At 35.7% G+C, this 125,672-nt stretch overlaps 6 protein-coding genes across 6 annotated transcripts in view; 2 read left to right on the top strand and 4 right to left on the bottom strand.

Moving 5' to 3' along the window:
* LOC121379824 (sodium-dependent multivitamin transporter-like) overlaps positions 1-9,954 on the bottom strand; it is a 15,846-nt gene extending 5,892 nt beyond the window's left edge. Inside the window, exons 1-9 of the mRNA XM_041508476.1 lie at positions 9,586-9,954; positions 6,299-6,364; positions 5,019-5,070; positions 3,691-3,758; positions 2,653-2,807; positions 2,116-2,256; positions 1,474-1,606; positions 835-923; positions 239-354 (exon numbers count right to left, since the gene is read on the bottom strand). Coding sequence (XP_041364410.1) covers positions 239-354; positions 835-923; positions 1,474-1,606; positions 2,116-2,256; positions 2,653-2,807; positions 3,691-3,758; positions 5,019-5,070; positions 6,299-6,364; positions 9,586-9,954 — 1,189 coding nt within the window. The remainder of the gene's footprint in view (positions 1-238; positions 355-834; positions 924-1,473; positions 1,607-2,115; positions 2,257-2,652; positions 2,808-3,690; positions 3,759-5,018; positions 5,071-6,298; positions 6,365-9,585) is intronic.
* Positions 9,955-32,557: 22,603 nt separating this feature from the next.
* Positions 32,558-50,838, bottom strand: LOC121378268 (graves disease carrier protein-like). The gene is made up of 8 exons (XM_041506349.1): positions 50,440-50,838; positions 45,442-45,534; positions 43,522-43,655; positions 43,135-43,198; positions 41,040-41,228; positions 37,013-37,175; positions 36,506-36,577; positions 32,558-33,943 (listed from the first exon to the last, which is right to left on the bottom strand). The coding sequence occupies exons 1-8, from the start codon at positions 50,513-50,515 to the stop codon at positions 33,772-33,774; spliced, it is 963 nt and encodes a 320-aa protein (XP_041362283.1). The 5' UTR covers positions 50,516-50,838; the 3' UTR covers positions 32,558-33,771.
* A 212-nt stretch (positions 50,839-51,050) lies between these two features.
* LOC121379823 (calcium signal-modulating cyclophilin ligand-like) lies at positions 51,051-56,626 on the top strand. The gene is made up of 4 exons (XM_041508475.1): positions 51,051-51,153; positions 53,205-53,533; positions 54,583-54,648; positions 55,142-56,626. Exons 1-4 carry the CDS (start codon positions 51,051-51,053, stop codon positions 55,313-55,315), a joined length of 672 nt encoding a protein of 223 aa, XP_041364409.1. The 3' UTR covers positions 55,316-56,626.
* Positions 56,627-69,342: 12,716 nt separating this feature from the next.
* On the bottom strand, positions 69,343-79,940 carry LOC121378914 (transcription factor A, mitochondrial-like). The gene is made up of 7 exons (XM_041507299.1): positions 79,859-79,940; positions 75,700-75,833; positions 74,157-74,227; positions 73,431-73,580; positions 72,335-72,430; positions 71,675-71,731; positions 69,343-70,798 (listed from the first exon to the last, which is right to left on the bottom strand). The coding sequence occupies exons 1-7, from the start codon at positions 79,927-79,929 to the stop codon at positions 70,535-70,537; spliced, it is 843 nt and encodes a 280-aa protein (XP_041363233.1). The 5' UTR covers positions 79,930-79,940; the 3' UTR covers positions 69,343-70,534.
* Positions 79,941-80,173: 233 nt separating this feature from the next.
* On the top strand, positions 80,174-103,449 carry LOC121378413 (carboxypeptidase E-like). Its single transcript, XM_041506575.1, has 9 exons — positions 80,174-80,531; positions 90,246-90,448; positions 90,868-91,038; positions 91,732-91,895; positions 92,649-92,788; positions 94,036-94,175; positions 95,213-95,336; positions 96,187-96,434; positions 97,518-103,449. The coding sequence occupies exons 1-9, from the start codon at positions 80,315-80,317 to the stop codon at positions 97,626-97,628; spliced, it is 1,518 nt and encodes a 505-aa protein (XP_041362509.1). The 5' UTR covers positions 80,174-80,314; the 3' UTR covers positions 97,629-103,449.
* Positions 103,450-121,050: 17,601 nt separating this feature from the next.
* On the bottom strand, positions 121,051-121,428 carry LOC121379822 (baculoviral IAP repeat-containing protein 2-like). The gene has a single exon (XM_041508474.1). It carries the CDS (start codon positions 121,426-121,428, stop codon positions 121,051-121,053), a length of 378 nt encoding a protein of 125 aa, XP_041364408.1.
* Positions 121,429-125,672: the final 4,244 nt, after the last annotated feature.

Below are 125,672 nucleotides of genomic sequence, written 5' to 3'. Positions count from 1 at the left end.
GTATATATGATTCTGTTTAAAAAAGAAATAAAACCTTCCGCCCACCCATATTGTTTTTGGAGGAAAATGGCTCACCAACCAATGTTTTGTATCGCCTAATCATGACAAACACTAGTACATACTAATCACCTTGAACACCATGTTTATATATATATATATATATATATATGTGTGTGTGTGTGTGTGTGTGTGTGTGTGTGTAGACACACACACATCTGATCTGATGACGTATACATACCAACCAGTTTGGTTACTATGGTGGCCGTTCTATCGCTCATCTTGGTGCAGCAGTACGGACGGATGAGGTCGGTGACAACCACGGCTCCCATAGCGTTCAGACCAGACGACAGAGAGCTGGAAACATCAACACATGTAAAAAGAAGACGCCTTGTAACACGTTCAAACGTCGTGTCCTTTTAATCCTGCTTTGTTGTTTATTGAGGCTAGTAAAGGTATGATTTCTGGGTAGTCTTTATAGTGTCATCATGGCGTTAAAGTCTCAAAATGGAACTGTGTTGAAGTCTAAATCCAGACTTTAAATGTTTTACAAGCATAGGTAAAGACAAAAAAGAAAACGATATAGTGATCTTACTGAAGACTATGTTACTGGTAGGTAGAATCCAATACTGGAGTTAAGTATCACAACCATTTCAGGTACTTGTTTTATATTTTTTAAACTACTATCCATTCTGATCAAAAGTGTATTAGTCCAGTGGTCCTTAGCGCTGAACGGGTTCAAATGAATTACGAGTTGTTAGCTGATTTAGAGTGTATGCGAATTTTGACCAGAAGAAACACATGACTCTATCATACAGTAGAAGGGCACAACAGTACCTTAAACTTCCGCTGAAGAGACAAGAGATGAATATTCCTGGAAGTCCAGGAAGATGTCCGAGGATGTCCATCACATAGAGAGGAAGAATCTGTTCAAAAAGGAAACACAAGATCACGTGATTGTCCACGTGACTGGCTGTAGCAACATAGGCAGCACTTTCGAATATTTTGATACTGTGACCAATTAAATATATTGATTTCTACGATGTATGCTTTTACGTACTATATTATGTTCATTTAGTGATCTGGTTTGTTTTCTTTTTCTTTTTTATATGGTTGTAATGTAATTCTGTTATAGTTTTACAGAAGTAGATCAGTGTCCTCAATATACTGTAGTGAATCCATTTCTTGTGTGATACTATTATAGAATATGCATACATTTATATTAAAATATTTGTATTGTAAATTATAACATGATGGGGGTGTTAGTTCTTAAATAAACATTTCTTTCTTTTCTTGTAATTTCAAAATAAATAAAACAGCAATAGCAATAATCATCCAATGTTATTCATGAACTGCACGTAAATAACACAAATTAATTAAATAAATTTTATTTATTTTGTTTCCAAATATTTAATTATTTATGTTCCAGAATAAGCAGTGATAAATTGACTGTCAACTGGGTGGTTAATAACAAACCTCGTCAGGCTTGTTGACCAGTCTGTTGAAGCTGATTGGATGGCAGTCTGCGTAGAAGGCGAACATGACGACGCCGATCATACAGCACATGGTGGTGATGAAAATCAGACCGGGTATGTTGATAGCTAGAGCCCTGAAGCAGAGAACGTAAAAGGAATAGATATTTAGCATTCAGTCTCAGACTAAAATGTATTTTTGGTTTTGGTCAAATGCAGAAACATTATTAACCATAATTACTAAACACGATATATGTTAAAGAAGTGTTCCAGTAATTAATTATTAATCTGAATACTTGGGGCCAGATTAAGAGTTTTTGGAGAATGGACAATTTTAAAAAGGTGTTTTAACGGAAATCAATAGAGATTGGCGAAGACTAAACCTCGAAGCATTAGGTGCGTGGACCTTTCAATGACTGGACCTTAGGTTGTGGCCTAACTGACGCTATTTAAAAAATAATCAAATTGTACTAAAGTGTGTTGTTGTTGCTGCTGCTGCTGCTGTTTCCGTCTTGATGCCTGCTAAACTGACTGTAAAATTATATCAAATACAAAAATGAACAAGTCATGTTATTTAATTTTATCTGTCCTCGTTGTGTAGTAAAATACGTGACACTATCTAATTATCAAACCGTCGGTTACCTACCATTGCGCCTTCCTCAGGGTGGGCAAACTGATGCACCTCTGGACCTGTGCCTGGTGGATGCCGTACAGAGACATCCAGAAGAAACCTGCACCGACCACAATCGACCAGAACGAATGACGTGTGGCTGGATCAAAACTAAAGCTGAAAATGTGTGAAATATTTTAAATATTTACTTACAGAAGCGCGTTGGCATAGCAAGAATTTTATTTTGGGGGTCACCATCAAATTATACGAGTTATGACAGGGAAACATAAAAGGTGGTGGGGAATGAAAGGTATAGTGGGGACATGTATCTTCCACGTCAACCTCGTAATATTACAAACGAAGGCCTGATTCTTATAACAACTTCAATATTTGCTCGTGGAATAAAATACGACTTCTTTGATTTGTGACCTCGCAGAATCGACCCAATCTTTGTCTTCAACCCTAAAAACCTTCAGTATCATAATAACATTTTCTAACTTCTAGTACATTTCAAGTCAGCCTTCTGATCCTGAAAATTAATACACCATTCTATTACAAACTCCGAGTACCTACTCGTCAAACAAAATACGTTGTCTTTCGTCGGCGATCTCCCAGGCCCGACCGAATCCTCCCACGACGATAGATCCCTGGATGAGGACTGCCAGTAGACCTGCTGCTATTACTCCAGCCTGGAACGTGTCCGTCCACAGTACGGCCTTCATACCGCCCTGCATGGGAAACAAAATCAAAATTACTATCATCGAATTCAAAACTAGCCACCATACATCTCGGTAAAAACAAAATCAAAACTACAATATTATTTTCCAGTTGAAAATTAGTTGAAACAATAAATATGGTTTGACATAAAGGGGGAAAAGCATTAATTGAAAGTCGAAGTAATCCCGTTTTGTCATACAGCTTAGTTTGGAGGCCAGTGTTGATTTAAATAGCTATGCTAAGTTCGGGGTAAGAAACTGATTTCTAACCTTCAATATTTATTTTTCTTAACCCTGGTCTGTAAAACTCAATCGAAAGTTATTTATTGTGTATATTGTTGATTGATACAAGATCATCAATGTAATAGAAATTGAAATGTTTGTACTTTTTAAAAACTAAACTGCTTTTTTATTAAACCAAATTAATTCGAAATTCTGATTCATGTGCATAGAGAAACATATCAACTGATAATGGAGCACAGTTGAGAAGCAATATTATTTAAAGGAGAAAAAACAACCTGTCCTATTAAGATTGATGGTTGTTTAATACAATTGGCTATATTAGACAACTTGGGATACTAGAGGAATCTTAGAACTGATACTTGCTTAACACTAAATAACAGAGGTAGTTGCTTGAGCAAGTTTGACTGGTACTATTTTCTTTCAATAACGTATCAATTTCAAAAGACACGTCTATCACAAAACAAACCCACCCACACAAATACCTGTCTTTTCCTGTGAACATATCAAATACCTGAGGGGTTGGCGGAGTGGGTTGCTGGGGATGGTTATTGCAACATATTTCTACAATAAAATTACAATCCGTGACTTTCGGAACAAACACTTCAAGTTAATCTCGTAGGTTTACTCATGATTAACTAAATGTTATACGTACAAGAGCAGTGTAGAAAGTAACCACCAGTCCAATGGCCGCCACAGAACCCCATAACGAGAATCCAGTCACTGAAACATAATATTATAGTCACTTTCAGAAACATTCTAAATCTGAACGACGAAACCGTTACCCGTGATCAAGAGCGTATCTCTGCGCAATGCAGATTTGAATTGACATTTGGCAAAATAGTGCTTGATTCCATGAATCTCTATCTAGTTAGTGCCTCATCTATAGAAGGAAAGACTCTCCAGAGGAGATTCTTGACTGGACAGTACATACTGTTGACCGATTCAAAGAGGACTGCCACTCCTATACTAGTTTGCTAAATCAAAACTAGCACAGGACAGAGCTTATTGGAAAAAATATCACTGCGATGACATGCAATCATGCACTGTCAGAATGTTTCAAAAGAATATGTACAATAACACCAATAAATCACTGTCATGCCGTAAAATCGATGTTTAACTTTAAATTAGAAATCAGTTTTCTAAAACAAAGGTCATCAGAGTTATGTTTATTATATCCATATACATATATAATCAAATGCCATATTGCCGTACAGAGAATATTTACATAAAGCAATGGAATGCTAACAAAATAATAGACTGAATGAATGAATGAATGTTTGTTTAACGACACCCCAGCACAAAAATACATATCGGCTATTGGGTGTCACAAATAGTAAGTATATGGCAATATTATTTATATATATTCATGTAAAACCACAGTGTAAGGAGCTGTGGGGGAAAAGTATAATACAATACATAAAATCAAGGTAAATAATAGACATGAATAAAACAGACACACAGTACATCGGATATATTACTGTGGCTGAAATTGTTCAAACGAAAAATTTCAAACAGTACTTAAGAAGCTGATAATTAAATTGAATGGATAGGGAGCAGGATTTAGTGCAATCAGTCGAGCGCTCATTTTGCTTAAATTGTAGCACCGAACCTCCTCTGTTGACCTATTGCCCCCCCCCCCCCCCCCCCCCCCCCCCCGTCCTAACCAGTGTCCCACGATTTGCGTATTTCGTGATACGTGCTATTCTGTTTGTGGGAAACGGCATATAAACGATCTCTTACTATGAATGGAAAACTAATACTAATGGGTGTCCATCTAAAGACTACGGCCCGAATTTACAAAATTTACAATACTTAAACATCTGTGTTTAAGAAAAACAGGTTGCGTAAGTTCAGTCCTACGTGTCCGGAATACTACATGTTTGACATCCAGTAGCCGGTGATTAATAAATCAATGTGCTCTAGCGGTGTCGTTAAACAAAATGTTATGGATTTAATGTACAGTAAACATTTGTGTCTTACCTGCATACAGCGCTAATGATGGGGTGTATAAGACGAACGCCAGATATATCAACTGTAAAGTAAAAACAAAACCTCAAATTTTTTAGACAGTTTGTTTAGTATTGCACGCTGTTTGCAAATTATTGCATAATATTTTGCAAAATATTGTGTTTCTGCCAGAAAACTAATTGTTGCTCATAAAATTCATATTACTCTGCTTACAACTTTGATTTGACAGGTCCGTAGGAACAATATCTGGAATGGGTAAGATGGATAGGGGTGGGCACACTCGCTGGTGTGAAGTCCACAGTCTCTAGTGGAGGAGTGGGGGGGGGGGGGGGGGGGGGGGGGGGGGGGGGGCATAAGCCAGATTTTATTTTTATTTATGTAGAATAGGACAAAAAAAAGTGTATTTTCGTCCTCGAGTGCCACACCCACTTCCATGTCTTATGAACCTGCTTAATAACTTTATAACTTGATTACACAGAAGTCTTAGAAGACCTTATCAAAACTTGTTTCTGCATGTGTTGAATTATTAATAGTCCTGTCATTCAATGCATATGTAATGTTAGTATGTTCTAAAATCTGTCATTATAAAGTTGTCCCAGGGAAGATTTCTGTCAAAAACTATTATTCGAATTAAAGCCCAATCGACTTGAATAGGTAAAATTGCCCGTTTTTAAGCCCATGGACTGCATTTCACGTCGGCTTAAGATTCCTGTCAAAAACTATTATTCGAATTTAAGCCCATCGACTTAAATAGGTAAAATGTCCAGTCTTTAAGTCCACGGGCTGCATTTCACATGGACTTAATACGGGAAATCCAGGTAAGTTCAAAAACAATTTCAATTAATGTTAAATTTAATATTCATTTCAATCATTTGAACTTGTTTTTTGTCCTTAAATCCAATTGAACTTCAAACACACTGACCTGATCACATTCCTCATCTATTAACATTGACAACATGACTGTACATGGCTTAAAATACGTGAGATAGCAGTACAAAAGAATCGGGGTACATGTACAGCAATAGAGGATCTTTTTCAAGTAGACATAAAAGGCAAACTTGAACAAAAAGGGACACTTTTTCATATTTGTTTGTAGATGCAACAGTCCCCTCCCCTTCCCCAGGAACGACCCTGGACTGTGGATCCATAGTTATTAATATTTTATATGTAGGTATTAAAGAGAGGCATTATGTCATAGTCTATGTGTGATGTGATAAATGTATTGCATGCATGCACTCAGTGCCATGGTCTGTGGTCACGTTTCCTTGATAATAATATATAAATCTACTTACCGTCTGCACAATGAGTATGAGACAGCCTAAAACTCGCACTTTCTTGCTGAAACGTAACTCCAAATACTGAAATACAACAACAATCAAAAACAAAATTCTGAGACAAAGACCGCTCGAAAATGATTGCTGGGGACACTTTTGGATTGCAATAAGGTATACCGACTTTGTATAATTTAGACTGCTTTAACAGATGCTGTAAACTAATCTGTATTCTACGCGATTTTCTCTTAAATAGCACGCTAAAAGCAATCAAAACAAACAAAACAAAAAACCTGAGATGGTCTCGAATTGTCCTATCTATTAAAGATTCATTATTTGTATCTAGCATTAATGTAATCATAAATTAAAAGAAAAATTATAAAACATAAAACGTTTTTCACTGAAAGCTTACTGTGTTTGACCTATGTTTTGTGTTGTTTGTTGTTATTTGTTGTTGTTGTTGTTGTTGTTTGGGGGTCTTTTGTTGGTCTTTTTTTCTTCATTTTTTTGTTTGGTTTCGTTAGGGATTTGTTGTTGTTGTTGTTTTTGTTGTATGTTGTTTTTGTTTTGTTTTTGGGTGGTTTTTAGGGGTGGGGAGTATATCATTTTAAACATTGTAATTCTATCAAATATAATTATCCTGCAACCAGTTTGTCTTAACCAATTATATTGACTGTTTAGAAGTGAAAAACTGCTATGCGTTTGATCTGTTTAATTCACATTTTTTACATCGTTATCAGTACATATATGGAAATAAAGTTTTGTGCTGTGCAAAATATCACAAACAATTGCAAATTTATTTAGAAATTTTTACATGATAAATAACAATCTGATTGAAATCAGCTCTGACAAATAACATCTTACAAGAATAAAGTCATAAATTGTGTATGTCATACTGAAAAAAGTACTCAAACAAATCTCGATTCTTTCAAATAGAATAATTGCATTTCCACAGGAGTAGACCTAAATATCAATGTTTGTGCAGAAATGAACACATTAAAAACACAATTTAATGTTCAGTCACCCTTTTGAGGAAACGTACGACGTGCACGGCCCTGTGATGTCACCCTGACACGGCAACTTGTACACGGAAACCTGAGACTCGGCAAACACACGCTGTCCATTTAGTGTGAGTAGCGACGGAAAATTATATACACAATTGCGCCGAGTCTCCTCTGGGTTGTCATGCCACGATCAGAAGCGATCAGGCCCTTTCTAAGGGCCCTATTGGCAAACAAGGAGACACCTCATCATCCGCAGGTCTTAACTACGAGCTACTCTCGGTCTACTAAAAATCCACACTCATACGTAGCTCCCTACCTTTTATTTTTAGAACGACCATCAAAATTGCGCCAAACTTCCTTCATTAAAATGCGCACCATTTCCCGTTGGCTTAATCCTACGGGACATTCCAAATTACATAGCACCATACCCCCTCCCGCCTGTTACCAACTATGGTTGGACTGCTGGTGATTCCTTGTACCTGCCAGTGCAGGCGGTCCCTCCTGCACCCTCCCCAACCCTTTCCTGTCCTGGACGGAGGAACCGGCCGAGGCCGGTACTTGTACCCAGGACAGGTGTGCGCTACAACAGCTTGCTCTGAATGTGCACGCTAAACAATTTGGAATTGGAATTGAATTGGAGTGAGGGTATTATATCGGTGTTTGAATAAACATCTTCTATTAAAGACATTTTCCCCGAGTCTGTTGCTATTGCAACATCTTTCCTCATAATATTACCTCTTTTAACAACTAAAATAACATATGATTCGCCCTCAAAATAATTTGAGTAAGATTTCTGTAAAATACTTAGTTTTTTATTTGAATATTATTATATATACATCCGTGTGCGCACTCTTCTATCCTTTTGATAATACAGATATTGCAGAAAGGTTTTGGCGTCTGTAATGGCATGCCCTATAAGTGGCAGTCCTCCTACAGAGGGAATTGGAACCATATGTCGTGGCCAAGAACAGTTTTCTCGTAGACAAAGTACATGACCCGACATCGAGTCAAAGCTGCTTACTCTGTCATAACTTCTTTTGGAATCACTCTTGTGCAGAGTAAAATCATTTGTGCGGTATGTGCTCTTCTGTCTGTGAAAAATGCATATAAAAGATCTCTTCTTGCTATTCCATAGGATTAGTCTATGTAGCGGAAATGAGTTTTCTTTCTCAAAATAACCCTACGTTAGACAAAATAACCATTATTAAAAATGTGCTGAGGTGTCGTTAAACAAATAGTTCTCTGTTCTTTCCTTTTCCCTAAGGACGTAATTTCTATAAAACTCACAACAGTCATTTGTTTTACTTATATATAAAATTAAATAAATTGCAAAACATATGCACGTTATATTTATCATGCCTGATTTTTTTAATAATTATTATTTTTCATGTGAAATGATTGGACCATGAAAAACTAGATATTTTAATTAAAGCAAACCATATATAAAACTTCTCATTTGAAATATAGGCCTGATAGTCCAGTTTTACTATACTTTTATAAAGACACGGGCAATCGCGTGATGCCTTTTTCACGCCATATACAAAACTTCTCATTTCTAATATAACCTTGATACTTCGTTTTTTACTGTAGTACTGTCATAAAAGACACGGACTAACTCAAGACACCCTTCTCACACAACGTATTACGATAATAAATGTCATGTTAATCACCATTTATTTCAACTTGTAATGTCGGTTAATGTGTATGTAACTGGGTTCTGAAGAATGAACAAAACTTAGAAGGCCACCTTCAAGAACAAGAATTTTGCTTTGACACAAGTTGTACGATCAATTTAGTTGGTCAGTATTGGGATATTTTGAGGTTTTCATTATTGCATAAAACGAAAGGAAAAACGAAGAATTATTGACTCAGAAAGAAGTTTTTATCATTCAGCTTTTATGGTCTCAACGGATTCATTATTTTAATAAATATAAACGACAAAAGCGTATTCCGAAATCAAAATCGTATCTCTGCACATGGCAGTCGAAAGGATGTTTGGCAAAGTCGTGATTGCTTCCATGATCCACTTTAGGGTGCTCACCCTTAGGAGGATCGTCACTCCCCTTGGAGATCCGCAACAGGAGGCCTGCCACTCCCAAGACTAGCTTACAAAACCCCTACTGTAGGTGTATTTATCATGCGCGGATTTGGGGCGAGGAATCTTGTTCATCAACACCACCATACAACATTACATTGATATTATGGACATGTCGAAATAACTGAGAATATATCAAATAATTCATTAATTTATTAATTGATAATTCGTTAATAGTTCATTAATTTGCATCTATTAGTGTTTCTTACCTCGAATGTGCTGGTAATTCTCAACTGAAAGAGAAAAGGTATGAAGATTCGAATGACGGCGCTGAGAGCGAACACGAAGCTAAGACTGAGCCACCAGAACATGGTGTTGTAGTTGTACATCTCCACCGGGGTGCCGAGCAGCGTCAACGCCGACATGAACGTCACCACCAACGACATCGACACCGGCACGATGTCCATTTTCCGTCCAGCAAGCAGGTAATTCTTCGTGGTGACAACGTTTCGGTCTTTGATGGCGAAGAAGACACCGATTCCACATGATATGAGTAGAGTGAGCGTAAACAGGACGTAGTCCACAGCCCCGAACCGTTTTACCACTCCAGTGTTTATACTGTAATCTCCGGCAACCATTTTTAAAAATAAGAGAAATTCAAATGTATCACAATCTGTCAAAGTTGAAAAACAAATTTGTTGTATGTCCAACACAAAAAGCCACTGTTCGTTTTTTGGTTTTACTTTTGCCTCGATTTCTTCTTTACTGTCAAACAATTGTTTTTGCTTTTGTCTGGGTTTATATATAAATTGTTTTCTGTTTTGTTAGTTGTTTCTTCTGTTTTCTTCTTCTTCCTTTCACTGCACTTGATAACTTCTAAAAATTGGATAACCCGATGATATATGGATATTTTAATGACAGCATATACGTTAAGAGTGAAATGTTGTTTTTCATTGGTCGTTTTCTTGCTGATACCTAGTTATAGGTTGCACTATACCAATTAATTTCCGGCTGGGTCGAAGTTCGAGGTGCAACGAACTTCTGACAGAGAGGTTAACACTACAAGTCCTGTGATTGGTTATAAATGTGAGTGTGTTGGTTGTAAAAAAAAATAGTTTCATCTGGGCTAAAAATGTATGCAATTTTATTTGATGTAGTACCACCGTGTAAAGTAGCCTTGTGCTTGGAACATGTATGGGATACCTGTAAAAAAAAGTACACAAATTTTGTGCGAAACTAGGGGTGTTGTAGAAACATCTGGTTACACCGAAAATGAGCCATGAAAGGTCCCATTTTCTGCAGTTAATACTTTGAAAGAAATGTTTTATTTAACGACGCACTCAACACATTTTATTTACGGTTATATGGCGTCACACATATGGTTAAGGACCACACAGATTTTGAGAGGAAACCCGCTGTCGCCACTACATGGGCTACTCTTCCGATTAGCAGCAAGGGATCTTTTATTTGCGCCTCCCACAGGCAGGATAGCACAAACCATGGCCTTTGTTGAACCAGTTATGGATCACTGGTCGGTGCAAGTGGTTTACACCTACCCATTGAGCCTTGCGGAGCACTCACTCTGGGTTTGGAGTAGGTATCTGGATTACAAATCCCATGCCTCGACTGGGATCCGAACCCAGTACCTACCAGCCTGTAGACCGATGGCCTACCACGACGCCACCGAGGCCGGTTTAATACTTTGAGGTAGGGGTTGTAGTACTGATATTTATGGGTCATAGTTTGGTTGATATATTGTATATAGTGTTTTTAAACACAAACGTTAACATGGTCGCCTATGGGATTTTAATTGGTATAGTCCAGCCTGTATTACAGGGATATAAGATCACATGGTTTATGGCCTGTACGTCTTCAGACGAGGTGAGAATAACGGGGTCATGACCGGACTAGTGACAATTGTTTGTTTATTTCCCGCTTTGCGTGAGACGTTTAAAAGGGAGTGAAAACGAAGGTTATGGCATGCATGAGTTCATCAGAGGTTATAGGAACTTGACCCTTGCTGCGAGTGGAGCGAGGTGTAGCTTAGTGGTAGAGCGTTGGGTGAAGTCCGATAGGTCGTGGGATCGATTGCATCGATGTCCCACGACTGGTATATTAAAAGCCGTGGTATATACTATAATATGGGAAAAATGCATATAAAAGATGCCTTGTTATTTATTTATTCAGTGGCGGAAGCGAGTTTCTTCTTTTCTCTCTGGCAGCTGCGCTTGTAGCTCCACAATTGGTGTATCAAAGGCTGTGGTATGTACTATCATGTCTGTGAGGTGGTGCATATGAAAGATCCCTTACTGCTAATCGAAACATATTACCCCATGGAGTGGCGGCAACGAGTTTAATTATCTCGGTCATATAATCGTCATTAAAATAATGACTGCGCCGTTAAATAAAATATTTCTTTCTTTTCGGTCTTTGTCTGAATATCTTTAATATCTATATCGAATGTCAGTTCTCTCTCTCTCTCTCTCTCTCTCTCTCTCTCTCTCTCTCTCTCTCTCTCTCTCTCTCTCTCTGCCTGTCTGTCTGTCTGTCTCTCTCTGTCTCTCTGTCTCTCTGTCCTGCGTGTGCTGTAACCTCACCGTGGTGCAGGGGTGTAACATTCTCTTTGAGAATGGCCAATACAGCACAAAATTGAAGTTTTGAGTAAGATTCAGTATCCGTAAAATTCTGTGATATTTGTGTTTTTGTACAGTTCTTTACACTGTTTTTGTTTAAGTCTTGAATTTTTATATTGATGTTGATCATCACTTTATTTATTTGCATTACCATAGTTTGACACCCAATAGCCGATGTATTTTTCGTGCTGGGGTGTCGTTAAACATTCATTCATTCACTCACTCTCTCTCTCTCTCTCTCTCTCTCTCTCTCTCTCTCTCTCTCTCTCTCTCTCTCTCTCTCTCTCTCTCTCTCTCTCTCTCTCTCTCTGGAGACCATGACCCTACCATATGGCCGGAGTCGATTTATACGGTGACAGTACTAATATAGTAATACGTATGTCTTATTTAGTCAATTTCCTAATACTAATGTGCACAATGAATTTGATTATTCTTCGTTGGTTTCTTCTCTGGTTTTTGTATATCGACTTTCAACCCGCATTGGTTTCAGAAATAGATAGTCTTTATAAGGTTAATATTAGTGTATAAAGACCAGTTTCGGTGATCGTAAGCATTATGTTTATAAGCAAACAGTTCTTATGCAAATAGATTCTTTTTATTACTATTTATATTATACTCTTCAAATGAGCACTTAACTGCCTGCTATGCAGCAAAGTTCAATAGAATGTATTAACCATAAATATTGTTTACTACATTACTGTTTTTCAGTGAGTGAAACGTTAGTTGTATAGCTTTTTCTACAACAAAACTGTTCAGTGTTTTATTAATTATTTATAAAAATGTATTTTAATATTTTAAGGCAAATTCCACGTCAAACAATGTTAACAGACATATTTGGAATACGAATATAACAGTTGAGCAAATGATTTTGTTATAATGGCTAACTTTTTGTGTTAAACATATAAGATGCATTCAGATTTCATAAATAGACTCGTAAATGTTTGTTGTTGTTGTTTAAAGATATATGTGCAGGTAGTTTTGCCACCTGAAGCCAGAACAATCATGTGGCTTGAATAAACAGATAACAAAATTAATTTTGAAAATGATTTTTTGAAAATCATAGAAAAACAAGTATTAAGAAATATACCATGTTTACGAGTGAGTTAAGTTCTGTGCTTGTTTTAGCCTAATTTTTACGAACTTTCTTTGAATGTGACAGATATTTGTTTATTTCCCCAACACAAAAGTCAACAATGTCAGAAATTGTCAAATGTACGTTCAACATCTCAGAAGGTTTTAAACTACTGATATTATTAGAGGTACAATAACTGTATTTACGATACTTGGTCTATGTAATGAAAGGAAAAACATGCTGCCATTAGCCAGTTTATTCCCACCAGTTAGCAGCAGAAAAACGTATATTCGAATTTTCCACAGGACAGAATATACCACGTCTTTCAACATTCAACTAGACCGAATCAGTGACACTACATTTTAGACGACCCTCTTGGCAGTTTATATCTGTATGAGCCTACATCTTGGATGACCTTAAAATGTGACCCGTCTTTTGCTGCTCCGTTTAACATTGAACGAAATGAGCATTCACTGAAAGAGGCTATGTTGTAGTGGGTTTTGTGTGTGTGTGTGTGTGTGGGGGGGGGGGGGGGGGGGGGTATTGTCCCAGATCACAAACATAGCAGTGTCAGGGATGGGAGCCCCAAATCACTGCTGTACATATAATAAATATACAGCACATATATCCATACACAAACAAATACGTACACACGTACCCGGATGTCCTCCGATACATACACATATGTACATACATATATTCACACATACATATATGCAAAAAGGCATCAATGTAAGTGGGTACAAGAGTAGTAAATATACATACATGTAATTGGTTTAATCTGGGATATTATAAAAAGAGAGAGGATAAGAAAGAGGAGAAAGAGGTAGAAGACTAGATAAGTTTATACGTGAGGTGTATGTTTCTTTTTCCTGTTTTCCGCTATCTCCGAACAAGAACAAGAACAAACTTAAGCTAACACCATATATTTCGTTATCATTAAATAAATTAGCCCATGCAGCCCATTGTTTATTAAACATTTCGTATTTGTAATTTTGATATAAAATAAATCTTTCTATTTCAAATGTTTGTTTCAACAAATTTTTAACAACTTTGATTTCTAAATTCTTTTTTGTATCTTAGTTCCATAAATATAATATTTTATGTTAATAATTAACCAGTTAAGGAAGTTAGATTTTTCGTTATTAATAATACCAAAGATGACATTATTTTTATTGAAATTAATTATAATACCAGTCTGAGTCAATATCCACTCTTGTACTGTAATCCATAAGTTGTGAACCTTATTGCATTCGCAAAATAGATGTGGTATGGTTTCTGGATGGTTGTTACAAAAGCTATACATGTTTTACTCAACATAGTGAATAATATATAAGAAAGTGTTCGTAGCCAAGATTCGGTGAACTAGTCTATATTGAAACCATATTAATGTTGAATCCTGAGTGCTCTGAAAAGGAAGTAAATAATATTCTGCCCATTCACTTGATGAAAAGATAAAACCTTGATTGGTGTATTTAGCTTGCGATTTTGGAGTTATGGATTTAGAGTTTAATAAGTTGTACATATCCTTACATCCTCTTTGTCTTTTTAATAAAAGATTAAGTTTAAATGGAAGAACTGGGTTATTAACCATTTTAAATCTGTTATCTTTCATATCATCTAAACTATATATGTACGTTTTCACTGCATTTGTTAACGAAGCATAGCTAATGAAATTGGTGGATATATTGTATTTTTTTATGAACTGATCGTATTTTAAAAGATCACCTTTTTCGTCAATAAGGTCGTTTATAAAAACAATTCCTTTTTAAAAATAGTGTTTATATAGAAATGGCTTACGATCAATGAGTATTCTATCATTCAGCCAAATATTAATACGGTTTGAGGATTAAGTTCTTTCTCCGTTTTTAGCCAACTAAGTAGGGTATCTCTCCAAAATCTATTTGCAATATTTTAAATTTTTCTTGTTAAATAATAGTCTCCGTATTTTAATATCTCATTTGTTGTTTTACCAGTAACCGAATTAAATAGGTTTACCCATTGTGAATTACTTATAAATAATCTTCGTAGCCATGAGCATTTTAAGGCAGTCATAAAATTGTTTACGTTTATAATTTTAAGACCTCCAGCTTTATAGTCTTGAGTTATTAAATCACGTTTTAATTTTTCAGGCTTATTCTGCCATATAAATTTTTTAAATAACGTATTTAAGTGTTTTAAGATCGTTTCTCCAGGATTAGGTAATGATATTAAAAGATGTGTTATTTTAAGTATTATTAAAGTTTTAAGAACAACTATTTTTCCTAAGACTGTTAGTTTTCTAATAAACCACAGTTTCATGGAGTTTTGCATTTCTTTTATTTTAGATTCATAATTAACTGCAATAATATTTTCCAAATCTACTGAAAAATTAATACCAAGTAAATTGAATTGTGTTGCGCCACAGTCCAATTTCCATCTTGTATGGTGGTAAGCACCTTTAGAAAACTTTTTGCTCCCAATCCATATAGCTTTTGATTTTGAATAATTTATTTTTAGGCCTGAAATCTGTTCATTATATTCTAATTTCTATTAGAGTACTGCGAAGGGATCCATCTAGAATAAAACATGTGTCGTCAGCATATTGCGATATTAAATATTCTTCAGCATCTATATTTATGCCTTTAATAGTTGGGTTATTTCTAATAATAATTGCAAGAATTTCAGCACATTAAAATGTATGGCGATAGTGGGTCGCCTTGTCTGTATCCCCGTTTTAAAATGATTGGTTGAGATAGAAATCCATTTTGTATTACTCTTGACATAGAATTTATTATAAAATGGTTTGATCCAATCTTTTATTGATGATTTAAAATTGAAAATATCAATGACAATGATAATGAATCAAATGCTTTTTTGAAGTCTATAAGAAGTAGTAATCCAGAAATATTATTCAGTTCGGTACATTGCATAATATCATATATTAGTCTTATATTTTCAACAATATATCTTTCTTTTACAAAACCAGTTTGGTCATTATCTATTATTTTGTCCAATGTTTGCTTTATTCTGTTAGCGATGAACCCTGAAGCCATTTTATAAATGAGCTATAGGTCTCCAGAAAGAGGCTATGTTTGTACATGTTTGTTTAACGACATCACTAGATCACATTGATTTATTAATCATCAGCTATTGGATGTCAAACATTTGGTAATTTTGACATATGTTCTTGAAGAGAAAACTCGCTACAGTTTTCCATTAGCAACAAGGGATTTTTATATGCACCATCCCACAGACAGAATAGCACATACCACGGCCTTTGATATGCCAGTCGTAGTGCACATGCTAGAACGAAAAATAGCCCAATGGACCCACCGACGGGGATCGCTAAATACCACTGAGCTACGTCCCGTCCCGAGATAAATTATAGCTGATGTGGAAATAACTTTACTATACACGGGATGTCGCCATTCAGTATAGTTTATTATCTTTACTTTTTTCACTTCAATGACACTACATTTTAGACGACCTTCTTGGCAGTTTATATTTGTATGAGCCTACATCTTGGATGACCTTAAAATGTGACTCGTCTTTTGATGCTCCGTTTAACACTGAACGAAATGAGCATTCACTGAAAGAGGCTATGTTTGTACATGCTGTGGTGGCTTCTTTCTGATACCTTGGCCCTGATCACTGATCCAGCCAATAAAATAAAATATTAAAATATGTTCCTACCGACATATTTCTGTAATAGTGCAGACGAAATGTGTCTACTGATGGATGAATCGTATTTAAATATTTCAGATGAACCATTTCGTAGGCGCCTCTTGTAGCCCTTGGTAGCCAATATTTGCCACCTGTTACAATATTGTAATAAATACTGTGTATGTATCTAAATTTTAAGTTAGCACAAATTAACCTGTATTCTTATACTTTTTTGATAATAAAAACATCATTCGGTATATTAAATTTGAACTACATACGACAGTTTGTTTTAGTTATTGTTAAGCATCGCGTATTGGATGTCAAACATTTCGTTATTTTTGAAACGTGATCTTAGATGAAACCCGCTACATTTTCCCATTATCAGCAAGGATCTTTTATATGCACTTCCGCCAAAACAGGATAGTACATATAGTCCAGGTAATCTATGCCCAAATATAATGGTATACCCATCACAAATTGCAAAAGTAATGAAATTAACAGTGTGCTTATAATTTAATCAGGAATGATATATTAAAAATGTAGAAAAATATAATGAATTCAACAGATATTAATTTGGTTTTAAAGTTAGTGTAGTCTAAGCACTGATGTCATCAATATTAGATTAGGGCATATATATATATATATTAAAACGTGCTTCCCAGGACATTTTGTAAACAAAGCGTCAATTCAATTGATTTTACATAATTTAAAGATGCTGATTTAAAAATAAATATTACCAACTAATATTTCCATTGTTTATCCTTGAAAAGTCGAGATGGCCACCACAGTATCTATTAAAACATAAAATATAATGTCCAGAGTTCTAACTGAGGTGCATTCATATTACGTTATTCCTATGCTTTATATGTCTAAGAATTGATATGTGTTATCTTTGAAGTGGTTTTGTCAGTTATATATAAAATAAATCCAATATGTCTGTCAGTATAACAAAGAAACTGTAACGAAATTCTACAAAATATTATTATTTCAGCTTCTAGCTGTCTAGATGATATTGTTACTTATAAATGCATAAATCTGTTTTCTTGGATGAAAATAACTTTTACCCTGGTTCTATGAATTATAACATAGAAATCCAAGATGGCCATCATGAACCTACTGAAATAGGAAATGCAATAACTCGACTTCTAACTGGGATACATTCACGATATTAATGTTTTCTATATGACGAGGTTGATATATGATAGGTCTGCAATATTTAAGCAGTCGTATTTTCATAAAATTAGTATAAATGCAGAAATGACCAATACATTGAAAACATAGGATTAACTGATGCGTTAGTCTTTTTCAATCAGAATGTGGTAAGAATAATACATTAAACATATAATTAAAAGTAAAGTTAATAATTTGAACTTTGTTTGGAGGAGATTCTTGATAATGTCAGGTCACATTAAAGGGACATTCCTGAGTTTGCTGCAATGTTTATATGTTATCGACTAACAGAGACATTTTAACGATTGTAATTACATATCAAACATATTAGTGGCTGTATATTAAACGTGTTTCTGATCGTTCTAATATTTGTACTAGCGTAAATTTCATTTTATTTCCTAAAATGTTTGGGGGTTTTCGTACGTACGAAATTATTTTAAGACAAAATCCAGTTTGGGCTTCTTACAAATATTAAGACGACCAGAAACACATTGAATATACAAACACTGATATTCTAAATAAGAAAATATATTTAATATGTAAGTTTAATCGTAGAAATATTTTTTTAGTCGGAAACATTTTAATGTGCAGCAAACTCAGGAATGTCTCTTTAAGTTATAATAAACATTTCAGAGAACTTTGACAACAACCAGAAAGATTTACTAAATAAGGTATAAGATGCAGAATAACATCCCAATGCAACAAACATTTTGAGATTTCTTTAAAGCACGTGCATGTATTAATTTGTTACATTACCAGCAGAAATGTTACGTATGTTACTACAATTCAGCATTATGATTTGTTTATATACTGACCCACATTGAAACGTAACAGAACTAGTTTATATAATTGTGACCTCGTAATACATGATCCACATTATTATTTTGTGAGTCAGCTGGTTATCCCTAACCTGAAATAATAGTTGTATTCACAGATTTCATAACCAGTTTATCTATTACAACAATTAAAAGTACTGCATGATTTTGTTTTCTAAATGTCCCAGTGTTCATGAAAATATGGGCGTTTTCATTCATTATTGGTAAATATGTTAATGGAAAATGTCATCTCACTACATATGCAACTAAAAACAAATGAGATGCAGCATTTTCGTTATGACAGTCAACCAAGGCAAAAGCCACATTTAAAAGAATAGCATACAAACCTGATTAGTATTAAAATATATTAGGGTTGGATTTTTTCAACGTTATATGTTCCCTAAATTACTGTGAATAGTATAAAAATGTCCAACTATTTTGACAATTTCTTCTGAAATGTACGGGGACCAGGAACTGCTTATTGATACAATGTGGGTCTCAGTCCTTTGTTCTTTTTTATATTTTATTTAACTGCACGTTCAACACATTTCATCTTCCACGTTAATATGGCGCCGGACTGAAGACAGTAAGGCATATTGCACGTAAAATAATAGATACTGATAATGAAATGGCAATCACAGCATGTAGCAGGTAGAGTATACGACACATTATTGCTAACACTGCAAAACTTTAAAATAACAAATGTTAGTTTCATTGAATTGTAATTTATATTAATTTTCGAACACTTTTGAAGTGTTAGATAGCTACTAAAGTTATTCTCATGTTTATTTGAGTTACAGATGAATATAGAAGTATAAAATTAAGATGTTAGTGTTTTCCATCTTATTTTAACTAGCATATTTTCAACATTGAATTTAAAATTGTTCCACTAATTATACTGTCCTACATTTTTTATATGTACCGAGTTTAAGACATTTTTTATATGTACCGAGTTTAATACAGTTGAAATTAAAACTTTTGTAATTTGCGCTTGGTCTTTCATTATATTTCCTGGACTAATACTACGGCCTTTGATATACCAATCGTGGGGCACTGGTTCGGAAGGCGGAGGGGGAGCTGAATCAGATAATGGAAAGAAAGAAGTATTTTATTTAACGACGCACTCAACACATTTTATTTACGGTTATATGGCGTCAGACATATGGTTAAGGACCACACATATTTTGAGAGGAAACCCGCTGTCGCCACTACATGGGCTACTCTTCCGATTGGCAGCAATGGATCTTTTATTTGCGCTTCCCACAGGCAGGATAGTACAAACCATGGCCTTTGTTGAACCAGTTATGGATCACTGGTCGGTGCAAGTGGTTTACACCTACCCATTGAGCCTTGCGGAGCACTCATTCAGGGTTTAGAGTCGGTATCTGGATTAAAAATCCCATGCCTCGACGGGGATCCGAACCCAGTACCTACCAGCCTGTAGACCGATGGCCTGCCACGACGCCACCGAGGCCGGTAAAAATCAGATAATGGATTCACTGAAGCGATTCTATCTTAAGACGAAATCATCTCGGGCGAGTGCTTTGCCAACCGAGCTAGAGCCCCGTCCTTTACCTCCTCCCTTCCCACATACGACAGCGCTTCAATGAAATGTGTCGAGGATGTTATGATGGTCAAACAATACAACGCAAATAGGCTCAACACCATACGGTAGTATGTATGATTAAAAAGGACAGGCAGCCAAGAAACCAAGCTAAACTTGTCATGCTTATATCTACTTATGTCAGTTGCCCGATCGAGACATAAGTGAGGTCGTTAATATGACGGGCGCAATTTAAAATTCAGAAGATTTAAAATGAATGGGAAGAGGCTTATTAAAAACAAATTGGAATCAAATACTTTTTAAAATGCCTTCAAAAAGTTTTATTTTACATTTTACCCAGTAAAGGGACAATCCTGAGTTTGTACCACTGTAAATCAAATGAAAAACCATCAGTCAGATCTGGTTTGTTTTGTTTGTTTTGTTTGGGTTTTTGTTGTTGTTTTTTGTAAAAATGATACGAGATAATATATATTTAACCGATTTTATACTACTGGATGTATTCCGGTAGGCAATGAATGACCTCTGTACACGGTCAAGGGTTATTATGTGTTTTATAGCAACCTCATGCATGCCATCTAAATAGATTTGTAAGCTGCTTATATCTAGTCGTTCAATAATTATGTAACGCATAATGTTGGGAATTTTAACACACACCTCCCACCGATATAACGTCTTTTTGTTGTAACATTAAGACCTCCGTCGCCTCGAAAATTACCTAACGTTCGTCAACAAGAAAAACACCACCACCCTGCACACACAGTTACTTGTCACAGTCAGTCAATGAAAGCAACATTTGATTTAACTTAAAAAATTATCGAACTAATGCTGAATAAAATACTGAGGCAGTTATCATTGTTCGATTCTTGTGTACAGCCTATTATGAATTATGCCAGTAAGATTTGGGGTTTTACTGAAGAACCAGATATATACTGAGAGGCATACATAACGCAATGTGCATTCTACTGATATTGTCTTACAGAAATGTCAAATCATATCATATACATTATATATTATGCATGTGGACCAATGAGATACTGGTAACAACTGTAACTGAAAGAAGATTATGTTCGAGAAAATAAAACTAATAAAATGCGTTTGAAACAAAAAACAGAACTTGGTGGTGGGGTTTTCAGTAATAAAACATAATTTTTTTTAGCATTACTTATCATGAAATATTGAAAAAAGGCAAGGGAAAAATGGTTGCTTTCATAGGGAGACCAGTGCAGGCAAAGTATGTACAAAATTATTTTCATATGCAATGCTGTGTTGTTGCAATAAACACCAAATTGTGTTTTTTGCTTTAAACTCATTTTATTACATCCATCCCGATTTAAACAAAATCTTCTTTCACTTACTGTTACCAATATGTCATTTGTCCACATGCTTAATATATATATATATATATATATATATATATATATATATGATATTTCTGTAAAAAAATATTCAGTGACATACCCATTGCGATATTTAGGCCTATCAAATTTATATTAAAATTTTGAAAATGTTTGTGTTTAAAAAAATCTACAGCTAGTGCTATGATTTATTTTGAACGTGAACGATTGCCTCAGATGGTAAAATATCATAAAATATTTGTAAATTCTGTGATAGAGGAGATACTGAAGATGAGTTTCAGTGAATTTCGTTTTAAATACATTTTAAAATATGACTATTGTAAACCATCGGTTTTTAAACTAATTCAGGTATTACGTAATCTGAACGATAAAACCGTATTCCATTATCAAAATCGCATCTAAGAGTCGACAGGACGTTCGGCAAAGTCGTGATTGCTTCCATGATCTACTATTAGGTGGTCGTCCTTAAGAAGACCGCCACTCTTCTAGGAGATCCGCAACATGTTTTCTCGCCTTCACCGCCTGTAGGAAGACTGCCACTCCAAAGACAAGCTTAGAAAATATTTATTTCTGTTCATATTTAAAATTTTAATGTGTATTACTGTCGTAACATGTATCTATTATGGAGAAGGCCTAGTAAGTTGTAGAACTTGTGCCTAATACATTTGTTCTTTTAAAAAGCAATGAAATACGTTTCAATCAATAAAAAAGAAAGAAAGAAGTAACATTGACGGCGACAGACAAAACCGAAATACATGATCAGGGCCGTAGCTCTGCAGAATGCAAAGTCGAATAGGCATTTAGCAAAATAGTGGAATTGTCCACGAATCTCCTATCTAGTGCCTCGTCTATAGGACAACCACTCCCTAGATCCTTCACTGGTGATTTTATCCTTCTTGCATCGCCACAAAGAGGACTGCAACTCCCAGAATAGTTTACTAAATCGAAAATACAGTTGTGACAATACCCACTCGTGAATCACTGCCATAACAGTGATAATATCAGGTGTTCGTGAAAGGTGACCATATATCTACCGTTGGCACCCGTCTTGAGTACTGCCACCACATTTGTCAAGTCCGTCATTTCATCTAAAAAGATGAAGAGTTTCACCAAAGAGATGAAAACGTATGCACAAGTTCAACATATGGAATAGCATCGTGCAATATTTTGGTCATCGAATTTAGCCTTCAGCTGTCTACCATCAACCTGTCTGAATGCCCTCGGGTGTCCTGGACATCATAACCCTGATGGAACAATTGTGCCAGACTGATAAGGTGTTGTTTGAAATCCGAATACACTGAACATGCCCTAAGGTATCTTAGAAGTTGTGATATGAAAACATCGAAAGCTGGAGCAAAAGGTATATTGCTCAACATAAAGGGAAAATTAACTTTACGAAAATTGAAGTTATCCCTTTAGTTTGGAGACCAGTGTTGCTTTGAATCTCTATGCATAGATCGAGGTAGGATACTGTTTCTTTTATTTCTAACTCATGTGGGTAAATCTGGGGATGGTAATCTGTAATCCTGGTAATATTGAATGATATAGGATCATCAGTACAGCGGAGAGTAAAGTTAAAAGAGTTAGCCAGATTCTTTTGTTTTTATTTAAAGGCATATTGTCACAGACCACTGACCTATTACATGGTCTAACAAAGTATTACTTAAAAATATATAAATCTGATTTGTCCCTAAATGTACTTTATTCAACCATCTACGTAACCAACATACTCCACTTATTAATGATATTTTGTAAAAATAACTGAATTATGCCAATGATCCATAATTAAAAAACTAACATTGCTGACAGGGTTGACATGTATTTCACTCCATTATGGTGTAGTTAAAGTGATGCAATAGGTAGATTTGGTCTGTAAAATTTAATGTAATTTTGATTTATTATTAATTTTTAGAGAAATAAAGTCCTTAAATCTGTGACAGTATGCCTTTAACCAAATTAGTTAGAAATTCTCATTCATATTGTATTGACATAGAAACAAATCGGCGAGTAGTGGAGCACAGTTGGTGACCATGGGGAACAAAATAGCAGTATGAAACTTGGAACAATTATCCCATCATGTTTAGTACTTCACCTTATAATACCTGCTCCCTCTAGAGAGTTAGCCAACTGTTTAAACAACACCCAGTAAATACACAATATTAAACTACTAACAGCGAACATCACGTGTTTGAATTTTGCATCAATAACATATATTTCAGGGTGTAGATGCTCACCCATTAGACCATCGAAATTAGTGACGTGCTCCTCGTCAACGGGGTGCGTGGCTGGTGGGATGCACAAGAAAGAATTCCATATACATGTATACTAAAAGTGAAACCAGGTGCTTTTGTTAGTATCAATTAAATCACAATGCAATTCGCACCATGTCAAGTGGAGTAGGTAAAACGTTCGATATGTATCAGTGCTACTAATTAGAAACAACAACAAAGTGAATATAATACATTTTATGTCTTTGCAAATCAAATTAACTGCCCTAACTTGTGCGAGCAATATATTTTGGTTTGCATCATCACTCTGCGAATTTTATTTATAACATGTACAGTACAAGAAGGAATTAATATTACATTAAAAACAAAATTATAATATAACAGATTCCACAGTGAACAATTAAAATCACTTACTAACAATATCAAAATGTTTTTTAAAATACATTTTCACATAAAAACGCTTCTTCAGTACATGTATACATGTTGGTTGGATCCAGAGTGGAATTTATTGGCAAAAGTGGTCACCCGTCAGCACAATTATTTTAAATGTTCGTACTGAAAAGTACATTTTGTTATCTCAGTCATAAAGATACACTTTACTTTTAACTTTATTAACATGCCTATATCCAAAAGAGGTTCAGACACGAAGATGTACTGCAGGAGATGGGGGGAACAAAGGTAAGTAAGTGCCCAGCTGGGATTTACAAAAACATGATATAAACTGACCTGTTAGTTCCTAAGTTATCTTTTTCTCTACTTGGAGAAAACACTACTAGTATATTATTAAGTCCTTTTTATTTTATTTTATTTTATTTTGCTGCATTCCCAGTTATTTTCAGTTAGGTGTCGCCAACACTGGATCCTCCACCACTGTATATTTATTTACAATTTATCAGGTTATTAAAGAAACCAATTAGAAACACAATGTGGCTTACTGAAATTGCTATGAAAGACACTGTATACCAATGGTTCGTACTGATTCAAGTGGTGAACACGTACTGCATGATACCCATTTAAAGATAAAAGCTGAAATGACCTTGGAAAAGCCGAACACTCTATACAACATTAAAATAACGGTTATTTTTCGGAATTTCAGGATGTATACCACTATATCAGTGATATGCAACATGCAACATTTCGCTTTGTAAATTGTTTTTTGTCCTAATTTTTCCTGAATTTATCAAATTTGCTAGAGAATGTCACTAAAATTCTGCCAATGTAAAAAGGTGACTGCAACCCCAAGTCCCACCTTTTCCCACACCTTCCAAGTCTTATGACACTGGACACAGGTACAATGTGATAACAGACCATTCCTTATCTGGATAAACATACCTAAAATTATTCAATAACCAGAAAACTAAGAAAATCCAATAAATACAGGTGTAAAAGAATTTTTATCTTCTACAAAGTTGTTGTCATATTAAGGCATAGTTTCTTCTATTTGAAACCAATACAACATTTACAATTTTTATATTAGACAGATCTAGATTCTGAAATTAGACCCAAAGTTCACATGCTAAAAACATATATACACAGTTTGCAATGTCAGATTTTACAAATCACTGTTAGAGCTGCCAAATCCACAAGTCAAATATTAAATAAAGGGCTATCAAAATGATGAAGTGATATTTACACAACTGATTTCTGCAGGCATCATTTCTGCAAGAAGCCATTTCAAGGCGTAATAAACTTTGGCAAACAGCCACTTGACATGCTATCCAAGCAGAGCTTTAATGCTTTTATTTTGAGATGACAATTATATAACATACAATGTATATGAAGAGTTCGTTTCCAAAATGCGATACATGCCAATTTCCAGATTTTGGGAGAAAGGAAATGTTTTATTTAACGAAGCACTCGACACATTTTATTTATGGTTATATGACATCAGACATATGGTTAAGGACCACACAGATATTGAGAGAGGAAACCCACTGTCGCCACTTCATGGGCTACTCTTTTCGATTAGCAGTGAACATATATTGATATTACATCAACTCAACAATACCAGAATAAAGTTTCTGTCAAAACATGATCTATGCCCATTGAACAGGACGTTGAAACTGCTATTATGCTACATCATGTTGCATCAAACCCATGAATATATTGGGTTTTGAAACTAAACTCTTCATAAATAAAACTTGAACTTAAGCCTCCCTACTATAACATCCACACAAGTCTATGAATTTATTTATTTATTTGATATTGGTCATAAAAATGCACACATTTTATATGAAATCTCCACCTACATTCAAGTAGTAAATGTATATCTTCCCCTACGGTATAGGACATGGTGCAGTATTTCTAACTAATCACTGAATAAAAAACCAACATACTGTGTGTTCATTAGTGGGCGGCAGGTGGTAATTGTGTTTACAGCAAATGCTGCAACAAATACTGTTAATCATTCATATTTACAATTATACACATCACTGCATTCATCTGATTGATGAAAACCTTTTCTCTTTTCTATTTTCATAATCTCTTATAACATTACGTCTAACAAACATTAAGATGACAAGAAATGAAACAAAAACCCTTTGATAATTATTTTTCTTTTCATGAAAACTTAACCTGATCTTTAAGTTCTGTTGGTTAGAGTTCAGGTTACAGGTTAAGATGAAAAGAAAATACTAGTAGTCGTCTTACTTTTCTGAAACAGCTTCCGACTTTTAAAAATAATCAACATGGCACTTGTGTTGTCTTGCTTGGCTTGCAGTGTAAACTGGTAAAGTGCTTACAGCTGATTAAACAACAATATGATGTATACTGAAACAAATGCAAACAGCCACAAGTGCTCACCAACCTGATTAACTACTTAAATGTGTCTGTTCAATTCTACTATTTATACAAGTTAAAACAGTTTTTTTTTTTAAATGTCTCAAATCTTGTATATGAGATCATATTAAAACTATTATTTCTGTTCTATACGTTCCCAAAAATTGCCATTAGGGAATATTGCATGAAGTAAGATTGAACCGGATTGTAAATTTATACATTACACTTTCAAAACAGAGTATTATTGTACATTTTTAAAATGAGATCACAAACATTTCTTCAAAATCAGTTTTGACATTAATAATGCTTTGTTAATATACTTTGTCACTTTATTTGGCTACTTGCGTAATACAGTTTAAGGAATAAATATTGGTCATACATTTTATTTAATGCAGAAAGATTGAAAATCTTTCTTATTTTTGTAATAAAACATCTGATGTAAATCAGCAGACACACATAAAATACATAAAAATTATTAAAACAAATAGTTTAACTCAACAAACTATTATTAACAAACTGTCACCATTATAAATGTTAATAAATTTTATTAATATACTAAAATTGCAATGCAACAAACAATACATAGTTAAATATTCTAATTTGCATCAGTGGTAAAAAGAAAATAATTAACATACAACTAATTAGGAATACAAAAGACATCCCTCCAAAACAGAAAAGAAAAAGAAAGAAAACCCAGAACATTTCATAGAGATGCATGGGTTTCAAATAAAATACATGGTACACAACATGGAAAAAAAACACCCCAAAAAACCCCATCTACTAATTTCAAAAGCTTTGATGATGAATACATTTAATGAAAGTAACTACCGGTGTTGTAATAATTACAGTTATTGTTTTTACCTTCTAGTCATTCATCAGTAAGCATATATGGGGAAAACAACTATTAGTACTGCTACAACAGACATGAAACATATGTATGTTTTAACTTTTATTAACATATCAATAAATACAGAAACACATTTGCATGAATTTTTATTACAATACTACATAATTATATATACCTAACATATTTTGGACATTTTGAGGATAAATAACTGGAAGCATCACTAACACACTATATTTTTGAACAAATCATGAAATCAAATATAAGTTTCAAATATTTAAACCAGTCAATACCAAATTCTGGACACATATCCCATACTCAAATAATAAAAACATGTACACTATTAATCTGTCAAATTTTACAGAAAGCCGACAGGGTGTGTGTGTGTGTTGCACAGGCATGGATGCAGGATTTCTGAAAGGGGGGGGGGGGGGTCCAAATGTGATGAATGATCTCTCCTTTTACACAGAACAGTTAATATAATCACATTTCTCCTTAACGGTTATGGTCGGTTTTCAAAAAGGGGGGTCCGGACCCCTGGATCCCCCCTGGATCCACTACCCTGGAGCCACTACTGTTGCACATATTTTTAATCATAAAGTTTGTCATCCACTCACACAATGCTGCTGAAAGCAACACACTTTGGTACGAGATTTTAATTTTATAATTACTACGAGCATATGATTATTTGTAAGAAACAGGATGCATGTTACTAATTTAAATTTTCTCACAACTTGTAGACAAATAAAATCATTCAAATTAAAAAATATTCTTTTCTCAAGGTGTAACCTTTGGCAAAGGGGATTACCGGTAAGTAAGTAAGCAAGCAAGTAACCAAAAAATATGCTATTAACTACTACTATATGCCATGAATACCTGTAATTTTTACACTATTAAATACTATCATAATTACTATGTTTGGCACAAATGTTTTTAAGCATTTGACTGTCGTGAGTACTTATTTCCACCTGACTAGCTTCAGTCTTGCATGCACTCTTTGAAACCAATACAGAAAGCAGTCTATGTGACAAACAAGTATCACGGTTCAATAAGCCTTGCCTTTTTTCTTATCTATCCCACACCATTAACCTAAAACATAAACACTTGTCATGTTCCTTTAACTATGCTATATAAATGTATGAAGGTTTCCTTTCATGTATGTTTCCATAGTTTGCACTAAAGATGAGGCGATAGAGGATGTGCCCAAAATAAGGAAGCCCAAATTAAGTACAAACATACTAACCTCCAAACATTTCACCTCCAAATCAATGGAATGTTAAGCTGTAGTTAGATTATAACAACTTGAAATGCATTTCTGAATATATACAACTCTTTATCAGCTATCATTCACATTACTGCATTTAAAAAAAAAAAAAATGGTATGCCTAGAACAGACAAAAAAATTCATGTCCCAAATTACTTGGAACAAAAGCCTTGGTTTCTAAAGATCAAAGCAAGCTTTGTCCAGCATTCTTACTTTGTGCATGCAATAAAATTCCCCTAGTTTTTCCTGAATTTTCCTCTTTTTTTTTCCTGAGAATTTGTTGTGTTTGTTTGTACATACCAACTCCAGTTATTATTCTGATTGGTTTCCTGAGGCAATGCAGCTATTTAAATATCTACTATTAAAATGTAGAATGGTACAATGATGATAGTGCATCATAAGCACAGTCACTATGGCAACATTACCTGTAAATAAATGTATCTGAAGCTAACAGCACAAATATATGCAATAAAAACATTTCTCTACTTTTGTTTGGACAAGAATTTTACTTACTGAATTATTTTTATAAAGAGTTTAATACCAGGTATGGTCAAGACTAGCTTATTGGTTTCTCAAATGGTTTTCGACATATTATTGTTATTAACCCTTTCCGACTATGGAACGGGAACTCCTGTTAAAAACAAAATCACTGTTCAGACTACAGAACGGGAAATCCCGTTGTGTGTTTTCAGTTTGTATTTACCACCAAATTTGTCACAGGTTGACATGCGCAATAGAGGCAGTGCTAACAACAACATCCTGTAGAAGTGTTACATGGTTTGCCGTGAGAATATGCTCATTTGTTCGGAACTTTTCAGCCTATTTGGTATAAGTGTTCTGTTAACTACAATGGCGACATCCATTTTCTATAATACGACCTTCATGGAAAATTACCGCAATAGTGATGTTTTATCATAATGTAACAGTGATAATTAATTGTTTAATATACCTCTATATATGTATAATAATGAGCTCCTTCTCATAGAAAATTGACTTACATTTACAAATATGCTTGAACCAGTCTTCTACTATGAATAATAAATAAGTTATCATCAAAAAACCATCTGTAAATGTATCCTTTGTTTAACGGTCAAATATATCAATTCCTGGGGCACTTTGAAGACAATGGGTTAACGAGTCTGAAAGGGTTAATATCTGAAATATAATGGCATTAAATGTTTTGGAATCTATTCCAGGGCCCGTGCTTATAAAACTTTAGAGTCTAGACTCAAATCTTTAATGACACCACACACATGCTACATGTATGGCCTTGCCATGAGGTTGGTCGAGGTGTACCGATTCCATAACCACGTTGACGAGAAGTAATCACAACACCTTGACCTTTCACGCATTAAAAGATAAATCAGATAGATAAAATAAATAGATTTGTTTTAAGAGGATTAATTTTGTTATATTTTGTTTACAATCTTATGGTCCAATCCTTGAAGTAGTGAGGTAGCTTGCATGTCTCAATGACCCCGAGATCTATACCAGTGGAAGCTTCAGTTCCTGCTAGGGTCACCCAAGCTGGATTGGTCAAAGGGTAGAGGCTAGACTAATATGGATAACTGCGGATCACCCAAGCTGGATTGGTCAAAGGGTAGAGGCTAGACTAATATGGATAACTGCGGGTCACCCAAGCTGGATTGGTCAAAGAGTAGAGGCTAGACTAATATGGATAACTGCGGGTCACCCAAGCTGGATTGGTCAAAGGGTAGAGGCTAGACTAATATGGATAACTGCGGGTCACCCAAGCTGGATTGGTCAAAGGGTAGAGGCTAGACTAATATGGATAACTGCGGGTCACCCAAGCTGGATTGGTCAAAGGGTAGAGGCTAGACTAATATGGATAACTGCGGGTCACCCAAGCTGGATTGGTCAAAGGGTAGAGGCTAGACTAATATGGATAACTGCGGGTCACCCAAGCTGGATTGGTCAAAGGGTAGAGGCTAGACTAATATGGATAACTGCGGGTCACCCAAGCTGGATTGGTCAAAGGGTAGAGGCTAGACTAATATGGATAACTGCGGATCACCCAAGCTGGATTGGTCAAAGGGTAGAGGCTAGACTAATATGGATAACTGCGGATCACCCAAGCTGGATTGGTCAAAGGGTAGAGGCTAGACTAATATGGATAACTGCGGATCACCCAAGCTGGATTGGTCAAAGGGTAGAGGCTAGATTAATATGGATAACTGCGGGTCACCCAAGCTGGATTGGTCAAAGGGTAGAGGCTAGACTAATATGGATAACTGCGGGTCACCCAAGCTGGATTGGTCAAAGGGTAGAGACTAGACTAATATGGATAACTGCGGTCACCCAAGCTGGATTGGTCAAAGGGTAGAGACTAGACTAATATGGATAACTGTGGATCACCCAAGCTGGATTGGTCAAAGGGTAGAGGCTAGACTAATATGGATAACTGCGGGTCACCCAAGCTGGATTGGTCAAAGGGTAGAGGCTAGACTAATATGGATAACAGTGGGTCACCCAAGCTGGATTGGTCAAAGGGTAGAGGCTAGACTAATATGGATAACTGCGGGTCACCCAAGCTGGATTGGTCAAAGGGTAGAGGCTAGACTAATATGGATAACTGCGGATCACCCAAGTTGGATTGGTCAAAGGGTAGAGGATAGACTAATATGGATAACTGCGGGTCACCCAAGCTGGATTGGTCAAAGGGTAGAGGCTAGACTAATATGGATAACTGCGGGTCACCCAAGCTGGATTGTCAAGGTTAGAGGCTAGACTAATATGGATAACTGCAGGTCACCCAAGCTGGATTGGTCAAAGGGTAGAGGCTAGACTAATATGGATAACTGCGGGTCACCCAAGCTGGATTGGTCAAAGGGTAGAGGCTAGGCTAATATGGATAACTGCGGGTCACCCAAGCTGGATTGGTCAAAGAGTAGAGGCTAGGCTAATATGGATCACTATATATGGACAGATGAGCTGGGCCAAACTACTTGTACAGAGATGCCTAACTGCAACTCAATGCAGACTCAGACATATCACAGATGACAACAGCTAATTGAAATTGTAATTTGGCTAAATATATTCTGTCCAAATTTGCCAAATTGCCAATAATAAATGTTGTTTTGCTTTTTTAACTTTTGCATTTGACTAGTCATCTCCAATATTGATTTGAAAATATGTCAGGGCTCGAACTTAACAGTGGCAATATATAAACTTCCGTTGGTTGGGGGCATCACTGATGGCACTTTTGTGCTGCCGGATAAAAATTACTGCCATCGGTAAAGCTCCTCATCGATGGTAAAATATATAAACGTGTATGAACATCATCTGCCAGTATTTAACACAAGCGTTCGGATTCTGGTTGGAGTTAATACTGTGATTGGGTGTTTAGTTAGTACTACTTGATGGAAATAATAGTGTTCTCACTGCATTTTGCCTCCTCGCTTTCATGTTTTGCCACCCCTTTTGACGTTTGGCAGCCCCATTTGTTTTTTTCTGCGCCCCTCTTTATTTTTCAGCATCCTGTTATAATATACAACACCCAGCTCAGTTATTTCAAAATGCACTCTTTTTTCACACTGAAAAACATCGATCAGTCTGCACACTGGACATCAAAGGAAACAAGCCACGTTGTTTACAAAAGTGCAACTGACAAAAAACTTCAGTACTTTACGACTGACCGTAGCGTAATTTAACAATATTTTTAACAGCCTCTGTTGTATACCATACTAGTATCCATTTGTATGTTTGATACACACAATAAAAGTTTATTTTATTTTAGCAACAAAATGTTTTTTGTTTTTTTTTATCGTTTTGGCAAAAACAATTTGGTGCCAAATTTGTCACATGATCAGAACAGTCATTCTGTCTTTTGTGTCCACTAACTCGTGTCTGATATTTTATCCTCAGTTGCAGATTTAATTGGTCAAAACTGATGATTTTTACTTACTGCCATTTGTTTATTCAGCAGTTCTTAATAAAATATATTTATCATCTGGCAATATCAATGCAATCGATTCAATCAATGAAAATGGAAATAAAAAGAACAGAAAAATGTTATCACAGTGTAGGAGATCACTTTAAAAAACTCTTTATTATTTTACGGTAACCAAACGTTCACTTTTTTCTTTGCTTTTGAGTTCTTGTTTTTTTTTTTGTTGTTGTTTTTACATGACCATCCTCCTTTAATTTTCACCCAGCGAGAACACTGTATACAATTTAATGTCATCCATAGAACAATTTTCATGTCATATTTACAGAAAATTTGGGCAACTTCAGAAAGTCTCAGAATCACCAGGTTCTGATAAATGTTAGCTTATGCTAGTAGTCCATGATTCTATTTATAATAAATTCTTCTTTACTTAAGTTTATTGACATAAAATGAAGAAATATGACTACATGTACTTACAGAAAAATAACCTTTCAGTCAACTTTATTTGTTGTAAAAGTCAGTTAAAAAATTGCCATTGGCAAACTCAAAATTGCTGTCGGTCAGCCCTTTCACCGACGGCAGTTTGTTTTTTGAATTGCCGTAGGTGATAAATTCTTAAGTTCGAGCCCTCATATGTTGCTGAAATAGTAATCCTTATGACATGTCAGCAAATTTACTTGTTCAGCCATGGGTGGGCCACCAACTATCAGTACCACTGATTATGCAAGATTTTAAAATTATGCACTAGATGAAAAGCCAGACAGTGAACTTCGAGCCAATTTGTTGACAACCAAATAAACATCAAGCTGATTTGTTGACAACCCAATGAACATCAAACTAATTTGATAACAGCCCAATGAACATCAAGTTGATCTGATTACAACCCAATGAACATCAAGCTGATATGATGACAATGTAATAAACATCAAGCTGACTAGATAACAACCCAATGAACAACAAGCTTATTTGTTGATAGCCCAAGGAACATCAAGCAGATTTGATGACAACCTAATGAACATCAAGCTGACGTGATGACAATCCAATGAACATAAAGCTGACCTGATGACAACCCAATGAACATCAAGCAGATTTATTGACAGCCCAATGAACATCAAGCAGATTTGATGACAACCTAATGAACATCAAGCTGACGTGATGACAATCTAGAGTGCAGCAACCATCACCTGTCTATACCCGTGTCAAGTCCCAGGATCTGCTTTATGGACTCGTATGTGGTGAACGACACAGCCACCATCGGCATGATGCGGATGTAGTTGACACTGAGACCTCGGTACAGGCCCTGTGACATGCCGTGCTCCTTGTAGATAACGATCAGAGTCTGAATCCAACCACTGAAAGGAAACACAAACAGACGACTACAGATCATAGACGTTCTACAGGACTAGTTAACACAGTACTCCTCGGTTAATTAAATTTGTGTTACATTCATTACAGATCATAGACATTCTACAGGACTAGTTAACACAGTACTCCTCGGTTGATTAAATTTGTTTTGCATTCATTACAGATCATAGACGTTCTACAAGACTAGTTAACACAGTGTTACATTCATTACAGATCATAGACGTTCTACAGGACTTGTTAACACAGTACTCCTCGGTTGTTGCAGTCACTACAGATCATAGACATTCTACAGGACTAGTTAACACAGTACTCCTCGGTTGATTAAATTTGTGTTGCATTCACTACAGATCATAGACGTTCTACAGGACTTGTTAACACAGTACTCCTCGGTTGATTAAATTTGTGTTGCATTCACTACAGATCATAGACGTTCTACAGGACTTGTTAACACAGTACTCCTCGGTTGATTAAATTTGTGTTGCATTCACTACAGATCATAGACGTTCTACAAGACTAGTTAACACAGTGTTACATTCATTACAGATCATAGACGTTCTACAGGACTAGTTAACACAGTACTCCTCGGTTAATTAAATTTGTGTTACATTCACTACTGATCATAGACATTCTACAAGACTAGTTAACACAGTACTCCTCGGTTGATTAAATTTGTGTTACATTCACTACAGATCATAGACGTTCTACAGGACTTGTTAACACAGTACTCCTCGGTTGTTGCAGTCACTACAGATCATAGACATTCTATAGGACTAGTTAACACAGTACTCCTCGGTTGATTAAATTTGTGTGGCATTCATTACAGATCATAGACGTTCTACAGGACTAGTTAACACAGTACTCCTCGGTTGATTAAATTTGTGTTGCATTCACTACAGATCATAGACGTTCTACAGGACTAGTTAACACAGTACTCCTCGGTTGATTAAATTTGTGTTGCATTCATTACAGATCATAGACGTTCTACAGGACTAGTTAACACAGTACTCCTCGGTTATTTAAATTTGTGTTGCATTCATTACAGATCATAGACGTTCTACAGGACTAGTTAACACAGTACTCCTCGGTTGATTAAAGTTGTGTTGCATTCATTATAGATCATAGACGTTCTACAGGACTAGTTAACACAGTACTCCTCGGTTAATTAAAGTTGTGTTGCATTCATTACAGATCATAGACATTCTACAGGACTAGTTAACACAGTACTCCTCGGTTATTTAAATTTGTGTTGCATTCACTACAGATCATAGATGTTCTACAGGACTAGTTAACACAGTACTCCTCGGTTAATTAAAGTTGTGTTACATTCATTACAGATCATAGACATTCTACAGGACTAGTTAACACAGTACTCCTCGGTTATTTAAATTTGTGTTGCATTCACTACAGATCATAGACATTCTACAGGACTAGTTAACACAGTACTCCTCGGTTAATTAAAGTTGTGTTACATTCATTATAGATCATAGACGTTCTACAGGACTAGTTAACACAGTACTCCTTGGTTAATCAGATCATAGAAGTTCTACAGTACTAGTTAAAACAGTACTCCTTCGTTAATTAAACTTGTGTTACAGTCATTACAGATCATAGAAGTTCTATCATACTTGTCAAAACATTACTCTTTACAAAGAAAATAATTAAATTTGTATTAATTCATTACAATTTAAAGTCATCCCATTGGTCCAGCCATAGCAATGTGCCTTTGTTCATTTCTCGATGAACGTAAAATGTCATTTGAGAATGTCATGACATCACTTGATGTTGGTAGTTTGTATTACTGAACATTATTGTTCAAGAACCAAAAAAGGAATTCAGCATAAACTTTGCTGGTTTATTTATTAAAAAGTATATTTCATATTATCTTGAGAAGGCCACTGAAATTTTTTAATACAGTACCAAAAAAAACACACTTAGTTATGACCCTGAACCCTGTCAATTAAAAAACCCTCATTATTATGTTACCATAGTCACTGCTATTCATCTTCAACTTTCTTTAATTTATTAACATTATCTCACCTATTCTTGAGAGAAAACTAAAAACTAATTCTGCTGATAGTTGGTAAACAAATACTTAACTATTACCGAGGTTCAAGAAAACGTACCTGTATGTTAGATGGGAAAAGGCAGGTCTTCTAGAATTGTTAAAAAAATCCACTAGCCATGGGATCAGCGATTTAACATTTTTACTAGCCATGATTAAACATTCACTAGCCATGGGATCAGCGATTTAACATTTTTACTAGCCATGATTAAAAATTCACTAGCCCTACTTTAAATAATTACAATTTTTAATCGGATATGTCACCTATAGATAGAGCTTAGTGGGGAGGGAGCAGTGGTTAGGTGGGCAGGATATTCGTGTTTACAAATTAGACTTAAATGTAGCATTTGACCAAAAACTATTTAGTAGCCATTGGGCAAGGCAATAGAACTTATTTACTAGCCCAACATTGATTATCACTAGCCATAGAAGTGAGGCTACCATAATCTAGAAGCCATGGAAAAGGAAAATAAACTAAAATATTCACCTTTCATATTTATGAGAATCAGGCAGCATTGTTGACAGCTGAAGCCGACGTCGGACCACATCAAGGGGATATCTGAATACAACAAAGAGAACATTTAAATAATACAACTTGGGGAATATTTCACATAAAACTGCAATAGTTTTATATTCAGCTACTGCCGTTTTTGCATGAATTAGTATATTCTGAAAGCATGGTTTCTAAAAATTATATAAATTAGGGTTTTGGGTTAACATTATGTTATATTGTATTATATTGTATATAAATTACAAATGAAAATAGGTTTCTTGAAAAGATTTATTGTAACTGTTTAATTTGATAATTTGCATATATTAATTTTAAAATTGAAAATATCCATTTCACTATATCCTCTCCATTTTAGATAAAAAAAATTCTACTTGTGATAATAAAACCATTATTAATATTTACAAGCTGTTTAATGCAACAGAGTTATCCCCCAAAAATGATCCGCAAAAAGATTATGACTCGTTAACCCATGAAGTGACTCACGACACTGTCTGTGCGACTGCCCCAGCCATTCCACCACACAAGAGCTTGGCTGGAAGAATCAGAACAACTCCTCCAGTGCTTAGAGGTGACGGCTTCCCAAGGACGTCCGGAAAGTGTTCAAGACAAAATATTTTACTCATTTCAAAGCTGTAGAACGAGACACCTGAAACACGCCCAAGAAAAACAAATTGCATACCAAAGACTAAAAGCATGTTTAATATCAAAAACGTTATACATATTAAATGCTAAATATTAAAAATATGATAAAAATAACATGTTAAAGTTAAAAAAGATGATAAATATGAAAAAGATGTTAAATGTCAAAGAAGTGTCAAATACCAAAAATGTGTTTAATATTAAAAACATGATAAATATTAAACAGGTTAAATATCAGAAACATGTTAAATATTACAAACATATTAAATATCAAAGACATCAGTGGTGTAGTGGATAAGTCACTGGCTTGCATCCCAGTATCAGCTTCCACCCACAGTAGAGGGGCGGAACGTAGCCCAGTGGTGTAGTGGATAAGTCACTGGCTTGCATCCCAGTATCAGCTTCCACCCACAGTAGAGGGGCGGAACGTAGCCCAGTGGTGTAGTGGATAAGTCACTGGCTTGCATCCCAGTATCAGCTTTCACCCACAGTAGAGGGGCGGAACGTAGCCCAGTGGTGTAGTGGATAAGTCACTGGCTTGCATCCCAGTATCAGCTTGGCTTGCATCCCCACCCACAGTAGAGGGGCGGAACGTAGCCCAGTGGTGTAGTGGATAAGTCACTGGCTTGCATCCCAGTATCAGCTTCCACCCACAGTAGAGGGGCGGAACGTAGCCCAGTGGTGTAGTGGATAAGTCACTGGCTTGCATCCCAGTATCAGCTTCCACCCACAGTAGAGGGGCGGAACGTAGCCCAGTGGTGTAGTGGATAAGTCACTGGCTTGCATCCCAGTATCAGCTTCCACCCACAGTAGAGGGGCGGAACGTAGCCCAGTGGTGTAGTGGATAAGTCACTGGCTTGCATCCCAGTATCAGCTTCCACCCAAAGTAGAGGGGCGGAACGTAGCCCAGTGGTGTAGTGGATAAGTCACTGGCTTGCATCCCAGTATCAGCTTCCACCCACAGTAGAGGGGCGGAACGTAGCCCAGTGGTGTAGTGGATAAGTCACTGGCTTGCATCCCAGTATCAGCTTTCACCCACAGTAGAGGGGCGGAACGTAGCCCAGTGGTGTAGTGGATAAGTCACTGGCTTGCATCCCAGTATCAGCTTCCACCCACAGTAGAGGGGCGGAACGTAGCCCAGTGGTGTAGTGGATAAGTCACTGGCTTGCATCCCAGTATCAGCTTCCACCCACAGTAGAGGGGCGGAACGTAGCCCAGTGGTGTAGTGGATAAGTCACTGGCTTGCATCCCAGTATCAGCTTCCACCCACAGTAGAGGGGCGGAACGTAGCCCAGTGGTGTAGTGGATAAGTCACTGGCTTGCATCCCAGTATCAGCTTCCACCCACAGTAGAGGGGCGGAACGTAGCCCAGTGGTGTAGTGGATAAGTCACTGGCTTGCATCCCAGTATCAGCTTCCACCCACAGTAGAGGGGCGGAACGTAGCCCAGTGGTGTAGTGGATAAGTCACTGGCTTGCATCCCAGTATCAGCTTCCACCCACAGTAGAGGGGCGGAACGTAGCCCAGTGGTGTAGTGGATAAGTCACTGGCTTGCATCCCAGGTTCAGCTTCCACCCACAGTAGAGGGGCGGAACGTAGCCCAGTGGTGTAGTGGATAAGTCACTGGCTTGCATCCCAGTATCAGCTTCCACCCACAGTAGAGGGGCGGAACGTAGCCCAGTGGTGTAGTGGATAAGTCACTGGCTTGCATCCCAGTATCAGCTTCCACCCACAGTAGAGGGGCGGAACGTAGCCCAGTGGTGTAGTGGATAAGTCACTGGCTTGCATCCCAGTATCAGCTTCCACCCACAGTAGAGGGGCGGAACGTAGCCCAGTGGTGTAGTGGATAAGTCACTGGCTTGCATCCCAGTATCAGCTTCCACCCACAGTAGAGGGGCGGAACGTAGCCCAGTGGTGTAGTGGATAAGTCACTGGCTTGCATCCCAGGTTCAGCTTCCACCCACAGTAGAGGGGCGGAACGTAGCCCAGTGGTGTAGTGGATAAGTCACTGGCTTGCATCCCAGTATCAGCTTCCACCCACAGTAGAGGGGTGGAACGTAGCCCAGTGGTGTAGTGGATAAGTCACTGGCTTGCATCCCAGTATCAGCTTCCACCCACAGTAGAGGGGTGGAACGTAGCCCAGTGGTGTAGTGGATAAGTCACTGGCTTGCATCCCAGTATCAGCTTCCACCCACAGTAGAGGGGCGGAACGTAGCCCAGTGGTGTAGTGGATAAGTCACTGGCTTGCATCCCAGTATCAGCTTCCACCCACAGTAGAGGGGCGGAACGTAGCCCAGTGGTGTAGTGGATAAGTCACTGGCTTGCATCCCAGTTCAGCTTCCACCCACAGTAGAGGGGCGGAACGTAGCCCAGTGGTGTAGTGGATAAGTCACTGGCTTGCATCCCAGTATCAGCTTCCACCCACAGTAGAGGGGCGGAACGTAGCCCAGTGGTGTAGTGGATAAGTCACTGGCTTGCATCCCAGTATCAGCTTCCACCCACAGTAGAGGGGCGGAACGTAGCCCAGTGGTGTAGTGGATAAGTCACTGGCTTGCATCCCAGTATCAGCTTCCACCCACAGTAGAGGGGCGGAACGTAGCCCAGTGGTGTAGTGGATAAGTCACTGGCTTGCATCCCAGTATCAGCTTCCACCCACAGTAGAGGGGCGGAACGTAGCCCAGTGGTGTAGTGGATAAGTCACTGGCTTGCATCCCAGTATCAGCTTCCACCCACAGTAGAGGGAAGGAACGTAGCCCAGTGGTGTAGTGGATAAGTCACTTGCTTGCATCCCAGGTTCAGCTTCCACCCACAGTAGAGGGGCGGAACGTAGCCCAGTGGTGTAGTGGATAAGTCACTGGCTTGCATCCCAGGTTCAGCTTCCACCCACAGTAGAGGGGCGGAACGTAGCCCAGTGGTGTAGTGGATAAGTCACTGGCTTGCATCCCAGTATCAGCTTCCACCCACAGTAGAGGGGCGGAACGTAGCCCAGTGGTGTAGTGGATAAGTCACTGGCTTGCATCCCAGTATCAGCTTCCACCCACAGTAGAGGGGCGGAACGTAGCCCAGTGGTGTAGTGGATAAGTCACTGGCTTGCATCCCAGTATCAGCTTCCACCCACAGTAGAGGGGCGGAACGTAGCCAAGTGGTGTAGTGGATAAGTCACTGGCTTGCATCCCAGGTTCAGCTTCCACCCACAGTAGAGGGGCGGAACGTAGCCCAGTGGTGTAGTGGATAAGTCACTGGCTTGCATCCCAGTATCAGCTTCCACCCACAGTAGAGGGGCGGAACGTAGCCCAGTGGTGTAGTGGATAAGTCACTGGCTTGCATCCCAGTATCAGCTTCCACCCACAGTAGAGGGGCGGAACGTAGCCCAGTGGTGAAGCACTCGCAAGAAAGCATGGTTGGTTTAGGATCAATCCCCGTCTGTGACTCCAATGGGCTATTTTTCGTTCCAGCCAGTGCTCCACAACTGATGTAACAAAGGATGTGGTATTTACTATTCCGTCTGTGGGATGGTGTATAGAAAAGATCCCTTGCTGCTAATCGAAAAGAGCAGCCCATGTAGTGGCGACAGCGGGTTTCCTCTCTTTATATCTGTGTGGTCCTTAACCATATGTCTGATGCCATATAACCATAAATAAAATGTGTTGAGTGTGTCGTTAAAAATAAAACATTTCCTTCCTTCCTTTCTTCCACCCACAGTAGATTATACATGTATTTCAGAATAAATTTACCAAAAAGCTCATTTTACAAAATTAATCTGTTTGATTATGATAAAATGAATCAGTCTACATACTGGTTAAAAAAACATCACCTAATAGCAAAAGATAATTTTCAAATTCAATTTTTATCCCAGTAACTATTTTTCTCACCTGCGTATGGTGCCATTCCGAGAATAGAGGGGACTAAGCCTCTGTACAGTGCCTTAGTTCCCCCCTCCACATGGACAATGGACCGGACCGTGTGTCGCAAACCCAGGTATATGTGTTCACCTTTGACCTGGAATGCAAGTCGAGCTCGCACGACATCCAGTGGATATGTAAAGACCACTGCAGTCAAACCTAAAGGCAAACAAAAAAGAGAAGATTCATGTGAGGGTTTTATGACATTTTTATAGCATGGACAGCTACATGTATACATGGAATGAACTGTCTACATAATGGAGCAGTTTTCATTACTCTGAAAGAAAAATATTTTATCTTTAAGTGGAAAATATATCTTTCTTAACTGTTGGTATAATTTAGTGTTTCAAGTAAAATTACAAAACTGAACACCTTTGCACTTACAAATTTCACACCGATCTGATCCAGCTGCTGACTAAAACTGTGTGCACATGTACACGAATATGGATTTGGATACGGCAAAAATGGCTAACTATTGTTTTTAGTGGAGGTGTTCACGTATGTCCGGATACGGACACAATATTGTTTATCACTCCAAATAGCGATTGAAATCGTATCCGCACTTCAAACCGTGCACCAGAAGTTGAAAGTATAGTCCCTCGTGCTAGTTTCATTTGAAAAAAGTTTATTTTGTTTAACGACACCACTAGAGCACATTGATGTATTAGCTATTGGCTGTCAAACATTTGGAAATTCTGACACAGTCTTAGAGAGGAAACCCACTACATTTGTCCATTACTAGCAATGGATATTTTATATGCACTTTCCCATAGACAAGGTAACACATACCACAGCATTAACAACAGTAATATATTTATACTATTTAAATATGGACAGAAATTAATATTGTTGAAAGAAAGAAGGAATAAAAAAAAGAAAGCAAGAAAATCAAGAAAAGATTGCACTGTGTTTGACAATATATTTGATCACAATTTGATTATGTAGAGGCTGTATAAAACCGACCATTTACTCATTAAGGGAAATATTTTGTTTCATTTATATATTTGTGTACAGGTGCATGCATCATAGGATCGATCCACCTCAGTGGACCCATTCACTGACTGTTTTCCCTGTTCCAACCAGTATACTGCGATTGGTATGTCAAAGGTATATATGTGCTGTCCTGTCTGTTGGAAAATGCATATACAAGATCCCTTGCTACTAATGGAAAAAAGGTAGCGGGTTTCCTCTAAGACTACGAGTCTGAAATGACCAAATGTTTGATATTCAATAGCCAGTGATTAATGATTAATAAATCAATGTGCTCTGTTAGTGGTGTTGGTAAACAAAACAAAATTTACCTTTTAACTTAGAACACCTATTGCCGTACATGTATTGCATTTATAATCGTACATATGTGAACACTACGTCCGATTGTCACATCCCATTTCTGTATGCATTTGCTGCATGATCAGATCCATATCCATGTATATGTGGTCATAGCTTAATTGAATTAATATTTAATGACACCCAGCACGAAAAACACATCAGCTATTAGCTGTCAGACAAAGGTAAGCAATGACAAATGTCAACACAAAACTTCTAAAATTATTAGCAAAACATGGTGTAAACAGCTGTGAAATAGTCATATTCAGGAAAAAAACAATAATGCATACTGACTTAACACACCAAGTACAAAATCTTCAAGAAGATACAAACAAACATTACGGTTGAACAGTGGAATGGATATAGTGTACGGAACTGTGCTAAACATAAACCAATATGATAAAAACAAAATACACAGAGTTGAAAACATCATCACAGACACGTATAGAACTAATTTTAAAATTCTTATGAGAAGCAGAATATGTACTGTATTCGCAATTCTCTTTGAGAATGTTGCCACCCCGGTACCATAATGAGGGTCCAGCCATTGATAAGAATGAATTTGTAGCTAGCACCCAAAGTTTCAAAATATATAGTAAATAAAATCAAAAAAGAAAAACAATAACATTTAAATAATGTCTGATTTCAATTATCAAAAACGACTCTTATAGTGAAAAATACACTCAGTCACCGTTGTGTTAAAAACTAGGGTTTGTTACTTTAAAGTGTCTGCACATACCAGCTAGAGATCCTGCAGTCAATTTGATCACGTGGGTGTTTTCAGACAAGTATTTCTTGATAAGCTGCAATAAAAACCAGACAACCTCAGTACAAAATTCAGTATTAAAGACTCAAAGCAAAATAGCAAAACACTAATGCAATGGGAACATTCTGAAGGAATCTTTTGTTAAATAAGAGAAATTTAATATTGGAATATGTTCTAAAAATTTATAAAGATTCCACCAAATCTTTAACAATTGGTATGCATGAAACTGTTAATATATGTTGAGTAAAGAAAAATTCATATAAATTTTTTCAGTTCTAAGTAGGCTTCAGTTATATTCTAAAAATGCTTAACATAAATGTGTAGCATATTTAAATATACAACTTAATCATTAGGCTTTACCTTCTTGTACTGTTCATAGGACATAAACTGTATGGCAGCGTATGGGAAGATTCTCAACATCTGAACACCATTACCCTTGTATAATCCGAGAAATCCTTCTTTCACAACCACCTGATGAATAGTGGAAAAAACTCCTGGAAAGACACATATGCATACATGCAATGATAAACTATTCAAATTGTAAAAAAATCAGCTGATAAATCTGCTACATTACATACAGTCCCCGTACAATGTCATTTTATGTAAACTACATGCACAGTAGTATACGCTGTATTTAACATCTGTACGAAATGAAATACCAGACAGCAATCATGACTCCTGTACAGAATCATGATTTTATTACATATTTTCACTTGTTACTGATGCATATTTAATCAAAATATACTCAAGAATTAATTGATTTCTATACTTTTACTATCAATCATTAATTAAAACAAAGCTTGCATTTCCGTGGTCAAGTTTGAATTAAGAGTTTCATCAGAAATTTTGATTACCACTACTACATGCAGATTTAAAAACTGCTAGACACAACAGTTGTGGCTCTCTGAAGAAAGTGGTGGCAGGTATGTGGGTTGTGATGGGGACCGCTCTATAGTCTGAAGGTTCAATGGTCCGAAAATTCAATAGTCTGGTGTTAGGTCAGTAAACCTTCGGACTACTGAACCTTCGGACTACTGAACTTAGGGTTAGGGTTAGTGTTGAACCTTTGGACTACTGAACCTTCGGACTACTGAACCTAGGGTTAGGGTTAGTGTTGAACCTTTGGACTACTGAACCTTCGGACTACTGAACCTAGGGTTAGGGTTAGTGTTGAACCTTTGGACTACTGAACCTTCGGACTACTGAACCTAGGGTTAGGGTTAGTGTTGAACCTTTGGACTACTGAACCTTCAGACTACTGAACCTAGGGTTAGGGTTAGTGTTGAACCTTCGGACTACTGAACCTAGGGTTAGGGTTAGTGTTGAACCTTCGGACTACTGAACCTAGGGTTAGGGTTAGTGTTGAACCTTCAGACTACTGAACCTTTGGACTACTGAACCTAGGGTTAGGGTTAGTGTTGAACCTTTGGACTACTGAACCTAGGGTTAGGGTTAGTGTTGAACCTTTGGACTACTGAACCTAGGGTTAGGGTTAGTGTTGAACCTTTGGACTACTGAACCTAGGGTTAGGGTTAGTGTTGAACCTTTGGACTACTGAACCTAGGGTTAGGGTTAGTGTTGAATCTTTGGACTACTGAACCTAGGGTTAGGGTTAGTGTTGAACCTTTGGACTACTGAACCTAGGGTTAGGGTTAGTGTTGAACCTTTGGACTACTGAACCTAGGGTTAGGGTTAGTGTTGAACCTTCGGACTACTGAACCTAGGGTTAGGGTTAGTGTTGAACCTTCGGACTACTGAACCTAGGGTTAGGGTTAGTGTTGAACCTTCAGACTACTGAACCTTCGGACTACTGAACCTAGGGTTAGGGTTAGTGTTGAACCTTCGGACTACTGAACCTAGGGTTAGGGTTAGTGTTGAACCTTCGGACTACTGAACCTAGGGTTAGGGTTAGGGTTAGGGTTAAACCTTCGGACTATAGAGCTGTAACCGGTTGTGATGGACATGGACTGGTGTTGATCCTCACAGATGACCCTTTTGTTGCAGGGATTTTTTAAATTGCTACTTGCCAAACCATTGGAGCCCCTGCCATGTATGGTGCCCTTGCCCCTACACCTGTCTTCCTTCCGCTATAAACACCTATGTCATTGGCGATGAAACCTGAGTGTACTATTAAAGGGACTATCCTGAGTTTTCAGCCATTGTTAAGATGATGTCGACCATCAGAAACTTTTTAACGATTGTAATTATATATTAAATGTTGTTCAGCATGTTCTGAATGTGCACATTAAACCCTATGACCTGACATAAAAGAGCACTGACCTAAATGCTTGTAGTGCTGATTGTGTGCCTGCAGTAAGATCTTCACTCGGTCAAGGGGAGCAACTGTTGTCTTAGCACAACATCCAGCAATACCTGAGGAGTAATACATAAACACAGCTTAGTTCAAGAACACATTTCTGTTAGACTAAATACATGCACATATTAATATAGTTCTCATCAGTATGATACTCCAGTGTATGGTGACCTTTATCTATAGACAATCTTTATTGTATTATAGAATGTATAATAAAGATATGAATGAGGAAATAAGAGTTCTACACAGGACTATAACCTATAATTTAATATTAACTAAATTCAGGTAAAACCTAGAAATCAACCACAAATAGAATAGCTTAAAATTAAATATACATTCATTAAAAAAAAATAACATAGGAAAAATAACTTTAAAAAATAGGCAAAAATAAAATTGTAGTTTTATTTGAGATCCTGTGAGGTGTACCATACATACAGTATGTTGATATATGTTTAGCATTTGATAAATACTGTCATGGATTTAAAACACTGGGTCTCAATTCAAGATTAGAAAATGACTGTTTCACGTGTTTGCTTGTTTGCAACAACAATGTGGTCAGAATAATTATACTATCATAATCTAATTAAATCAGTTTACACAGTATCTTGACACATTATACCCCTGACCACAAAAGCCTGCTAACACTCACAATTAAATAATATTCTAGGAAATCCAAAAAGAAGACAGTGCAAGATATTTTGAATCACACATCAATCTCCAACATCAATTTAAACAAATTTGATTGGCTGGTACACACTAATGATTAAAAAACATTAGTACTAGTTCCTGAAACTGTTTTCTCTATGACTAATGAATTAAATCTTGTAAAAGCAAGTGCCTAAATATGTTTTAGATGAAAAAGAAATTTCAAAATGTTTTTAAAACAGTTTTTTTTTAAGAATATGTAAGACGTAGAAACCTACACTTCTGTCTTAAGATACTTGTATTGTCAATGTCACTAACTGCATTAGGCTTCAAATTAGGTTAGAATTGTTTTCTTATGTACGGTTAGCACAATCAACATCAGATTTGTCGTCGTCTGCTTGATTTTCATGTGTGAGGTTTTTCTTCACAGTTTACAAATATTTTCATTAACAATAAAGTTTAGACAAGTAAGTATCTAAATACAAAAGTTTACAAACCTCTAAAACCATTCATTTTACTAACCCTTTTTGTTTATTCCTCACAATTACCGATATCGGGCCCATTAAACTTGTAGACCTTTAGTTAAAACGGAGGAAGATGAATTAACATTCAGTGCATGCCACATGTCAGATCAACAAGGCCAAATCATTTAATTTTATGAATGTCATTCTCCCTGTTGTTAGAATCTTTCTTTTTTTCAATTATTATATTTGATTTGCAAAAGTTATGCTGCATTTTTGGGCACCTACTGTAGTGAATTGTATACAAAATCCATTCACAATAATTGTAAATAATTTTGAGTGTATAAATTATTTTAATTAAGAATCAATTCATTAGAAAATTTATATTTTACAACCTATTCACTGGTATGAACGCATTGCCTGTCTGAATTGACATCAAGTGTTATCAGCAATCATGGAAGGAGGTGGAAAGATGAACTGACTAATCTTGACAAAATTGATTTTTCCTTTTAAAAAAAATATCAATCAAAGTGTTCAACCAGTGCATATTTTAAAAACTTCTATTTGTTTGAGTAAAAAAAAATTAAAATGACAAACCATGCATGCGCAAAAAGGTGGGGGTTTTACAAATGTATGTGCCATAATGCTGTTAAAAACCTAATGACACACTTTCCTGTTTACTGGATGGTGTTACAGCTTTGTTTACTGTCAATTTTGTCGAACTGTTTTTAAGTTAACTGATTGCAATATATTTTATTTCACATACTGTAACTGACAAAGGTAAAATATGCTTTCCATAAGTAATAAGTATCACATTCATGTTTTTGATGTTTAGCGGAATGCAGTTTGTTACAGAAATGGCATCTTTCATTTTACAACTTTGTTAAACAAAGCACATCTAACTTGCTTTAGTTCAGTCGATATGTTATTGATATACAACTCATTATTACTTATAACATAAATAGCATCTAATAGCCAATGGTCTAGTGTTCTCTACTAGTGGAATATGATTATCAGGCACTATAGTTTGCGATATCGCCTGCGATATTCTCATAGAAGATATCTAGTGTTTTCCCTAGCTTGTTTTAGCATAGTCTAGCACCATCTTGCCTTAATCAGCACCATGCTGCCCTGAGATTAAACAAGCCTTTTTCACTATTAATTCTAAAACTGCCTTTATAAAACACCCCAAAAGGTATTAATAATTAATAAAATATGCCTTTTAGATCTGTCATTAATTTATTAAAGCAAGCACATGAATTACATTAATGTTTATTTCAATTAATTGTTGTGTATTTTTTATGAAAAACAAGTGCCCCGGAAATGGTGAAAATGCCCCAAAAGTGTTTGGTCTACCATGCCTTGTCAAATTTCTAGGGAAATCACTAATATCGCTTCTTATAATCTTGATTGGTCAAATTTTAATCACAATACATTATGTCACTGTGTATGTTTCAGCACTAAACCAATCATTAGTGATGTCACGCCACTGTCATTCTGCTAGTTAACGAGTCTACCACTGCCAAATATAGTGGCATTCAACCCACATTACTGACATTGTTTACAATTGTCGCAAATGAAAAGAATGATAATAGATGCTAAAAAAAATACCCCCTTGTGTCTTGTGATATACAATACAATACAATACAATACAATACAATAACTTTATTTCCATGTTCATATATGTATAATAAAAACATAGTCTGGTAGACCAGCAAAAATAAAGTACATAAAATTAAACGCTAACATCAAAAAAACTAAACTACAACTCTTGTTTAATAAAGTACATGTAGTGTAACAGGTTCTATTGTCTTTTGTCTGTTCTTCGATATTTGGTTAATTAAAATAAATAAATATTATTAAGTGGCAGGGGGTCTAGTTAGAAGGCTAGTTCGTGCTGTGTCCAAATCTGAGCAGAGTTGTGCGACTGTAATGAGTTGTGTTTTAGGGCAGTTGATGATATAATAACATTTTTCGTATTTATTTAGTGTTTGGAATATTGGGAATTCTTGTGCGAGTGTAATAAAATATTTTCTTCTGTTCGTTTCTAGCTGTTTGCAGTCCACGAGAAAATGCGCCTCATCTTCCACTGCCTTTTTGCAAAGCTTGCAGAGTCAGTCTTTTCTGAGAATATTGTGATACCTGCCTCTTTCGATTTCGAGGCGGTGTGCACATATTCTAAGTTTAGTTACATGTCTTCTTAGGTTACAATTATTTAATGTTTCGAGGTATAGGGCAAGTTGATATGGTCGTACTATGTGTTTATAATATAACAGTTTTTCGGAGTCTTTTAATTTTTGTTTAAAGTATTGCCTGTAGTTGTGTTGTAGTTTTTCAGTTACTAGTTTGTTGAGAGTTTTCTTGTTTTTTGGTGTAGTGTCAATAGCTGTTATGTCGACGCAGTTTTTCTTAAGCATGTTTGTTGTGTAGTTGTGAAAGCTGTTTTTGTTATTGTTTTATGTCGACGCAGTTTTTCTTAAGCATGTTTGTTGTGTAGTTGTGAAAGCTGTTTTTGTTATTGTTATCAAGTAGCTTGCTGTATTGAGCTGCATCAAGTAGAAGTGTGTGTTCTTGAGGTAGATTTTGTAGATGTGCCCAGTAGCTTATAATTTTCTGATTTATTTCATTTATTAGTGGGTATCTGCCTAGTTCACTTTTACATGCAATATTGGTTGTGTTTCTTCCTACCTGTAAGTTGAATTTGCAAAATTTTATATGTACTTTTTCGAATGGTTCCGATTCTAAAATGTCTAGTAGTTTATTAGGATCATGTATTTTCATCTTATTATTTAGTTCAATGCCCCAGATTTCACAGTTATAAAGAAGGATCGGTTTGATTAGGGTGTCGAATAGTTTGTTATATATCTGGGGAGGTGGAGGTGATCCAGAAAAGGATTTTTGGAGTCTGAATAGGGTTTTACATCCTTTAGTTGCAAGATCTGTTTTGGTTGTACTCAAGTTTCCATTGGTGTTAATGGTACAGCCCAAATAGATATATGTGTGTGTCTGTTCGATTTGCTCCATGCCGTACTGATATGCTACATGTTTTGGTTTTCCTTTCTGTATAACCATGGAGTTTGTCTTTTTTAAGTTGACTGATAAGTGCCATTGTTGGCTATATGTGTGGAGTTCGTCTAACGCTTTTTGTAGACCTTGTTGAGTTTCTGATAAAAGTACTAGGTCATCTGCCCATAATAAATGCGACACTCTTTCATTTAGTAGGTGGGGCGAGTGGCAGTCGATGGAGAATGTCATATCGGCTAAATATATGTTGAACATAGTGGGACTTAAATTATCTCCCTGTTTCACTCCTACTGTAGATGGGAACATGTCAGTTATTTGATTGTTAATTTTGACGGCTAGTTTGGTTTTGCTGTACATAGCTTTTAAGATCTGAAAGAATTTCCCGCCAATACCCAGTCTAAGTAATTTAAGGAGTAAGCCGGTTCTCCAAACAGTGTCGAATGCTTTGTGGAAATCAATGAAACAGAGATAAAGCTTGCCTTTTTTCTGTTTCATGTATTTGTTAATCAGCGTTTTTATGATAAAAATGTTATCTGTAGTTCTTCTATTCTCTCTAAAGCCAGCTTGGTTGTCTGCTATTAGGTTTTCTGATTCAATGTGACGTGTTAATCGTTTATTTAATATGGAGGAGTATATTTTCCCTAGACAGCTTGTAATGTATCAGCACTCGTTGATAAAAGAATAAAAATTCTCGGCAAGCCTCGGATTTCATACTTTTATCAACTCGTGCTGATAAATGATATCACAAGCCACTCGGGGAGTATCCTCTAATATCAGTGATAAAAAGGGGAGTACGCTCCTCCACCAAATCCATACCTGACTACTTTTTCTTACCTCCTGACAGAAAAGTCTTCACTGCAATTTCTATCTTTTCCTTTCTTTGGTTGATCTGTTTTACCAATTCTGCCATGCTGTTACTTCATAAATGGGTGAAATTATTTAATTTAAACGTAAGCAATAATTGATATTGTAAAATAGTTTTTCTACTAAAAGTCAAAATATTCAGCCAATCCATTTCACACACATCTAGCCTAACCTAAAATTATGTTTAACAAAGTTAACTTAACAATAACACTGATAAAGAGGAACATAAACTTGTCCAAACAATGCATTTATTTAATACTAAATACAAATCAAAATCTGGCCACAACAAATACGTTTTTGAATTGATTTCAGAATGTATGACCCGTCTTATCATTGTGACTGGCAATACAAACAGAAATAAGGAACCATTAAATTATCTCTCATCAAAAGCCAAAGGTCGAAATCTCTTTATTTATATTCTGAAACAGTTTCGTAAATTCGGAATTAAAAAGATGTTTATAAAAATATGTATTTGTGTAAATTAAAAAGCAAGTATTAGATCTGTCTGTTTCCAATAAGCACAGTTTTTACATTAATTAGTAGATACGAAAAAGCGGCTAACAACTCATATATATTTCAAAATGGCTACGCTTCAACAAAATCGAGAAGCAAGACGACGAAAAATTATTGAAAACTCGGAAAAGCGCATGAAAAAACTGCTGGGGCAGGATTACGATGGACATGGTATTGATCCCTGCGTTTTAAATAATTAAAAACTTTGGTATACTCAAATGCATTTTGCTTACAAGCTATTTTTAGACAACTAAACTGTCATTCAGGAATTTCATACACCTGACAATGATGGCATCTTTAGCAGTTTAGGGCACACTGGGTCTGGGAAGTATGGTGCCAGTCCAAAATGAAACACATTGAATCTAATGTGACAAAACACACCGTATCTGTAGTGGCGTCAACTATAGTTCATCAAGATTAACTTTGGCTACAAGAAAAACGACTGTTATCACGTTTTCCCACCCAAATGTGTATGTTAATAAATAACAGAAAATATATACATATTAAGCAATGTGGAATAATCCTAATTATTGTTGATGTTTATGGAAGATAATATATCCAAAGATATGAACGCAGTCAATTATATTGACAACACGTAACATTTACAGACCCAGACATCAAAATACACCAGACACACTCTTCAGACTCAGACCTATACCCAGGGTGTTTTGGTCTTACAGTATAATGTGAGAGGCGCTAGAACATGAAATAATTTTAGATGTCAACTGATTCAAGTCCAACACCAGTAGTATTCTTGGTACACTGCTGGTACCTTAGTTCAGGATGTACTTTGTAAAGTTAAATTTTGTTTTGTTTTGAATGATACCATAATATATGAGCACATTAGTTTATTAATCACCAGCTTTTGGATGTCAAACTTTGAAATATTTATGTTGTTTTACAAGTCAGGTTGATGAAAGCGAAGCACCTTGTCGTAAATTAGAGCATTTGTTTACACTGTGCATAATAGAGAAGGACCTGAGCTGACGTCACTTCGCCCCAAGCTATACCACCGGACGTCACAAAAACTAAACAAAATGGCTGCTCCCAGTTAGCAGGAATAATCACGTTTTTTTATTAATTCTAAAATTACGCGTTTCTCATTTGTTAAAGTGTCGGTATGTGTTGTTGGTCCGGGTATGCATCTTTCCAACACATAAGGCTCTTGTTGGAATTTAGTCTACCTTTAAGATAAAACCTGCTACATTTTTTTATTAGAAGCAAGGGATCTTTTATATGCACTTTCCACACAATACAACACATACCACAGCTTTTGATATACCAGTCATGGGGCACTGGAAAAAAACAAACAATCTGAGGAGGTCCACTGAGGTGGTTTGATCTAGCAACTGAGTTAGATTTCACCAATCTGATTAAAATTAGTTCTACTGGGTCTACCCTGGTAGATCTAACAGTATTGTGTGGACTCCCATGTCCAGGTGACATTTCATCTATAAATAACAATTCAAATATCGACCAATTACACTTCCCTGTTTATAGCATTATTCGGTAGCATACAAATTCTAAAAATATCGGGCGAGATTATTTATGTAATAGGCGAATTTGTTGGTCTATTTCAACATTGAAAAAACCGGGGGGAGAGTGCAGTAGTAAACTCTGGATTGTATACTAGTATAAACAGATTTTATGTCTATACCATCACAGTTTTTTTTCCCGTCTTGAAACGAATTTAAAAAAAAAAAAAAAAAATTAAATTAATTTCCGGCATACTTCTTAATTCACCCGAATCATTTCGTATACCCTCGGCATAATCCTGAATGTTTTCAAATTCTTTTTAAACCACTGGCATGAATTTGCAAGTAAGGGTTTGATTGGTCGAATGAAAGGTCAACTGGACATGAGTGCCAACGGGCTGCTGTTAGATCCACATGTAATAGTGGAGCTAATTTTAATTAGATTGAGATCTCACCATATGTACTTCATGAATTCAGACCTCTACAAATTGAGAATGATAGGTTCTTTCACCAAAAGTTAGTTTTACATAATCTTTTTTGTGTTTGCACATTATATTTAGGATAGTTGTAATCATGGGTTCTACAAAATGAAATGGATTTACTCAAACTTGTCAATTCTCAGAGGCCTAAAGTTTTGTCATTTCCTGAGAATAAAGAAAATTAATAACATCCAGAATGTTGTATTTGTTTTGTTTACAAGTATGAATTAGTAACATGCATTATAATCTGTACTCTTTTTGATTTCAGAGGATAAGAAACCTGTTGAGATCACCAAGACCGAAGTCCCAGTTGCAGCTGACAACGACATTCCAACTTTGCTGCCTGAAGTTGCCAATGACACCTGTGAGATTGAATCGGATGCTACAGTTGCTCACCTGAAACATTTGATAGCCTCCAGACAGAATAATGAAGATTTCAAAAGTGTCAGTCAGACCGCTGTTTCATCAAGTGAATCTTCAGAGAACATTAAGACATCTTTGAAAATGTTAGACCGAACACGATTTTGCAGCTGCATATGTCTTGCCATTATTGTCCGATGGATATTACCCTTACACTATGGATTGTTTTATTTTCAGGTATGTATAATAAAGAGTTGAATTGTTGAATAGAATTAGAGAATACACGTACTCATAAATCCAGCTATGAGGCATGACTGTTTATTTTGCACAGGTGAATTAATATTCTTTGCAAGCCTCCCTTATGACATGTTTTGTTATGGTATACTTGTAGGTTCCTGAAGTCTGGATGACAAATTTTATGTAAGATACATGAGATTAGTTAATATAAAAATGTTAAATAAACCAATCAACAAACATGACTCCAGATTGTTGTAGAAGAGATTTAATTCCTTGAAGTCTTACTGTTTTTAGTAGACCACAACATATTTATCCATATTAATAGGTAATTATCTTGTGATGGCACAGGTCTCACATTTTGGTTTTATTGGTGGGATATTTGTAAAAATTGATTACCACTATCTGACACTGATCATATTTTGTTCCTATTGCTGGCAGATTTATGGTCTTTTGAATCGGAGCCAACTTTGTTAAAATAACTGGCCTTTGTGGTTAAGCCATTGTACATAAGGCTGGTAGGTACAGGGTTCGCAGCCCGGTACCGGCTCCCACCCAGAGCGAGTTTTAACGACTCAGTGGGTAGATGTGAGGTCATTACACCCACTTCTCTCTCACTAACAATTAACAACTAACCCACTGGCCTGGACAGACAGCCCAGATAGCTGTGTCCAGGACAGCGTGCTTGAGCCTTAATTGGATATAAGCACGAAAATAAGTTGAAATGAAAATGTTAAAATAAGTCATTTTATAAACACACAGTGCGGGCACGTGTATGTTTTAACTTTTTTAATACCTGCCTCACCCCTCATCTGATAATCATAGTATTGTCAGAGTATTCTATTAAAACTGATAGATATAATCTTCAGACTTGACTCTTTGTTGTTAATATAAAAAAGTGATCTAGGTACATGTATAAGTGTAGTTAGAGCAAGTTTTGTTTTCATGTTTTAGATCGTGTACCAGTTAGATGCCAAGTAGATACTAAGTAAACTAGCCTTTTCTTTTGTAATTGTACTAACAATATATTTTTCGTGTTTTTTTTCTTTCAGTCCATATTTTTGCCATTTGCTGCCTTGGAAATTGCCATATTCTCATATCAATATATTCACATGAAGGTAATTGTTTTAATTTAAATTTAAGAATTTGGTGAGGGAGGGGTTTGTGGCGTATTGGATTTATGTCAACATACTGCTCATGGATATAAAATTCTGTAAACAACAAACAAGATCTACACAAAAAGAAAGTGAATAAAATTGCTTGCTTGTCACTAGTCAATATGTAGATTTTTTGTGTTTGTATATAAAAACCCCAACTGTTTTAACTACTGTCAGATGGGCTGTGCATCACTGGACACAGTGGTGTAGCCATACATATGTACATACATATGTACGTACATACATACATGCATACATCCATACATAGTGTGAGTTGCCCCCCTCCCCAATATGGATTGGTCCTCTCAATAAAAAATCCTTATTTGACATTGCTGATAAATTGTATTTTTAACAAAAACCCATAAATTTAATGCTCTTAATATTTATCATATTTAAGATGGCATCTATCAATATTTAAGACTTGTGTGTTTAATACTTGTTATTTGAATTGCAGGAAGTGCAGCTTCCCCATTCCAACTCTATGATGACAGGTGCCCTGATGTTGTCTGGGATCAAGCCCGAAGTTATAGCCACGTATAACAAAGTGATGGGCTACATGACTGCAGTCACAGAGGACTGCGGCCTTTTTATCTTTTCCTTTATTGTGTGTCACATCATAATGAGCTAGAATAGTGATAAATACAAATCTGTGACAGGTAGTGAAAAAAATGTAGTGAGCAAAACATGGCTATTTGTGTGAAAACGGAATGTCATTCTTGGAATATAGAACATTGTAAATTTGGCTTGTGAAACTTTGGTCTCTACTTTGTGTTTATTCATCAAGAGTCAAGGCCCAATTTTACAAAGTGATCTTAGGGCTAATATCACCTCAAGTGCTTAAGGATGTTATGCCCTGTTTTATGAAGCGATCTTAGCACTAAGATCACCTTAAGTGCATAAGGACGTTATTCCCTGTTTTACGAAGCAATCTTAGCACTAAGATCACCGTAAGTGCATAATGACGTTATGCCCCATTTTATGAAGCGATCTTAGTACTAAGATCACCTTAAGTGCATAAGGACTTTATGCCACGTTTTATGAAGCGATCTTAGTACTAAGATCACCTTAAGTGCATAAGGACGTTATGCCCCGTTTTATCAAGCGATCTTAGTACTAAGTTCACCTCAAATGCATAAGGACGTTATGCCCCGTTTTATCAAGCGATCTTAGTACTAAGTTCACCTCAAGTGCATAAGGACGTTATGCCACGTTTTATCAAGCGATCTTAGTACTAACTTCACCTCAAGTGCATAAGGACGTTATGCCCTGTTTTATTAAGCGATCTTAGTACTAAGTTCACCTCAAGTGCATAAGGACATTATACACTTAAGGTGATCTTAGGACTAAGATCGTTTCATAAAACAGGGCCTTGGAGTACTATTGCATTTGGTGCAATATTAAAGCTTGGACCAACATTTAACAGCACAACTTAAAATATCTTGTGCTTTTGGTGTAACTGAGGGCATTGGACCAATTTTTTTTTAACAATATGTTCCTGATAACACTGTAAATCTTGTAAATTTAAAATATTTTTTTATTTCGCTGTTGCATATTTCTATGGTGCTATTTTCCATATTTTACCTGAGTTGGAGCATTCATATGCATTGGTGTTGTGGTAACTAGCTATTTGAAGTTTGGAATTGGCAGCAAATGGATTGTTCCAGTAATGCTGATGGGCGGGAGGTATTTTAAGGGGTTGAAAACTTGTGGTTGCTTTCAAAATTAATTTTATGGGGTTTTTCCCTGTCATGATTAATGATAGGATAGGTGAAAAGAAAGTTATGAGTTAGGTCTTGAGTCTGAGCACTCTCTTACCCGGGGGCAGGACGTAGCCCAGTGGTAAAGCACTCGCTTGATGCACAGTCGGTTTGGGGTGGGCCCATAGGGCTATTTCTCGCTCCAGCCAGTGCACCACGACTGGTACATCAAAGGCTGTGGTATGTGCTATCCTGTCTATGGGATGATGCATATAAAATATCCCATGCTGCTAATCGAAAAAAGTAGCCGATGAAGGGGGGACAGCGGGTTTCCTCCCTCGATATTTGTGTGGTCTTAAACCATATGTCCAATGCCATATAACCGTAAATAAAATGTGTTGAGTGCATCGTTAAATAAACCATTTCCTTCCTTCTCTCACCCGAACATGCTGAGGGAAGAAAACCTGATCACATTTATGAATTACATAGGTGTTCTCAGACTATAAAAATGTACATTTTTCTACCTAACACAGATTTCTAGTCAGTTTAGATTGCAAGTTTATGTGGACTCGGAAATAACAGGAATGTTAGTGAATATTGTTGCACAAAATCAATGTTTTTAAAAACAGTCATAATTGAAAGGCATATATTCATTTCCATTAATTTGGTCTTCTTCGGAGCTTTGGGATTCTGTCATTCTGTATTATACCCATTATTAATCCTAATAACTGTTCAGAAACCACTGTTTTATGTTGAGACTTAGGAAATACAGTGAAACCACTCTAAACCAGACACCCACATGACCAAGTAAAATGTTTTTACGGGATGTCCTGTTTTGAGAGGTCATGTTCTGTACTAATATTTAAAAAGGGAAAGTGAAAAACACTTGGTTTTGAGAGAATTCTAGTTTATTGAGGGTCCAGTTTGTTAAGGGGTTTCACTGTATGTCAGTTATGACTGTATAATTTAAAAATTTGTAAACTTTAAGAGTTAGCAATAATATTCTGATGATCTCTTGCAAGGTAATGTACATACACCTGTAAATAACCAGTAGTATATGTTTATATTTTACTTTGATTAACTACAGACAAGTGCCATGTTAACCAAGGGCAGCAGCCATATCATCGTACATATACCTATGTAATAATCTATTACTGTGTTGTGTTCATTATGTCTTTTAGTTTGTGTGACGACTTGTTGCCAATATCCTATACAATTTTAGAAATATTAAAGAAAGAAAACAAAAGACTAGTAACAGTTTAAAAGTTAAAATATTTCTAAGAATCATTGACATCAGCAGAATGTTAAACTATTGTTCATGCAATAACACATTAGAATTGGTGTAATATATTTCATAATTTATAAAAATCTTGATACTGAAATACATTTGTTAACATGTATATTGTTGCAGTTTTCAGCAATATGTTTCGGCTGATATGTAATATGTTATCTTGAAAACACCTCAATACTGGTCTAAGGGGGGTAATTACATTATCAGTTCAGCATAGCTTGATAAACTAATTGGGTAATGTTTCTGAAAGTGGTTCTTAAAAAGCTAAAAGTAGGCATTAAAAATTCTTGAATTTTATCTCCACTTTAATTTTAAAGCTTGTAAGAAGCTTACCACATTTCAGTACCCATCAATGATTTTTTAGGATTGAAAATAAAAATTGGATTTCATCTTTTGTCTGGTGTGTAAAGTTATTTTTACAAAGAAGATTGCAATTGATTTGAAATGCTGAACAATTGATATTATTCAAATGTAATGCAAATGTAAAGGTTTCAGCTTTTTAAAGATGATTTCTGCTTTTGGTTTTAAATGGGTATCACATCAAAAAAACGAAACCAGAATATGTCTCCAATACTGTATGTAGAGCTTACAACTTTAAAGGTAAACGTTTCAGTAAAATAAAAACCAGACCCCCCCCTCCCACCCGCCACCCCACCCCCCCCAAAAAAGGTTTTGCCAAGTTGTAGTCAAATATTAGGAGATGACACCAAGTATGTCTTCATTTTCAATAAATTCTTTTATTGTTATAAATATTAAATCCTGCATTAAAATTGTTTTCTGGCTAAATAAGGATATAATTTGTGATTTTCCCTGACTGCAGCTTTTAGTATACGTACTGAAAAGTTAGTGTCATCCTTGTTTTGAATAAAATTGTATATTGTAAAACTCTTTGCAGAGTTAACATGAATGCAAAAGTAGAAATAACTCTTTTTACACTGATTACTGGTAATAAAGGTATACAGTAAAATAGATTTAAACCATAGTTAACAATTTTATTACAAAGTTAACCTTTAATGTATGTGTTTCATATTTCAACAGCACATGAATGCAACTTCAGACAAAGTCGTGTTTCAAAATGGAAACTGTTAAAACTTTATCCAATTTGAACTTTGAATCCTTTTAATGGATGGTTTTTGTACTTGTTTTGTTCCATAAATGTTAGCCTTTGGCCACTTGGAACTTTGTTAAAGTTTTTGTAATTGCTTTTTAAGTTGCGATTATATTGACGTATGTTTTTTAAAATTCTAATGAAGGATGATTTTGTACTTGGAACAGATATGTGTTCATCGAGTGCTTGTCTTTAACCTGCATGCCATAAATGTGACCCCAGGGCAATGTATAAATTTGGTGACAATATTAACATGCAAACTACCTGGTTATTACTTAGCAGTGCTTGTGCAGGAATTTTGGTACAGGGGGAGGGGGTCTAAACTGGCAAGCAAACATTATAAAGGAGTCAAAACCTGCTCCCCCGGAAAATATAATTGCAGGAAAAGAAGAAAATTGGCTTGAGAAAGGAGGGGTTTTGACCACACACACACACACACACACACACACACTGAAAAGAATTTTGTTCTAGCCAGTTTTCAGATTTGTTGGGTATTTTTTTTGAAATTATTACAAAGTGGCTAATTTAAACATTTTATTAGCCAAATACTAAATTTTGAAGCGAATTAGAGATTGGCCAATTTGGCAATGTATCCGTATAATGTGAACAATTAACAAAAATTATTTAGTATATTAGGTACTAGTATGTAATACATTTGGTTTTGTGTTTTGTAATATTAATTATAGGAGTGTACATTTCTATATAATGTTCTAAAATGAGGGAAATTAGAATTTGGTACTGATGTCATAAAAGTTCCATGCAATATATCTAAATTTTGCCTTACCAAGCTTGAAAATTATAGTTTGCTACAACGACAGAAAAAAATGTAACAAAGCCAATATTTGCATTTGTAATGTACTCATCTGTCAACTTCATGTTAATTTTAATTTATTACACATTTTGAAGTAATAAACCATTTATTATTATTCATTATTGCATCTTATTAGTCCCCTACCAGTCCAACTGGAGGAAACTATAGGTTTCATCTCCATCCTTCTGTCTGTCTGTCTGTCCATCTGTCTGTCCCACAAATAGTTTTCTGGATGGGTTTTTTTAAATAATGCCTTGAAATATTGAGCTGAAAATGTTTGTATAGCTATATAATCTTTTTTTTTTTTTTTTTTTTTTTTTTTATCCCAGTGCCTCCTTTCCTTTCTCTCCTTTGAATTCCATCTCATTTCTTCCCGATCTGGCAACTCCTATCTTTTAACTTCTTTCGCTGTCCACCTCCACATCCCAGTCCTTGTCTCTCCAACCGTGGCTATCTGTGCCACACAACTGTTCCCCATCAGCTTTTAGCTGTGGGCTTAGTCTGACCACTTCGGGGAGTGTTCAGTAGTTACTTCTGGCATTGTTAAGAGGCACTTGTAACCACCTACTATGCACCCCTACTACCGGCGGTCATTAGTTAATGCCGTGGGTCAGACCAGCTTTATTAGCAGCAGAGGACGAGGGTGCCAGGTGGGTGCAGGGAAATACATAGAGACTGCACCTGTGGAAGAAGTCGAGACAGGTAGGCATTGGTGTGGACAGCTCAGAAGACCGAGTCAAAGGAAATTGACAGAAAGGGTCGAAACAGATTGAAATCGTGGGAGAAATTGGAAAGTTTTTTATATTAAGATAATGTGAATGTTAGGCAGAGGGTGATAGATGAGAAAGATGAATGAATGTGAGAGCCAGCTTTGACAGGATTTGAACCACTGTCGTCAGCTTGATTGTCCAACAGCTTGTGCACTAGACCACAGAGCTCAATAATCTACTGTTACAGATAAAGTGATTTTTATGGTGATTTACCCATTTTTGGCGGAGTTATGGCCCTTGAACTTGAAAATTTGTTTTCCAGACTTAATTTTTCAGAAGGCCTCGAGATATTGACCTGAAATTTTGTGTATAGCTTTATACTGTACTGTTACAGATCAAGTTTGACTTCCATTGAACTTAGGAGATTTAAAATTTAGTTTCTTGGACTTTTGTTTTTTAATGCCCGTTACTGATCGTTTATTTTTTATGGTGATTTACCCCCCTTTTCACAAAGGTATGTCCCTTAAATTTAGGACATGTATTGCTTTAGCATAATGCTTGTTAATTAATATGATGGTTTGACCCAGGTTATCAGGAACATAAAAGCAGACTGAAGTTAGCCCTGGTATGATTGCAGTTTAAAATAACTGAACCGTGGACTGATTAAACTAAAATCACATGGAATCGACAAACTGTGTTCAGTACATATTTTATCACAGGTTCCTGCCGACACATTCAGCTAACATCAGGTGCCAAAACTAAGAATGCTAGCAGAAATTAAACGCTTGTTTGGTTTAGTGTGCACTATAATAATCCAGCATTTTTTGTTCATTTCAAATAAACACATTTTCATTTTACTTAAAATAGGCCTACCTGTAAATGGTGCAGAAGGTATGTTATATACTATGACAAGAAAACTATTCACTTTTAAAATGAAATCGGACACTGAATTTAATTGTTGCATAATTTTTCAGCGTAAGTAACATGAAATTTTCAATGTGAAATGAAATGTGATACTGTCATGTCATTGAATGTAGCTTGTGGTTTAAAGTACAATGCTAAACTTTTTCCTCTTAGTATACATGTGTTACTTTCCAGTAACGGGGGGGTGGGGGGGGGGGGAGAGATGTGGCCCAGTGGTAAAGCCCTCGCTTGATGCATGGTCAGTTTGGGATCGATCCCCGTCATTGGGCTATTTCTCGCTCCAGCCAGTGCATCACGACTGGTTCATCAAAGGCTGTGGTATGTGTTGCTAATCGAAAAGAGTAGCCCATGAAGTGGTGGCAGTGGGTTTCCTCTCTCAATATCTGTGTGGTCCTTAACCATAGGTCCGACACAATATAACCGTAAATAAAATGTGTCGAGTGTGTCGTTAAATAAAACATTTCCTTCCTTCATTAAAGTAACGGGGCAGGATTTAGCTGTCAGTTGAGTGCTTGCTTGAGGTGCTGGCGTCGCAGGATCAACTGATTGGGGTTTTTGTCTCGTTCCAACCAGTGCACCACAACTGGTTAAAGGCTGTGGTATGTTTTCCTGTCTGGGAAAGAACATATAAAATATCCCTTACTGCATTAGGAAAGATATCTCAGGTTTCCTTTGATGACTGCATGTCAGAATTACTAAATGTGTGACATGCAATAGCTAATAATTATTTAATGTGCTCTAGTGGTGTCATTAAACAAAAAGCAAACTTTAAACTTTCCAGTAATAACCGATTTCAGGGTGTATGCTGATCGAAATCTTAGAGAGGATACTTGCAGAGAATTTATTTTAATTATATAACCTAAAACATTAATTCCTGGCATCTAAATTTATCATGTATTCAAAACTCAATTCTGATGTAGGAAACGTGTTCCTGAACATTTTGAGGAGGCGAATATATGCGTTCCTGAATGTGTTCCTGTTCTCAAATCCTACAGAGTGGGATGATGAGAACGGGCTCTCAGCCATTCATGAACAGTTTTGAATACATGGATAGTTATTGACATTTTCCCCACAATGCCTCCTGCTAAAATTTTGTGTATGGCTTTATCATGTAGTTATAGATAAGTTCGACTTTTATGGGAGTTATCCATTTCTGACAGTTACGGCCCTTGAAATGTCCATTAAGGGCATGCATTGCTTTAGCAGTACTCTCAGAATGCTTATTTTGCATGGTAGTATAAACCTGGAAAGTTTGGGTTTTTTCACTCATTGTTATACGTCTTTAAACTTGTCCGTTTCAACCGGTGCACCACAGCTGGTCAGTGGATGTGATATGTGCTTTCCTGTCTGTGGGAAAGTGCATATAAAAGATCACTTTCTGCATTAGCTGCATGTAGCAGGTTTCCTCTGATGACTGTGCGTTTGACATTCAATAGCCAATGATTAATGAATCAACATGCTTTAAGCAAAACAATTTTATTTATTTTTGAAACTTGTCTGGGGAGGGGGGTCAATTACATTGCCTGAAATGTGATTTCCTGGCATCTGAATTGCATAGTGGCGGGACGTAGCCCAGTGGTAAAGCACTCGCTTGATGCACAGTCGGTCTGGGATCAATCCCCATCGGTGGGCCCATTGTGCTATTTCTTGATCCAGCCAGTGCACCACGACTGGTATATCAAAGGCCGTGGAATGGTGCACATAAAAGATCCCTTGCTGCTAATTGAAAAGAGTAGCCCATGAAGTTGTGACAGCAGGTTTCCTCCCTTAATATCTGTGTGGTCCTTAACCATATAACCGTAAATAAAATGTGTTGAGTGTGTCGTTAAATAAAACACTACCTTCTGAATCGCATAATTAGCGATTATCAAAAAGTGATTTTAATGGCAATATTGGAGGGTTTAACAAGCCAAGAACTATTTTTTAGTTTAGTTCACATGATTTTCTTGCATCTGAATATTAACTGACTTATTTTGTGGGGAATTATGACAACATTTTTGGGAAGTTGTTTAGTAGTACACTTCATAGCAATGGGGACGAGATTTAGCTCAGTGGGTTGAGTGCCCGCTTGTGTTGCATGATCAAACCACCTCAGTGGATCCATTCAACTGACTGGGGTTTTTCTCATTCCAACCAGTGCACCATAACTGGTCAAAGGCTTTCCTTTCTGTGGGAAAGTGCATATAAAAGATCCCTTGCTGCATTAGGAAAAATGTAGCTGGTTTCCTCGGATGACTACGTGTCAGAATTACCAAATGTTTGACATCCAATAGCCGATTAATTAATCAATAATATTTGTTTTATTTGATTTCAGCTACACGTTTGCTTTACCATTTGCTCTGAGGTGCGCGACCATCGATTATTTCAGGATAAATCAATGTGCTCTAGTGGTGTCATTAAACACCTTTTTTGTCTTTTTTTTTGTGAGATCAAAGTTCTTGTTAGCACACATGCTGTAATTTCTTGCAATTCAACAGTTCTTGAAATTAGTTTGGCAAAAATGCACTTTGAGAGCATCACGGCTTGGTAATGCTTTAATCTTTTTTTCTTCTTTTTTTTTAAGTGTGAGACAAATTTGCTGGTTGTTATTAGTCTGCTATTTGCAACTCAGTAAATTCATGCATTAAAGTTACAGTAACGAGTTTAGTTCACGATGCCACTTAAAATTCTGATGATCAAGATACCACTTAAAATTCTGATGAGTTTGAAATTTAATTATTCCAGACCAAACTTTATTCCTGAAAATGCTAACTGCCAGCAGGTAATGCATATCAAACGTCTTTTTTTTGCACAATAATAAGTTTACATTCCAACTGAAGCAAAAGTCTAGCCAGTCAATGTTAAAATAAAATCTGCTGCAAATAACAAACAGTAGTCTTAGCACATAAACTCCCAAATAGCCAGATGATTCAATGTACTGGAGTGGCTTTAAGCAAACCTGAACAATTCTATCTCATCATTCTTCAGTTAGCCAGTGCTCCACCACTATTATATCTAAATATGTGGTCTATGCTGTCCTGTTTTCTGCATAAAAGATCTTTTGCTGCTAATTAAAAAATGTTGCAGGTTTTCTCTGAAGACTGTATGTTGGACTTGAAATGTTTGACAGCCAACAACCAATGATTAATCAGTTAATGTACTGTGGTGTCAACTTTAATTCAATAAATCTTCTTTGGTTACTTTTTTCTTCATAACAATATATTTTAAAAGAAATGACAAGTAATTATTTCACAACATTGACACATTATAAACCTGGCTAGTTGGCGTCAACATTGGGTTATGTCCTGTCCACAAATTAAAATGCACGGTCAGTCTGGGATTGATCCCCATCGGTGGGCCCATTGGGCTATATCTTGCTCTAGCCAGTGCACCATGACTGGTACATCAAAGGCTGTGGTATCTGCTATCCTGTTTATGAGATGGAGTATAGCTGCATATAAAAGATCCCTTGCTATTAATGGAATTTTTTTTTTCTCTCTAAGACTCAAAATTACCAAATGTTTGACATCCAATAACTGATGATTAATAAATCATTGTGCTCTAGTGGGGTCGTTAATAAAACACAAATTTCCACCATCTCAGAGATATGATGGGGCCAAATACCCATTTACGTATAAAAGCTGAAACATCTATACTATACCTAAATAAGGTCCTTTTGAGCATTTCAGATCAAATCCAGTCTACTTTGTGAAAACCTTTTCACAAAAAAAGATAGAGCTAAACAAGATGAAAAGCTGAAAAATTTCATCTATATTGGTTGTGAACATTGAGATAAAGGATAAAGGAGAAAGGATAAAGTTAAAAGTTTGTTTTGTTTAATAACACCACTAGAGCACATTGATTTATTAATCATCGGATACTGGATGTCAAATATTTGGTAATTTAGACAGTCTCAGAGAGGAAACCCGCTACATTTTTTCATTAATAGCAAGGTATCTTTTATATGCACTTTCCTAGTCAGAATAGCACATACCACAGCCTTTGATATACAGGTCATGGTGCACTGGCTAGAAAAAAAATAGGACAATGGGTCCACAGACGGGGATTGATCCTAAACCGACCACACATCAGGCGAATGCTTTACCCCTGGGCTACATTCCACCTCTTCTTGGATAACTGTGTCTGTTTACTGGAACTGCAAGGTGTTCATTTTGTCTGTTTAAGTAAAAACAAAATTAATGAAATTGTTAATGAGTCATTTAATATGGAACACAACGATGATAATGCTGATGAAGTAGGTACCAGGTTGTTAAATCACATATAAAAGATTTCTGATGTATTATCAACTTCCTTCACGGTCATTAGTACATTATTACATACACACTCAAAGTTTCCTGTAACCGACTGGAAGAAAATGGCAGTATTTGTGAATAGTTCATAGAGCATTTTGAGAGTATTGCTAAGGCAATACATGTCCTTTACTGGGCCCCAACACATTTTCCTATCTCCTTAGTTAAAGGCCCATAACTCTGTCAAAAATGTGTAAATTGCCATGAAAGCATAACATGAACTGTAACAGTTCATGGTATTAAAACAAATTCTAGCAGGTTAATTTCAGTATCATAAAGCTGTGGAAATCACTACAATCGTGAACAGTGTTTGTCAGTATGATATCCTGATATCAGTGATGTTTTCAGTAAGACTGATTTTGTTTTCAGTAAGAGTGATTTTGTTTTTAGTAGTATGGATATTGCAGGGGTGGGGAAAAGCCCTTTTCTTCCGGTCTGGGACCGATCTCGATCTCTGAGACTGAAATTATTTTTTAAAAACACGTGTTTGCCGGTCCCACTTTTGTCATTCTTGTCGGTCCGAAGCACCTGTCCATTTCTATTATTGGAACAAATTCTTATCCGTCAAGTGGACCGGTCTGCCCAGACATCGGTATCTCATGCATGATTTAAAATAATAAATAAATAGTGGTCAGTATAGCTTGTGTTTCAGACGTCTGTGATTTTAAAGACTGTCTAAGTATATATCGTCAGTCACTGAAGTCGGACCTACAGTAGTGTCAATCCACAGCCACTAGGCTAGACATTAATTTTGTCAAAATTGCTGAGCCAGTCAAGAGATAAAACAGACGTTAACAATAACACCATTCTTGGTGAGAGAGCCATCAAGGTATTACACTCCAATTAAAACAAAGGACCCAGAGTTTGCAACTGGTTACAATCAACATGTCAACACCTATGTACGAAGCTTTGTCGGTCGAGTGTCCCAGTCCGAAGCAAGAGACTTTTGTGCAATACAAACTGCTTGAAATAGCATAAAATATACTGAAATAATCTATAAATGTATTTATTGTTGACTGTTCAATGTAGTCTATCCAATAATTATAGAGGATTTTAAAATTAATAAAAGGTTTCCACTTTTTTGTTAACAAGTGGGAGTAAGCAGAACAGCTACATGTACTGGTTATCTCGAGAGCCAGTAGAGGTCAAATGTCGTCCAATCAGTGATGACGTTATTAATCTCTTTGTCTAAACGTGCTGGCTCAGGCTGTCAAACGCTTCAACGGTGCGATCTTTTATTAATTTTCAAGACACAGTACTGAATACTCATACTTTTTATACATATATGGGATTTAAATTCATAACTTTTATTCCTTTTTTATATTATTTATTCCATTATGTAAAATATATACAATTTGTGGGGTGGTTTTTTTCCACTGTGATAAAAAAAAAAAAAAGTTATTTTTTTTATTCCTTTCTTTTTTTTCCCTGTCACACACACACCCCCCCCCCCCCCCCCCCCCCGTTAATGATGACATCAAGCGGGACCGATTAACAATTTAATTTTTCCCCACCCCTGGGATATTGGTGATTTTTAAAGTATTTGCAACATAATTTTTTTTTTCAATTTAAAATTTAAGAGGAGTTTTAATGCCCGTAATGGTGTGATTATACAAAAAAGGACGAAAAGTGTGCAGAAAATAAATACTGCTACCTCTTCAAATCCTACTTTTAACATCAATATTTAAAATGTTCTCACTGTGACAGATATATTGGTGAATGGATAGTGTATACATATAGACATGATACATAATGACCCACTGTCAAAACTGGTAACAATATCAAAAGCACTTAATTCCACTGATATGCATATTAAAAAACTACCAGTACTGCTTTATCAGAAATTAAAATGAAAATAGTTCATTATGTTAGGAATACTACATGTATAATTTGAAATTTCTGCATTGGATGAAAATAAATACAATACTAGGCAGCAACCCTACACAAAAATATACCGAGAGGCATAAATAATGCAATGGGTATTGCATGAATATTTTCTTACAGAAATGTCATATCATATATATTAAGCTTAAACATGTGGACAAAATAACATGGTAACAACAGTAAATGAAAGATGATTATGTTTAAGTGGTGGAGGGGTAAGGAATAAAATGAGTTTGAAGCAAAAAACATAACATGGTGTTTATTGCAACACAGCATTACATATGAAAATATTTTTGCACATGCTTTGCCTGCACTGGTCTCCCTATGAAAGCAACTTTTTTTTTTTTTTCCTATCTTTTTTCAATATTCTATAAGTAATGCTGGGGAAAAAAATTGTTTTATTGCGTGGAAAAAAATAACCCCACACAAGATCTTCTTTCTCTTAGTTGTTACCAGTATCTCATTTGTTCGCATGCATAATATATATATGACATTTCTTTCCGAAAATATCAGTAAAATGCCCATTACATTATTTATGTCTCTCAGTATAGACATTTTAACCTGGGTTCCATTTAGTTCAGAGTTTTGTTGCAAATATTCACTATTATTGACTTGACTGGTTCATGTGTAAGCTACAAAATGTTCTGGGCATAAATTATTCTGGCTGCAATGTAATTTTGCTGTAGCAGAAATACTAAGATCTGATTATTTGTTCAGTTCAAACATTAGGGTTAGGGTTAGTTTTAGTTGTAGACATAGAATAAACCTTGTGGAATTTCTTATATTTTTACATTAACATGAGGCAGAGCATCTGTCAAAGCGGCCTCAGTGTATTCATTTAACGTTAAGCTCAAAAACCAGGCAAGCGAGCATTCTACAAGGCTTTTAAAAAAACCAAAAACATTATGTTTTTAATCGGGGTCTTTGTTCGTTTCTTCAGGGGTTTTTTTTATTAATAAGTGGAATTTTTTTTAATGTAGTTAAAAAACACAACTGCCAACTGATCCTACTAATTTTTTCTGTAATGTTCCTGGAAATATTTTTTTTTAGGAAAGTTGATTATGTGAACTGTTCGTAAAAAAGATTTTACTCCACTTGGCAAGCTTTCTTTCTCATACTTAACCAAGTACTTCCAAGATGGTATGTCAAATGGTGTAGTGTGTGTTATCCTGTTTGTGGGGAAAATAACATAAGTTGCTGTTATCGAAGTGTAACTTTTGGCATCAGGTTTTTTCTTTCATTCTTTAGACCAAGCCCCTAATTTTGAGTGTGTGTGTGTGTGGGGGGGGGGGGGGGGGTCCAACAGGAGGAAGACATGATTTTTCTTGGTTTAAAAAAAAAATGACTCAAAAACACACATATAAAAAAAAAGCTCAGTTTGTTTTGTTTAACGACATCATTATTTGTCATCGACTATTGGATGTCAAACATTTGTAATTTTGACATAGTCTTAGAGGAAACCTGCTGCATTTTTCCATTAGTAGCAAGGGATCTTTTATATGCACCATCCCACAGACAGGATAGCACATACTACAGCCTTTGATATACCAGTCGTGGTGCACTGGCTGGAACGAGAAATAGCCCAATAGGCCTACCAATGCGTTTATTTCAATCCATTATTTTAGTAAATTTACTACTTCTACACCTTGTTACATGTATTACAAGAAAACTATCTCTGACAAATAATGTGTAATCCCCAAAAACAAAAACGAAAATGCGGGAGGGAGAGTCACAGGGCACTAGCCCCATCAACACTTAACATAATACATCCCCTCATTCCCAAAGGCAAATTAGTATTTTACTGGCCCCTCCAGGTGTTGGCATCTGTCGATGCATATGGTAAAACACATTAAAACGGGACTACTAGCTACTATATCTAAATAAATATATAATATGGGCTTTTATTTTGGTGAACCAGTGAGTACAAACAATTTCTGTAAAGGCTATATTAAAGTCTATTTTAATAATGATTTCAAGTGATCTAATAATAATGGAATAATAAATGTTCTGTTCTTTTATTTTGTCTTTTAAATTGAAATAGATCAATTCCACCAGGTGGTGCAAATATATTAATTTTGTACCAATAACAAAACTGTAATAAACAGTACCACCATTTATCATCAAGAGACAAGATTGTTTTAGTGAGAAATAAGTGATTATGAAGAAGACTTCACTGAGCAAATTAAACCAAGCTTTAAATCGTTACTGTATATTTATTGTATGCAAAAGAAGTAAGTAATGTTAGGACGACCAGTACTAAAAATTACATTTCAATAGTCACTAGCACATTTTACTTTGAACACCACACATTAGTGTGATCTGGGCTAGACCTATTTTTGACTGTGTTGTTTTGTGTTGTGCCAAGGGTGTCGCATGCATTAAAGACTCAGATAAGTGCATTGACACTACAAATAGGTTTTCAAATGTAGCTTCCTTCAAGTTTTTCATCATCCATCCATGACTGTGTATTAAGAAAGTGACCATTACAATTATTACAAGGCGACATCGATTTTACTGCCAAGACAATGACAGACTGAAGACAGGCTGATCAATACTTCACTTCAATCACTTCTCACCTTGTTGCATGAGCCCTTATAATCTAATCCAATGCCCCCCTTCATTTCTGGAGATAGGAATACCCCCAAATGGAGTAATATTTCCCACAATGTTTTTGGAGTTTTGGAGCAGACGTTGGAATGGTAGAAAAATACCAATGGGTGCTGTACAAGGATCAATCCCATGACACATCACACATCAGGCAAGCACTCTTACCAAAACACTACATTTCTCAATATTAGCACTCTACATGTTAAACTCATTATGCTAACAAACATCATGTTTTCAATTCAGTTGCGACTTCTCTGTCCTTGCTTACAAGAACCGCACATACTATTGATCTGCCATTTTTGGAATACATTATAAACCTACAAACAAGCCACACCTACAAAACTTCAACAAACTGCAGTTGGTAATCAAGAAACAACTCTACAGTATACAATGTGTTATAATTTCTCAAAGCACATGTATACTTAGGTTCATAACTGTTTGGTCCAACACTCGATGTGATAAATTCACCAGGAATATAAGAATACAAAACAGATCAACCACAGCTCATTTACATAATAAATGCATATCAGTCATCATCTCCAGTCTGTGTAGATTTGGACACGGTTTTACGTTTTCTTTTTGGTTTCGTTCCGCTTTTTGACACCTTTTCCTTTAGTCTGGAAACAGGCTTTTTCTTCTTGGCTACCACAGTTCTCTTTTTCCTTGGAGATTTGGTTCTACTGGCTTTCCTCACTAGGTCTTCTCTGCCTAATTTCTTCATTTTGTCTTCCCAAGCAGCCATTTCTTTGTCGTAACGTTCTTTGTCAAGTGCAGCATCATGGTAATATATCTGGAACGAAATCGTTCAAATATATAATAGGATACAGGTGTTATTCATATGGCATTCTGTAACTGAAGCCATGATAAGCTAGCAAATGAAAATGGTTATGCCTTGAGTGAGAACAATAATAAAGATTAAGAGCAGTGATACACATTTAACATAATTACTTGTCCTACAGGAAAATTTGACTTAGCAGGGTCATCAGGCAATGGGAATTTTGAATCACTGCATCAGCTCCAGCTGGACACAAAAAAGCTTTTAAAAAATGTTTTTCTAACAGTTACAAATGACCACTGCACTTCGGGTGTACAGGTTTTGTTGAGAATCAATACAGATACTTTCTATCTGCTACGAAAGCTACTACTATAGTATTGTTTTCATGTTTAGTTTTCACTTGTATAAAAAGTGAGGACACCATTTTTAAAGCAATGATAAGTGAGTACACTTTCATTATTAACAGTGTAACATGTAGAAGAAGGAAATGGTTTATTTAACGACGCACTCAACACATTTTATTTACGGTTATATGGCGTCAGACATATGGTTAAGGACCACACAAATATTGAGAGGAAACCTACCGTCGCCACTTCATGGGCTACTCTTTTCGATTAGCAGCAAGGGATCTTTTATATGCATCATCCCACAGACCGGATAACACATACCACAGCCTTTAATATACCAGTCATGATGCACTGGCTGGAGCAAGAAATAGCCCACTGACGGGATCGATCCCAGACCAACCGCGCATCAATCGAACGCTTTACCACTGGGCTACGTCCTGCCCCTGTGTAACATGTAGAGTGAAACTGAACTTGATAAATAACAAGCATGAGATAAACATACACACTAACAACTCAATACATTATTATAAAACGCTGGCCTTACCTCCTTTTCATTTTCTGGCATTGTTTTCCAATATTCAACTATTCCTTTCAGAAAGGTCTGCAAAAGTAATAATAATAATAAACTTTATATGAATAAGTAACAGAAACAGCACTACTATAATAAAAATGTTAATAAATGTGTTCAGTCGTGTACAAAATGAGTTGTCTGGTAATGCAAAATAGTGCCACGACACATTTATAAACAAGCATTCTGAGAATATTGCTGAAGCAATATATGTCCACATACTGGGCCCAACAAATTTTTGTATCTCCTAAATTCAAGGGCCATAAAAATGGGCAACTGTCCATGAAAATCAAACCTGATTTGTAACAGTATACGATAAAGCAATACACAAAAGATCAGTAGTTTTGACATTAACCGTTTTGAGGTCAGTATGTCAGTAGCCCAGATTTCTTAACCAAATTATTAGAAGTGATACATTGTAGTTTACAATTAGGAACTATTGTGGACTGTTATGAATGAACTTTCCCCCGGAAGTGAACTGTGCAGAAAGCCCTCATTTGTCTGTAACTGTTAACTGACTCTGAGGTGTTCCAGGTACTACGTTATGAACTCAGCATCTACCAGCCTTAGACTTGATTGTCTAACAATTACACCACTGTGGTCGCTAACACAATATGCTATTAATCAATTACTTACTTGTACATCAGCATCTCCCCTCTCCAGTTTAGACGATCTTAAAAACAAACTAAAGGCATTCCGTGATCTCAGAGGCTTTCCCAACTGCTTCAGTTCCTGCCAATAGTAGAACACATTTAATTTATTTAGTCAACGCAACACACCAACAAAATAAGCATTTCCTGCATTCCACCATTTTATCTCTCAATAATTTATTTTTCTTTTTTAATCTAATAAAGAAAATAAATATATAAAACCTGATACAGCGAATGTAATGCCCTCAATGTGGCTCATTTGTTTACTGTTCATCCATATGGCTTTTAACATATTAAAACTAAAAACGTGGAATTAAACTAATTAGTGTTAGCCTGTCCAAAATACCACCCTGTTAAATTGAGAAACTTTGTTTTGATAAAAAATTAGAGATATCTTGAAAATATTAAATTTTTTAAAACTGGCAGCTATCTCCAAGAAAAAAAATCTTGTGATTTAAATGTTTGTGAAAAACAAAACACATAACCACTGATAAACTGGATTCACAGCTGATCTGACTCCGACAGGTCCAACTGTACATGCAGGACAAAAGCAACTGTTGATTTACAGTGAGTGCAGCATAGATGGATGGATGGGGTGGGGGGGGGGGGGGGGGGGGGGGGGGGGGGGGGGTGGGGGGGGGGGGGGGGGGTGGGGGGGGGGGGGGGGGGGGGGGGGGGGGGGGGGGGGGGGGGGGAAAGAAGACTGCTACAATTTATTTTTATAATATTTTTGTTTGGGGGGGGGTATTTGTTTTAGGATAATTATAATTTGGAAATGACCGTATTGAGATTGGCAGCAAAATACATGGGTTTTTTGCTCATTAACAACGTCACTGGTTTCGGCCTATAATTCATTTAATATTAAGTAAAAAAAAAAATGCCATTTCATAACATTGTATGAATGCTGGCAATTCTGAGTTAAAAAAAAGTGCAAAACAAAGCATATATTCAACCAAAAAACATTGCAGTTTTTAAAAATACTTTTCACGTTCACTTCATTTCAAATGCATACACAATGTGTTTGATATACTATGACTATGACATATATATATATAGGGCTTATTACATGCTGACATACATACCCTCTTCTTTCTCTTTTTTGCCAAAGAGATTCTACGCTGTCTCTTTTTTTCTTTAATTTCCTTAATTTCATTGGGTGTCAAGTTGCTAAGGTAATTTTCATACTGCCGTTTATATTCTGCAAATCTTTCCAATCCCTCTTGGTGAAATCTCTGTACAAGATCAAAGAATAAAACAATAAAGCTACAAATACAAATACCACAGGCTATCAATCTTTTTCTAAATTAGGTTGTTTTAACACCGTAAACATTATATGCTCTTAGTCTGTTTTAAAGAAATAGTATCAGCCTTTTATCTCCGACACACTGTCTGGCTTAGATTGGATGTAAGCCAGTTAAACCCGATTCATTATATGCTCTTTGGTCTGTTTTAAAGAAACAATACCAGCCTTTTATCTCCAACACACTGTCTGCCTTAGATTGGATTCTAATTTTGAGACAGAACTGACCGTCAATTTCTACAAAATGTTGCTTCCAGATTAAAATGAGAAGCAAAGACTGCTTTCCACAAAATGAATTTCAAGCCTTGTGCATATCCAAACAAGGAACACTACACCACATACCACATCCGTTGATTTACCAGTTGTGGGATACTGGTTGGAACAGGGGAAAAAACAACAAAGAATGGGTGCACTAGCTGGGAAAGGACTGTACACACTAAGATTTCAAGTCACAATATCTTAGTGGATTCGTATGACCGAGACTTTAAAGAATATTTTAACCGCTTACATCTTTATCTTTTTGGTCAAGTTCTCGCCATAACTGTCCTGCAATCTTGGCTTGCTCATGGATTCGCAGATCTGAAAGAAAAGACTTTAGGATGAAAGGCATACATGTGTCAACACCCCAGCACATTGTTTAATATGCGGTTATGCAAAACATATGGGGATAATTACCTTTGGTCTAGACCAATATTTCATAAATTGTTTTGCCCAATGCAAACATAACAAGCTGATCTCTCACCAGATACAACCACCCAACATTAACCTTCTGAGTATTGCAGGTGAGATATCTCGCCCGACATCACACCAGTTGACATACTGTACACTGTACAGTGCATTCCCCAATTCATATTTCCCGCCGTTTTGAACACGACATTCACCGGGAAAAAAAATTCTTAACAGGAAACAGTTTATTTTACAGCATGGTAGTTTTTGTTTGTTATGTTTCAAAGGAAAATACATTTAAACGTTGAGTTCAAAAAGTGGTTTTCGGCAAGTATTTTCACTTGACAACAATGGCGGCACGTCGCGGTCATTTTCAGGGATCGATTGTGACAGCTAATTTGATAGTTTTACCAACAATGAAAATCACCAAATATTGGGATATAAATCGTAGTTAGTTTTAAACAAAAAATCTAGTCATAAAATCACTGTTATCGGGAATAATGGACATAAATACTGGACAGCTGGCTACAAATGCCCGTAAGTAAACACAACTTTTTTTTTGCCTAATTTTAATCACCAATAATGAATCTAAAATAACATAAAAATTACAATAACCCACAAAAATAATACTTACCGATTCATATATGAACTTTATTTTATGTATTTATAAAACATTTAAGTGAATATATGTGAGTAAAAATTATAAACTTGTACCCACTCAACGTGGTTTTTGTCAAAAATTAATCCAGTAGTGTAAAGGTTAACATTTCTGTATGTTTACAGAGTAGACACATCAGACCCATATAATTCACCAACATCTGACATAAATCATATTACATATCATCTTCATTTTCCTTTTGTTAGCATGTGCTATAGGCAACTTAAAATCCAATTAAAACAATGAAAAAACAAGTTACATTTCACAGTATCAAAGAAACTTCTTTAATGATTTGCAATAAAATATTAAAAACCCAGTCACCTTTCTTAGTATCAAAGAAATTTCTTTAATGATTTGCAACAAAATATTAAAAACCCAGTCACCTTTCATAATATCAAAGAAACTTCTTTAATGATTTGCAATAAAATAGTTTCATTGCATATTTTTAGTTTGCTTAAAATTACAGTATCTACTGGAAATACTGTCATTAAAATACAAGTTCAATGCAAGTTTTAGGTAATTAATTGAGATATCAAAAATAGAATTAATTTAACCCAACTATCAGTTTCGTAGATGAAAATCATAAGCACAGGTTATGTTTCTAGTTCTTTAAGATATTTAGTCTTTATTATGGGGTTTCACTGTATATTGCCATTTCCTCTTGTTAAAAAATACAGACATTATGATACTAATGAACCCAGTTGACAAACTGAACAGTGTGGTAAACCTGGATTATTTTGAGCAATCTCCTCTTGTTTGGATTTGAAGAACAGAAAAAAGGAAGGAGTCGGTCGTCTTGGAGGATCAACAGTTTGGCAAGGATAGCTTCTTGAAACCATACAACGAACTTCAAGAGGTAATCTGGAACAAAAACAATGCAGAAATTTTTTTTTGAAATAACTGAAAATTCTTTTTATTAAAAACAAATATCAATAACACATGCCGAAGCAAGTATATACTGTATTTTAACATGACAATAGGTGTATTGTTTTAATAATTCAAATCCTTCTTGAATTCACATAATTCTAACTGATTGTATAATCAAAGTTGAATGGTTGGTGCAAAATTATTATACAGGGCTTCTAGAATTTTTATAAAATCCACTAGCCATGGGATCAGTGATTTAAAAAATTTACTTTACTTTAAGTTAATACAATTTTACTAAGTAATAGTAATAATAAGATACATCACCTAAAGAGGGAGACAGAGCTTAAAAACACTTAAGTTGATCTTAGGGCTAAGATCACTTCGTGGAACGGGGCCCTGGCCAGTAAAGTATAATCTTTAATCACCAGTCACTTATATTTAGTAGCCAGCTAATATATACTTGTAATTAAATTGATTCATCTGCCATTTTATGGCACATTACTAATGCCGTAATTGTTATTAGGAAAGCATTCGAATGAACTCGTGAAGGGGTAATTCCTAGTTGTTAAATAGTAATTTCAAGTTACTGTTTGTGTCCGGTTCCACTAAAACAGTGAACGACTGTTAACTATCATTATCAAATTCCGTAACCAATAATTTTATTAAACGCAATCATGCAAATTACTATTTTAATGGCACTGCTAGGATATGCATTTAAATTGCAGTACTCATTAAAAGTTAATTAAAAGCATTGTGATAATATCTACCAGGCTTCAACGTGTTACTAGTAGTTACCAATCGGCTACCTTAATTTTGGTTTAAATAATATTTATTTTCATCATATACTGCATTGTAAATCCATAAATACTGTTTTGTAAATAGTTGTGTCTTTAAAGCCGTTTAAAGTCGAGTCATGAAAATAGAAATAGGTGAACATGATTTTCGACGTGATTAAAACAACATTCACAACTGGAGACATCGTTATCGTGGAGGGAAAGTTAAGGGAGATAACATCATAATGAAGTATTACCTCCCTTAACATCACCGTGTTTACTCTTTTATTAAAATTTGCAAGTGGCTAAAATTTTGGCTAAGCCATTTTCTGTCTTCTGATGTGAACAAACGGTTACATAATTTATCCGACACCTCAAACATAATAATACTACCAAATATTCAATTAGCGTAATAGCGATCTCGTGACCGGTAACGAGAAACGGTGTCATGCAGAATACAGCGTAGGCCTTATAATGTTTGCTTATTTTAATAATCACGGTTATTAATTTTAACGGCATGCATTCAACATGTATGACAGCAATGTCTGGAAAATCTGTAACTTGTTATTTTTACGTTGTAAAATCTTTGAACCAAAGTAGGCTAATAAAAACAGACCAACAATGCGTGTCAATTTGAATACACATGCCAGTTCAGGGCCGAAAGACATGTAGGCCATCTCAAGGTCCGAGTTCAGCCAGATCGAGCGAAAACAAAACGTTCTCTAGACTGGTTTGTGCGCTTCATATTAAACCAAATGGACACGACGAACACCAATCAAATAGTTCGCGAACGTTAGGAAGAACGTTCGTTGGCTGAACTGAACAGCTCTCGGTGGAATATACATCACGCCTCAGTCAGCTGACACCCGAGTGTCAAGAGACATCGTTGCGGACATTAAACAGTACGAAAGAAAGAAAGAAGTGTTTTATTTAACGACGCACTGAACACATTTTATTTACGGTTATATGGCGTCAGACATATGGTTAAGGACCATACAGATTTTGAGAGGAAACCCGCTGTCGTCACTACATGGGCTACTCTTCCGATTGGCAGCAAGGGATCTTTTATTTGCGCTTCCCACAGGCAGGATAGCACAAACCATGGCCTTTGTTGAACCAGTTATGGATCACTGGTCGGTGCAAGTGGTTTACACCTACCATTCAGCCTTGCGGAGCACTCACTCAGGGTTTGGAGTCGGTATCTGGATTAAAAATTCCATGCCTCGACTGGGATCCGAACCCAGTACCTACCAGCCTGTAGACCGATGGCCTGCCACGACGCCACCGAGGCCGGTTTAAACAGTACGATTACGCAAAAGTAAATCTTGATGTAAATTTGTAGAAAAACAATAGTTATTTGCATCAATGAATACCTAACTGCAGTTTTTGTTTATTCCTTTGTCTTTGTTAATTTCGTACCCATGGTCGAGAGCATGCATGCAGATCGCGATCGCCGGAAATGAACATGCAGCATTTAAATTATACAAATTGCAGTTAAATGTACACTGAATAAAATTAGTTTACAATAATCATATTTGTTAGATAATTTTAGATATAAATTGTAAGACTGTTAGGTGACATTTAATAAGTTAGACGGATTTTAAAAAGACTAAATTTGTATTTTATTAAAGTTTTTGTTTTGTTTTTTTGTTTTTTAATAAATGGAGTATACTATGAAGTCGGCATTCTTAGCCAAGGTATTTTGTAAGCAGAAATCACAACAAGCATTTAACACGATGCTGAAATCAACCGCAACAACATGGCACAAATTATGAAATTGTCTGTGGTGAGGAATTGATGGGTCACCTAAAAAAGAGAGAGAGAAAAAAAAGCAATTCAAACTAACATAAATATTGCTATTTAAAGAAATAATGAGCTCTATATATAAAAAAAAACTCTCAAAATTTTTATTTGGAAAAAAAGGAAGAAAAAAACAAAAACATCCATAAACATCCAACCCACCCCCATATTTCTGTATGTTTGTTAATTTAATGCCATAGGCCTTAGAAGTGGGGGTGGGTGTATGGGGTACTGGCTTCAAACTCTGAAGATATTGCATAACCCCATCCCAACCCCACGCCCGCTGAAAAATCGAAGTAATATATTAACTGCCCCTACCCTCATTGAGGTTTTGTTATTCCTATTTATTCCAGTTTGTACACAATTAGCTGAAAAAAATATATTTTCATATTCATATATAAATACTCTATACAGTACTGCGTAAAACAAATTTGGCTAAGCATTTTCAATATGGCTAATAAAAATTCCATTTGGCTAATATTTTGGCTACAGGTATTTTTGATCCAGGGTGAGCCCTGCAGTGGTGTAGGAAGGTGCCAAAAAGTGGGGGGCACACTCTTATATTTACACACTTTTACACTATTATAAAGCAAATATAAAGCAAAATATCTGAAAAGTGGGGGGCACATGCCCCCTTGCCTACCCCCGTTTCCTACGTCAATGAGTCTGATTAACTTGTCTCAAACTTTTATTTTGCAAACAAACTACCAATAGAAAACATGTTTTATGGAAGATAAATTGCAACTGGTCCACTGTGTTCCGATGTCCAGTTTTGTTTACAGATTAAAGTAAAATTATTGGACAGTCACCAACTGGTGAATGTGATTTTATTTTTTAGACGCCAGAGAATATTTTTAGTCGCCATGTCGAGTATTTTACTCACTTTGTAGAGCACTGCATTAATGGTGGTGCAGTGGTTGGAACGAGAGAAAAAAACCAATCAGCTCCATAGAGGTCATTTGATCCTGTGATTCAAGCAACTCAACTATTTTAATGCAATCGGTTTTCATGAAGTACAATTTACAAGATTATATTTTATTATCAAATTTCTTATTAGTAGTATTGGTTTATTAATGTTCAAATGGAATGCATTAGCTTAAAAGGAGTTACCTCCCCTTAATGTAAAGGAAACACGTTTTTAATAATTTAATATTATAATTATTTTTTAATATTTCTTTATTACAGATTAATTTTATTTCATTCAATAACTAACTTATGTATGCATTTACTGAGTAAATATAATTTTAAAGCTATAACTATTTAGTTAAAAGCTGTAAAGGCGCCATTTCATTCGCGATTCGGAGGGCATCCTTACTGTCACTTCGACACTGGATGCTACATAATCTGTCATTTTCAGCAAAATATGATCAAATCAGTGTTAATGACATAACCAGCATATATATATCTAAAAATTACGAATGATGCAGGGCAACTGTCAAAAACTACCTCTGTGGTATGCATGAGAATCTTTGCAAGCAATTTCTCCAAAGCAGACTAGCACACATTGTGCCAGCCATATTTAGCGTGGGCGGCGCGGGTGAAGGGAGTAATTATTGCAAATTTATTTTTAAAATTTAAGTATATGGCACACTTCTTTTTTTTATAATTGGACCTTTGTAATAATATGTAAATATATAATATGCTACACTGTATATTCTTGAGAAGACTGAATTAATCTGTCACGTCTACTGTACTTTGTTAATTTGTAAAGGAAAACATTGCAATGATATCTCCTTCTGACGTCAAGCCTTCGTAAACAAACCACCTCTGTAGAATAAATTATACTAAAAGATTCGCTGTCACCATTCACTGTTTGGTTTGCAGCACGGGGAACTTTTGTCTTATCGGGACAACATTTGCTTCCGTCTTGCATAAGACAAATAACAGAAAAAATATCCTATAATGTCGGTATCAGTACCGATTTTCCTCGTTCTGCTGTCGGCATGTTCTGGATTCGAGTTTATTCACCATGATTACAAAGCAATGCTGGACGTTATGTACGATGTCCATCGCAGATGTCCAGAAATTACCAGAATCTACAATCTGTCGGAACCGACTGCTCAAAATAGAAATCTGACAGTTATTGAAATTACTGATAATCCAGGAACCCATGAAATAGGTAAGAATTAAGAGTAGTATGATATTGTCATACTTAGTGTTTTCTTGGTTTTTATTATTTTAATTTGTTGGAATTGTCTCTGTCACTAAGTAAGGGTAGATCATACTACTATTACTAGTAGATGTGGGACTGGAGATGCACTATTATATAACACTTTTATTCTTAAGATGGCGTAGGAAGGTGCCAAAAAAGAGGGGCACACACGATATATATAAACCATTGCTGCTTCTACTGGATCAAGAAAAGAGGTGGGCACATGTCCCCCTCCCCCTTCCTACGCCAGTGATCTGTATACTTTTATAGCCTGTTAATACTAATATTACCAATATACATTTTTAACATGGAAATGTTAAATTCATTAGCCATTGAACTTTTGAAAATAAATGTCATTATCAAAATTACCAGTATTCCAAACTTCATATTCCTGAAATTTTTAAGAGAATTTTTAATGCACTGGGGATTTTGAACAAGTTTCTGACATTTATTATTTTCTAAAGTATTTGTTTTAAAATATTTTTTTCTCACCAGGTAACTTAATTAAAGCCATTTTTTGCCTAAGTATTAAAAAGGTTAGTTTGTTTTGTTTAATGACACTGTGAGACACGTGCCAGGAAACTAGTAGCAGTAAATGGTTTGACTAAGATTTATTTTCAATTAATAACTTAATTAACTTAAAGCCTTTTCTCCTAAATAATTTAAATGTATAAGAAAATTGGTGCATGTAATCTAATCTAAAGTTCAACATAAAACTTAAAGGAGACATCTGCATATCAAAATTTATTCACAATCACAGTTAGTTTTTAAATCCAAAGTTATATTTGTTCTGTTAAAAAAACACCTAATGAGTTATATTAAAATAACATTTTGTTACAAATTTAACAATAAAATTGAGAGGCATATATGCAAATGGTTAAACTACATCACAGAAATAAACTGTTGTAAGTCCTTGAAAAAAAAAAGATTAAGAAAAGAGTCATGGAAAATTATTTTAAAAGTAATGGAATATCATTGGGAATACAGTTTATGGCCATTGTTTACCCTAAGTACTAAGCAAAGCCTGAATATTGTAACTGCTGTGATATCTTGGTCACTGAACGTTTAGTTACATGAATTAGGGCTCACACTGGAAACAATTTGGGTTTAGACAATTTTCAGATAAGCAGAGTATAAATTTCCTTAAAAAATATTTCAAAAGTGACTTATTTAAAGAATATTTTATCAGCCAAATACTCCATTTTGTAGCCACTTTGTATGAAAATTAGCAATTGGCTAATTTGGCAATGTACAGGGTGAGCCCTGATGAATGTACATACAGTGAATTATGCATTTAGTAATCAATTATCAGTTGCCAAAGCAGCATTTGTGGACCAGTATTTTTATTTACAAGCACCTGATGTATTATATCAAAAGTGTTTTCAAGATGTTCTTTATTTGATCATGTAATGGTGCACTTGATACCCATTTGGTGTTTGCTTAATTGTGAAGTTGTAACAGATACATGATCAAAGCTATTAAAATATAATGAATTGTTTTGTTAATTGCCATCAGTATGTTTGTCTCTGTTGATTTTACACCCATCTTTAACAGGTCATAGTATGGCATTGTCTGTTCATCCATCTGTCTGTTCCTCAACTATATTCATTTCCGGGGCATATTTTTCATAAAATTTCATATGCGATATTAAACCTTGTATACAAATACAACATGGCACCAGTGTTTGAAATAAGCACTTGTCCGTTTGTCCTGACAAGTAAACATCTGTTCGGACAACCAAAATGTATGTCAGTGGTTGTCCAGTGCAAGGAACATTTTGTTTTTAAATCTTGATTAGAAATATTTCTAGTCAATTAAAAATTGATTAGCAACTACTGTTTAATGTTTTAAAATTGTGTAGCCAACTCAGTAACTTGCATAGCGAATTGCGACACTATACTGAACGAAATGTTCCCTGCAGTGGACAAGTAAAATGCTCAACTCAATTTCATTTTAAGCAATCAAAAATGTCTTTGAATTTGAATAAAACAAACCACTTAATTATTTTGACAAGTGAAAATATTAGCGGACAAATGGATTTTTAAATGGACAAGCGAAAAATTCTGTTTATTTCTATCACTGGGCACTAATAGTGAAAAATAGTCTTAGTGCTTTAAATATACATACATACATACGTACGTATGTACGTACGTTACATATATATATATATATATTTTCTGTGCCACTTTGTTTTGGAAAGGGCCCTATGATCGAACCCACAGATTGAAAGTAATGAAACACACATATACAGGAAATATTTTGTTTCCAAAATCTTGATTATCAATATTTGTAGTCTATTGAAAATTGATTAGCAACTACTGTTTAATGTTTTACAATTGTGTAGCAATCTCTGAAAACTTGTATAGTGAATCATGTAGTGATACTGACCAAAATGTTCACTGATATATTACCATAAATAATTTGAATATTGTTTCTCCAGTATATTGTAATATATGACAACGTGAATATTTATTTTTACTAAAGCATGTTCATAACCCTAGCAACTGGCAGTGGTGTTTTTTTCTTTCCCTGCCTGCTTGTCGATACTGTCAGCTGTAATCTTCTGTGAATGACCAAATTAGATCTTATTGGCCAATCAGGTGAGACGTAGCCATTGAGCGAACACTTTTAACTCTGCGTAATATTGATTCTTATTCCCATCGTCCATGGTGCTGTTCTTGCCATTTAATTGAAAAATAACTTGGTGATAATAGAAAGAAAAAAAAAGTAACAATATTGATTACTAAAGGGAAGAAGAATTTGAGAATTATACAATGTCGTATAAACATGATTTTGCTGGAATAGGGAGTGGAATGCACCTTATTTTGGCTTCCATATGGTGCTTTTCCCAACCATATTGTTTCAGTAACTAGTAACATAATAAATTCTAAAATTAGAACAGTTATTGAGGGTTCAGCATTTAAACTGTAGCCATTATCTTATACGCTATCCCACCCAAATTATCGGCAGTAATACTTCAGCCTGTATTTTAATGACAGATGTAGATTGTATAGACACTGACAATAAATAAATATACTTTGTTTGAATTAATGGTTGTCTAAGTTCCGAATTTTACTACTTCAAGAACTTTGAATTATATACCAGTCACATTTTGGTGTTATATTTTGGCTTTGACACTAACAACATATTATGATCCCAGCCCGAACTTGCATGTTTAGTAAGTGGTGATTAAATTAAGAAAGGAAAGGAATGTTTGTTTAATGACATGTCAGCACATTTTAAACTATAGCTATTTGGTGGACCTAGGAAAATATTATCGACTGAGAATTTACAAAAAAACTTTGTTTTCGTTAATGACACCTTTAGAGCACATTGATTTATTAATCATCAGCTTTTTGATGTCAAACATTTGGTAATTTTGGTAATTCTGGCATATGATCTTAGAGAGGAAACCCACTACATTTTTCCATTAGTAGCAAGGAATGTTTTATAATATTATATGCACCATCTCACAGACAGAATATCACATACCACAGAGTTTCCAATAATGTTTTACCTTCCAGCCAGTGCATCACAACTGGTATATCAAAGGCTGTGGTATGTACTATCCTGTCTTTGGGATAGTGCAGATATATAAAATATTCCTTGGCTGCTAATAATGGAAACATGCAGAAGGTTTTCTCTAAGACTATATGTTAAAATTACCAAATGTTTAACATCCAATAGCCGATGATTAATAAATCAATTTGCTCTAGTGGTGTCGTTAAACAAAACAAATGTTAACCAATAATGTTTTAAAACTGGTCTAAAATTTGGACTATAATTTGCATGATTTGCCCAGTCTAGTCAGCATGGATTCAGGTAAAGTGGAGGAGGGCGGCTTGTTGACTTCACTGAAATTTGGACTATAATTTGCATGATTTGCCCAGTCTAGTCAGCATGGGTTCAGGTAAAGTGGAGGAGGGCGGCTTGTTGACTTCACTGAAATTTGGACTATAATTTGCATGATTTGCCCAGTCTAGTCAGCATGGGTTCAGGTAAAGTGGAGGACAACAGCTTGTTGACTTCACTGAAATTCCAAAGTGTTCAAACTGCTACTTAAGGGATTCATTTCCTTAAATAAAGATACTCTGTCAACTGACTAATGAGAAATAGATTGATTTTGTTAAGCCCACGCTGTATCTCTAATGTACCTGTAATGTTGGAGATGATTTGTGTGCTGTCTCCTGACTTATCACCAACATAGGCTGGTATATCATTCTGTCTCGTATAATTAGTAATTACGATGTGAAAATGAGGTGCTAACATTGTCATTCATGACTCTGTTGTTGTTGTTGTAATTAGGTAACACACACCAGTCAGGTCAGAAACCGAGTACGTGAGCTTATCTTTGGAGATACATGTAACAGTTCAGTTCCATACACAGGGGCAGATCCAAGTGGGAGGGTTGAGTTTTTCAACCTTTTTTGAAGTTAATATACAAATTCCAGTTAAGTACATGTAATTGCATGTAACACACACACACACACACACACGTGCACGTACGTGCACACACACACACACGTACACATGCGTGTACACACACACGTACACGTGCATGCACGCGCGCACACACGTTTTCCCTCTTCTATCTTTCAATCTCAATGTCACTGTCACTCTTTCATACTTTCTCTCTCTCTCTCTGGGCCTGGTACACTATTTCAGAATCTGTGTGGACATTAACATGCATTGGTTAAAAAATCTTCATCCAAAAACATTGTTCCATCTAAAAATGAATAAGTTCCATCAACAGTCAACTGTTAAAGATAGAGGAATTGAAAAGTGGTTGTGTACATGTGCCCATTTCATATTTTTTTTTTTTTCCTAACACTGGTGTATCCCCCCACCTATCACTTGGTATACCACATTGTTTTCTAAACATTGAATTACATTAGAAAACAGGAACAGATCCATTTTTGACAATTATTATTAACTATTTGTTATTCCCTTATTTTTTAACACTTATATTGTTTTTAAGCAAATATATTTAAGTGAAATATGATATGAATGTAGTTTTAAAGTGACAGATCCTAGTTTTTAAATACTACAACATATTTTCTGAAATTTCACTATTAAAGCTGGGGTTTTAGAATTTAAAATAGAAGTATTTATATTTTATTACTTAGAATATTCATTTTCATACACCTGAAGTGATTCTGGTCATCGAGGGTTTTTTATATTACCTCTAAATCCATTTTTCTAAAAATGCCCGCTCATCAGAAATAATGGTTATCAGGACAAGCTGTAGTTATTTTTAGACAGTATTTTCCAATTTAAACATCACAGACTTTAGCTTCTCTTTGTTATAACCGTATCCAGATGTGTTGCATGTTTGTAGATTAAGTAAACTTAGTGTCCCTTTTCACAGACCGAAACTATAGGGTCTCCACCTTTAAGACAATCCTGCAGTGGCCTATTAAAGCATTAGAAGGGCTAGTACTTGCAGATTTAATAGGATGTATACTTCTTGATTGTATGTTGATCAATTTAATATGATATTTCTGTATTGATTAAATATTATGCATTATGCATTCTGAAATGATTAAATGATTAAATATAGTGAACCAGAAAAGAAACATAACATCAATTTTGTTTTCTTTAATTTATTTCATAATAATATTATTGATTTTACATCCCATTAGTTTCTGTGCCCATTAAAATTATTAATGTCTTATGAACATTGTAGGCTCATTTTGACAGTTTATTTGCAATTTTTTTTTTTTTAAATAATTACCTAGGAAGGTGCCAAAAAGTGAGGTGGGGGGCACACTTTTATATTTACACACGTTTACACTATTATAAAGCAAAATACGCCGGTGCCGGTGTATGTATTATACTATTATCTGATTTAATGGAAAACAAACTATATTAAAAGATCAGCATGTCTTTTGTTGTTCAGTATATGATGTACAGGCCTCTGAAAATTGTGAGAACAGTCGTTTCGTTCACGTGTTGTTCACGCAAATCTAATTTAGTATAAGCTATTTTTCATTTGCACACTACATTTAGGACATTATTTACATGGACGTAACGGGTTATGCAAAAAGAAAATGGATTACTTGAATTTATTTTTGCATAACCGATAAATGGTTTCTGCAAATAGCCATTTCTCAGAAGCCTGATATACTGAATTGATTGGGAGTACCCTCTCGCACTCAGATTAGCCCGATTCTGGTTTAGCTGTGACATTTTGTTTTAGTCTGCAAGTAATAATGTTAAATGTCAACTGTTTTACTTAAAACAGTCAAACGATCACAAAATGTATACTTTATTTACATTGATTTAGCTAAAATTTAATTAAACTGATTGCTTTTGGGATTGGGTGCAGTCTGTTGAAAAGATTTACTTTTATTAGGTTGACATTTTATTATCAAATCTATAAAAGAAAACTAGATGTTAACGCCTGATGCATTAATGTCAATCGCTGGTCTATACATCTTTGTTTTAATGGCTTATTTTATCACTCTAATATTCAACATCATTTCTCAAAAGGCTATGTCATTTTTTATTCTCATTTTGGAAGTAAATTTTAGCTTAATTTGTTTGTTATATGTGTTAAAACACAATTTGAATTTAAATAAATACAAATACACACAAGATACATAACAATGCCCAGGTGCCTCAAGGATCTAACATTTTCAACTAATTAAATTATCATCTGCTTTCCTTTTCAACATTTTGAAGACTTGCAAACATTAAAGAATTCACAAATTATGATCACTGGATTATCTGGGCTGGAAACTCATTCTAAGCCTCTTAACCAGTTGCTGTTCTGGGGCAGGACGTAGCTCAGTGGTACAGTGCTCGCTTAATGCGCAGTTGGTCTGGAATCGATCCCTGTTGGAGAGCTCATTGGGCTATTTCTCGTTCCAGTCAGTGCACCACGACTGGTATATCAAAGGCCATGGTATGTGTTATCCTGTCTGTGGGATGGTGCATATAAAAGATCCCTTGCTGCTAATCAGAAAGAGTAGCCCATGAAGTGTTGACAGCAAGTTTCCTCTCTCAATATCTGTGTTGTCCTAACCATAATAAAATGTGTTGAGTGTGTCGTTAAATAAAACATTTCCTTCCTTTCAGTTTGTGTTTGAAGTAGAAATAAAATTTTACAATCAGAACCATGAGCATCATATTAAATTTCAGAAATAAAATCCTGATTTTTGAGGATATATGATACATATGTTGTTTTTCATGTTTTAAACTGAATTTAATATTTAAAATGACAATACATTTTACAAAGTCTGAGCTATGGGTGTCTTATCAAATTTTAGAAATAAAACCCTGATATTTCATTATGGTTTGTGATATGTTGTTTTCCATATGTTTCAAACTGAACAGCATATAATAATATTTGTATTAGGTAACAGACGATACAAAAATACCACACACCTGTGACACTTTGTCATCCTAAAGTGTGTTATGCTATTAATGCACTGGTGTGAAAAACTGCTGCAGGCAGTAAAAACAGGGATGTTTTTTCTTTTGTTTTAATTGCATTATTTTATAGTTGTATATTTTGCTACATTTGTCTTGCCTTTGTGAAGTAAAATATAATAGAATAGATGTTTAACAGGGCTTCTAGATTATGGTATCCCCACTCCCATGGCTAGTGATATTCATTGTTGGGCTAGTAAATAACTGCTATTGCCATGCCCAACGGCTAGTGAATTTTTTTGTCGTCAAATGTTGCAGTTAAGTCAATTTTGTAAATATAAATATCCTGACCCCACCCCAACCCCCCAATGTTAGTGTTTTTAAGCTCTATCTCCCTCTTCCCTCTTTATTATTACTGTTATTTAGTAACATTGTTTTAACTTAAAAGTAAAGTAGGGCTTAGCTAGTGGATTTTTAATTGTGGCTAGTAAATTTTTAAAATCACTGATCCCAAGACTTAGTGGATTTTCAAAACATTCTAGAAGTCCTGAAATTTATATACATGTATATTCATGCCTCTGAAGACTACGAGTCAAATTTTCCAAATGTTTGACATCCAATAGCAGATGATTAATAGAGTTAGGGTTCTGTGTTTGAAGTAGAACTGAAATTTTTCAATCAGAACCATGTGCATCATATTAACTTTCAGAAATAAAATCTTGATTTTCGAGGATGTGTGATATGTGGTGTTATTAAACAAAACAAACAAAGCATCATTTTCTAGGTAGAGTGTGTTCTGTTTTCTCTAAAGTAGTACACCTTGAAGGAAAGAACAAAGAAAATACAGTCGTAATACTTATTATTCAATTTACCGGCCTCGGTGGCGTCGTGGCAGGCCATCGGTCTACAGGCTGGTAGGTACTGGGTTCGGATCCCAGTCGAGGCATGGGATTTTTAATCGAGATACCGACTCCAAACCCTGAGTGAGTGCTCCGCAAGGCTCAATGGGTAGGTGTAAACCACTTGCACCGACCAGTGATCCATAACTGGTTCAACAAAGGCCATGGTTTGTGCTATCCTGCCTGTGGGAAGCGCAAATAAAAGATCCCTTGCTGCCTGTCGTAAAAAGAGTAGCCTATGTGGCGACAGCAGGTTTCCTTTAAAAACAGTGTCAGAATGACCATATGTTTGACGTCCAATAGCCAATGATAAGATAAAAAATCAATGTGCTCTAGCGGTGTCGTTAAATAAAACAAACTTTACTTTATTATTCAATTTATGTTTGACAGATTTGTGGTTGGCTGGTTGAGCACTTTGTCAGTGCACCATATGTTGTATTCACCTTATTCTGATTTGGTAGCATATGGCCGTCATTTCTAGGATGAAAGTGGTACATGTTATTTGTGTATTAAATAAATTTATTGCTGCTATCTTTGAATAACAATTTAATTTAGCCAATGTTCTACTAAAATAATTTACTAATGCATCAAGGACAACAGAAATATGCGGACAGAAAAAATAAGGGACAACAGAAATATGTGGACAGAACAAAATAAGGGACAACAGAAATATGTGGACAGAAAAAAATAAGGGACAACAGAAATAAGTGGACAGAAAAAAATAAGGGACAACAGAAATATGTGGACAGAAAAAAATAAGGGACAACAGAAATATGCGGACAGAAAAAAATAGAGGAACCTTTTGTGTTGTAGATTAATTTGAATTCACTACTAAGCATTGTCTGTATCAAATACAAAGATGTAATACGAGCTTGAATGTTACGGTTAACTACCTGACACTGTGGATGAGGGTTTTGGTTGCATTCAGTCGTTGCTCTTACTGTTTATGTGACCCCTTACTTCTTTCCATCAGTATATAGGGGAAGTAATTCTCTTTTGTACTTGGTCATGAAAACTGTACTTGATTAGTTGGTCAAATAATTAGAGTAAGTAGTACTTGTAGAACTTAATCTGATCATCACTACCAAGAACTGATCACCATGGCTGATTTTTTAAAATTTTGTATGTGGTGCGGGACAGAATCCAGTGATAAAGTGCTCGCCTGATGCGCAGTCAGTCTAGGATCAATCCTTATTGGTGGTTTCCTCTCTCATCATCTGTAAGGTCCTTAATCACAATGAGTCAAATTTATGAAACCTGTTTTTCTTAAACACAGGTGTTTAAGCATTGTAAATGTATGTAGTTACAGGCTTTGAAAATTTGTCCCCAATATGTTCAACGTCATACAACCAATACTTAAAATGTGTTGAAGTTTGTTTAATTAATTTTTCACTTTGTACCCTTATAGGCGAGCCTGAGTTCAAGTATGTGGCCAACATGCATGGTAACGAGGTGGTGGGGCGCGAATTGCTACTCAAGCTGATGGACCACCTGTGTGACGGCTACCTCAAGGGAGTTAAACTCGTCCACTTCCTGGTGGACAGCACACGCATCCACCTCATGCCATCCATGAACCCCGATGGGTGGGAAAGTGCATACGCTGCAATGAAGGTAATCAGAAAATATGCAACTTTTAACTCCTGGTTCAGATGATTTCCTTTTTTACTAAAATTACAATCTTGAATATATGTTTTGTTTGTTAACCATTAATCACGTATATTATTTTTCTTCCTTTGATACACCATTCTTTGATATCTTTTTGATGCAGAATTGCAACTGTGCTAATTTACATCATATAAATCAAATGAATGTGACACTTTCCTCACTATTCACTGTGACAAAGTATTATAAAACATGGTGATAGTCTTACAGTTGTCATATCAAAGCAATTTATTGTACACTTAGTAGTGAAAACATTCAAGTTTATTAAAACTGAATTGTCTTATAATTTTAGGAGATTTGGTGGGGGAATACAGCTGTAAAACTATATATTTTAATGAGATATTATGACATTATTTTATTTTTTAAAGAAAAATAATGGCACGGCCACCTGGTTGATTGGTAGAAACAACTCCAATAATGTCGACCTGAACCGGAACTTCCCAAACCTCAACATGATCATGTACCAGCATGAGCGGGATCACAAGGGCAAAAACAATCATCTGGAGAAGATGGAATTTGCCCTTAGCCACGCTGAAAATGTAAGTTTTTATGTTTAATATCCGGCTGTTTTTATAAACAGTCAACTTTAGAAGTTGGAATTTGCACTGTCATGCAGAAAATGTAGTATCTTTGAAGATGATATTTTTTCCTCGGCCATATTGAAAAAGTAAAATTTCATATGCAATATCTAGATGTTTTTATTAAAAAAAACCATATCTTTAATAGATGCTCAAAATATAGGATTTAATATCTAGCTGGTTTTGTAAATGATACTTTAGAAGGTGACATTTGCTCACTACCATGGTGAAAATGTGAAAATTTATATTAAAAATCTACCCGTTTTCGTAAGCGAGTCATCATTAGAAAATGCAATTTTCCCACAACTATGCTGATAATACAAGCTTTTAATTCTAAGAGCACATTCTGTTAGTGGTTATATTATTCAGCAGAACATGTTATAATACTTAATACTAAGAATATATTTTTGTATCTCTATGGGGTACATTAATTTATAAAATCCCACATTGGTCTGTATTGACCACAACCATGCCAATACAAGCTTTTAATTTTAAGAGCATATTCTATTAGTGGTTAGAATTATTCAGCAGAACATGTCTTCATACTTAATACTAAGATAGTATTTTTGTTACTCTTATGAAGTACATTAACAAAAATCAATACTGGTCTGCGTTAATTGCTTATTGAATGTGGAATATGTTTTCTGTTTACAGCTGCAGCCCGAGACGGTTGCCGTAATGCGATGGATTGCTCAGATTCCGTTTGTCCTGTCTGCCAACCTGCACGGAGGGGATCTGGTCGCTAACTACCCGTACGACGTGACTCACAGCGGAAAGGCCCAGGAGTATTCTGAATCTCCTGACGACTCGACTTTCAGGTTAGTACGACGTGACTCAAAATAGAAAGGACCAGGAGGACTTCACTTTCAGGTTAGTATGACGTGACTCCCAGTAGAAAGGACCAGGAGGACTTCACTTTCAGGTTAGTACGACGTGACTCCCAGTAGAAAGGACCAGGACTTCACTTTCAGGTTATTACGACATGACACACAGCGGAAAGGACCAGGAGTATTCAGAATCTCCTGATGTCTCAACTTTCAGGTTTGTACGACGTGATTCACAGCAGAAAGGCCCAGGAATATACACTTGTTGACGTATGGGTTCCACTTTCCTCTGAAGACTATGATAGAATTATCAATTGTTTTATATCCATGATGATTAATTAATCAATCTGCTCTAGTTACATGAAGTGTATGTACAGAACTAAATGCTTAAACTTTAAAATGTATATACATTGAAACTCCTCTTTACAGGACATACCCAGGACCAATTAAGATAAAAAGTCTGGTTTTAAAGGGTATCTGGTTTAAAGAGGTTCTTTATTTTAAAAATGTATCTTGAAAAATATCCAGTTTTTAGGGAATTCCAGTTTATAGAGGATCCAGTTTTGAGGGAAATTTAACCTAATTGGAGTTTAGAACATTCTGATAGACCATAACAGCAACTATAGCTTGTGTTTGTAGGAGTACATCTCAGGTTTATTTGTAAAATACATCTGTATATAGTGTACTTGTAATAACTACATCAATTGCTGTGCTGCATAAATGACATGTTCTTTGTATATGTTACAGGTATCTAGCAGAAAGCTATGCTTTCTTCCATACCAAAATGGCTACACCAAGCACCAAACCATGTGACATGACTGGCGATGATCAGTTTGCTAAACAAGGAGGAATAACTAATGGTGGAGCGTGGTACTCTGTTCCCGGAGGTACATTTCCAAATAGAGCAAGCAGGGTTTCTAGATTATGGTAGCCCCACTCCCATGGCTAGTGATATTCAAAGTTGGGCTAGTAAATAACTACTATTGCCATGCCAAACAGGGCTTCTAGATTATGATAGCCCCACTCCCATGGCTAGTAAATACCTACTATTGCCATGCCAGACAGGGCTTCTAGATTATGATAGCCCCACTCCCATGGCTAGTGATATTCAAAGTTGGGCTAGTAAATATCTACTATTGCCATGCCAGACGAGGCTTCTAGATTATGGTAGCCCCACTCCCATGGCTAGTGATATTCAAAGTTGGGCTAGTAAATAACTATTATTGCCATGCCAAACAGGGCTTCTAGATTATGGTAGCCCCACTCCCATGGCTAGTGATATTCAAAGTTGGGCTAGTAAATAACTACTATTGCCATGCCTGATGGCTAGTGAAAAACAAATGTTGCAGTTAAGTCTATTTTGTAAATACGAATATCCTGCCCCCCACCCCAACACACACATCTCAATGTTAGTGTTTTTAAGCTCTATCTCCCTCTTTAAGTGACATATCTGATTATTACTATTATTTAGTAAAATTGTATTAACTTAAAGTAAAGTAGGGCTACTACATTTTTAATCATGGCTAGTAAATTTTTAAAATCACTGATCTCATGGCTAATGGATTTTTTTTAAATTCTAGAAGCCCTGACAATAGTTCACTCTTGATAGAGATGACATTGTATGGAGGTGGGGGGAGGGGACTTATGGGGGGGGGGGGATATAATTTCAGAAGCTCCATAACATACTGGTATTAAACTATATTCTTAATCAGATATATCCTGAGCCATATGTTTTAGGATATATTTCATCTTATTATGGTAAACTAAAGAACAATCATTCACTTGGTGAATAGCAATTGAATTGTATCGGGGCTTTTTTATATAATTACTTAATATATAGTTTAATTTATATTTTTTAATTTTACACAACATATGTTCTGTATAACTTGTCTGTTCAATTGAGGAGTTTGGAGTTTCAGGGTCTTGTTCTGTCATGAAGTTTGACTCTGTAAAAAGCATTAGAGGTTAGATCTTAAACTGATATGGGAGTCAAGACCTGAAGACAATTAAGACATAATAACGTGACCCAAGTTTAAACCCAGCTTTATAAACATATTGACTTGTAGATAATCCTGGCTAGGGTTTTTTGTTCTAGGAATTCAGTTACGAAAAAGGCTGTTTTCTGTTTTTCTAGGAATGCAGGACTACAACTATCTGGAGACAAACTGTTTTGAAATCACCCTGGAACTTGGATGTGACAAGTTTCCCCCTGCCTCAGAGCTCGAGATGTACTGGGAAGACAATAAGCCTGCCCTCCTGGCCTTCATGATAGAGGTATGTGAGATATAGTCAGCTCGTCTGGAAATGAAGGTCACAGTTTGATGAACAATATAAATTAATGTTTATGGAACCTTCTCTTGTCAGTCTGATGTCATTTAGAATGTTCAAGGATAAAATAAAAGCTTAAGTTTGTCTATGTAGAATGAATTAATCCGCATCTGAAAATTAAACCAGATAACTATTTTATGAGAAATGCCAGTGGTGCATTTCATTAATTAAACTGCATTTTTCAGTTTATCATAAGAATTCACACACACACACACACACACACACATGCATGCACACACACATGCACACACCCACATACATACACATGCACACACCCACATACATACACAGACATACACATCCACACACACACACATATATACACACACACACACATAGACACACACACACACAGACACATACACACACACAGACACACACACACATAATACAGAGACAAACATGTTTTTGTTAGGACATGACAAATGATGATAATGAGATGGTAAAAGTTAAAGTTTGTTCTGTTTAACACCACCACTTGAGCACATTGATTTATTTATCATCGGCTATTGGATGTTAAACATTTAGTAATTCTGAGTCTTAGAGTGGAAACTAACTACATTATTATTCCATTAGTAGCAATGGATATTTTATATGCACCATACCACAGATAGCACATACCATGGCCTTTTATATACTAGTCGTGTGCACTGGCTGAGATTAATGGTGAAGCTGCAGTATTTCCCTTTTGGTGTCGGAATGCTTGTTATGGCCGTGCTCCACACTTGCTGTCAGTTGAAATATCTTGGTATCACCCAAGCTTCTGATTACCATAATAATAGGTACACTAACACATGTTAGCTGTGTTTGTGACCAGTTTAAAAAAGGTATAAAAGTTTTTTGTGGTTTTTTGCGTGTGTGTGTGTGTGTGTGTGTGTGTGTTTTTGTGTGTGTAAATGTTGACTATTTTGGTCAAGCTGAATAGTGTTTAAATTGTTTTGTTGCAGTTTGAAAATATGTGTTCAAACATTTGTTACTTTTAGAGCCATATTGGTGTAAAGGGTGTTGTGAAGGACAACGATGGAAAGGCAGTTCCTGGGGCAGAAGTGAAACTGTACAACATGTCAACTGGAAAGGAAGTTTACATCCCTCATGATGTTATCTCTAGTACGTACATCATTTCTCCTGTTTGAACATTAATCACAGGGACTGTCTCTTGCATGCACTGTTCACTTTCTTTACAGTTATATGGAAACACACAAAATAATTACACTTGTGTATTTTTATATGTTCTGAACATCATGACTAAACAAAATGATATGATATTATCACTTTGTATTTATCTGTATATAAGGTTCTCTGTGTTGAAAATATATGCTAATAATGAAACCTAGCAATCATTTGATTATCATTTATGATTTATATATATAATCAGAACTTTTCATCACAATAATTTGGACACACAATGCGTTTTGTCTGTTTTGAGTGCACCAAAGTCTTTTTAATGCAGTAAACATGCCTGAACCTCTTTTTGGATATAGGCACGTTAATAAAGCAACCATAACCGTAATGCAGTAATATTAATAATAGCTGATAAAGAGTTGTACATAGTCAGAAATGCATTTCAAGTTATTTTATTCTTAACATTCAATTGATTTAAGGTCAGCATGTTTGTACTTAATGCAGGCCTGTAGCCAGGATTTTGAGAGGGGGAGGGTTGTTTAGGCTTATGGTGAGGCACAAAGTGCCTTACATGAAGGCACGAAGAATTGACGAAGATTGAAAAAAAAAGTCACCAGTTGGGTTGGGGGTCGACTGACCCGGACCCCCACATTGGCCTGTAATGTAGGTTTGCTGATGTTGGGCACACCATTGGTCACCTCAGCTTTGGTGCAGTCTACAGCCCTGATAATAGTTGTTAAAAACATGTCCACTTAACAGCTGCTGAACCACATGCTGAATATCAAAGAGAAAACACATTTATTACTAGAATGATTTATATTTTTATAATATTTAGATGCCAATGGCGACTACTACCGTCTTCTTGTCGATGGCTTCTACAAGGTCAAGATCACTGCCCCTGGCTACCACCCGATGTCAAAATGTGTTGTCGTGGAGAACAACAACCTTCAAGAGAACATGCCACTTGTTGAGGCTCATATCCTCAACTTTGAGATGGTCCCAGACGATGAAGCCAAACCCAAGATGGATGTTGACTGTTCCCAACTGATGGAGGTGATGCGAAACATGGTTTATCAGGATGAGGTAACCAGAACAAATCTTTTTGCCTTCTTTATCAGGCCTCATTTCATTTTACTTATTTTCGTGCTTATATCCAATTAAGGGTCAAGCACGCTGTCCTGGGCACACACACCTCAGCTATCTGGGCTGTATGTCCAGGACAGTGGGTTAGTGGTTAGTGAGAGAGAAGAGGGTGTAGTGGTCTTACACCTACCTTTTGAGTCGTTAAAACTTGCTCTGGGTGGGAGCCGGTACTGGGCTGCAAACCCAGTACCTACCAGTCTTATGTCCGATGGCTTAACCACGACACCACCGAGGCCGGTCTATCATGCCTCACCACATCTGCAGCAGCTCCTATTTTTCATCAAGGAGTTAATCATAAATATTTTTGTTATGCCTCCCAACTGTGGCAACACTTCTTTGTCTTTTAGCAAGAGTTAACCACTAAAAAAAAAAAATATATCATGTTTTTTCACTTTCTGGTAGAATCTATGTTTCTGATGGAACCCTATTAAATCCTTTTATCTTTTTTAAAAGTTAAAGTTAAAAAATTTCTATTTAACAACACCACTAGGTCACATTGATGTCAGACATTTGCTAATTTGGGCATAGTCTTAGAGGAAACCTGCCACATTTTTCCACTAGTAGCAAATAATCTTTTGTAAGAAGTATTTAGTTTTTTTTATTAGGTCTCTACCCTCTGGCAGCACCTGGGGCGGGATTTAGCTCAGTCGGTTGAGTGCACGCTTTGACGTGCTTGTATCACATGATCGAACAACCTCGGTTGATCCATTCAACTGAATGGGTTTCTCATTCCAACCAGTGCACCACAAGTGATCAACGGTCGTGGTATGTGCTTTCCTATTTGTGAAAAAGTGCATATAAAAGATCCATGCTGCTAATGGAAAAATGTAGCAGGTTTCCTCTGATGAATACGAGTCAGAATTACCAAATGTTTGACATCAAATAGCCGTGATTAATAAATCGGTGTGCTCTAGTGGTGTTGTTAAACAAAACTAATTTTATCTCTGGCAGCACCTTGTACCTTTTATTAAAATGTGATGGCAGTTCCCAACATTATGTTGTTGTTGTTGTTATTAATTCCAGGAGCAGTACGATCTCACCTTGTTGAAGTCCATGCTACGCCAGCGTCTCAGTGATGAAAGTCTGCAGGAACTCATCTACTTAATGGACCAAGAGCAGCGAAACAATCAATAATCAGGAATACATAACCTTTTCACCACTCTTCACTACCTTAAAAAAACTTGGTTACTAAGCAATATCAAAGTTGCATAAATATACTTTAACATAACATATGCAAATTTAAAAAACAAAAATGATGATATCTGTATAAAACAAAATTTAAAAAAAATTAAAACTGTAATCGTGCCAGATATGTAGTTACAGTTGTAATATTATGGCATTTTCTCTTTCTGAAATTACACATTAAAATCAATGTGTCACCCATTAATATTATTAACGAATAGATTATTTATTGAATACTCCCATCAGTTAATTACTTAGTTGTAATAATGTTGGTGTAATTAATGTTTTAAGAAACATTTCCTATGAGTTCATTTTACATGTATATATGATATAATATGTAACTAAATACATAATTATTTAAACAAGTAAATTTCTACTTTGATAATGCAACTTGAACAGTGGAATTTTTGGTAGTAAAATCAAGGGGTGATTAGGTATGATGTGTCAATGTTTTCCTGAGTATTTTTGTGGTTTTACAATTAGCAAATATTAACATTAATATTACTATGACATCAGACTACAATGAACTTGCCCACTGGGGAATTTTATAAAGTTGTTCAATAAATTTTTATTGTTACAGGGGCCTATATCAAAATTTAAAAAAAAATTATAGTTGGTTATTGCAGTATAGAATAATAATCATTTTAGAAATCACATTAAAACTATACTAATTAATAATTTGTCAAAATGATTCTAATAAGATTGTTTTGAATATCAATGCTTATACGGTTTGCATTTATCAACTCTTTGTTAAAGAGTCTGTAGAAAGCAATGACATATTCCCCTCATATGAATGTTAGTATAATTGAGGCAGAAAATATGTGCACACATTTTTATTATTTATTTTTTCAAATTCTTACTTTGTTTTCACTATCCAGCAATTTTCAGTAACAGGTTTTTATGGCAACTACACATGAAATGGTATAATGGGCTTGAAACAAAAGAAAAATGGAATAGAACTTAGAAGACTTTTGTCATGATTAAGATTAAGTGCACATTTCTCTGTTTAACTGACCACCAACACTAACAGCAATCTTGTTGTCTTTTAACAACTGTTAATATCATAATTAAAAGGTTCAAATATATTTTTTTATAAAATATTGAATTATTTTATGTTTACAGGAATTAAAATAGTTTGTTGTACTGCCGAAGTTTTATTTTTTAAACGTGTTAAAGACTACAGTGTGTTTTATTTTTGATCTGACACAGTCATAAGCTAGATGTTTATCATTTATGTTGAAAAATCTAAATAATTGTTCGAGTTAATATTCTTTTTTTGATACACTGAAAAACACAAAGCTAAAGGACACTAAAATATGTAGTTTAAATAAAATAAGCACCAAATTAGCAATGGAAATTCCAACTGTATTTGTCATTTTAACATAATTATAATAACAGGGTTGTTTTTTAAGATCTCAGGTTTTACATTGTTAAAAGCTGTAGTTGACATTGGCATAAGTTATGATGGATAAAGTAGATTGCATATATGATAATCAAATATATTATTGTTATACATTGGATCATTTGTAAATCCGTTTATTATTTGTCATTTTAATTCATGATCTCACTGGTTCTGGATAGTAGTATTTTGTATTTGTGATCTACTTGAGTAGAAAAATATATACATGGCACTTTGTAAACTGTTTTCTTTTTCAATCAAAAGTATTGCTAACATTAACTACATGTATCATTAATTTGGAAAATGCAAATTTGGCAAATAGTTTTCATTATTAAATTGCCAAAAAGTTCATTAAATAATCAAACAAATACCATCATTAAACAGTTCAATTATATATTTTTTCATAGGCTAACAAAAACTTGAATTTGGCTACAGGTTTTCTGCCCAAATTGGTAATAATGTATTGGGTCAGTGTTAAACTCTGTAATGGTATTTCAAATTAGAGGGTAAAAGTGACATGTTATTAAAAAAAAGCTGGCATCACTTATTTCATTTGAAGGTTAGGTCTGAACTGAGGTGTTTGTATGCACTCTTCCTTCACTCGACCCCCATCCCACTCCCAATCCTAAACGTATTCAAAACTAGATGTAATAGAAGATGCATCTTTCGATAGCTTTGAAATTTGATATTGATGACAAAATCCATATCAATTTCTTTCAATGTTTGCAAAACTGTTTTTCAAAATTACCCATTTTGTCCTTCTTTATGCCCTTGACAAGTGACAAAATGGTATCCATTAACGTTTTCCAACATTTGGAAAGTTGTTGTGTTTGAAAAATGTCCTATGGGTGTCACTGGTTGAGGATGAGGATACATTCGTATTGATGGGGGAAGGTGAAATAGTGAAGAAAAATCTTTCCTCTGTAATAACTGTTTAAAGAGGTCAGTTTTGTCTTGTGTTTACTGGTACCAGTAGCCTGTGTATTGTTTTGTTACGGCAGTGATAACATGAATTTGATTTTCCCCGTGAGGTGATGGTAAAGAAAATACTGATGCTGTTCTCTGAGGGAAATAGGTTTGGTGCTGAACAACGGACAATAGATTTATTTTTTACAGGTCCAATGAGTGCAGTACCAATTGAAAGAACTGTGATATATAGATGGCTGTTTGGTATTATTATAATCAAGAGATTTGTGATGAGCTATATTTTGGTGATCTGTTCAATAATGCATTACCCTTCTCCCTGTGACTTATGCTAAACATCTGGTGTTTTGCAGTTTTCTTGAAAGTGCTAGCCAGTGAATTCATAATGGTTCATTGGATTGTTTATGATTTTTTCCGAGTTCTGAAAGAGTTCACCATAATTTTGTCAGCAAAATTCAGTTTTAGCTTTGCATTAATGTAACTTTTTAAGCAGGGATTGGATAGAAAGGTGTTGCACCATATTCATCAGAGTTTGTTGCAGGGATCCTGTATTGGGAGGTTTTGTTAACATTAGTTGTTTAATTCAACAGCGAAAAGATGGATGATGGTTGGTTTTGTTTTTCTTTGTGATTCTTGTTCAGTGTGCAATTGTGTTATTGTAATGTTTACATTGTAAACATCATAATTAATATAGAAATAGTATATACTACAACTTCTAATAAATAATTTTTTTTGCAAAAACATCTTTATGATATTGTAAAAACAGAACACTTATTACAATCAATGTTAAAATTCCAATATTTCTTTCACTTGTTTTATCATATTGATAAATTCCATGAAATAAACATTTTATTTTTTAAATTTACTACATACTTTTAGGCATATCAAGATCTGTTTTGTTAATGGTGTATTTATATTCACAGGTATGTTCCAAATCAATTTAAATCAGTTTACAATTTATTAATCACTTAATCTGATGTGTTCATTTTGTGTTAGTTCGATTTTGAGAACTATGGTTTTGTTTTCTTCTATATTTGTATTTGTTAAGCGTACTTAGATTACAAATATTTGTTAGTTTATATTATTAATAGTTTTTCTAAAATATAAAATGTTTTGAATGAAATTTTCATCTTAATTATAAAAATCAAAAAGTCAAAATGATAATAATTGGAATTTTTCAGTCACGGAATATTATGAAAGTTATATACATGTATATATTAATCCATTAGGACACATGTATAAACTTGATACATATGGGAATAATATACTGCTTGATTTGGGGTACAAGATTTTAGTGATTTTTAAGTATGAAATCATTGGAAAAGTTTACTTTATCATTCCACAATAATCGCTCAATTTTGGGGAGAAGTCATTGAGGTTTAAATGAAATACTGGATAGATTCCGATTGATTTTCAAATACAAGTCCTGTTAATGGGAAGAAAACTAACATGCAAAATTGACTTTACTGTAATAATTCCAACACAATTGTTAACAAACTTTTAATGTTATAAATGTTGTGATACTTTTACATATTTGTTATCTACACTTTTTTGTTTTGTTTTTGGAGGCATTAATTTATTACTGATTAAGAATAAAACTTAAGAATCCATTCTTTTGTCTATTTAGAAATCCGTTTTATGATAGCTTTTAATAAGCATTCATACAAAGTATTTTGTTTGGTTTCTATATGCATAAAATTACATGTATACTTGTGTCATTTCCAGCAAAATTTTCAAAATAATATACTAAAATTCTTTATTGCTGTTGTCAGTATTATCTAGTCATATTATTTTATCCCAACTTGTGTTCATGTAAAATAATTATTTTGAATGTTCATTGAGTCATTATGTCTGCTGTAAGCTAATTTATATTGGAAAAGTTTGCAAAGAAATATTGTTTTTGTTACAAAAATGCTGCTTTTTATAAAGGCTTTATTTTGATTTGTGAAACCATATTTTTAGCTCTAAACGAGATTTGTAGCATATTTAAAATTAATATTTATTGGTATATTTTTCAAATATTATCAACTAAATGATCAAACAATTTATGGTTTTACTGTGAGTATAAAATCTCCAAACTGTTTGGGTTATAAAATACTAGGGGGGAAATATTGTATTGAACTTAAATTTATTGTGTTACATTGTTATTATTACATATTGTTTTAGCTGATGAGGTAAAATGTACAGTTTGTGAACACTTTACTTATTATTTTCCTTCCTATAAAATTTCATTAATAATTAATATAAATATATATATATATGTATATATATTCAGTATGTGGATAAAATCAGGGATTTTTTTAGAGGACCAATAAGTCTCACAATTGTGTATTAATATTTATAACTCTTGTGATTTCTTTTATCAAGTTGTTAGAGCACAGTTGAATTTCTAGTCCAATGGGAGCTTCATATTTGGTCACGTGAAGTACATTTATATCCCGATAAAGTACTTCAGACATTCACTTTATAAGCGGTATTGCTGCACGAGATTTTGGCTCTGCTCTAAGACAGTTAGAGGATGAGTAACAATACTTTATCGACGTATAAAGGTAGTGTCGCACGAGAAAACGCTCGGCTAACGACTCACCTTTGTCTCGTGCGACACTACCTTTATACGCCGATAAAGTATTGTTTCTCGTCCTCTAACTATTATTCATTTATTGACGAAAATGGGGACCGATTTATTTGTATAATTAGTGTAATCTATTTGGGTGTAAAAAGAAAAATGTAAATGACAATTTTAGAATTAGTCTACAAAATCAAACTATACGTAGATATATATATATGTATATCAGTTTTATTTATAAATGAAATATATAAAACATGTAGAATATATATATATATTAAATGTTTTAAAAGTTCAATGTTATTTAAGAAAATGTTTATTCATTTCAATTGATGATTATTGTCTCCCACCGGTCTCCTTTTATTTGCTCAATGTTATCTTTATGATAATCAAAACTGTCACCATGTCTGTATTAAGTTTACATTCCTGTATTTTGGATTATATTTAAATTTTAAGGTCAGACCATTGCTTCACACAATATGTTCACTACATCCATATGTGGAATTCTAACTGGAATGCTTTGCTAACATTTCAGCTAGTTGATCCTTTGGCTCAACAAAAACATATTTCAAGTTACAAAATTGACATTTATATTTGAGTGATTTGATCTCTACTGTGTATGCAGATAATTGGAAGTGACTTGTTAGTAATTTGCATTACATACTGCCACCAATTGTTTTGTCTCAGATCTGTTCTACAAGTCATCTACTGTGATTTTATTTTCCTTTTGTCAAACATGAAAGTGCTCACCAACTTTACTCTATATACACTTGTATTTTATTATACTATTAACTACACGACTATTGGTATATTGTCATGTCTAACTTCTTTGTCTTGTTACGTACATTTATTGTGTGTGTAGAATAAAAATGTTAAAATCCAAATAATGGTTTGATTTTCTTTAAGAATCTATAGTAGATTTTTTCAGCTTAGTATTTATTAGTTTTCATTCTAATTTTAGTGTTTTAGGACATTTTAATTTGGGAAGTATAATATCTAAGTCATTGTAAATGTAAAACATGAAAATAACAAAATAATGAAAAAGATCACCATTACTAGTGTAGTTGCTGGATTAAAACTACATGCATTCAGTGAACAACATACTTGTAATCACTATATCCATGTAGTAAATAAACATTGTTAAAACCAGTTGATTTTCCTAAGAAATGTTATTACAGCAATGTCCATCTGGAATGTAACCGATTCACAGAACAAATAATCAAGATAGCCTATGCTCCACAAATATTTTTTTTTTTTTTAATTATTATTTCTTAATCATTTAATTTTACATTTCTTTTCTAATGGTCTTAACTTAACTATGTTTTGAGGGGGTATCACTAATTACTGCTGTTACAGAGATCTGAACATGGGGTTTTCTGTCTACAATTATAAATTGTTTTAGAGTATGTATATACATGTGTGAGTTTATCACAGAAAACATATAATAATGTATGGAAACAGTTAGGAGACCATTTCTAATGCTGTATTAAAACGGCCCAATCTGCTTTCAAAACACTTGAAATAAAGAAATCTAGCAAAATTTGAAATTCAGTATTTCCACACAGAAAAAGTATTCCAAGGCGAGTTGCACGTGTTGCAAATATGGTATAAAATAAGTCCAATGAAAACCCACCCATAGATCACACAGTGATAGCGTGAACGCACATTTGGCATGCATATTAGGCTTAAATGAACACGCCATAGCACAACGGCTTTGATGTCATTATTCGACAATAATGAGACTGGTAAATCGCACCCTCCAAACCGATTCCAAAAGGTTCCACCAAACCCTGAACAACGCGCGATCACAGACAAGCTCACTGTTCAACGTCGGCTGCTTGCTTCAGTCTTGCATGCTAAACCCTCTCCCTAATCGTAACCCTAACACAAACTCTCACCCTTGTATACAATTTGTGGGTCATCAATTGTTTACCAAAATGACCAGATGTTTGACACCCAATAGCCGATCTGGTTAATAAATCAATGTGCTCTAGTGGTGTCATTAGTTACAAAACAAACAGACTTTTTATCTGTTGTCTACCAGAATAAATCCAATTGTGTAAAACTAGTCAAATGTGTTATTTCTTCTCATATCCTTTTTACAAATAAAAATGTGACTGGTGCGTTTTCGAGTTCAGTGTGTGTGCGCACGCGCGCGCGTACAGCTTGTTTTAATGCACTTTATATAGGCGCCGACTGTCAAAGTAAATAATAAAAACATTTGTCTGCCATAGAACAAAATTATTTACACGCGCGAGGACGACTGATTTCCTATTACTGCCCCCCTCCCCCCTAAAAAACAACAAAAAACAAAACAAACAATAACCCCAAACAACAAAACATTTCTGCACATTTTATGTGCAAAATATGAATATATGGACGGCACTATTGCAACCTCAGAATACGATCTTCTAATGTCATGATTCACTAATTTTAGCCTACTAACTTTTCTGGTAATTTGAGCCTCAAAATAATCTGTTTCTGCAGCCAGTTTAATGTTTATATGAAATTCACTGTCATCGTTGCCATCAGCCTTGAACACGAATATCTCATTCAGTATCATCTTAAGGACAAAGCAGTCAGTCACTAGTCCATCTCGTCTGGTTGGCTGTAGACATCTCCTTCAGATATCCTAACAGTCGGCCATATCATGCTAGCCTGCTGTAGACATCTCTTGCAGAATAGAAGGCGGCTGATCACTTCACTGTCATCTCGCTAACGCACATATGACACACAAGGTTCGCATGGCTCACAAAGCTCACATCAAGCTCAGGCTCAGGCTCAGGCTCAAGGCTCAAAGCTCAAAGCTCAAGGCTCAAAGCTCAAAGGCTCAAAGAAAAATAACTACAAATAGGCTCAATTAATATACGACAGTAATACTACAATACATATTAACTGTAACTCATTGCACAGCACCACAATTATATTGACTTGCGCTTAAAGTAATCTTAGGGCTAAGATCGCTTCGTGGAACGGGGCCCAGTCCACAACTCAAACGAAGTTTAGCCCTCTAATAATGATATTATGTGTTACACTAAGTGTCAGGTGATTCATACATCACCAGACGCATGTGCCAAAAAATTATGCAGGAGATAGCGAAGTACCCCCCAAAAATATATTTAAAAAAACAATAAAATTCGCTTTTAGTTTCATTTAGAAGCAACCGCTAGGATGTACTGATCCCCTTGGCTACAAACATATATTGTTGACATCATCAATGATTTGACGTCATATTATTATTACGGTGAGTTTATGGAAGCGCTTGGAAGATCGGTGAGTTTTTCTTTTGGTTTCTTTTTCATGTTCTTTTCAGGCCCGTAGAAATGATATCTTAAGTTGGGTGGGGAAGCACTATTTTTAGTGGGGAATACAAATCAGATTTTTTCTTTTCTTTCTTTTTTGTAGGCCTAATTATACAGAGCAGTGGCGTGGGAAGGTGCCACAAAGTGTGGGGGTGGGGGGTGGGGCACACTTTTATATTTACACTCTTTTACACTATTATAAAGCAAATATAAAGCAAAATATCTACGCCAGTGCAGAGCAGTAGCGGGTCCAGGAAATTAATTTGTGATGGGGGGGGGGGGGGGGGAGGAGAGACAATTAATGACGTGGCCAAGGGCCACACACGTTCTTGAAGGGATTCCTCGGATTCTTCAACGTAAAAAATTAAAAAACCCTAAAACATTCGTCCATTCTACCCCTGCCTGATCCCCCCCCCCCCCCCCAATTCTTCTTCGGGGGCATGGTGTAGCCCAGTGGTGAAGCGCTCACCTGATGCGCGGTCAATCTAGAATCGATTCCCGTCAGTGGACCAATTAGGCTATTACTCGTGCACCACGACTTGTATATCAAAGGCCGTGGTATGTGCTATTCTGTCTATGGGATGGTGCGTATAAAACATGTACCGGGTTTCCTCTCTAAGACTAAGCCATATGTCAAAATTACCAAATGTTTGACGCCCAATAGCCGATGATTAATAAATCAATGTGCTCTAGTGGTGTCGTTAAACAAAAAACAATTTCTTCGTTGTAGTCGTCTTTCTTACCATTTGTGACACCCAATAGCCGATGTGTATTTTTGTGCTGGGGTGTCGTTAAACATTCATTCATTCATTCATTCGTCTTCTTTATGTACGCATGCTTGTACTTAATTATCATTATGAACTTCTTTTTTTTCTCTTTTTTTCTTGTTTTTGATATGTATATTACGATTGTTAAACACTGTGTTTTTGTTTTCTTGTTTATTTGTTTGTATAATTCGGAATGAAATGCAGCAAACTCGCCCAAGGCGGTGAGGGATAGGGGCCTACTCTTACCTTTTCCCGTATGCTAAACATTCTGTTTCGTTTATTCAGCTTGAATGTCTTGTTCAATTTCGTCTGTTCAGTTTCCATTAATCACATCTGTTAGTTTGTTCATTTCTCATTACTGATTTCTATTACAGTTTTCTCTATTAGCCTATAGATTTTTTAAAGTGTTTGTTCACTTCGCATTAGGCTAAGTACTGGTTTCTGCTTCAGTTTGTTCATTTTGTATTATTGTATTATTTTTCACTTTGTTCAGTTCGTTCATTTCTATTACAGTTTGCTAAGATCTTATTTATTTCTGTTATAGTTCATTTCTCATTCGTTTTTGTTTACTGTTTTTTAATTCTCATTATAAGTTTATGTTACAGTTTGTTCGTTTCTCATTATTAGTTTTCTGCTCCAATTTGTTCCGTTCGTTAATTTCTGTCATACTTTTTTCAGTTCTCATTATTGATTTCTGTTACAGTTTATTTAGTTCTTCGCATTATTGGTTTATGTTACAGTTTGTTCAGTTCTGATTATTGATTTGTGCTACAGTTTGTTCAGTTCTTATTCGTTTCTGTTTACAGTTTAGTCATTTCTCAATATAAGTTTATATCACAGTTTGTTCAGTTCTCACTATTGATTTGGGTTAGTTTGTTCAGTTCTCATTATTGATTTCTGTTATAATTGGTTCTGTTCTCGTTATTGGTTTTTACTGTAGTTTGTTCAGTCCTCATTCCTTTTCGGTTTGTTCAGCTCTCATTGTTGATTTCTGTTACAGGTTGTTCTGTTCTCGTGATTGCTTTCTGCTACAGTTTGTTCATTTCTCATACGTTTATGTTACAGTTTGTTATGTTCTCATGATTGGTTTGTGCTACACTTTGTTCAGTTCTAATTATTGATTTGTGCTACAGTTTGTTCAGTTCTTATTCGTTTCTGTTTACAGTTTATTCATTTCTCATTATACGTTTATGTTACAGTTTGTTCAGTTCTCATTATTGATTTCTGTTACAGTTTGTTCTGTTCTCGTGGTTGGTTTCTGTTACAATTTGTTCAGTTCTCAATCGTTTCTGTTTACAGTTGGTTCAGTTCTCATTCGTTTATTGATTTCTGTTGCAGGTTGTTCAGTTCTCATTGATTTCTGTTAGTTTGTACAGTTCTCATTATTAATTTCTGTTATAGGTTGTTCTGTTCTCGTTATTGGTTTCTACTGTAGTTTGTTCAGTTCTCATTCATTTTCGGTTTGTTCATTTCTCATTGTACGTTTGCTACAGTTTGTTCATTTCCCATTGTAACTTTATGTTGCAGTTTGTTCTGTTCTCATTATTGGTTTGTGCAACATGCAGTTTCTCATTCATTCTGTTATAGTTTGTTTTGTTCTCATGAATGGTTTCTGCTACAGTTTGTTCAGTTCTTATTGTTGATTTGTGCTACAGTTTGTTCAGTTCTTATTCTTTTCTGTTTATAGTTTATTCGTTTCTCATTATATGTTTATGTTACAGTGTGTTCAGTTCTCATTATTGATGTGTGCTAGAGTTTGTTCAGTTCTTATTCGTTTCTGTTTACAGTTTAGTCATTTCTCAATATACGTTTATGTTACAGTTTGTTCAGTTCTCACTATTGATTTGGGTTAGTTTGTTTAGTTCTCATTATTGATTTCTGTTATAACTGGTTCTGTTCTCGTTATTGGTTTCTACTATAGTTTGTTCAGTTATCATTCCTTTTCAGTTTGTTCATTTCTCAATATGCAGTTTGTCATTCATTTCTGTTATAGTTTGTTTTGTTCTCATGATTGGTTTCTGCTACAGTTTGTTCAGTTCTCATTATTGATTTTTGTTACAGTTTGTTCAGTTCTTAATCTTTTCTGTTTACAGTTTATTCCTTTCTCATTATACGTGCGTGTTTATGTTACAGTTTGTTCAGTTCTCATTATTGATTTCTGTTACAGTTTGTTATGTTCTCATTACTTATTTCTGTTACAGTTTGTACAGTTCTCATTAATGATTTGTGCTACAGTTTGTTATCTTCTCATTCGCTCTGTTTACAGTTTATTCATTTCTCATAATACGTTTATGTTACAGTTTGTTCTGTTTTCATTATTGGTCTGTGCAACATGCAGTTTTTCATTCATTTCTGTTACAGGTTGTTCTGTTCTCGTGATTGCTTTCTGCTACAGTTTGTTCATTTCTCATACGTTTATGTTACAGTTTGTTATGTTCTCATGATTGGTTTGTGCTACACTTTGTTCAGTTCTAATTATTGATTTGTGCTACAGTTTGTTCAGTTCTTATTCGTTTCTGTTTATAGTTTATTCATTTCTCATTATACGTTTATGTTACAGTTTGTTCAGTTCTCATTATTGATTTCTGTTACAGTTTGTTCTGTTCTCGTGGTTGGTTTCTGTTACAGTTTGTTCAGTTCTCAATCGTTTCTGTTTACAATTGGTTCAGTTCTCATTCGTTTATTGATTTCTGTTGCAGGTTGTTCAGTTCTCATTGATTTCTATTAGTTTGTACAGTTCTCATTATTAATTTCTGTTATAGTTTGTTCTGTTCTCGTTATTGGTTTCTACTGTAGTTTGTTCAGTTCTCATTCATTTTCGGTTTGTTCATTTCTCATTATACGTTTGCTACAGTTTGTTCATTTCCCATTGTAACTTTATGTTGCAGTTTGTTCTGTTCTCATTATTGGTTTGTGCAACATGCAGGTTCTCATTCATTTCTATTATAGTTTGTTTTGTTCTCATGAATGGTTTCTGCTACAGTTTGTTCAGTTCTTATTCTTTTCTGTTTATAGTTTATTCGTTTCTCATTATATGTTTATGTTACAGTGTGTTCAGTTCTCATTATTGATGTGTGCTATAGTTTGTTCAGTTCTTATTCGTTTCTGTTTACAGTTTAGTCATTTCTCAATATACGTTTATGTTACAGTTTGTTCAGTTCTCACTATTGATTTGGGTTAGTTTGTTCAGTTCTCATTATTGATTTCTGTTATAACTGGTTCTGTTCTCGTTATTGGTTTCTACTATAGTTTGTTCAGTTATCATTCCTTTTCAGTTTGTTCATTTCTCAATATGCAGTTTGTCATTCATTTCTGTTATAGTTTGTTTTGTTCTCATGATTGGTTTCTGCTACAGTTTGTTCAGTTCTCACTATTGATTTTTTTTACAGTTTGTTCAGTCCTTAATCTTTTCTGTTTACAGTTTATTCGTTTCTCATTATACGTGCGTGTTTATGTTACAGTTTGTTCAGTTCTCATTATTGATTTCTGTTACAGTTTGTTATATTCTCATTACTGATTTCTGTTACAGTTTGTACAGTTCTCAATAATGATTTGTTCTACAGTTTGTTATGTTCTCATTCGTTCTGTTTACAGTTTATTCATTTCTCATAATACGTTTATGTTACAGTTTGTTATGTTCTCATGATTGGTTTGTGCTACACTTTGTTCAGTTCTAATTATTGATTTGTGCTACAGTTTGTTCAGTTCTTATTCGTTTCTGTTTACAGTTTATTCATTTCTCATTATACGTTTATGTTACAGTTTGTTCAGTTCTCATTATTGATTTCTGTTACAGTTTGTTCTGTTCTCGTGGTTGGTTTCTGTTACAGTTTGTTCAGTTCTCAATCGTTTCTGTTTACAGTTGGTTCAGTTCTCATTCGTTTATTGATTTCTGTTGCAGGTTGTTCAGTTCTCATTGATTTCTGTTAGTTTGTACAGTTCTCATTATTAATTTCTGTTATAGTTTGTTCAGTTCTCATTATTGATTTCTGTTATAACTGGTTCTGTTCTCGTTATTGGTTTCTACTATAGTTTGTTCAGTTATCATTCCTTTTCAGTTTGTTCATTTCTCAATATGCAGTTTGTCATTCATTTCTGTTATAGTTTGTTTTGTTCTCATGATTGGTTTCTGCTACAGTTTGTTCAGTTCTCATTATTGATTTTTGTTACAGTTTGTTCAGTTCTTAATCTTTTCTGTTTACAGTTTATTCCTTTCTCATTATACGTGCGTGTTTATGTTACAGTTTGTTCAGTTCTCATTATTGATTTCTGTTACAGTTTGTTATGTTCTCATTACTGATTTCTGTTACAATTTGTACAGTTCTCATTAATGATTTGTGCTACAGTTTGTTATGTTCTCATTCGTTCTGTTTACAGTTTATTCATTTCACATAATACGTTTATGTTACAGTTTGTTCTGTTTTCATTATTGGTCTGTGCAACATGCAGTTTTTTATTCATTTCTGTTATAGTTTGTTTTGTTCTCATGAATGGTTTCTGCTACAGTTTGTTCAGTTCTCATTATTGATTTGTGTTACAGTTTGTTCAGTTCTTATTTTTTTCTGTTTATAGTTTATTCGTTTCTCATTATACGTTTATGTTACAGTTGTTCAGTTCTCATTATTGATTTGTGCTACAGTTTATTCAGTTCTTATTCTTTTCTGTTTATAGTTTATTCGTTTCCCATTATGCGTTTATGTTACAGTTTAATTCTCATTATTGATTTCTGTTACAGGTTGTTCAGTTCTCATTATTGATTTCTGTTACAGGTGGTTCAGTACTCATTAATTGATTTCTGTTACAGTTCTCATTATTAAATTATGTTATAGTTTGTTTAGTTCCAATTCGTTTCTGTTTACAGTTTGTTAATTTCTCATTAGTTACAGTTTGTTCAGTTCTCCTTATTGATTTCTGTTAGAGTTTGTACAGTTCCCGTTATCAATTTGTTATAGTTTGCTGAGTTCCCATTCGTTTCTGTTTACAGTTTGTTAATTTATCATTAGTTACAGTTTGTTCAGTTCTCATTATCAATTTCTGTTATAGTTTGTTGAGTTCCAATTCGTTTCTGTTTACCTTTTATTTAGTGGATTACCAGAACAGCAAGACGAGAATTGTGATACATTACAAAAAACATTCATAAAAGAAAAACTCGGCATTGAGGAAGATATTATATTCCAAAATGCGCACCACATAGGGCCCCAGGCAGAACAGGACCACGACCGAGGACGATTGTTGCACGCTTCCATTGGTTCAAACAAAGGGAGTTAGTACGCTCCGCTGCGCCGGCGAAACTTCGGGACACGGCGTTTGGTGTAAATGAACAGTTTCCACGGGAGATTGCGGAACGAAGACGCGAACTTTACCCGCTCCTGCGTCAAGCTAAGGCTAGAGGAGAACATGCCAGACTTGTCAAAGATAAACTCTTTATTAATGGAATGCGTGTTTCTCCGAACACCAATACAAATCCTCCCCAACCCGCACCTCCGCCCATCCCCATCTTACCATGGTAACTGTCAATATCCACCACACCCGGAGTAGTATGGGGGTCTATATAGAGCCATGGAATACTTTCCGTGACCTTGACCTTGATGACGTCACGGCCTTGTCACGTGACCTCGTCCTACTGAGCCGGCCCTGACCTACTTAGACTGGCCTACTGTGCCGTGTGCAACGTCCTACTGACCCGGCCCTGACCTACTTAGACTGGCCTACTGTGCCGTGTGCAACGTCCTACTGACCCGGCCCCCGTCTCACTGGCCCCGACCTACTTAGGCCGGCCGTGACCTACTTGGACCAGTCCCGACCTACTTAGTCAAGTCCTAACCTATTTAGCCCGGCCCCGATCCGTCGTACTTAGCAACGCCCGTGTTATCCTGTCTGTGGGAAGTGTATGATCCCTTCAATCTAATTAAAATTAGCTCCACTATTACATGTGGATCTAACACCAGCCAGCTATGTCCACCAATCAAAACCTTACTTGCAGAATCCTGCCAGTGATTTAAAAATAATTTGAAAACATTCGAATTATTCTGAGGGTATACGACATGTTTCGTGTGAATTACGAATGCCTTAAAACATGTTTTATTTTATAAAATAAATAATATGTAATGTAAAACTGAAGACTGATTTAGTTGTTTTTGTTTTTTTTATAAATAAATAAATAATTTTTAATGTAAAATTGAAGACTGATAACCCATCCCGTACGTATTGGTATGGTTCCCTGTACTGCGGCCACTAAAATTGATATTTTTAGAATTTGTATGCTCCCAAATAACGTTATAAAAGGCGAAGTGTGATTGGTCAACATTTAAATTATTATTTACAGACGAAATGTTACCTGGACATTGGGGACTACGCAGTGTTGTTAGCAATCCGATTAAAATTAGTTTTACTGGTCTAAATAAGGCATTCGTAATTCACATGAAACATATCGTATACCCTCAGGATAATTCGGAATGTTTTCAAATTATTTTTAAATCACTGGCAGGATTCTGCAAGTAAGGTTTTGATTGGTGGACATGAGCTCCATCTGGCTGGTGTTAGATCCACATGTAATAGTGGAGCTAATTTTAATTAGATTGATGATCCCTTGCTACTAATGGGAAAGTGTAGCGGGTTTCATCTCTAAAACTGTCAAAAGTATGTTTGACATCCAATAGCTGATGATTCATAAATCAAGGTGCTCTAGTGGTGCCGTTAAACAAAACCACTTCTACGGATTCAGCCCGACGCGAGGTAGGCCTAGTGTGTTTAATTTTAGCGCACTGAATGTTGAATGGTTGTAACTGCTTACACCCGGGAAGCGTTGGTATTCTGTTTTATTGTCGGTGACAATACTCTTCGGAACTAGAAGTTACATTCTTAAAGACGTGAAAATTGAAATTATTTAAAGTGGTGTAAAATAGAATTCTCGTCCCACTATATCTCCCGCGCTAGCGCATTCACAAGATTATTATGAACTATTTTAACATACCCAAAGAACGCGCTTCGCCGCTCGCATATATGTATATGTGGTTTAAATGACAGACTTTGTTTACATGCGTGAATTGTCAACTGCGAATGAGTTCGCGTCCAGCGCGGAAGGTACGCCGTTGGTATCTGAAGTGGGGAAATTATATTTTTTCTATTATTTTAATTTTTTAAAAATAATTTATAGTTTATTTATTTATTTGCTTATTTATTTATTTATTATGTTACGAAGTTGTTTTGAAATTTAACATTTCATGTTTAAACAGCAGTTTAATTAATTTATATTAGATTTTAGGGTACATATATATTCACACTCATATATAAGGACATTTACGCTTTAAAACTGTACCATGTATACAGAGAAGATTTAAAACTATTATCCTGTTCAATTATTTAGACCCAAAGTTTTTTGCAAATGTTACGTTTATTTCCTATTCGATATTTGTTTTCTTTGCATTTACATGAAAACAAACCCAAACCCCGACAGGTTTTATATACAAATCATCATATAAAATGCACGAAGTTGACTTAATTCCACTTTTTAAAAATCTCTGTGTGTTCGGAATGCACGTTATTTCTCCTATAAATAACTACGGTCATTTGCATATCAAAAGCATCATTCTATAGTGCGTTTCAAACTAATGTTCGGTTCTATCGTCCTATCCGCACAAATCGTAGTATGACCTATATTTAAGAAAATATCTGTAAACATGAAGCAGACGCGGATTCAGGTGGGGAGTTCAAGTGACAAAACCTCAGTTTGAAAAAAAAATATGTATCAAATATTATAATTATATTGTGGGATACACAAGCGCACGCAGAAGGGAGAGACATACATACAGAGAGAGAGAGAGAGAGAGAGAGAGAGAGAGAGAGAGAGAGAGAGAGAGAGAGAGAGAGAGAGAGAGAGACGTCATTTATGTAACGACGCACTCAACATATTTTAATCTATGGTTATATGGTTATAGGGAGAGAGAGAGAAGAATATGGTATGCATGCGATTGGTGGAGGTGTGACCCTCTGCACAACCCCAACCCCACTTAAGGCTTCTTTTGTATATGGAGCGGGACGTAGCTCAGAGGTAAAGCGTTCGCTCATGGTAGGTCGACTGATCGATCCCACATGGTGGACCCATTGGGTTGTGTCTAGTTCCAGCCTGTGCACCACAACTGATGTATAAAGGCTGTGGTATGTGCTATCCTGTCTATGGGATGGTGCATATAAAACGTCCCTTATTGCTTATCAAAATTGCTTATCGGAAACAGTGGCCCATGTGGCGGTAGCGAGTTTCTTTCTCACTGTCATAATGCTCCTTAACCGTTTTGTCTGACGCCACATAAACGTATATCAAATGCGTTGAGTGTGTCGTTAAATAAACATTTCTCTCGTATGTATGTGTAGTCTATATGCATTTCTAGTCGATTAGTTTATAGGTTGTTAGGTTGTTTGATAGTGAATGATATGGAAATAAATTGTTTTTGGTGTTAAAGAGTTCATGCATACATTAAAGTAATACTCCTGATGGGTATGGAGAAATAACTTAATCAGTCGACAAACTCATTTCTTCATCACTATCTTCGTTAAGGGGGACTATCACATTGGGTATTTTATTTCTTATAAAACTATTTTGTTTTCTAAAATCTTCTTCGATCTTTATTACATGTTTAACTGCGTCAGAGAAGTGTGTAGGTGTGACAGAGTTCAATGCATGTGCAAGTTCTCTCCGCACCGTGGTCATTTTACCATCATTTAATAAGTCTTTTTCCCTTCCCAGTCACCGAACAGAGTTTAGGAACTCGATCAGCAGCGTCTGATTTCGGCAGATGATTGGCGGTACTTGTGCCCGGGCGGATATCTGTCCAGTGGTGGGATGTTGTGTGGTTGACATTCACCCAGGTACACTATTAAATACACCTGTTCTCGTAAACTGGATATTTCATGGAGATAAGACAGTCTCCTGTCTGATATATTGGCGTCCTCAAAAATCACTTTTCCGGTTGTAGACATATGTTGGTATTTAAAATCGAGGTCATGGAGTGTTCTTCGTAAAGTTGATATGGATATGTTGATTCCACATTCCTCCCTTAAAGCCACGTTAATCTTATGTAATGTAGGTAATTCGCCCTCTCTATAAAATCTGTATACTCGTCGTCTAATAACATCTTTATCAAATAAATCGATGAGTTTTCGGTCGCGTTTTTTAACAGTGATTTCTGTGCTCGGATTCGTAGAGCTTAGATTTTTCACAGTTCTTTTTACTGTTGAAACCGAAACTTTAAGTGCAGCGGCAACTCGATTGACAATTCGATAAGAAGCATACCTAGGTCTACCGCGCTGATATTCATCTTCACAATAATCGAAAACGTTCTTAATACACGATTTTACATCAACTGAAGTGTTTTTCGATTTACCCATATTTTTCCTCAAATAACAATAACAAGAATGTCGACTAATACATTTTCAATGAATTTATATACCCTACCTAACTTGTATTTTACGTGGTTTACACATTGCTACAATAGCACGTGCAGTCATAGATCGAAATAATGATGTTATTGACCAAGCAATGCTATCGTATTTTGGACATTCAGGGCTATGTCTGTGGGATGAAAAAGTGGTTGAACCCATACGAGTCCGAACAATAGCCCTTTGGTTTTTCGCATTACAAATGTAACACCCCACCCTCAAACCCCAGCCCCTAGCACCACCATAAATACTATATATATATATATATATATATATATATATATATATATATATATATATATATATACGTATGAGTTCCCAATTTAGAGGCAAATTAAATAACATTTTTATTATTATTTGATGTTGGTGGCCCAGCCCCTAGCACCACCATAAATACTATATATATATATATATATATATATATATATCGTTAAAAAGTGTATGTTTTTCTCTACATGACAGGCTTGTTTCGTGAGAGAGTTGAATTATTGCTCTCACTCATCAGATGTAGATTTAATTACACCGTCAACGGAAAGCTGATGACGATATATATATATGTATGAGTTCCCAATTTAGAGGCAAATTAAATAACATTTTTATTATTATTTGATGTTGGTGGCCTTTGACATTTTATCCCCCCCCCCCCCCCCCCCGGTCTTCTGGGTATATATATATATATATATATATATATATAGCACATTCCTGCGGTGTGTGAGGTGATTTGTGTTTATTACTGTGCTACACCTCAGTTGTGTTAGGTTAGGTATGGTATGCTAATATATAATTGATATAATAAAATAAAAATACATAATACATTAGCTAAATTGATTAAATATAATGCACCTACAAGAAAGGGTTACATGTTCTGTTTGTTTACATCTATGTTTAACGGAAAGATTAGACAATGCTGTTACACACTGCAAAACAATAATAACCTTGATTTAGTGAAACAAGCTATAATGGCCTTCACGTAGCCTCAGATCCCAATCTTTTGATATGCAAATGTCCTTAGTTATTTATAGGAGAAATAACGTGCATTCCGAACACACAGAGATTTTTAAAAAGTGGAATTAAGTCAACTTCGTGCATTTTATATGATGATTTGTATATAAAACCTGTCGGGGTTTGGGTTTGTTTTCATGTAAATGCAAAGAAAACAAATATCGAATAGGAAATAAACGTAACATTTGCAAAAAACTTTGGGTCTAAATAATTGAACAGGATAATAGTATGCCTTTAGAGGTGTATTGTGATTTTGTTTTTAGTCAGTATATGTGGATGTAACCTATTAAATATACAGAGATTGTGTTGTTCAATGGTTCAATGCTACCCATCATGTACACATCTAAAATTTTTGCAACAGGTGATCAATGTAATTTGCATGGTCCCCACAATTAGGCATGACTGATATACAGTGGATTTACTTGACATATGTTTTTCCCAGTATCCACAGTGAAATTTGAAATTTTCAAATCATTGGCAATATATATATATTGTAGTGAAAACAAAACACAGTGCCTACATCCATCCGTCCATCGTTTTGAGCGGAGAGACACTGGTCATACCTATCACACACATTCATTCAAACACTCCTGTCTTTTTTTTAAAATACATTTTTGAGGGTACTGAGTTCCTTTTCCTAAGAGTTTTATTATTATGAGTTAGTTATTGAAAGTTTATTTATTTGTTTTTATTTATTTACTGTATTTGTTTATTTATTTATTTATTATGTTACGATTTTTTTTTCAAGCAGCCTCTAATAACCCTGTGGGGACGGGACGTAACTCAGTGTTCCCTTGATGTGCGGTCGGTCTGGGATCGATCCCCGTCGGTGGGCCCATTGGGCTATATCCAGCCAGTGCTCCACAACTGGACAACGGCCGTGGTATGTACTATCCTGTCTGTGGGATGGTGTAGGATCCATTGCTGTTATTCAAAAAGAGTAGCCCATGAAGTGGCGACAGCGGGTTTCCTCCCTCAAAATATGTTTGGTCCTTAACCATATGTCCGTATAACCGTAAAATAAAATATATTGAGTAAATAAAACATTTCCTTCCTTGTAAAATAAAGATTAATTGAACACAAATATTTATTTTTAATATTTTGTTTTAGTCATAGGGAAAGAAAGACATATTTGTCTCGAAGAAAGGAATGTTTGTTAAGAAAAAAGGCATATGTGTTAAGGAGAAGAAAGGAATGTTTGTTAAGGGAAGAAAGGAATGTGTGTGTGTGTGTGTGAAACACCCCAGCCCATTGCTTTGAAGAAAGAACGCGTGACTGCAACTCAACGCTCCAACCTAACCTATGATATTTTAACTGCATTTTAAACACAAGTATTTCCCTAGAGTATTTCCTTTATAGACAACCAGTGTATTATGTCTGGTATATCAAAGGTCGTGGTATGTTCTGTCTTGTACACACAGCTCTTGCTACTATAAAGTAGCGGTAGAAATATCCAATCACAAATCTAGTCATAGATTAAAAAACACAAAAAACAAACGCAATGGTTTGGTTTTTCATTTATTTCTAAATTACAAATCACTGACACATATATAAAATGGGCACACATTGGGTTACATCAAGAGGCCTTAAGGGCGACATGTGAATAATATTAGTGTTCATTTCTCTTCATCTTCGTCCTCATCATCAGTATTATCATCATCGGTATCGTGGTCGTCTACTTCGTCCAAATATTCGCCGATCCAGGAACGATACTGATTTAATTTAGAACAAATCTGTGGTCTGACATCTCGGTTAGGATTCACAGACTAGAAGTTTCCTCGTGTTGGGGTCTTTGTCAAAGTAATGCATATAGGTCAGAAAGCGAGAGTACGTGTCTTTAAATAACTTCCATTGTAAAGTCTTCATGGTTTTTTCGATGGCATCTTGGGACATGTTTTTTTCTTCGTAGCGTTTTCTCTTGCTTTCGATATAGTCATGATTGATGTCGAATTCACGTTCCACCATGAGACGAATGCCTTCGTTTTCCAGGTCGGGCGACAGCTCTTCTTCTTTTTCATTTCCCTCCTCGCACGTTTTAAATCGCAGATGTCGCTGCAAGTCGCTTCCGTCTTTAAAGACCAGACCACACGTATCGCAAGACTGCATCCTCTTGACTTTTTTCAGATAGGGTTCCACCTCTTCGTCGTCACTTTCGTAGGCGGGTATGCCTGGTAGTTTTCTTTTGAATGCGTTTCTTTGCATGATTTGCATGTAGAGCTCTTTCCCCGTCGGTGGCTGCAACTCTTCTGAAACATTCGCCGTTACGTTCGTGCTTTTATACCATTCGGACGGCCCCGTCTCTAAACCATTAGGTCGAAGGCGCCAATGTTCGGGCGTGGTCGGTTTCAAGTCCACCAAGAGATGTCCGTAGGGCCTGTGGGTAGCTTCCTCAAACCGCTGCATGAAATGACGAGTATTTCCAGGATATATCTGCTGTGCCAAGGTTAGGACTTGCTGCTTGTCGATGAGGTTGTTGAACAGTGCCAGGTAATGACAGTTTCTTCTCTGTGTCGGGTCCTTGCTGTTATAGAGGTTCTGGTTGATGGCAATCACAGAGAGGTTTCTGTGGTGACTTCCTTCCGTGAACAGGTCGGTGATGCGAGAGTCTTTTCCAGCTGTAGACCAACACAATGAGATTTCTGACTCTCGAATCCAAATAACGATCCTTTTCCAAATTCTCGGGTATGCCTTGAACAAATTTCACTCGAGCAACCATTTTGATCGTATCATAGAGGGGATGCCATCGTTTGTAGAGCCAAATGATGCGTTGAGGCGATGGGAAGATCTTACCATCCCTTAGAAGTTTGTACAACAAAAATGTCTTTCCACACGACGTGGGTCCCGACACGATCATGGTGAACGGATGTAACAATCTTAGGGGCTGCTGCTGCTGCTGCTGCTGTTGCTGTTGCTACTGCTGCGGCTTATTTTCAGATTCCAAGAGTCCATGTTTAGTTCGTACATGCCGAGTTAGGTCGTGGGTCCAAACATATTTTTTTTCGCAAATGTAACACTGATTCATGTTGTTGACTGTTGAAGTGTTCGACCTGAACTGGCGATGTTGAAACTGCCATGCCCCCTTTTATAGTCTTCTCAGAAATGCTTGTGCCGTTTTTGACTCATGCCAGTCTGCTATCGTCGTTTCTGTTCCACGCCACTCTGTTCTCGTTTCCGTTTCTGCTCGGCCTCGACTTTCTCTACCACCTGTTGTGTTGGGGAGACCATGACAACATTGGGTGCCGAGGGTTTGTTCTGTTCCTCTTTTTCTTTTTTCCACGTGGGATCGTAGAGTTCTAGGCATCGATCCACGCTGTATATGATCTGACTTTTCCCACCACGTTGAATTTCGAAGTGAGGTTGAAGTTTGCCTTGTGCCTGCAGTTTGTAGAAACGGGTCCATTTGTCTACGTCGGGTACATATAATTTGTATTGGTCTGACATGTTGCTCCTCTGAAGGTTCTACCTCAAATGACGAGTTTTCAAAACTATTTTATTTATATACCTACTTCCTGTGACTTTCTCGTGCTATTTTAACATTTGATTTTGTGTCTGTCTGTCACACAGAAGTATCAAACGTAAATGAACTTGCCCTCTCATCTGATTTATAAACTTCCCACCCAGGATCCCACCGAGCCAGCCCAGGGACACACTCAGGGACACATATTTACACTAGAGGGACACTTTTTAGACATTTTACACATGCAGGGACACACTTACACACTACCCTACTTTAGCTATGGATATTGGGGAAAACATATACCAAGTAAAGTAAATCCATCGAGATACCGTTCCCACTGAGACATAATTCTTAACTAGCCTATATGTCATAAAGTCATGCTATTTATAAATAACGGATTCAAAAGATACAACACAAAATTTATTACTAAACAACAGATTCAAAAATGTAGTACATAAAATATATGACAAAACATACAGTTATGACAAAAACATACAGGTGTCTCACACGTGTTTGAAACATCTAATGTCTGAACACGTTATTCACATGGGGACATCTTGGAGAAAGTCTGTAATGTTCCATCACTAGATCATCCATTATCTGCCATCGGTAGGCGCGTAGACCACAAAAGTAACAGACGACGGCATCGTGATCCCCTGTGTAGAAGAAACCAGCCTTGGCGAGCTCCCTCGGTGTCTGGCGTAACTGTATTGGCCACCACCCAAATGTCTGCATCCTCGTGTAGACGTGGCGCATTTCGGGACGATGGCAGAACAGGTAACGTCTCGAACAGCAGTCTTCTTCATATTCATCATCCCAGGCAGCGTCTGTTTTATATTCTTGAGCGGCATCTGTTTTATCCATGGTTTCTTTGATTTCACCATCTTCATTTTCATCCATATTGTCACAGGCAGCATCCGTTTGATCCATGAAATGTTCTTCTGGTTTGGTAGCCACTCTTTTACATTTGATTGTATGTCTTTCTGAACATTTGCAGACCAAGATGTCATCCTCGTCGCTACTGCTGCTGCTACTAACACTGCTCGAATATCTTCGTTCCAGATAGAGTGCAACAAGACACAGGAATGTCAGAATCATAAAACACGTCTGTTCTCTAGCACAGTCACAAAGCAAATGAAGTGTAAACCATAAATCCATTCTTTTATATCTTCGAGTTCATCCAAAACAAAACTCGTTCACCACTGGTGACACTCGTTAGGGTTGCAGAAGTTACACTGAAGAAATCCCATCTGGTTTTGATGGTCGTTTTGCATGGCGCAGGGAACAATCGAGTTCAGCTCTGGTACAAAGTCACATATGACTGTGAAACAGCCTTTCAGTTTCCCCCATTGTGGTAGAGAAAGGAATATTCCCTTCTTCGAAGGTTTCACGGATTTCGTTTCATCACACCACCATCACTGTCGCAGGTCCACCCCAGCAAAGTTCTTGTCCATACTAGCATGAACATGTGTCATCCTTCCCTTGTTTCAAGGCTGAAAACCTTTCGTCTATCTGACCCGTACATCCACACAGTTCGATCCACTGCTTTAAACTAAGGGCAATACTTCGCTTGGTGGGGAAAGTTTTCCCCTTGTCACTGTCAAATTTCCTTATGTGAATAGCGGTGTCCCCTTTCCATAACTTGGCCACCACGTAGACGTTAGTTCCAAGTTCTAGACGACATCTCGCTTCATCACTTGTGGAACAGGCCATCTCTGAATTGAACGTAGATCTGATCTTTTTCGGCGAGCGAATGACAATTAAACCGTATCTATCCTTTTTATACTCTTCGTGCCAGTCTAAGTAGGTCAGGGGGCATTCTAAGTAGGTCAGGGTCGGGTCAGTAGGACGTTGCACATGGCACAGTAGACCAGTCTAAGTAGGTCAGGGCCGGGTCAGTAGGACGTTGCACACGGCACAGTAGGCCAGTCTAAGTAGGTCAGGGCCGGGTCAGTAGGACGTTGCACACGGCACAGTAGGCCAGTCTAAGTAGGTCAGGGCTGGGTCAGTAGGACGAGATCACGTGACAAGGCCGTGACGTCATCACGGTCAAGGTCACGGAAAGTAGGTCATGGCTCTATATAGGCCCCCATACTACTACCCGGGCTCATTACCACCACAGACACTGTATTATCCACAACATGTAGTCAATCATACCCCACATGGACCCACTGCTCCTCACCTACCCCAACAGAACAGCTATCAGTTTGGCTAGTGGTGTCAAACATTGTTCCAGCCATTCATTTATAACCAAGCTAATATACTGTTACCAAAACGACTGCAACTCGTGTCAGCTTGGGCATACCAACTGTGTTCAGTGGTCAACTTCTGTTGATCAGCGTTGTGTGACACATCGAACTCCCATTCATGCAGTCGTCAAAGAAGATATAACGGCTGGAACAAACAACTTCCATGATATGAATATACCGTGTGAGGTTATTCATGGCAACATTGTATATAACCCTATGACAAATGACGTTGTAAATGGAAACGATGTGTCGTACAGCCATGTTATAGATTTTTTTTATTGATAAAGATGGTACAGTCAATAATTATAGTAAACATGTACATGTACATAATATCAATATGCAACGTGATGCTTCTCGCTGTGACAGCACATTATATAATGCCTTGTTAGACGATGTTGCAAATCGTAATGATTTGTCACAGCACTATTGTCACGGGGATCCTATAATACCCGTAACTGAATAAAACACGATTATCCAAATATCTCTTCTAGCTGTATTTCTTTTAGATCTCTCTGTATCGGGCAGTCTAATACACGAGTGGCTCGGCTCAAGGTATAATCAGAGATAAGATCTATATATATATATATATATATATATATATATATATATATATATATATATATATATATATATATATATATATAGCACGTTTAGTTCACTAGAAAACACAACAAAACACAATACACTTTGGAATTTGTATTAACACTACGCTGACAAATGTACTTGCCGCAGTAGTTAATTAACAACAACAATATAATAACAACCCAGAACTAATCACTTAATTAGTTACTCACTAGGTGTCTAGTTTACACAATATTCTAATCACTTCACTGTGATACACACACACACGTGTGATAATTGAGAAACGCTGCCAGGGGAACTTAATTAATAAAGGAATTACAACTCTATTCCTAACTGGTTAATTTTTAATTAACTCTTAAATACTCATTCAGTAACCTTGTAATACAGAATTAATACTGGTACCTATCACAATAAAGACAATAACATACAGTTTACCTAGGTCCTCTAGGATGACCGGTTAAGCTTTATCTTACCAAATACTCGTATAAAAAATATTAGAACAGTGAAGCCTACAATTTACTTCGTCAGATTACCGGAGACACTGTCTAAAGAATATTGGTATAATACAGTATTAAAATATTTAAAGTCACACCAATCACATCAAGGTTATACAACAGAGCAGAAAAAATATTTTTACCAGTCCAGTCGGACTACGTTCCCCGGGAGCCTTCCAATGTTTCTCCCCGATATATCTAAAATCCTATCTATTTATTCAAAAATCTGAGAGACAGAGAATATCGCCTGGGGGCACAACGCGGTACTTCACCTATCATGTGATAGTTCCACAACTCCCAGGGACGGTATTTTCTTCTTAGATGGCCAGACTTACTGTCGCCAGTTCGCTAGAAATACCCCGGTCGTAAACCGCACTACCTGAGTTATTACGTAACTACTGGCCACATGGCCTCCACACTTGGTCTAAGTGCATATTGGGACGCAGCTCTACCACGTCGCGCGGGGCGTATTACGTAACCAAGCTGCACACGGCCCTCTAAACAATTAACATCGCCACAGGCGAAAAGATAAGAGCATGTTCCGTCACAACTATGTTTATAATAATGCTTCTAGAACTTTATTTTATGATCGCAACAATGATGCAGCACATAACATAACGGATACATCAAATATAAACGGTACTAATGCAATCCCGATAATGAAAAAATATACAGTATCAGTGAAGAGACCAATGCTAAGCAAGCATATCTAAGGATTGCAACATTAACTGTCTGTGGTCTTCGACAGAAATTAAATTTTCCAGAAATGTTTGATTTTATTAATAATTATGACATTGTATGTTTCCTAGAGACGAAACTAGATTGTTATGACAGTATTGATATCCCAGGCTATGTTATGCGCTGTAATAACCGTCAGACCAAAACCAAACGTAGATCTGGAGGTATTGCTATACTTATTAAGCAAGAAATAAGCAAATATGTAACTGTTTTAGACATTGAATCGGAATATTTACTTTGGTGTAAAATTGACAGAAAGTATTTAAAATTGCAGGATGATTTACATATTGGTGCGGTCTATATTCCATCAGACAACTCAAAATATTATAATGATGACACTTTTTATACTGTAAAACAAGAAATACAAAAGCATGTAAATAAGACGGACTATATTCTTCTACTTGGTGGTATGAATGCCAGGACTAGTACTTTACCTGATTTTATTGCTGATTGTAATATTGCTGACCTGCTTGATCTAGATGAACGAGTGAATGGATATTTGAATAGTGCTACATGTCTAGCTAACTTGAATATCCCTTTGAATAGAATTAGCCAAGATGTTAAAACTAATAACACAGGTTTTTAACTGCTAGATACGTGTAAATCTACTAACTTGTTTATTGTAAATGGTCGCCTTGGCAACGACAGATATATAGAAAAATTTACATGTAAAGACGCATCTGTAGTTGACTAATATTGCTTCTCTATCGCTTCTAAAGCATATAAACGAATTCCAGATTAACGATTTCAGTCCTATACTTTCTGATATCCATTGCCCAATTTATCTCGAACTGGAATTTTCAGCTGATACTAATTCGAAAGTACATCAAGTTACTAACAAATGTAAAAGGAAACACAAAATAAGAAAACTTTATATCAACTCGGCAAATACATACTGTAATAACATTGACGACGAAGACATAGAACTGTTTTTATCCGATATCGAAAATGAATCTATAAATAGTGATGCAATTAATGAAGAAACAATAAACAGATTAGTAAACAATTTGGCGAATATTATGAAAACAAGTGCCAAAAAAACTGTTGGTATTTCTGATCAGACTAATGCAGTAAAAAACCG

Source organism: Gigantopelta aegis, chromosome 8 (assembly GCF_016097555.1).
Source record: "Gigantopelta aegis isolate Gae_Host chromosome 8, Gae_host_genome, whole genome shotgun sequence".
Classification (NCBI taxonomy): Eukaryota; Metazoa; Mollusca; class Gastropoda; order Neomphalida; family Peltospiridae; genus Gigantopelta; species Gigantopelta aegis.
The sequence above is the reverse complement of the archived record's forward strand: the minus strand, read 5'-3'. Positions and strand labels throughout refer to the sequence as shown.

What these genes read in the sequence shown, in the direction of transcription:
- LOC121378268 (XM_041506349.1), bottom strand. Translation starts at nt 50,515, where the DNA reads ATGGCAGAATTGGTAAAACAGATCAACCAAAGAAAGGAAAAGATAGAA. An exon ending in CGGAATGGCACCATACGCAG is followed by an intron (nt 37,176 to 41,039) that starts GTGAGAAAAATA and finishes GGCGTGTTTCAG; the next exon opens with GTGTCTCGTTCTACAGCTTT. An exon ending in GATTCTCATAAATATGAAAG is followed by an intron (nt 33,944 to 36,505) that starts GTGAATATTTTA and finishes GTTTCCTTTCAG; the next exon opens with TGGTTGGATTCAGACTCTGA.
- LOC121379823 (XM_041508475.1), top strand. Translation starts at nt 51,051, where the DNA reads ATGGCTACGCTTCAACAAAATCGAGAAGCAAGACGACGAAAAATTATT. An exon ending in GCAGGATTACGATGGACATG is followed by an intron (nt 51,154 to 53,204) that starts GTATTGATCCCT and finishes TTTTGATTTCAG; the next exon opens with AGGATAAGAAACCTGTTGAG. An exon ending in ATGGATTGTTTTATTTTCAG is followed by an intron (nt 53,534 to 54,582) that starts GTATGTATAATA and finishes TTTTTCTTTCAG; the next exon opens with TCCATATTTTTGCCATTTGC.
- LOC121378914 (XM_041507299.1), bottom strand. Translation starts at nt 79,929, where the DNA reads ATGGCTGGCACAATGTGTGCTAGTCTGCTTTGGAGAAATTGCTTGCAA. An exon ending in TTCTCATGCATACCACAGAG is followed by an intron (nt 75,834 to 79,858) that starts GTAGTTTTTGAC and finishes TTTTTGTTCCAG; the next exon opens with ATTACCTCTTGAAGTTCGTT. An exon ending in TGCCAGAAAATGAAAAGGAG is followed by an intron (nt 70,799 to 71,674) that starts GTAAGGCCAGCG and finishes ATTTCGTTCCAG; the next exon opens with ATATATTACCATGATGCTGC.
- LOC121378413 (XM_041506575.1), top strand. Translation starts at nt 80,315, where the DNA reads ATGTCGGTATCAGTACCGATTTTCCTCGTTCTGCTGTCGGCATGTTCT. An exon ending in CCCTTAGCCACGCTGAAAAT is followed by an intron (nt 91,039 to 91,731) that starts GTAAGTTTTTAT and finishes TTCTGTTTACAG; the next exon opens with CTGCAGCCCGAGACGGTTGC. An exon ending in GTGGTACTCTGTTCCCGGAG is followed by an intron (nt 92,789 to 94,035) that starts GTACATTTCCAA and finishes CTGTTTTTCTAG; the next exon opens with GAATGCAGGACTACAACTAT.
- LOC121379822 (XM_041508474.1), bottom strand. Translation starts at nt 121,428, where the DNA reads ATGGATGAAAATGAAGATGGTGAAATCAAAGAAACCATGGATAAAACA.